At 39.6% G+C, this 125,564-nt stretch overlaps 3 protein-coding genes and 1 pseudogene across 7 annotated transcripts; all 4 read left to right on the top strand.

Moving 5' to 3' along the window:
* Positions 1–43,690: 43,690 nt before the first annotated feature.
* Positions 43,691–80,839, top strand: NMU (neuromedin U). Of its 4 annotated transcripts, XM_033214631.1 has the most exons (11): positions 43,691–44,028; positions 49,875–49,933; positions 57,405–57,452; positions 63,551–63,592; positions 64,617–64,676; positions 66,328–66,357; positions 66,445–66,495; positions 68,466–68,540; positions 73,897–73,950; positions 75,622–75,661; positions 80,669–80,839. In XM_033214631.1, the coding sequence occupies exons 1-10, from the start codon at positions 43,920–43,922 to the stop codon at positions 75,655–75,657; spliced, it is 564 nt and encodes a 187-aa protein (XP_033070522.1). In that variant the 5' UTR covers positions 43,691–43,919; the 3' UTR covers positions 75,658–75,661; positions 80,669–80,839. The 4 variants fall into 4 exon arrangements, with proteins under 4 accessions (XP_033070522.1, XP_033070524.1, XP_033070523.1 ...); XM_033214633.1 differs by lacking the exon at positions 68,466–68,540; XM_033214632.1 differs by lacking the exon at positions 63,551–63,592 and having other exon boundaries at positions 43,695–44,028.
* On the top strand, positions 76,831–77,442 carry LOC117085595 (thymosin beta-4-like). The gene has a single exon (XM_033214635.1). It carries the CDS (start codon positions 76,882–76,884, stop codon positions 77,014–77,016), a length of 135 nt encoding a protein of 44 aa, XP_033070526.1. The 5' UTR covers positions 76,831–76,881; the 3' UTR covers positions 77,017–77,442.
* Positions 78,713–79,286, top strand: LOC117085594 (annotated as a pseudogene). The gene has a single exon (XR_004438012.1). The product of XR_004438012.1 is annotated as a 60S ribosomal protein L21-like (transcript).
* Positions 80,840–83,752: 2,913 nt separating the features above from the next.
* Positions 83,753–120,685, top strand: PDCL2 (phosducin like 2). Its single transcript, XM_033215999.1, has 6 exons — positions 83,753–83,923; positions 92,467–92,587; positions 94,113–94,203; positions 106,697–106,840; positions 114,520–114,728; positions 120,488–120,685. The coding sequence occupies exons 1-6, from the start codon at positions 83,918–83,920 to the stop codon at positions 120,640–120,642; spliced, it is 726 nt and encodes a 241-aa protein (XP_033071890.1). The 5' UTR covers positions 83,753–83,917; the 3' UTR covers positions 120,643–120,685.
* Positions 120,686–125,564: the final 4,879 nt, after the last annotated feature.

A 125,564-nucleotide genomic window follows, 5' to 3' on the forward strand; every position in this document is an offset into this window, starting at 1 on the left:
CAGCCAGAGAGAAAGGTCGGGTTACCCACAAAGGGAAGCCCATCAGACTAACAGCAGATCTCTTGGCAGAAACTCTCCAAGCCAGAAGAGAGTGGGGGCCAATATTCAACATTCTTAAACAAGAGAATTTTGAACCCAGAATTTCATATCCAGCCAAACTAAGTTTCATCAGTGAAGGAGAAATAAAATCCTTTACAGATAAGCAAATACTTAGAGATTTTGTCACCACCAGGCCTGCCTTACAAGAGACCCTGAAGGAAGCACTAAGCATGGAAAGGAACAACCAGTACCAGCCATTGCAAAAATATGCCAAAATGTAAAGACCATCGATGCTAGGAAGAAACTGCATCAACTGCGGAGCAAGATGGCCGAATAGGAGCAGCTCCAGTCTCCAACTCCCAGCGCGAGCGACACAGAAGACCGGTGATTTCTGCGTTTTCAACTGAGGTACTGGGGTCATCTCGCTAGGGAGTGCCGGACAATCGGTGCTGGTCAGCTGCTGCAGCCTGACCAGCGTGAGCTGAAGCAGGGCGAGGCATCGCCTCACCTGAAAGCGCAAGGGGGAAAGGAATCCCTTTTTCCTAGCCAGGGGAACTGAGACACACAACACCTGGAAAATCGGGTAACTCCCACCCCAATACTGCGCTTTAAGGAAACAGGCACACCAGGAGAATATATCCCACACCTGGCCGGGAGGGTCCCACGCCCACGGAGCCTCCCTCACTGCTAACACAGCCGTCTGCGGCGATCTGTCCGCAAGGCAGCAGCGAGGCTGGGGGAGGGGCGCCCGCCATTGCTGAGGCTTAAGTAGGTAAACAAAGCCGCTGGGAAGCTCGAACTGGGTGGAGCTCACAGCAGCTCAAGGAAGCCTGCCTGTCTCTGTAGACTCTACCTCTGCGGACAGCGCACAGCTGCAGCCCATTAGGGGAAAGAGCGGGGGCGGTGCAGACGCCAACGACTCTGTCTGACAGCTTTGGGGAGAGCCGTGGATCTCCTAACGCGGAGGTTGAGATCCGAGAACGGACAGACTGCCTGCTCAGGTGGGTCCCTGACCCCTGAGTAGCCTAGCTGGGAGACATCCCCCACTAGGGGCAGTCTGACACCACACACCTCACAGGGTGGCGTCACCCCTGAGAGGAAACTTCCAAAGAAAGAATCAGACAGGTACACTCGCTGTTCAGCAATATTCTATCTTCGGCAACCTCTGCTGCTGATACCCAGGCAAACAGGGTCTGGAGTGGACCTCAAGCAATCTCCAACAGACCAACAGACAGTCCTTCTGACTGTCAGACGGAAAACTATCAAACAGGAAGGACACCTATACCAAAACCCCATCTGTACGTCACCATCATCAAAGTCCAGAGACAGATAAAACCACAAAGATGGGGAAGAAGCAGGGCAGAAAAGCTGGAAATTCAAAAAATAAGAGCGCATCTCCCCCTGCAAAGGAGCGCAGCCCATCGCCAGCAACGGATCAAAGCTGGTCAGAGAATGACTTTGACGAGATGAGAGAAGAAGGCTTCACTCCATCAAACCTCTCAGAGCTAAAGGAGGAATTACGTACCCAGCGCAAAGAAACTAAAAATCTTGAAAAAAAAGTGGAAGAATTGACAGCTAGACTAATTAATGCAGAGAAGATCATAAACGAAATGACAGAGATGAAAACCATGACACGAGAAATACGTGACAAATGCACAAGCTTCGGTAACCGACTCGATCAACTGGAAGAAAGAGTATCAGCGATTGAGGATCAAATGAATGAAATGAAGCGAGAAGAGAACCAAAAGAAAAAAGAAGAAAAAGAAATGAACAAAGCCTGCAAGAAGTATGGGATTATGTAAAAAGACCAAATCTACGTCTGATTGGGGTGCCGGAAAGTGAGGGGGAAAATGGAACCAAGTTGGAAAACACTCTTCAGGATATCATCCAGGAGAACTTCCCCAACCTAGTAGGGCAGGCCAACATTCAAATTCAGGAAATACAGAGAACGCCACAAAGATACTCCTCCAGAAGAGCAACTCCAAGACACATAATTGCCAGATTCACCAAAGTTGAAATGAAGGAAAAAATCCTAAGGGCAGCCAGAGAGAAAGGTCGGGTTACCCACAAAGGGAAGCCCATCAGAATAACAGCAGACCTCTCGGCAGAAACTCTCCAAGCCAGAAGAGAGTGGGGGCCAATATTCAACATTCTTAAAGAAAAGAATTTTCAACCGAGAATTTCATATCCAGCCAAACTAAGCTTCATCAGTGAAGGAGAAATAAAATCCTTTACAGATAAGCAAATGCTTAGAGATTTTGTCACCACCAGGCCTGCCTTACAAGAGACCCTGAAGGAAGCCCTAAACATGGAAAGGAACAAGCGGTACCAGCCATTGCAAAAACATAGCAAAATGTAAAGACCATCAATGCTAGGAAGAAACTGCATCAACTAACGAGCAAAATAACCAGTTAATATCATAATGACAGGATCAAGTTCACACATAACAATATTAACCTTAAATGTCAATGGACTAAATGCTCCAATTAAAAGACACAGACTGGCAAACTGGATCAAGAGTCAAGACCCATCAGTCTGCTGTATTCAGGAGACCCATCTCACATGCAGAGACATACATAGGCTCAAAATAAAGGGATGGAGGAAGATCTACCAAGCAAATGGAGAACAAAAAAAAGCAGGGGTTGCAATCCTAGTCTCTGATAAAACAGACTTTAAACCATCAAAGATCAAAAGAGACAAAGACGGCCATTACATCATGGTAAAGGGATCAATTCAACAGGAAGAGCTAACTCTCCTAAATATATATGCACCCAATACAGGAGCACCCAGATTCATAAAGCAAGTCCTTAGAGACTTACAAAGAGACTTAGACTCCCATACAATAATAATGGGAGACTTCAACACTCCACTGTCAACATTAGACAGATCAACGAGACAGAAAGTTAACAAGGATATCCAGGAATTGAACTCATCTCTGCACCAAGCGGACCTAATAGACATCTATAGAACTCTCCACCCCAAATCAACAGAATATACATTCTTCTCAGCACCACATCGCACTTATTCCAAAATTGACCACATAATTGGAAGTAAAGCACTCCTCAGCAAATGTACAAGAACAGAAATTATTACAAACTGTCTCTCAGACCACAGTGCAATCAAACTAGAACTCAGGACTAAGAAACTCAATCAAAACCGCTCAACTACATGGAAACTGAACAACCTGCTCCTGAATGACTACTGGGTACATAACGAAATGAAAGCAGAAATAAAGATGTTCTTTGAAACCAATGAGAACAAAGATACAACATACCAGAATCTCTGGGACACATTTAAAGCAGTGTGTAGAGGGAAATTTATAGCACTAAATGCCCACAAGAGAAAGCAGGAGAGATCTAAAATTGACACTCTAATATCACAATTAAAAGAACTAGAGAGGCAAGAGCAAACACATTCAAAAGCTAGCAGAACGCAAGAAATAACTAAGATCAGAGCAGAACTGAAGGAGATAGAGACACAAAAAACCCTCCAAAAAACCAATGAATCCAGGAGTTGGTTTTTTGAAAAGATCAACAAAATTGACAGACCGCTAGCTAGACTAATAAAGAAGAAAAGAGAGAGGAATCAAATAGACGCAATAAAAAATGATAAAGGGGATATCACCACCGACCCCACAGAAATACAAACAACCATCAGAGAATACTATAAATGCCTCTACGCAAATCAACTAGAAAATCTAGAAGAAATGGATAATTTCCTGGACACTTACACTCTCCCAAGACTAAACCAGGAAGAAGTTGAATCCCTGAATAGACCAATAGCAGGCTCTGAAATTGAGGCAACAATTAATAGCCTACCCACCAAAAAAAGTCCAGGACCAGATGGATTCACAGCTGAATTCTACCAGAGGTACAAGGAGGAGCTGGTACCATTCCTTCTGAAACTATTTCAATCAATAGAAAAAGAGGGAATCCTCCCTAACTCTTTTTATGAGGCCAACATCATCCTGATACGAAAGCCTGGCAGAGACACAACAAAAAAAGAGAATTTTAGACCAATATCCCTGATGAACATCGATGCAAAAATCCTCAATAAAATACTGGCAAACCGGATTCAGCAGCACATCAAAAAGCTTATCCACCATGATCAAGTGGGCTTCATCCCTGGGATGCAAGGCTGGTTCAACATTCGCAAATCAATAAACGTAATCCAGCATATAAACAGAACCAAAGACAAGAACCACATGATTATCTCAATAGATGCAGAAAAGGCCTTTGACAAAATTCAACAGCCCTTTATGCTAAAAACGCTCAATAAATTTGGTATTGATGGAACGTACCTCAAAATAATAAGAGCTATTTATGACAAACCCACAGCTAATATCATACTGAATGGGCAAAAACTGGAAACATTCCCTTTGAAAACTGGCACAAGACAGGGATGCCCTCTCTCACCACTCCTATTCAACATAGTGTTGGAAGTTCTGGCTAGGGCAATCAGGCAAGAGAAAGAAATCAAGGGTATCCAGTTAGGAAAAGAAGAAGTCAAATTGTCCCTGTTTGCAGATGACATGATTGTATATTTAGAAAACCCCATCGTCTCAGCCCAAAATCTCCTTAAGCTGATAAGCAACTTCAGCAAAGTCTCAGGATACAAAATTAATGTGCAAAAATCACAAGCATTCTTATACACCAGTAACAGACAAGCAGAGAGCCAAATCAGGAATGAACTTCCATTCACAATTGCTTCAAAGAGAATCAAATACCTAGGAATCCAGCTTACAAGGGATGTAAAGGACCTCTTCAAGGAGAACTACAAACCACTGCTCAGTGAAATCAAAGAGGACACAAACAAATGGAAGAACATACCATGCTCATGGATAGGAAGAATCAATATCGTGAAAATGGCCATACTGCCCAAGGTGATTTATAGATTCAATGCCATCCCCATCAAGCTACCAATGACTTTCTTCACAGAATTGGAAAAAACGGCTTTAAAGTTCATATGGAACCAAAAAAGAGCCCGCATTGCCAAGACAATCCTAAGTCAAAAGGACAAAGCTGGAGGCGTCACGCTACCTGACTTCAAACTATACTACAAGGCTACAGTAACCAAAACAGCATGGTACTGGTACCACAACAGAGATATAGACCAGTGGAACAGAACAGAGTCCTCAGAAATAATACCACACATCTACAGCCATCTGATCTTTGACAAACCTGAGAGAAACAAGAAATGGGGAAAGGATTCCCTATTTAATAAATGGTGCTGGGAAAATTGGCTAGCCATAAGTAGAAAGCTGAAACTGGATCCTTTCCTTACCCCTTATACGAAGATTAATTCAAGATGGATTAGAGACTTAAATGTTAGACCTAATACCATAAAAACCCTAGAAGAAAATCTAGGTAGTACCATTCAGGACATAGGCATGGGCAAGGACTTCATGTCTAAAACACCAAAAGCAACGGCAGCAAAAGCAAAAATTGACACATGGGATCTAATTAAACTAAAGAGCTTTTGCACAGCTAAAGAAACTACCATCAGAGTGAACAGGCAACCTACAGAATGGGAAAAAATTTTTGCAACCTACTCATCTGACAAAGGGCTAATATCCAGAATCTACAAAGAACTCAAACAAATTTACAAGAAAAAAACAAACAACCCCATCAAAAAGTGGGGAAAGGATATGAACAGACATTTCTCAAAAGAAGACATCCATACAGCCAACAGACACATGAAAAAATGCTCATCATCACTGGCCATCAGAGAAATGCAAATCAAAACCACAATGAGATACCATCTCACACCAGTTAGAATGGCAATCATTAGAAGTCAGGAAACAACAGGTGTTGGAGAGGATGTGGAGAAATAGGAACACTTTTACACTGTTGGTGGGATTGTAAACTAGTTCAACCATTATGGAAAACAGTATGGCGATTCCTCAAGGATCTAGAACTAGATGTACCATACGACCCAGCCATCCCACTACTGGGTATATACCCAAAGGATTATAAATTACTCTACTGCAAAGACACATGCACACGTATGTTTATTGCGGCACTATTCACAATAGCAAAGACTTGGAATCAACCCAAATGTCCATCTGTGACAGACTGGATTAAGAAAATGTGGCACATAGACACCATGGAATACTATGCAGCCATCAAAAAGAATGAGTTTGCATCCTTTGTAGGGACATGGATGCAGCTGGAAACCATCATTCTTAGCAAACTATCACAAGAAGAGAAAACCAAACACCGCATGTTCTCACTCATAGGTGGGAACTGAACAATGAGATCACATGGACTCGGGAAGGGGAACATCACACACTGGGGCCTATCATGGGGAGGGGGGAGGAGGGAGGGATTGCATTGGGGAGTTATACATGATATAAACGTCATGCACATGTACCCTAGAACTTAAAGTATAACAAAAAAAAAAAAAAAAAAGAAACTGCATCAACTAACGAGCAAAATAACCAGTTAATATCATAATGACAGGATCAAGTTCACATATAACAATATTAACCTTAAATGTAAATAGACTAAATGGTCCAATTAAAAGACACAGACTGGCAAATTGGATAAAGAGTCAAGACCCATCAGTTTGCTGTATTCAGGAGACCCATCTCACATGCAGAGACATACATAGGCTCAAAATAAAGGGATGGAGGAAGATCTACCAAGCAAATGGAGAACAAAAGAAAGCAGGGGTTGCAATCCTAGTCTCTGATAAAACAGACTTTAAATCATCAAAGATCAAAAGAGACAAAGAAGGCCATTACATAATGGTAAAGGGATCAATTCAACAGGAAGAGCTAACTATCCTAAATACATATGCACCCAATACAGGAGTACCCAGATTCATAAAGCAAGTCCTTAGAGACTTACAAAGAGACTTAGACTCCCATACAATAATAATGGGAGACTTCAACACCCACTGTCAACATTAGACAGATCAACGAGACAGAAAGTTAACAAGGATATCCAGGAATTGAACTCATCTCTGCACCAAGTGGACCTAATAGACATCTACAGAACTCTCTATCCCAAATCAACAGAATATACATTCTTCTCAGCACCACATCGCACTTATTCCAAAATTGACCACATAATTGGAAGTAAAGCACTCCTCAGCAAATGTACAAGAACAGAAATTATTACAAACTGTCTCTCAGACCACAGTGCGATCAAACTAGAACTCAGGACTAAGAAACTCAATCAAAACCGCTCAACTACATGGAAACTGAACAACCTGCTCCTGAATGACTACTGGGTACATAACGAAATGAAGGCAGAAATAAAGATGTTCTTTGAAACCAATGAGAACAAAGATACAACATACCAGAATCTCTGGGACACATTTAAAGCAGTGTGTAGAGGGAAATTTATAGCACTAAATGCCCACAAGAGAAAGCTAGAAAGATCTAAAATTGACATTCTAACATCACAATTAAAAGAACTGGAGAAACAAGAGCAAACACATTCAAAAGCTAGCAGAAGGCAAGAAATAACTAAGATCAGAGCAGAACTGAAGGAGATAGAGACACAAAAAACCCTCCAAAAACTCAATGAATCCAGGAGTTGGTTTTTTGAAAAGATCAACAAAATTGACAGACCTCTAGCAAGACTAACAAAGAAGAAAAGAGAGAAGAATCAGACAGATGCAATAAAAAATGATAAAGGGGATATCACCACCGACCCCACAGAAATACAAACTACCGTCAGAGAATACTATAAACACCTCTACACAAATAAACTAGAAAATCTAGAAGAAATGAATAATTTCCTGGACACTTACACTCTCCCAAGACTGAACCAGGAAGAAGTTGAATCCCTGAATAGACCAATAGCAGGCTCTGAAATGGAGGCAACAATTAATAGCCTACCAACCAAAAAAACTCCAGGACCAGATGGATTCACAACTGAATTCTACCAGAGGTATAAGGAGGAGCTGGTACCATTCCTTCTGAAACTATTCCAATCAATAGAAGAAGAGGGAATCCTCCCTAACTCATTTTATGAGGCCAACATCATCCTGGTACCAAAGCCTGGCAGAAACACAACAAAAAAAGAGAATTTTAGACCAATATCCCTCATGAACATCGATGCAAAAATCCTCAGTAAAATACTGGCATACTGAAACCAGCAGTACATCAAAAAGCTTATCCACCATGATCAAGTGGGCTTCATCCCCAGGATACAAGGCTGGTTCAACATATGCAAATCAATAAATGTAATCCAGCATATAAACAGAACTAAAGACAAAAACCACATGATTATCTCAATAGATGCAGAAAAGGCCTTTGACAAAATTCAACAGCCCTTTATGCTAAAAACGCTCAATAAATTTGGTATTGATGGAACGTATCTCAAAATAATAAGAGCTATTTATGACAAACCTACAGCCAATATCATACTGAATGGGCAAAAACTGGAAACATTCCCTTTGAAAACTGGCACAAGACAGGGATGCCCTCTCTCACCACTCCTATTCAACATAGTGTTGGAAGTTCTGGCTAGGGCAATCAGGCAAGAGGAAGAAATAAAGGGTATTCAGTTAGGAAAAGAAGACGTCAAATTGTCCCTGTTTGCAGATGACATGATTGTATATTTAGAAAACCCCATGGTATCAGCCCAAAATCTCCTTAAGCTGATAATCAACTTCAGCAAAGTCTCAGGATACAAAATCAATGTGCAAAAATCACAAGCATTCTTATACACCAGTAACAGACAAACAGCCAAATCATGAATGAACTCCCATTCACAATAGCTTCAAAGAGAATAAAATACCTAGGAATCCAACTTACAAGGGATGTAAAGGACCTCTTCAAGGAGAACTACAAACCACTGCTCAGTGAAATAAAAGAGGACACAAGCAAATGGAAGAACATACCATGCTCATGGATAGGAAGAATCAATATCATGAAAACGGCCATACTGCCCAAGGTAATTTATAGATCCAATGCCATCCCCATCAAGCTACCAATGAGTTTCTTCACAGAATTGGAAAAAACTGCTTCAAAGTTCATATGGAACCAAAAAAGAGCCCGCATTGCCAAGACAATCCTAAGACAAAAGAACAAAGCTGGAGGCATCACGCTACCTGACTTCAAACTATACTACAAGGCTACAGTAACCAAAACAGCATGGTACTGGTACCAAAACAGAGATATAGACCAATGGAACAGAATAGAGTCCTCAGAAATTATACCACACATCTGCAGCCATCTGATCTTTGATAAACCTGAGAAAAACAAGAAATGGGGAAAGGATTCTCTATTGAATAAATGGTGCTGGGAAAATTGGCTAGCCATAAGTGGAAAGCTGAAACTGGATCTTTTCCTTACTCCTTATATGAAAATTAATTCAAGATGGATTAGAGACTTAAATGTTAGACCTAAAACCATAAAAACCCTGGAAGAAAACCTAGGTAGTACCATTCAGGACATAGGCATGGGCAAGGACTTCATGTCTAAAACACCAAAAGCAATGGCAACAAAAGCCAAAATTGACAAATAGGATCTAATTAAACTAAAGAGCTTCTGCACAGCAAAAGAACCTACCATCAGAGTGAACAGGCAACCTACAGAATGGGAGAAAATTTTTGCAATCTACTCATCTGACAAAGGGCTAATATCCAGAACCTACAAAGAACTCAAATTTACAAGAAAAAAAACACAAACAACCCCATCAAAACGTGGGCAAAGGATATGAACAGACATTTCTCAAAAGAAGACATGCATACAGCCAACAAACACATGAAAAAATGCTCGTCATCACTGGCCATCAGAGAAATGCAAATCGAAACCAAAGTGAGATACCATCTCACACCAGTTAGAATGGCAATCATTCAAAAGTCAGGAAATAACAGGTGCTGGAGAGGATGTGGAGAAATAGGAACACTTTTACACTGTTGGTGGGATTATAAACTAGTTCAACCATTATGGAAAACAGTATGGCAATTCCTCAAGGATCTAGAACTAGAAGTACCATATGACCCAGGCATCCCATTACTGGGTATATACCCGAAGGATTATAAATCATGCTGCTATAAAGACACATGCACAAGTATGTTCATTGTGGCACTATTCACAATAGCAAAGACTTGGAATCAACCCAAATGTCCATCAGTGACAGACTGGATTAAGAAAATGTGGCACATATACACCATGGAATACTATGCAGCCATAAAAAAGGATGAGTTTGTGTCCTTTGTAGGGACATGGATGCAGCTGGAAACCATCATTCTCAGCAAACTATCACAAGAACAGAAAACCAAACACCGCATGTTCTCACTTGTAGGTGGGAACTGAACAATGAGATCACTTGGACTCTGGAAGGGGAACATCACACATCGGGGCCTATTATTGTGGGGGGAGGGATTGCAATGGGAGTTATACCTGATGTAAATGACAAGTTGATGGATGCTGACGAGTTGATGGGTGCAGCACACCAACATGGCACAAGTATACATATGTAACAAACCTGCATGTTATGTACATGTACCCTATAACTTAAAGTATAGTAATAAAAAAGGGACAATAAAGCTATTATATTACTGATGTATCAATGATAATCTCTTCAACAAGAAGAATAGTTTTGAGGCCAGGCATGGTGGCTCACACCTGTAATCCCAACACTTTGGGAGGCCAAGGTGGGCAGTCACCTGAGGTCTGGAGTTCAAGACCAGCTTGACCAACATGCTGAAACCTTGTCTGTACTAAAAATACAAAATTAGCCAAGTGTGGTGGTGCACACCTGTAATCCAGGTAGGCTGAGGCAGGAGAATTGCTCGAACCTGCAGGAGAATTGCTTGAACTTGGAAGGTGGAAGTTGCGGTGAGCCAAGATCGCACCATTGCACTCCAGCCTGGGCAACAAGAGTGAAACTCCATCTTAAAAAGAAGGAAAAAAATAGCTTTGAAGGGGAAATTGTATATAAGGCATTCATATCTTTTTGTGTTCTACGACAGTTATTTACTAAGAATCCTAAGTAGCAGATTATAGAAATTCCAGAATGAACTATTATAATTGGTTCAACAACTACTTAGTTCCTTTAAAAAAAAAAAAACAAACTGTGTACGTGTGTTTTCTTCAATTTTTAAATTTTATTATGAATATTTCAAACACAGAATTAAAAAGGTTCAGTCCACCCCCAGGCATCCATCTCCCAGCTGCAAAACCATCAACTCACGGCCTCTTGTTTCATCTAACTCAACCTCATTCACTGCTTCTCTCCCTCAATGGAGTTTTACGAAGCAAGTTGCAAATACCATATAATCTCACTTATAAAAACAAAGCCTGAGACAAAATACCACATGTTGTGTAATTCAGTTTATATAAAATGTTCAGAAAAGCAACAGTTGCCTGGGTTGGGAATAGGAATGGGGATTACCTGAAAATGAGTATGAAGAATCTTTCTGGGGTGATACACATATTCTAAAACTGGATAATGATGATGGTTGCACATCTTATAAGTTTACTAAAAGTCATTTGATTGTACACTTAGAATGGGTGAATTTCATGATGTGTAATGATGTGTGAAAGAAGCCAGATGCAAAAGAGTACATTAGTGTATGATTCCATTTATATGAACTCCAAGAACAGCAAAATTGATCTACGATGCTAGAAGGCAGAAAGTGATTGCTTCTGAGGCAGGAGTGGGGAGTTACTGACTGGAAAGGAACCAGAGGGAACTTTCAGGGGTGATGAAAATGTTCTATATCTACATCTATATTTTGTTTTTGGTAATAATTACCCAAGGGGATACAATTGTTAAAATTTGTCATACAGAACACTTAAAATCTGTGCATTTTATTGTATGCAAATTATACATTCACTAAAAGCTTAACAATAATTATTTTTTTGAGACAAGTCTTGCTCTATCACCCAAGCTGAAGTGCAATGGCACTATCTCCACTCATTGCAACCTCCACCTCCCAGGTTCAGATGATTCTCCTGCCTCAGCCTAGTAAGTAGCTGGGGCTACAGGTGCACGCCACCATGCCTGGCTAATTTTTGTAGTTTTAGTAGAGACAGGGTTTCACCATGTTGGCCAGACTGGTCTTGATCTCCTGACCTCAAGTGATCCACTTGCCTTGGCCTCCCAAAGTATTGGGATTACAGGCATGAGCCACTGTGCCCAGCCAACAATAATTCTTCAATACCATAAAATATCCAGTTCTGAATCCCTTGTTTATGTATATATAATTGATTTGTTTGAATTGGCATCTAAACTGATCCATACATTGCTCTTAATTGTCATCAGTTCTTTTCCCTCTCAAGCCTTTTCCCTCAAGAAAAAGAAGAAAGTTGATTTTTAGGTACTATGTGTTTTGCACATGCATTTCATTTACTCTCTTGTTAAGTATGTTGTGGAGAAATAACTTACATATAATAAAACGCAAAGAATGATCTTTTAAATATATCACATGTATTTTTACCTGGAAAAGTAATTTAACCACATTGTAAAACAAGTTCAAATGAGAGAAAAATGTTTAAAAAAACGACAATGGCCATTTTAGTGTATTTCATCTTTTTTATAACTACTTCTTCTTCACTGAGGTTATATATGCATAGTATCTATTATTATTCTTAATAATATTATTCCATAGGCATAGATTCCTGAGAAAATTTACAGCTATAAATTCTATTAGTGGAATTATATTGAATTTTGAAGCCCCAAGCATACTATATGATGCTATTCTATCATGTCCATATCTAAGTGATAGTTAGGAAATGGATACACATGTTTCAGCAGCTTTACATACATTTACCTATCTTCTACAATTTTTTTTTTTTTCTGAGACAGAGTTTCAGTCTTGTTGCCCAAGCTGGAGTACAATGGCATGATCTCGGCTCACTGCAACCTCCGCCTTCTGGGTTCGAGCAATTATCCTGCCTCAGCCTCCCAAGTAGCTGGAATTACAGGCATGCATCACCACACCCAGTTAATTTTGTATTTTCAGTAGGATGGGGTTTCATCATGTAGTCCAGGCTAGTCTTGAACTCCTGACCTCAGGTGATCCACCTGCCTCAGCCTCCCAAAGTATTGGGATTACAGGCATGAGCCACATCCGGCCACACTGACCTATCTTCCAATACGTTGATTTATTTCTTTAAAGTATACACAGATCTGCTTAAATTATCCAGAGAATGTAAAGATCTTTGTGTTGATTGAGGGAAAAAGATACCTACTATTCTATCCAGAGACCCCTATTCACAGCCCAGTATAGTTTTCAAGTTGACAGAAGGGTTGTACAGGTCTTTCCTTTGGCATTTTCAAGTTCTAAATTCAGTATGTTTTGTTGAAAATGAAGTTATGTCCTGGCATATGTTTTGATCTAAACTTACTGCACATTGACTTACTCAGTACATGAGCTTTTTGAAAAGTTTCCACGTAACAGTTTGAGGCGTTGATTTTTCTACAGTCTCATTAACTCTCATGAACATGCCAGTTTTTTTGAGAAGAAACTATGTTAAATAATGGAAACATTGGCTTTTGGGTATCACTTTTATAAGCAGCATTTTTTTCTGGACTAGAAAAGGTTACGGCATTTCTAAGAGTATACTCTTTTGGAGGGCTGCTGTTCCTTCTCCTGAGATGTAATGAGATGCAGCTGATCTGTCAGCAAAAATGGCTTTCAGAGACTGCAGGTACAGTACAATCAAATCAAAGCAAACAAGATTATCCTAACGTGACTTTTAAATAAAAAGTGGTTATCCCACTTTCTCAATAGTTTTGAAAACAATACCAAAAGCATGAAACACGGTCAAAGGCAATGTAATGTTTTAAAAAATTTATGAGCGCCTTTTCAAAAAACGGTGCTGCAGCAATTGGATATCTATAGGCAAAAAAATGTTAACCTTCACCTACATCTTATACCTTATGCAAAAATTAACTTAAAATTAATAACAGATTTAAATATAAGACATAAAACTATAAAACTTGTAGGAAAATATCATAAAACTCTTCAGAACCCAGGGCTAAGTGGAGAGTTTTCAGACTTGATGCCAAAAGCGCGATCCATAAAAGGAAAAAATATGGTAAGTTGGACCTCACAATTAAAAAATCTGCTCTGCAAAAGACCTTATAAAGAGGATGAAAAAATGAACTACAGACAGGAAGAAAATAATGGTGAATCACATATTCAACACAAAGCCTTGCATCTAGACTATAAAAAGAACACTCAAAACTCAACAGTAAAAAACTAAACAATCCAATTAGAAAGTGGGCAAAAGACAGGAACAGTATTTCCTGGGTGAAGGAAATGTCCTGTTGAGAGGTGACAATGTGCTAGCAGCCCTCACTCTCAGTGCCTCCTCGGCCTCCGGTCTCCGCATCCACTCTGGCGGCGCTTGAGGAGCCCTTCAGCCCGCCACAGCACCGTGGGAGCCTCTCTCTAGTCTGGCTGAGGCCAGAGCCTCCTCCCTCTGCTTGCCGGGAGGTGTGGAGGGAGAGGCGTGGGCAGGACCGTGGCTGCGCTGGCTGGCCGGAGTTCAGCAGGCCCGGGTGCTGGCTCGGTGGGCCTCACACACTGAGTGGCCGACTGGCACCGCCGGCCCAGGGCAGTGAGGGGCTTAGCACCTGAGACAGCAGCTGCGGAGGTTGCACCAGGTCCCCCAGCAGTGCCGGCCCGCGGGCACCACACTCAAATTCTTGCTGGGCCTTAGCAGCCTCCCTGCAGGGCAGGGCTCGGGACCTGCAGCCCGCCATATCTGAGCTCCTCCCCCTGCGGTGGGCTCCCGCATGGCCTGAGCCTCCCCAGTGGGCGCCCCGCCAGCCCTGCTCGGTGGCACCCAGTCCCATCCACAGTCCAAGGGCTGAGGAGTGCAGGAGCGGCTGGGGACTGGCGGCCAGCTCCCACTGCAGCCCCAGTGCAGGATCCACTGGGTGAAATCAGCTGGGCTCCAAACTGATGGGGACTTGGAGAAAATTTTATATCTAGCCTGAGGATTGTATGTGCACCAATCAGCACTCTGTCTCTAGCTCAGGGTTTGTAAATACACCAGTCAGCATTCTGTGTCTACCTCAGGGTTTGTGAATACACCAAATGGTACTCTGTATCTAGCTCACTTAGTGGAGACTTGGAGGACTAGCACTCTGGGACTTTGTGTCCAGCTCAAGGACTGTAAATGCAACAATCAGCACTCTGTGTCTAGCTCAGGGTGTGTAAATACACCAATCAGCACTCTGTGTCTAGCTCAAGGTTTGTAAATACACCAATTGGTACTCTGTATCTAGCTAACTCTGTATCTAGCTAACTAGTACTCTGTGACTCTGTGTCTAGCTCAAGGATTGTAAACGCACCAATCAGCACTCTGTCAAAACAGACCAATCAGCTCTCTGTAAAATGGACAATCAGCAGGATGTGGGTGGGACCAGATAAGGGAATAAAAGCAGGCTGCCCAAGCCAGCCAGCAGCAACCCGCTCTGGTTCCCTTCCACACCGTGGAAGCTTTGTTCTTTCTCTCTTTGCAATAAATCTTGATGCTGCTCACTCTTTGGGTCCATGCTGCTTTTATGAGCTGTAACACTCACCACGAAGGTCTGCAGCTTCACTCCTGACAGCGAGACCATGAAACCACCAGAAGGAAGAAGCTCCAGATGCATCTGAACGTCTGAAGGAAAAAACTGCAGACACACTATCTTTAAGAACTGTAACACTCACCGCGAGGGGCCGTGGCTTCTTTCTTGAAGTGAGACCAAGAACCCACCAATTCTGGACACACTGTGTCCCACTGAAGAAGACACGCAGATGGCAAATGAGCACCTGAAAAGATGCCCAACATTATCGGGGGAACCAGCCCCCAGTATTTCAATGTAGGTTCTTTTCTATTTTCTCTAAGTGTCAGCCTGTCTGAGAAATAAAGGGAAAGAGTACAAAAGAGAGAAATTTTAAAGCTGGGTGTCTGGGGATGACAGCACATGTCAGCATGTTCCTATATGCCCCCCCCCAAGCCACAAAACCAGCAAGTTTTTATTATGGATTTCAAAAGGGGAGAGAGTGTATGAATAGGGTGTGGGTCACAGAGATCACATGCTTCAAGGGCATAAAAATCACAAGCTAATGGGGGCAGGGTGAGATCACAGGACCAGGGCGAAATTAGAATTGCTGATAAAGTTTCATGTCCCACTGGGCATGCATTGTCATTGATAACATCAGGAGACAGGGTTTGAGAGCAGACAACTGGTCAGACTAAAATTTACTAGGCAGGAATTTCCTAATCCTAGTAAGCCTGTGGGTGCTACAGGAGACTGGGGTTTATTTCATCCCTTATCTGCAACCGTATAAGACAGACACTCCCACAGCAGCCATTTTAGAGACCTCCGGCTGGGAATGCATTCTCTTTCTCAGGGCTGTTCCTTGCTGAGAAAAAGAATTCAGCGATATTTCTCCTATTTGCTTTTGTAAGAAGAGAAATATGACTCTGTTCTGTCCGGCCTTGCAGGCAGTTAGTCCTAATGGTTATCTCAATTGTTCCCTGAAAATCACAGCCCTCCTGCTCCTTTCGGATGTCCAGATTTCATGTGGTTTAAACACACATGCTCTACAAACAATTTGTGCAGATAACGCAATCATTACAGGATCCTGAGGCGACGTACATCCTCAGTTTACGAAGATGACAGGATTAAGAGATTAAAGTAAAGACAGGCATAGGAAATTATAAGAGTATTGATTGTGGAAGTGATAAATGTCCATGAAATCTTCACAATTGGGCGGAGCAAGATGGCCGAATAGGAACAGCTCCAGTCTCCAACTCCCAGCGCGAGCGACACAGAAGATCGGTGATTTCTGCATTTTCAACTGAGGTACTGGGGTCATCTCTCTAGGGAGTGCCGGACAATCGGTGCGGGTCAGCTGCTGCAGCCTGACCAGCGTGAGCTGAAGCAGGGCGAGGCATCGCCTCACCTGGAAGCGCAAGGGGGAAGGAAATCCCTTTTCCGCCAGGGGAACTGAGACACACAACACCTGGAAAATCGGGTAACTCCCACCCCAATACTGCACTTTAAGGAAACAGGCACACCAGGAGAATATATCCCACACCTGGCCGGGAGGGTCCCACGCCCACGGAGCTTCCCTCACTGCTAACACAGCCGTCTGCGGCGATCTAACCGCAAGGCAGCAGCGAGGCTGGGGAGAGGGCGCCCGCCATTGCTGAGGCTTAAGTAGGTAAACAAAGCGCTGGGAAGCTCGAACTGGGTGGAGCTCACAGCAGCTCAAGGAGCCTGCCTGTCTCTGTAGACTCTACCGCTGCGGACAGCGCACAGCTGCAGTCCATTAGGGGAAAGAGCCGGGCCGCTGCAGACCCGAACGACTCTGTCTGACAGCTTTGGGGAGAGCCGTGGATCTCCTAACGCGGAGGTTGAGATCTGAGAACGGACAGACTGCCTGCTCAGGTGGGTCCCTGACCCCTGAGTAGCCTAGCTGGGAGACATCCCCCACTAGGGGCAGTCTGATACCCCACACCTCACAGGGTGGCGTCACCCCTGAGAGGAAACTTCCAAAGAAAGAATCAGACAGGTACACTCGCTGTTCAGCAATATTCTATCTTCGGCAACCTCTGCTGCTGATACCCAGGCAAACAGGGTCTGAGTGGACCTCAAGCAATCTCTAACAGACCAACAGACAGTCCTTCTGACTGTCAGACGGAAAACTATCAAACAGGAAGGACACCTATACCAAAACCCCATCAGTACGTCACCATCATCAAAGTCCAGAGACAGATAAAACCACAAAGATGGGGAAGAAGCAGGGCAGAAAAGCTGGAAATTCAAAAAATAAGAGCGCATCCCCCCTGCAAAGGAGCGCAGCCCATCGCCAGCAACGGATCAAAGCTGGTCAGAGAATGACTTTGACGAGATGAGAGAAGAAAGCTTCAGTCCATCAAACCTCTCAGAGCTAAAGGAGGAATTACGTACCCAGCGCAAAGAAACTAAAAATCTTGAAAAAAAAGTGGAAGAATTGACAGCTAGACTAATTAATGCAGAGAAGATCATAAACGAAATGACAGAGATGAAAACCATGACACGAGAAATACGTGACAAATGCACAAGCTTCGGTAACCGACTCGATCAACTGGAGGAAAGAGTATCAGCGATTGAGGATCAAATGAATGAAATGAAGCGAGAAGAGAAACCAAAAGAAAAAAGAAGAAAGAAATGAACAAAGCCTGCAAGAAGTATGGGATTATGTAAAAAGACCAAATCTACGTCTGATTGGGGTGCCTGAAAGTGAGGGGGAAAATGGAACCAAGTTGGAAAACACTCTTCAGATATCATCCAGGAGAACTTCCCCAACCTAGTAGGGCAGGCCAACATTCAAATTCAGGAAATACAGAGAACGCCACAAAGATACTCCTCCAGAAGAGCAACTCCAAGACACATAATTGCCAGATTCACCAAGTTGAAATGAAGGAAAAAATCTTAAGGGCAGCCAGAGAGAAAGGTCGGGTTACCCAAAGGGAAGCCCATCAGAATAACAGCAGACCTCTCAGCAGAAACTCTACAAGCCAGAAGAGAGTGGGGGCCAATATTCAACGTTCTTAAAGAAAATAATTTTCAACCCAGAATTTCATGTCCAGCCAAACTAAGCTTCATCAGTGAAGGAGAAATAAAATCCTTTACAGATAAGCAAATGCTTAGAGATTTTGTCACCACCAGCCTGCCTTACAAGAGACCCTGAAGGAAGCCCTAAACATGGAAAGGAACAACCGGTACCAGCCATTGCAAAAACATGCCAAAATGTAAAGACCATCGAGGCTAGGAAGAAACTGCATCAACTAACGAGCAAAATAACCAGTTAATATCATAATGACAGGATCAAGTTCACACATAACAATATTAACCTTAAATGTCAATGGACTAAATGCTCCAATTAAAAGACACAGACTGGCAAACTGGATCAAGAGTCAGACCCATCAGTCTGCTGTATTCAGGAGACCCATCTCACATGCAGAGACATACATAGGCTCAAAATAAAGGGATGGAGGAAGATCTACCAAGCAAATGGAGAACAACAAAAAAGCAGGGGTTGCAATCCTAGTCTCTGATAAAACAGACTTAAACCATCAAAGATCAAAAGAGACAAAGAAGGCCATTACATCATGGTAAAGGGATCAATTCAACAGGAAGAGCTAACTCTCCTAAATATATATGCACCCAATACAGGAGCACCCAGATTCATAAAGCAAGTCCTTAGAGACCTACAAAGAGACTTAGACTCCCATACAATAATAATGGGAGACTTCAACACTCCACTGTCAACATTAGACAGATCAACGACAGACAAAGTTAACAAGGATATCCAGGAATTGAACTCATCTCTGCACCAAGCGGACCTGATAGACATCTATAGAACTCTCCACCCCAAATCAACAGAATATACATTCTTCTCAGCACCACATCGCACTTATTCCAAAATTGACCACATAATTGGAAGTAAAGCACTCCTCAGCAAATGTACAAGAACTGAAATTATAACAAACTGTCTCTCAGACCACAGTGCAATCAAACTAGAACTCAGGACTAAGAACTCAATCAAAACCGCTCAACTACATGGAAACTGAACAACCTGCTCCTGAATGACTACTGGGTACATAACGAAATGAAAGCAGAAATAAAGATGTTCTTTGAAACCAATGAGAACAAAGATACAACATACCAGAATCTCTGGGACACATTTAAAGCAGTGTGTAGAGAGGAATTTATAGCACTAAATGCCCACAAGAGAAAGCAGGAGAGATCTAAATTGACACTCTAACATCACAATTAAAAGAACTAGAGAGGCAAGAGCAAACACATTCAAAAGCTAGCAGAAGGCAAGAAACTAAATCAGAAGCAGAAAAACTGAAGGAGATAGAGACACAAAAAACCCTCCAAAAAATCAATGAATCCAGGAGTTGTTTTTTTGAAAAGATCAACAAAATTGACAGACCGCTAGCTAGACTAATAAAGAAGAAAAGAGAGAAGAATCAAATAGACGCAATAAAAAATGATAAAGGGGATATCACCACCGACCCCACAGAAATACAAACAACCATCAGAGAATACTATAAACGCCTCTACGCAAATCAACTAGAAAATCTAGAAGAAATGGATAATTTCCTGGACACTTACACTCTCCAAGACTAAACCAGGAAGAAGTTGAATCCCTGAATAGACCAATAGCAGGCTCTGAAATTGAGGCAACAATTAATAGCCTACCCACCAAAAAAAGTCCAGGACCAGATGGATTCACAGCTGAATTCTACCAGAGGTACAAGGAGGAGCTGGTACCATCCTTCTGAAACTATTTCAATCAATAGAAAAAGAGGGAATCCTCCCTAACTCTTTTTATGAGGCCAACATCATCCTGATACGAAAGCCTGGCAGAGACACAACAAAAAAAGAGAATTTTAGACCAATATCCCTGATGAACATCGATGCAAAAATCCTCAATAATACTGGCAAACCGGATTCAGCAGCACATCCAAGAGCTTATCCACCATGATCAAGTGGGCTTCATCCCTGGGATGCAAGGCTGGTTCAACATTCGCAAATCAATAAACGTAATCCAGCATATAAACAGAACCAAAGACAAGAACCACATAATTATCTCAATAGATGCAGAAAAGGCTTTTGACAAAATTCAACAGCCCTTTATGCTAAAAACGCTCAATAAATTTGGTATTGATGGAACGTACCTCAAAATAATAAGAGCTATTTATGACAAACCCACAGCTAATATCATACTGAATGGGCAAAACTGGAAAAATTCCCTTTGAAAACTGGCACAAGACAGGGATGCCCTCTCTCACCACTCCTATTCAACATAGTGTTGGAAGTTCTGGCTAGGGCAATCAGGCAAGAGAAAGAAATCAAGGGTATCCAGTTAGGAAAAGAAGAAGTCAAATTGTCCCTGTTTGCAGATGACATGATTGTATATTTAGAAAACCCCCATCGTCTCAGCCCAAAATCTCCTTAAGCTGATAAGCAACTTCAGCAAAGTCTCAGGATACAAAATTAATGTGCAAAAATCACAAGCATTCTTATACACCAGTAACAGACAAGCAGAGAGCCAAATCAGGAATGACTTCCATTCACAATTGCTTCAAAGAGAATCAAATACCTAGGAATCCAGCTTACAAGGGATGTAAAGGACCTCTTCAAGGAGAACTACAAACCACTGCTCAGTGAAATCAAAGAGGACACAAACAAATGGAAGAACATACCATGCTCATGGATAGGAAGAATCAATATCGTGAAAATGGCCATACTGCCCAAGGTGATTTATAGATTCAATGCCATCCCCATCAAGCTACCAATGACTTTCTTCACAGAATTGGAAAAAACGGCTTTAAAGTTCATATGGAACCAAAAAAGAGCCCGCATTGCCAAGACAATCCTAAGTCAAAAGGACAAAGCTGGAGGCGTCACGCTACCTGACTTCAAACTATACTACAAGGCTACAGTAACCAAAACAGCATGGTACTGGTACCACAACAGAGATATAGACCAATGGAACAGAACAGAGTCCTCAGAAATAATACCACACATCTACAGCCATCTGATCTTTGACAAACCTGAGAGAAACAAGAAATGGGGAAAGGATTCCCTATTTAATAAATGGTGCTGGGAAATTGGCTAGCCATAAGTAGAAAGCTGAAACTGGATCCTTTCCTTACCCTTATACGAAAATTAATTCAAGATGGATTAGAGACTTAAATGTTAGACCTAATACCATAAAACCCTAGAAGAAAATCTAGGTAGTACCATTCAGGACATAGGCATGGGCAAGGACTTCATGTCTAAAACACCAAAAGCAACGGCAGCAAAAGCAAAAATTGACACATGGGATCTAATTAAACTAAAGAGCTTTTGCACAGCTAAAGAAACTACCATCAGAGTGAACAGGCAACCTACAGAATGGGAAAAAATTTTTGCAACCTACTCATCTGACAAAGGGCTAATATCCAGAATCTACAAAGAACTCAACACATATACAAGAAAAAAAAAAACAACCCCATCAAAAGTGGGGAAAGGATATGAACAGACATTTCTCAAAAGAAGACATCCATACAGCCAACAGACACATGAAAAAATGCTCGTCATCACTCGCCATCAGAGAAATGCAAATCAAAACTACAATGAGATACCATCTCACACCAGTTAGAATGGCAATCATTAAGAAGTCAGGAAACAACAGGTGTTGGAGAGGATGTGGAGAAATAGGAACACTTTTACACTGTTGGTGGGATTGTAAACTAGTTCAACCATTATGGAAAACAGTATGGCGTTTCCTCAAGGATCTAGAACTAGATGTACCATATGACCCAGCCATCCCACTACTGGGTATACCCAAAGGATTATAAATTACTCTACTACAAAGACACATGCACACGTATGTTTATTGTGGCACTATTCACAATAGCAAAGACTTGGAATCAACCCAAATGTCCATCTGTGACAGACTGGATTAAGAAAATGTGGCACATATACACCATGGAATACTATGCAGCCATCAAAAAGGATGAGTTTGCATCTTTGTAGGGACATGGATGCAGCTGGAAACCATCATTCTTAGCAAACTATCACAAGAAGAGAAAACCAAACACCGCATGTTCTCACTCATAGGTGGGAACTGAACAATGAGATCACTTGGACTCGGGAAGGGGAACATCACACACTGGGGCCTATCATGGGGAGGGGGGAGGAGGGAGGGATTGCATGGGGAGTTATACATGATATAAACGTCATGCACATGTACCCTAGAACTTAAAGTATAATAAAAAAAAAGAAAAAAAAAAAAAAGAAATCTTCACAATTTATGTTCAGAGATTGCAGTACAGATAAGCATAAGAAATTATAAAAGTATTAATTTGGGGAACTAACAAATGTCCATGAAATCTTCACAATTTATGTTTTTCTGTCATGGCTTCAGCAGGTCCCTCTGTTTGGGGTACCTGACTTCCCACAACATCTCTCCCTTTCTTTTTATATAAATGTGCCACGGTGATGAAGGCTTCTTTGGTCTCTCAATTTTGATGCAGGATTTTTTTGACTGGTCCAGCACACTAAAGACAAGCTGATTAAACAGAGAAACATAATTCCAAAATTTACTACAGTCGAGCCCCCAATAGACTTAATTCAAGTTGTGGGGTTTAGTCCAGATTTTCTGCCACCTCATCTAACGCTGCAGCTCCAGGCACAATGAATAAATGAGCTTGAGAGACTTCAAATATTTGTTTCTTTAATTTAGTTATGTTCAATGATAAATTATCTTCCCTACCCAGAAGGTGTCCTTTGACCACTTCCCATGAATGATCAGTCTCATTGTAGGAATATGGGGTGATACAGAAATCCAGAGTATTCCAATCGCACTGCATTTGCATGCGATGTTCAAGACTCACTACCCGATCTCCAAGCCAAATAACAGACTGTCTTAAATCATTAATTTGATTAGCCAATTTTTGATCAATGCCTTGTTGAGAATTCCATATTTGGGTGGAATTGGCTTGCCAATCATTAACACAATTAGCCGTTTGAAGAGATCGATGTAACGCCATTCCGGCAGCGGTGGTCATTGCAGTGACTGTAATTAGGCCTATGATCACAACAATTAAAGTGAAAACAAATCTCTTAGATCTTTTTAGAATTTGCTGTAACATTTCATTAATTAAATGTATTGAGGGGGAGGATTCCCAAGGTCTGGGCAAAGTTACTGGAATCCAGATTCCTTCTCGAGCTCAAACCAACATTTCCTGGAGTCAAAATGGAAGTTAATACAAGTGTATAAATGACCATTAATGCATTGGACAGCTTGCTCATCCAAATTTTGATATTTCCCACTAATAGCATGTAAGGAGGCTTAACACAACTCTGTATGAGAACAGTCAGGTTGGAGGTAAGTAAAACAGAATGACTGGATCTACGTTGATACTGAGAGAGGGGGACAGTAGCGGGGACAACAGACAGAATAGTTTCCACTTCCCATACTCACAGTCCAGACATGGTAATAGCCAATTTCCAAAGTTCTGGGTGTTCTGGGCTCAGAATGGGGAATATCATACAAGGCCTTGGGGGGGTAATGCCTTTATCTTCCCATTTTAAGGGAAAGAATGAGCTGAATCTCCTATGCAAAGTAGAATGATGATTCTCGTTCTTCTGATAAGAAATAAAATAAGTAGCCTTCAGGCATTCCCTTCCACCAGAGGAGCAATTGTTTTTTAAATAGCCCTTTGGTGCCCAGTCTATTACTGAACCATATGAGTCATTTTTTAATATTACTGCATGAGAGTTAACACAATCTTCCCAAATTAAAGTTTTAGATGGGCCCTCAAAATTTTTAGGGCATAGTTTTCCTGCAGGTTTATATTGAAAGTATGGGGTATCTCCCATGACTCCCCCTTTCATTTGTTTTAAAGGAGAAAGGGAGAGGCCAGAGACCAAATGTCCTGGTTCCTCTGTAGCTGATCTCTCTGGAAGATAAGCAGCCCAGACTTGGATTTCTAGATGGATACAACCAGGTGCATGTCCGAGGCACAGAGGTGGGTATCTATAACCCATAGTAAAATTAAATGCAGTGTCTTCTTCTCCTGGTTGAGCAGGGCAATGGTCATCTGTAGCTCCAGGCATCCACACACTATCGTTAGTGTAGATTTCCACAGGGGCATCCATCCAGGTGAGAGGTCAAATAAGTGGAGGAAAAGGCACATAAGCCCAACAAGAATAATTTTGTATAGCAGGTAAATCAGTGTGAGAGGAAACTGGTGAGACAGAACGTATAAGGAGGAGAATCATTAAATAAAACCTAGTGTAAGCGAGATTCAGTGCTGAAGGAGGAAGAGAAAAACAGAGGGATGTTATTTTTGGCTAACAGAAATGGTGAGATTTTTAGGTTTGTAAGGAGAAAAAGAAAGGTAATTAGGAGAAGTGGGATTAGTTAGATGGGTTGCCATCAGGGAGATTGTACCAGACCCATTTTGATTTGGTGTGCCAGCTTCTGAGGAGTTGGCACAGATCTTACCATGTCTGAGGGTGGTCTCTGACGCAGACGTCTTTTCCCTGTGGTTTTCGTCTGATGATCTCCTGGTGAAACACAAGCATATCCTCTTTCCCACGTTAAGTAGAATCAGAGACAACATTTAAAGGTTTGGGGGAAATCCTGTAAGGCAGTGATTACAGCAACTAACTCTGCCTTTTGAGCAGAGGTATAAGGGGTAGAAATAAGCTTGTCTGTAGGACTGACATAACCAGCATCTCCATTGCTAGAGCCATCAGTGAACACTGTAACAGCCTCAGGAATGGGCTGATCTTTGGTTAATCAAGGGACCACCCAATAAGTCATTTTTATAAAATCAAACAATTAATTTTTTGGATAATGATTGTCAATAATGCCAATAAAATCAGCCAAGTGAATTTGCCACAGTACGGCATGTTGAAAAGCGGCTTGAACTTCAAGCCAATTTAAAGGAACTACAATTAAATTCGGATCAAATCCAGAAATTTTAAGTACTCTACCCCGAGCTTGTCCAATTAAGATGGCCAGTCGGTCCAGATAAACAGACAAAGTTTTTGACACAGAATGAGGATGAAAACACCACTCCACTAAAGCATTATGTTGAACTATTAGCCTAGTAGGGGAGTGCAATTACGTGAAAACTGGAAGCTGAAAAGGCTGACATGGCTGTACTCTAGATAACTGGGCAGTCTGGATTCTTTCCTCTATGAATTCCAGTTCTAGCGAAGCCTCAGGGGTCACCGTCCTGGCACTGTGGAGATTGGAATCTCCCCACAGCATAGAAAACAAGTTAGACAGTGCATAGGTCAGAATGCCTAAAGTAGGTCTTAAATAATTAATGTTACCCAAGAGTTTTTGGAAGTCATTTAAAGTTTTCAAAGAATCTTTCCTAATTTGAACTTTTTGAGGTTGAATGCATTGTTTATTGACCACCATTCCTAAATATTAAACAGGGGTGGTTTGTTGAATTTTATCCTGAGCGATGTGTTATCCAGCCTCTGTAACACGGCAGCTCCAAATTTGATAACAGACAATTAATTCTTTATCAGTGGGGGCCGCAATTAAAATATCATCAATATAATGAGACTATAGGAACTGTTGAAAGCACCTGTCCAACATAAAGCTAGCAGATTGTAGAGCTATTTAGCATTCACTGAGGAAGTATTTTCCATTGATAACGAGCTCCAGGCTCCTGATTATTGATAGACGGTACAGTAAAAGCAAATTTTTCACAATCCGATTTATGTAAAGCAATATGAAAAAAAAACAATCTTAAGATCAATAACTATGAGAGGCCAATGTTTAGGTATTAAAGCAGAGGCAGGCATGCTGGGTTGGACGGCTCCCATAGGTTTAATTACAGTGTTAATGGCCCTTAAATCAGTTGCCGTCTGCCACTTGCCTGATTTTGTTTTTACTAGAAACACAGGAGAATTGCAGGGGGAAAGAGAAGAAGGTTCCATGTTTCCAAGTCGTAACTGTTCAGAAACCAGTTGAGTCAAAGCCTCCAGTTTTTCTTTAGAAAGCAGCTGCTGGTCAATCCACACAGGTGTGTCAGATTTCCATTGGAAAGGGCTAGGATTAGGAGGCGTGGCAGAGGCTGCCATTAAAAGGGATAACCTAAACCAGCCCTGTCTTATTTTACAGTAATTGGGAGGGGTTTAGTAATCTCTTAATGTTTTGGACTGAGACCAAGTCCAGGAACAAACCCCATGTTTTCCATCATATACTGACTGGGAGCACTGTAAGAGTTATGTGGAATATTAATTTCAGCCCCCCACTGTGCCAGTAAATCTCTACCCCAAAGATAAATGGGGATTGGCGTGATATAAGGCTGAATTGTACCCTTTTGACCAACAGGGCCAGTGCAAGGCAAGATAAATGTGCTCTCATAAACTTCCTCGGCTTTTCCAACACCTACTAGTCCCATGTTAGCAGGATGTTTAAGCCAGGAGGAAGGCCATAAACTAGAGGAAATAATAGAAACATCAGCCCCAGTATCTACCAGGCCCTCAAACTTTTTTCCTTGAATGTGTATGGTGCAGGTGGGCCATTGTTTAGAAATTACATTAATCCAATAAGCAGCCTTTTCACCACTGGAGCCCATCCCAGGGCCACGTGTCTTACCTCCTTTGTTTAAAACGATATTTGGAAGTAAAAACAATTGAGCAATTGACTCACTGGCTGGAATGGAAACAGGAACCTTGGGAGACAAGATTAATTTAATCTCATCAATGGAATCAGAATTAATGAGACCTGTGTGAATAGTGATTCCTTTAGCAGAGGTGGATGCCCTACCTAACGCCTGGCCCATCAAACCTTGAGGTAAAGGGCCAGTGACTCCTGTGGGGACAATTAAAGGCAAAGAGTTGGGTAGTAAATTTAGAGCAATAGTACTACAGAGATTGACCACCTCACCCCCTACTGTGGAGGTGGACAAGCATTGTACAGAGAGAGGAGAGGCTGGGACCCATTTGGGTTGACTGTAGGTAAATTTGTTTGTTCTGGGGGCTGCGTTAGGACCTCCTGAAGCAGAAACACAATGTTGGTCTGAGTCTGAAGCATCCCATTTGATATTAGGGCCTGGGACTGGCCCCGCTCCCCATTTCCCTGGTTTTGTGGCAGGGGGTTTCCATCTATATCATACTTAGAGTGGCAAGTACTTGCCCAATGTTTACCTTTGTGACAACGTGGGCAAATAGTAGCAGCAGCATTTGGCCGTGTTTGTTGAGCCGACTTGGCCACGTTTAAGTTTTTAACAGTGCAATTTTTCTAGGTATGACCAAGTTGAATGCAATTATAGCAGGCTCCAAGAAAAGAGTTAGTGGGGCCAGTTTGATTGGTGTTCTTCATGGCCCATGCCCACAGGATAGCTTTGTGGGTGTCTGATCCAATGCGTTCACAAGCTTTAATATATGCAGGCAACACCTCGTGATCAGGTAAATTTTGTCATTGGATGGAACGCATGGCCATTTTACACTCATGGTTAGCATTTTCAAAAGCTAGCATATGAAGGAGAATACCTTGAGTGCACTCATTAGAGAGATTTTTCAACAGCATCTTGTAATTTAGCTAAAAAATTGGGGTATAATTCGGCGTGACCTGGTTTAACCGTAGTAAAGGAAACAGGAGCTTGGCCTGGGGCACGTAATTTATCCCAAGCTCTCATACACACCTTTGTTACTTGTTCTGTGGTAAGAGTATCAAAGTTCAATTGGGCATAAGTATCAGAGAAACTATTGGAGCCTGTGAGCTGAGCCTGAGTAATTAGAATGCCATTAGTCCAATGGATTTAGCTAAGCCTGCAAACGGGCCTCCTCTGACCACCAGGTACGAAATTGTAAATGCTGAGATGGAGTTAGAACAGCTTTTGCCAAAAGGTCCCAGTCTAAAGGAAGCAACACAACCTCAGTACAAAAAGTTTGTAATACCATTTTAACATAAGGAGAAGTAGGACCATACTGAGTACAAGAAGGTACAGAGAAGCAGGTTGAGTGGATGTCAAAGTGACTGGTTGAGGAACTGAAACGACAGGAGGGTGAGGGGCTGCAGTGTGCAGGAGAGGGCCTGCAGGATTACAGGTAAATTGTAGTTTGGCCCCAGACCCATTAGGTGATGCCCAGAGGCAAATGCTGCAAAAGTTTGAAGAGGGAAGAATTAGCATATATCTGAGTTGGGGCCACAAGAGCTACGAGTACCGGCTCTTCGTGAAAAGAAAGATCAGATAATGAAGGCCGTGTGGGAGAGGAAAGTTGAGGAAGAGGCAGAGGGTCATGAGATTCAGAAAATTGTGGTAACTGTAAGGGGTCACAGTATCAGCATGTCACTAAGGCCCAACCACCCCAAACAGTGACGGGAACACAATTCCCCACTGGGACCAGCTCCTGGAATGTTGCACCAACACAATCCCATAGTTTTACGTCAAAGTTTCCTTTTTCAGGAAACCAAGGACAATATTTTTCCACCACCCTGAATAGAGTGACCATATTTTCCATGGTTACTCAGACTCTTCCCTGTTTTAACAGGTCTACATCTAAGGTTCCTTTTTCAGGAGACCAAGGACAGTATTTTTCCACTGCACTGAATAGAGTGATCACAGTTTCGATGAGCACTCGAACCCTTTTTTATTTTAACCGGAGTGTAATATAGAAGAGATAAGTATAATTTTTAGACTCTGTGTGACTCATAGTTAACCTGGACCATACACAGACTACTCACCAGTCATCAGGGAGTTGAACAAGCATTTCTGTGGACTGAACCGATGATGTTTCTCTGCACCTACCAAAGGGAATCAGGTTTCCACTTGCACTTAGGAAAAAAGAAAAAACCACACTGGGTACCAGATATCGGGCGAACCAGCCCCCAATATTTCAATGTAGGTTCTTTTCTATTTTCTCTAAGTATCAGCCTGTCTGAGAAATAAAGGGAAAGAGTACAAAAGAGAGAAATTTTAAAGCTGGGTGTCTGGGGGTGATATCACATGTCAGCATGTTCCGTGATGCCTCCTGAGCCACAAAACCAGCAAGTTTTTGTTATGGATTTCAAAAGGGGAGAGAGTGTATGAATAGGGTGTGGGTCACAGAGATCACATGCTTCAAGGGCAATAAAATATCACAAGGCTAATGGGGGCAGGGTGAGATCACAGGACCAGGGCGAAATTAGAATTGCTGATAAAGTTTCATGTCCCACTGGGCATGCATTGTCATTGATAACATCAGGAGACAGGGTTTGAGAGCAGACAACTGGTCAGACTAAAATTTACTAGGCAGGAATTTCCTAATCCTAGTAAGCCTGTGGGTGCTACAGGAGACTGGGGTTTATTTCATCCTTCATCTGCAACTGTATAAGACAGACACTCCCACAGCAGCCATTTTAGAGACCTCCGGCTGGGAATGCATTCTCTTTCTCAGGGCTGTTCCTTGCTGAGAAAAAGAATTCAGCGATATTTCTCCTATTTGCTTTTGTAAGAAGAGAAATATAACTCATGTTCTGTTCTGTCTTGCAGGCAGTTTGTCCTAATGGTTATCTCACTTGTTCCCTGAAAATCACAGCCATCCTGTTCCTTTCAGATGCCCAGATTTCATATTGTTCAAACACACATGCTCTACAAACAATTTATGCAAATAACGCAATTATCACAGGATCCTGAGGCGACATACATCCTCAGTTTACGAAGATGATGGGATTAAGAGGTTAAAATAAAGACAGACATAGGAAATTATAAGAACATCGATTGTGGAAGTGACAAATATCCATGAAATCTTCACAATTTATGTTCAGAGATTGCAGTACAGATAAGCATAAGAAATTATAAAAGTATTAATTTGGGGAACTAATAAATGTCCATGAAATCTTCACAATTTATGATCTTCTGTCACGACCTCAGCAGGTCCCTCTGTTCAGGGTCCCTGACTTCCTGCAACACAACAACACTAGCTTTTGAGGGGAGATGCAGATTAAAACTACAACAAGATACTACTACACACCTGTAAGGATGGCTAAGATAAAAAATAGTGATAATACCAAATGCTTACTAAGATATGAAGAAACGGAATCGCTCACTGCTGGTTGGAATGTAAAATGGTACAGCCACTCTAGAAAATAGTTTCTCAATCTCTAAATAAGTGCTTACTATACAACCCAGCAATTGCACTCTTGGGCATCTATTCTAGAGAAGTGAAAATTTATGTCAGCACAAACACCTATAAATGCATTATGTCAGCACAAACACCTATTCATAGCATCTTTTTCACAATAGTAAAAACCAGAAACAACCAAACGTCCTTCAGGAGGGGAAGAGTGAAATGGAATACAATAAAAAGGAACAAGCTATTGACACACACAACTTGGATGATCTCAAGGAAATTATGCTTAGTGAAAAAAGTCAACATCCAAAGATAACATGGTATATGATTCTATTTATATAACATTCATAAAATAAAATATATAACATTCATAAAACAAAATAATATAACATTCATAAAATTAAAAAATAACAAAATTATAGGGATGAAGAACAGATTAGTGGTTGCCAGGGGCTGGGGATAAGAACATGGTGGGTGGGTATGGTTATAAAAGGATGATGTGGCTGGGCACAGTGGCTTAGGCCTGTAACTCCAGCACTTTGGGAGGCCGAGGCAGGAGGATCACTTGAGATCAGGAGTTCGAGAACAGCCTGAGCAACATAGTAAAACCCAGTCTCTACTAAAAATAGCAAAAACTAGTTGGGTGTGGTGGTGGACACCTGTAATCCCAGCAACTCCAGAGGCTGAGGCAGGAGAATCGCTTGAATTCAGGCAGCAGTGGGGCAGGAGACGGAGGTTGCAATGAGCCAAGGTCACACCAGTGCACTCCAGCCTGGGCAACAGAACGAGACACTGTCTCAAAAAAAAGAAAAAAAAGAGATAATGTAAGGGAGCTTTGTGGATGGAACTGTTCTGTATCTTGACTGCAGTGGTGGTTACAAGAGTCTGCATATTTGATAAAATTGCATGGAACTACATACTCACACAAATAAGTACATGTAAATGTGGTGATATCTAAATAAGTTCTATGGGTTGTACCAATGTCAGCTTCCTGGTTTTAATATCGTGTTATTCAAGATGTTATCACTGGGGAAAACTAAGCAAAGGATCCATAGGACCTCATTGTACATTTTTTGATGATTTCCTGTGAATCTATAATTACATCAAAATTAAAAGTGTTTAAAAATTGATGAGAGCTTGGGTTGTGTGTTTATGGAAAGGCTCGAATAGTAGGAGGCTACGTAGTAATTAGTATAGTAGCCTCCTCTCTCCCTGAAGAAGTGGTGAGTCTAGGTCTTTGAAAGTTTGGTGAAAGAAAATGAATTCTCCTCTTTCTCATATCTTTTCTTCCTATTTTAGACATTGCCACTCTCATTATGAAATACACACAAAATTGAATAAAACTTTAGAAGTTTTTAAAACCCTCTTTGCTATGTGATGACTTTTCTTCCTCCTCCATTTATCATCGCCAACACACTAAGATTTATTGGGTATGTATTTTGTTTCAGTCACTGTTGTAAATTTCTCAAATCCAACTTAAAAGAAAAATGGAAATTTTTGATTTACCTAACTCCAAACTCCAAAGGATGGACCTGGTTTCAGGCTCAGCTGAATGTCAGCATGTATATCAATGTCAATCTCTCTTTCTCTCACTCTCTCTCTCTCTCTCTCTTCATCTCTCATTGCTGGCTGATGTCATTGTTAAACAGCCTCTCTCTGTGTAAGTATTGTCCTCACACGTCAGATTAACAGAGAATGAGAATGCCTTCACCACAGCTGCTGCACAAATACAGAGATTGGCCCCTGAATTGTGTAAGATTATTATAGAAGAGGGAAGGCATAGTTTTCCAAAACAGGGGTGCTGTGTAGGCCAAAAAGCAAAAAATCATACACTCACATTTTAAAAATAACAAAAACTGAAGCTTTCAGAAGTTAATTATCATCCCAGTGTCTTCCACCGAGCAGGTGGTGTTGCCGTGACTCAAAGTCAGGTTGTCTAGCTCCACTGCTCAATCTCTCAATCATGAGGTCACACTACCTCCAAGAATCCTTGCTCTCCTGGTTAGATAATCCCAGTTCCTAATAATACTTCTGTATTTTTATTTTCCACTATATGCTAATTGACTCTTTATCATTTCCAAGTTCTTGTCTCCCAAATTGACTACAACAAAATAGGAAATAGAACTCAGGAAGATTCTAAGCAATGGTTTATACAGTGAAAGATTGTTCATTATTCCAGTATAGTTTAAGGGTATATCACCATTTATGCGTATGTGCTTAAAGTTTGAATGATAGTATAAACAGAAGCTTCATAAATCAGATTATTTATTTCCCTGATTCATTTACATATATTCTGTAGTGCCCACTATGTGCCAAGTTATCTTGACACCACCAAAAACTTGAGATATTAGAAGAATATAAAAGCAAATATAAAATGAGTGTTTTTAAAATGATAAAAAGGGATTTAAAACCTTGCTTGGAGTTCTCATTCTACTAAAAGGAGATGGATAGATAATAAACAAATGAAGAATTATCTAGATATAGACATGGAGTGTGGTAATATCAGGAGGTTATAAGTGTTCAGGGTGAAGAAAAGCTATGCAAAGGAGATAGGAAGTGTTGAAAGGAAGGAAGTTTCTGTTAACTCTCAGGTGATCAAGGAAGGAAGATGTCATCAATAAGATAACACACTATCTACCTCATATGCCTTTCCCAGTATAGCATTAACTCCGTATACCTGAAGATCTCTAAGGTAGAGTAATAATGATGTGGTGGGATAGAATACAAGTTAGAGGCAACTCTTTTATATTTTTAAATTTTAACTTTATTTTTTCTATTTTTGTAGAGACAGGGTCTCCCTATGTTGCCCAGGCTGGTCTGGAACTCCTGGGCTCAAGCAATCCTCCCACCTCGGCCTCCCAAAGTGTTGGAATTATAGGCGTGAGCCACCATGTTGAAAAGGGAATAAAAGTATAGGAGGAGCGAAGGATGAAAGCAAAAAAGTTCAAGTTGATTTTAATTGATCAACAATTGCCCCCAATCAATTGTTGGCAATTGAACCAATAGACATTAAACATATATTAGGTTGGTGCAAAAGTAATTGAGGTTTTGCCATTACTTTGCACCAAACTAATAGATGTCATAATAGAGAAGACCAGAGATGACCTGCTTGCAAACTTACTCAGTTAATGCAATGATTGCCTTAACTTTTTCAGTTTTCTCTAAGAAGTAAATATATTGTCTATTTTTGCTTTTTCCCTTAAACTGTTTAAAAACTTTAAAATTATGTTTGAAACTTGGGAAGATTGAAAGTAGCTTACATCTGAATTCACACTAATGGATGAAAACATAGAAAAAGGACATGTGATTAACTTTTTAGAAAAAAGGATTTGATTACAGATGAACAAAGAAAATAAACTGCTCAACACTGGCTACTTTTATTCTCAGAAATTTCTTGAATTTCTTAAAATAATGTCAATTAGTATTTAATTTAGAGCAACATGACATGCATATTTATGCAACTTTCAGCATTTCATATCTATATTTAAAAATACAGATTTTTTTACTTAAAAAATCAGAGCTAAAATTATTTGAGATACTGGAGATAAAATGAGTAGTGATTACCCCTTTTATAACACTAACTAACATGTCTCTTATTTTTATATTCAGAAATTCATTCCAGGTCTCTTTCAATTATTTTAACTTTTTAAAAAATATTAAATTTTACCAACTTTTTTCTCTTCACTTTTTTCAATCACTTTTGCCCAAATGCAATAAAAATTTTGATCTGAACATGTCTATATAAAAACTTTATGTATTTTTTCATAAATACCAGATGCCTTTAGAAAACATAATAATGTTTTGATTTATTTTTAAATAGATTGAAAACTAGTCTAGCAATAAAAAATGGCTATAATGTGTAGAAATAATAAAAATTACTTTATCATCTATCCTTGTATTTTTATAGCTATCATTTAATTTTAGGTTCCATTTTTACAAAATTTCATAGGTCTGGAAATATGTTTTTTTGCCAGCTTTGTCCAGATGTGATTTATAAATATGTCAAGAAAATCTAATAAATTTTTCATTAGTAGGTATTAATATTTTCATTGCAATTTAAGGAACAAGAAAAGAGTCTGCTTTCAATGGACTGAATTTTTTTAATGTCATGTTCCAAATTTGCAGTGACATGGCTGCTTTTCTTTAATGGCTTTACTCTCAGAACATCTATCATGTGAAAATCTAGCCTTGTGGGCATCAATGTAACTGTAAAAAGTTACTGACTTTGCTTTCTAAAAAATTCTCTTACTACTTTTCTCAAAATAAATTTATTTCTCAAGGCTCTCCCATGCTGCTTTCAGATGGCATCTTAACCTTCCATGGCCAGCACTTAGAGAATTCATCAAAACTATCCCCACCTGCAATACTTCATGACCCCAAGAGGCTGAAGAGATGAAACCTCTTTTGTAAAAGAATGGTTCTTGGACTTTTATACAAATGTTTTATTTGCCATTAGCCCATCAGTCCACACTACATTCACTGGGTGAATCTGAAAAGAACCTCAAAAGGAAGGACTTTTAATAATGTTGTTTATAATTTTTGTAAATGGTTTAAAATTAATTTTAGCAAGTAATTAGAGAAATAAGAAAAGCTTTCCTTTCCTATAAAGGATGTTGTATTTCTTACAATTATGTGAATTGTTGTGTCATTATCAGGGCAAAGTTAATTATCCTACAACAGGAAGTCTTAAGAAACATCAATTTATTTGGTCTATAGTCTTCCATTTCTTGTATTCATTGTACTTTCATTATCTTTTAGAAGAGCATTTCTCCTGGGATGATTTCTCAGTATAGTTCAGTTCATTCAAAAGTCCTTCTAAATCAATATTGTTAAAATGTTCATACTACCCAAAGCAATCTACAAAGTCAGTGCAATCCCTATTAAAATACCCATGACATTCTTCACAGAAGTAGAAAAAAAAAAATCCCAAAATTTATATGGAACCACAAATGAACCAGAATAGTCAAAGCTATCCTGAGCAAAATAACAAAACTGGAGTAATTATATTACTTGACTTCAAATCATACTACAGAGCTATAGTAACCAAAACAGCGTGGTACTGGCATAAAAACAGACACACAGACCAATGGAACAGAGTAGATAAGCCAGAAACAAATCCATACATCTATAGGCAACTCATTTTTGACAAAGTTGTCAAGAACATACATTGAAAAAGGACAGTCTCTCCAGCAAGTGGTGCTTGGAAAACTGACAATCCGTATGCAGAAGAATAAAACTAGACCTCTGTCGCTATATACAAAAATTAAGTCAAAATGGATTAAAGACTTAAATCTAAGACCTTAAGCTATGAAACTACTAAAAGAAAACATTAGGGAAACTCTCCAGGACATTGAAGTGGGCAAAGATTTCTTGAGTAATACTCCACAAACACAGGCAACCAAAGCAAAAATGCACAAAGGGTTAAAAAACTTCATCAAGTTAAAAAGCTTCTGCACAGCAAATGACACGATCAACAAAGTGAAGAGACAACCAACAGAATGGGAGAAAATATCTGCAAGCTATCCATTTGACAAGAAATTAATAACTAGAATATATATGGAGCTCAAACAAATCTATAGGGGAAAAAATCTAATAATCCAATTTAAAAATGGGCAAAGGATATGAGTAGACATTTCTCAAAAGGAGACATATAAATAGCAAACAGGTGTATGAAAAGGTGCTCAACATCATTGATCATCAGATAAATGCAAATCAAAACTACAGTGAGATATCATCTCACCTTAGTTAAAATGGCTTATATCCAAAAGACAGACAATAACAAATGCTGACAAGGATGTCGAGAAAGGAGAATCTTTGTAACACTGTTGGTGGGAACGAAATTAGTACAACCACTGTGGTGAACAGTCTGAAGGTTCCTCAAAAAGCAAAACATAGAGGTACAATATGATCCAGCAATCCCACTGCTAGGTATATATCCAAAAGAAAGAAAATCAGTATACTGAAGAGATATCTGCACTCCATGTTTATTGCAGCACTATTTACAATAGCCAAGATTTGGAAGCAACCTGTGTCCATCAACAGATGAATGGATTAAAAAATGTGATACATATATGCAATGGAGTACTATTCAACCATAAAAAGAATGAGATAGTGTCATTTGCAACAACATGGAATGGAACTGGAAGTCATTATGTTAAGTGAAATAAGCCAGGCACAGAAAGACAAACTTCCCATGTTCTCACTGATTTGTGGGAGTTAAAAATTAAAATAATTGAACTAATGGAGGTAGAGACTAGAATGATGGTTACCAGAGGCTGGGAAGGCTAGTGAGGAAGGGGAGGAAGTGGGGATGATTAATGGGTACAAAAAATAGAAAGAATGAATTAGATGTAGTATTTGTTAGCATAACAGGGTGACTATAGTCAATAATAATTTACTTGTACATTTAAAAATAACAAAAAGAGTATAAGATTGTTTGTAACACAAAGGATAAATGCTTAAGGTGAAGGATACCCCATTTACCCTGATAAGATTATTACTTATTGCATGCCTATATTAAAATATCTTATATACCCTATAAATATGTATACCTACTATGTGTCCACAAAAATTACAAAAACAAAAGACAAACGTCCTTCCAAATCAAGGGATTTTCCTGCAAGCAGAGAGGTTAATATCTACATAGTTTGAAGTAACCCCAATGGGAACGCCATAGTTATAGTAACACCAATAATCCTAATTATCAGTTATAGTAATCCTAATTATTGGGGTACTATATATTATGAAATGTTATGAATTAGGATTATTGGGGTTACTATAGCTTATGAAATATTAGTGTTGAAAGAGAACCCAGTCATAAAAAAGGAATTCTATCCAGATGCCAAAGGCTTTTGTGGAGAGGACTGAAAAGTATCCTGTCATTAAATAATAGTCATCCATCTTCGGAAGCAAACAGGCCCCCAATCACTTGATCAGTTTCCTGCAGTTGTCACAAATGACAGTCTATTCTAGAGCTTGAGATCTATAGCTCCACAATTGGCTTCTATCCTGAACTCTATGTAGAGATCACAGGCTAAATTGGGTCTTTGGAGTACTTTGCTTTCAAATTCAGTAGAACTTTGATTTTTTGGTATTAGACATCCTTAAGCAAAAACTTTCCTCTGCATTTCAAATTTGAAATTAGGGTAGTATTTCTAAATGGCTCAGTCTGCATCAGCATAAGCAGTGAATAATAGGACATTGAGAAGATATATTGTCTTAGTCAATTTGGGCTGTTATTTATGAGTACCATACACCAGGCAGGGTAGCTCACGTCAGTAATCCTAGCACTTTGGGAGGCTGAGGTGAGAAGATCACTTGAGCCCAGAAGTTGGAGACCAGGCTGGGCAACACAGGGAGGCCCTATCTCTGTACAAAATAAAATTATCTGGATGTGGTGGTACACACCTGTAGTTCCAGCGACTTGGGAGGCTTAGGTGGCAGGATCACTCAAGCCTGGGAGACTGAGATTGCAGTGAGCTGTGATTGTGCCACTACACCCTAGCCTGAGTGACAAAGCGAGACCCTGTTAAACACAAAAAACAAAAAATAAGAAAACCATAAACTAAGTGGCTTATAAACAACAAAAATTTATTTGTCACAGTTTGGAGATTGGGAAGTCCAGGATGAATGCGCTGGCAGATTCAGGGTCTGGTGAGGGCCCACGACCTGGTTCACAGATGGCTGTCTTTCTGCTGTTTCCTCATGCAGTAGAATGGTTAAGGGAGCTTTCTGGAGCCTCTTTTCTAAGAGCACTAACCCATTCATGAGGGCTGCACACTCACTATCTAATCATCTCCCAAAGGCCCTACCTCCAAATACCATCACATAGGGATTAAGATTTCAACTTAAGAATTTTGGGGGAATACAGTCAGTCTATAGCATGTATGAAAGGGTGCAGGTGGTCTCAGAGATGATAAAACAGAACACAGAAATTTCAGAATTTTGAGAGTCTATACATGGCTGACACTTGAATGCTCATTAAATGGGTGAATACACACCCTGTAAAACATTTATTCGTAGCAGGTTATTATTATTTCACAGATAGTATCCACTGTCCATTTTATAGATAATGATGCCGTTCTTAGTTAAGAATCATATCAAAGTGAGCATAAAGACCAATGCTCTCCATTTGGCTTTTATAAAGTATTTTCTGCCCTGAAAAAATTAAAACTAGGAATTACAGCAGAGTCACTGATGCAGACATGTCCTAGGTGAATGCCTTCGTGAAGTGGGAGAGGAGGATTTCGAGTTACTAAGAACATCTAGGACTATGTAATAAAATTTGGATATTTCATGCCAAAAAATAGACAAATTTTGCTTGTGCTAAGATGCAAAGACTGCCACCATCTGATCCAACATATTATAAAATGTGATCTAGACTTCAATCTTCTTTCAAAGTTGAAATATTATTCACATTATGAAATTCATCCTTTTAGAGTGTATAATTCAGTGGTTTCTAGTCTATTCACAAGGCTGTGCAACTGTTACTACTGTCTAATTCCAGAACATTTTCATCACCCCAAAAGGAAACCGTTATACTTAGAAGCAGTCACTCTCACCAATCCCTGAAAACCACTAATCTATTTTCTGTCTCCATGGAATTGCTTATTCTAGACATTACACATAAATGGAATCATACAATATGTGGCCTTTTGTGTCTGGCTTCTTTTGCTTGGGATAAGTGTTTTCAAGTTTCACACAGGTTGTAGCATATATCAGTACTTCGTTCCTTTTGGCCATGGCATGAGCTTCTGTAGTATCCTCTTACCTGGTCTCCCTGCTTCTATTTGGGTCCCCCAGAGCCTGTTCCTCACTGAAGCTGGAGTGATCTTTTTCAAATATAATTCAGATCATCTCACTCCTCTTCTTTAAATCCCCCAAAGGCTTCCCATTTTACTTAGAGAAAAATCTGAACTCATTATGGCCTCTAAGACTCATCAATGATCAAGACCCTACCTTGCCTACTCACTCCGTGCCAGCTACACTGGCTTCCTTCTGCTCCCTAAACCTTTGAGACTTGTTTCTGCCTCAGGACCTTTGCACTTGATGGCACCTCTGTCTGGGGTTCCTTTTTCCCAGCTCTTCCCATAACTCATTCCTTCTCATCATTCAGGCCTCCCATAACTCCTCCTCAGAGACGCATGCCTAGATGATCCTGACTCAAGTATCTTTCCCCTAACTGCCAGCCACCTTCTATTATTTCATTACCCTGGCTTAATTTCTTTTATAGCATTTGCTACTAGCTGAAATTGCTAATTTTAAAATTTACTTTCTTATTGTCTGACTCTCTTGAAAATCTGCCAACTCCAAGGCAGAGACATCACTGCTATATTCCAAGCTCCCAGAATGGAGCCCAGTAGGTGTTCGATCAATATTTGAAGGACTTCATGATTTCACCTTGCCTAGAATGCTTGAATCTTCCAGATCTTGCCTCTACTCTTAGTTCTTAAAGCTGGATATCTTTGCTTATTACTAGACTTCCCTATTATCAACTGACTGTATATGTGTATATATGTATGTATATATATATTCATTCATTCATTCATCCACTCATAGAGACACGGTTTCACTCTGTTTCCCAGGCTGGAGTGCAGTGGCACAATGAGAGCTCACTGCAACCTTAAATTCCTGGGCTCAAGCAATCCACCTGCCTCAGCCTCCTGAGTAGCTAGGACTACAGGTGCATGCCATTGCATCCAACTAAATTTTCTTTTTATTTTTTGTAGAGATGACATTTCATTATGTTGCCCAGGCCAGTCTCAGACTCCTGGCCCACAAGTGATCCTCCTACCTTAGCCTCCCAAAGCTCTGGGATTACAGGCATGAAATACCACTAAGCTGCCTGACTGGTTTCTGTCTATTGCTGACTCTCTCATTCTCCTGATATCCCACTCTCCTCCTCTTCTAATCCTTTCCAAGACAACTTTTCTAGACATCTCTATCACAAGCTAGTAGGTCTTGCTAATCTGCAGGCCCTTGACCAATTGAACCTTCATTGTTATAGATTGTCAGCAGAAAGCAAAGTCCAGTTGCCAATTTGTGGTGAAGAATGCAAGAGATAATAGGTGAGAGGAATCAGCATGGCATTAAGAATCAAACTTTCAATCTGATACAGAATACATGGAAATTCTCTCAAAGCTCGTATATATGGATATACAAGCTCAAATGAATGTAAATTTAGAAGTACAGATTGGAATGTCTGTAACTAAATTATCAAGGGACCACTGCAGTGATCTGGGATTTCACTTCTTTGCAATGCTTGGACAAAGGGGTACCTGTAGAATCAGTTTCCATTTAGTCATCTGTTCCCAGAGGAATCCAGTGCCTATCTGTCCCCACTTTCTTACTCCCCTATCTATCTTCTCTTATCATTCAAGTCACATAATGGCATGACCTTCAAGCCTGCAAGTCTTTTCCTGAACATTTCTTCAAAAATAACAACTCATATTAAAAATAATGGAAGAAAAGCCATAAATAGGGAGAAAATATTTGCCACATATTTAATCAAACAAATGTTCCCAAATACATAAAGCATTGCTATAATGATTAAGAAAAAAGTTAACAACCCAATGGGGGAAAATTTGCGAAATAAATTTTCACTGAGATATTTCACAGAAGATGAAGCAATAATGGCCAATAATTTATGGAAAATTACTCAACCTCTTTTAGTAAACTGGGATTGCAAATTAAGTCCACAATAAAAAGTCACACTAGCCAGGCTCAGCGGCTTGTATCTATAGTCCCAACACTTTGGGAGGCTGAGGCAGGGGGATTACCTGAGGTCAAGCATTCAAAGAGCAGCCTGGCCAACATGGTGAAACTTCATCTTTACTAAAAATACAAAAATTAGCCGGGTGTGGTGGTGCACACCTGTAGTCCCAACTAGGAGACTGAGATAGGAGGATCCCTTGAACTGGGAGGGAGAGTTTGGAGTGAGCTAAGATCGTGCCACTGCACTCCAGCCTGGGTAACAGAGTGAGACTCCATCTCAAAAAAAAAAAAAAAGAAAAAAAAAGAAAGGAAAGAAGTCACACTCACCAGATTGACAAAGGTTTCTGCATGAATGAATAGCCATGGAAACTTCATTCATGGTTGGTGGGAATGTAAATTGGTATAACACTTTGGAAAACAGTGTAAAACAGAGATTAGCTAGATCATCACCTATGACCTAATAACTCCACTCCTGGGAATATTCCTCAGAAAACTCTTGCATGTGTACACTAGGGGGCATGTACAAGAACATTCTAAGCAGGCTGGTTCATGCAAGAAAAAAAAAAAAACCTTTAATACACAAGTTGTTTATTTTGCTGACTTGTTGGGGATATAAAAAACATTGAGCCCACTGTTTCAGGTTTCTCTGCTCTGGCTGACATTTCACGCTCACACTGGCTGCTGGGACTGGTGATCTTTCAGTGCACCTCTGGGAGACACCCGGAAGAAGCTCATAGGGAAGCAGAGCCATGTTCACTTGCTTGCATCCATAGGTCATTTATATCCTTTGTGCTCTTTTTTTTTTTTTTTTTTTTTTACTACTTTGGGAATAAATCAAAGTACAAGAATCTTGAATCAAATATTTTCTCACCCATCCCTGAACTTGGACCAGACCCTATAATCCAGACTTTCTTACATGCTTCCTGTGTATAAAGAATTTAAAGAAGGTGGCCATTTTTTTTTTTACCTGATCTGTCAGGGTTTTACTCCTGCCTCTCTTCATATTTCTGACAGAGCACTATTCCAGTCTGCCTTGTAATTCAGCTACTTGAGTAAGGGTTTAGGGTCCTTTACCAAGTTATAACTTCCTTAGGAAAGAAAGGTCCTACTGTCACTAAATCTTGTATCCCCAAAGGTCAGGTCTTGCTTACAGTAGGTTGAGCTGTATGTGCCTGATACATTAAAACTCTGTATTTAGGGAGAGGTATCTTGGTGGAGTAGAATAGCCAGCGGCTCCCTCACGTGCTGACAGCCCTGAGCAGATTGTTTAATCCCTCCTGGCATCATAAATGAGAATTTCAGTACTTCTACATCCCAGAGATGCCATGAATATTAAATAAAATAACATGAGAAAATGTCTGACGCAAAAATGGCCCTTCAGAAATGTCAATGTACTTCCTGCCCTTTCCTTGGCGTTCCTCGCCTTTCAAAGGGAGGTCAAATAAGACCGGTTTTCACACACTGGCACCTATGCGGGGGTGGGATGCGGGGACAGGGGGAGCATCAGCAAAAATAGCTAATGCATTCTGGGCTTAATTCCTAGGTGACGGGTTGATAGGTACAGCAAACCACTATGGAGCACGTTTAGCTATGGGACAAACCGGCACATCCTGCGCATGTACCCTGGAACTTGAAATAATAATAATAAAGACCAGTTTTCCCTCTTTCTGTAGAAGGAAATTAGGACTGAATTAGCTGCTGTCCTGGAAGAGGCTGCTTCCTGAACGTTTCCAATCAAGGAAAGTATAGAGATGGAAAGAGGGAGTCAGGTCACGGTAGAAATCAGGATGCAGTAGCAGCAGAAATGCATAGAAAAAGGAGTTTCCTTAGGCTTGGAAATCCGTAGGATAACCAGCGCTCCAGAGCTGTTAGAAATGTGTGTAGTCAAGCCCCAGGAGTCCTTTCTTCTTTATCCTTTATTAACAGGCAACTGCATTTCCCTAAGGGGTCTGTGATTCTGCAGGAATTTGGGGGAGGGTCGATAGCATCAACATCACCGTTGAACCAGCACTGCCGTGATATGCACCAGGCATTGAGCTTGGACCTGGAGATAAACCGGGGAACAAAACAGAGGCGTTTCCACAGAGGTGCGTACTAGGGGCTGCCGGAGCTCTGGCAGAGGTGAAGGAGAAAGGGCGTCCCACGCAGACCCAGGAAACCAGACAGCGTCGCCACTACCAAGTTTAAAAACTCAGACGGCCTGGTTTGCCATCTCCATTGTGTTCCCACTCCAGTCCTTCCAAAGGTGTGAATGGTGCATTATTTAAATTCCATTCTCTTTATCCCAGAGCGAAAATGCGTGGTACTTGGGTCAAAACCTCAGGCCAGAGGGCTCGGGTCCCGCTGCAGGGTGGGGCGCGGGCAGGCAGTGGGGCGGGTGACGCGGGGTAGGCCGGGGGTGGCAGGCGGCGAGGTGACGCGCGGCGCGGACTGCGCAGCCCAGCCCACGTGTGCGCGAGATTTAAAAGTTGGCGGCGCGCGGGACGCTCAGTTCTGTGTGTGGGCCCCGCGAGCGGCGCTCCAGGGCCGCTGGAGGCACTGCCAGGGCACCAGGTGGAGCACCAGCTCGGCGTGGCGCAGCGCAGGGTCCCTAGCAGCGAGCCTCCTGCAGCCGCCGAGATGCTGCGAACAGCAAGTTCCCCCCGCAGGTCGCTCCCCGGACAGGTGGCCGCGGCGTCCCCGCTCCTGCTGCTGCTGCTGCTCGCCTGCTGCGCGGGCGCCTGCGGAGGTAAGACGGCCCCGCACCCGGCCGCAGCCGCACCATGCGCGCCTCTCTCTGGCTCCACTCACCGCTCTCTCCCGCCCTTTCTTTCACCTTCACTTGGCTTCTGGGACTTCACTTCGCTTCTCTGGTGCCGCGGAATTTCCCGCCTCCCAGGCACAGATCGCCCCCCCAGGGCAACTAGCGACATGGGAGCAAGGGGCCCCGCCGGGGTCGAAATCCCCAGGCCCCGCGCGTTGATGCCCAGCGGAGACCCTGCGCGGGGCCGACTGCGATAGGTGGAGACTGGTAGGGCTCCCTCATCGTCGGGATTTCCAGCCCCGCTGGCCCGTGGAAACGGGTATTAAAATAGTGAACGTTAAAATACCTTCCCTTTGGGCCGGGCGCGGTGGCTCAAGCCTGTAATCCCAGCACTTTGGGAGGCCGAGACGGGCGGATCACGAGGTCAGGAGATCGAGACCATCCTGGCTAACACGGTGAAACCCCGTCTCTACTAAAAAAAAAAAAAAAAAAAAAAAATACCTTCCCTTTGATTGCAATTATTGAAGGGATTGATGGTCGAAGCAAAACAAGAGTGAGCCTGATACTTCGTCCGCTGAGGCAAGGTAAACTTGGCAAGTGCTCAGCCTCTTTGGTGAGTGAGCTCGTGTTGTGTTGACATAAACCTGAGCTGTACAACTGGCCCCAAGCGCTAACCGCTTAGAAGGGGGAAGGAGTGGGCTTTGTGTTTTATCGGTTTTCAGGCACTAGATCAGGAAAAGGAACAGAGAACTTCTCATCAAACAAAGTTGAAGAGGCAAATGTGCAAGCCAGGCTTTCAGGCAGTGCGACAGCTACAGCAAGTGATGGCAGATGTGATTTGATAACAATAGGGACTTCCTGAGCTTGGCTTAGAGGAAAGAAATAGGAAACGCAAGGTCAGGGAAGGAGATCTGAAGCTTTGGAGACATAGCCGAGCAGAATGCAAACGTTCTGGAGAGATTTGCATGGAGAGATCATTTTCTGGGTTCTCCAAGGGTTACAGCTTACGTTTGCAGGTGGCTTATGGGGACCATTATTCATCCCCAAGTCAGGGGTCCCTCCATTGTCAACCACTGCCTGGCTACAGCCGTAAATTTTCTAGCTTGGCAGAAGGTTCTCTTAGCTTCCCTCTGCTCTCCTGTCAGTGAGGTAAAAGTGGCAGACAGTTGTGTCATTGTTCAGAACGTTGGGTACTTAAAATCACAACTGCAGAGCCTGTAGTCCAGCCCTCAATTAGAGATGGGAAAACAGAGACCGCTATGCTTTTCCTAATCTATTTATTTTTACTGTTCTCCTCTCATTGTTTTGATTTTGTCCTTTCCTGAGGCATTGGAGGGCTGTGTGTGTGTGTGTGTGTGTGTGTGTGTGTGTGTGAGAGAGAGAGAGAGAGAGAGAGAGAGGGAGAGAGAGAGAGAAAGAGAGACTCCCCTACTTGAAAAGCAAGATAATTTGGCTTTGAAATCCAGGCAGTCAGAAGCTAGCAAACCCAAACCTTCTCCACATAACCAGTAGTGATATAACATTATTTTCTCCCAAGGTAAATGTTCATCTTTTAGGATTTTAAATATATTATTGGTAACTTAGGATGGTAATCTTTATCTGCCTTCTTAAGGATGCAGATAAGCATAGTTTGAAAAGTGACTTTTCTGTGTAAAGAAAATGGATTTCTATGCATTTGCATGCTATATGCTTGCAGTGAATTTGGCATCAGTGAATTTTGCATGCAGAGAAATTTGCATCAGAGATAACTGCCTTGGGGTGGGTTGGAGAATTTCCGACTGCTGGTGATTGAAGAGTATAGAAAGCAGCAGCTGGTTCCTAAAAGAGATGAGTCTTGGTTTTTATTTCCAAAAGAGCATATCTGCTGACATACCAATCGTCTCATAAATAACCCCAATATTTTTCAAGCAAAAGAATGAGATACTTCCTTTACTACCCAGAGGCCCCCTAGATTGCCCTTTTGCATCTTCATTCCCCTTCAGACCTGCTCTGAATACTAAAAAATGAATTGTATCTCTTTAAAAATGTGGTAGGATGGGGAGGGTGAATGGCCATGTGATCTGTCCCAGTCCTGAGTCCCTAAAGATGGCACCGAGGGGGACGTGACATACATAAGCAAAACCCAGAGATTATCTACCATGGTCAATCATCAAGATGCAACTGGATGCCTCAAAAAACAACACAACAAATGTTGCAATTGCAGAGGAAAATAAAAGTGTTATTAAATGCAGCATCCTTGGGGAAAAAAAAATTGTGTGCAGAGCACACAATGACCATGTGAAGATAAAGGGTCAGCCAAAGATTCAGTGGATGGAAACAATTTACTATTCAGAGAACACTAGTAAAATAAAGAAGGAAAATTCTGTAAGAGGAACACATTTTGGATATCTGCAACAAACTGTTACTTGATTTTGCCTGTGACAATAAGTTATCAAATCGTCAAGACTAAGTTAAGGAGTGTCTTTTCCTGCCCAGGCCTCTTGCTCATAGAATAATTTTTAACATTCACTTGGCAGTAAAGATTTCTCACTTCCCAAACCCACAGTGAAGTACATACTCACTACGAGAAAAGAAAATTGGCACTACTTTTAGAATAATCAGGTCTGTCTTTCTTATACATAATGTATTTACGGATGTACAAGATTTTATTTTCAGCAGAGTATACTGTATAATACTGAAGATTTCACTTTACTAAATAGTAATGAAGTATAAATATCTTGAAGTTTCTCACTGAAACTTATCAAAAACAGTACAGTTTTTATGATACAGGCACTGTCCCTGAAAACACGGAAAGTGATCTAAGTACAGTATTGCTCTTTGACAGTGTGAAGTCCATATCCAGAATGAAAATCACATTGACTCTAATTAACACATAGACAAAGGAAGAATAACTCCCCCTTACGTTTGGGTTCAGTCATAGGATATTAGTCGTTAGTCGTTTTCTTTTTGTGAGACGGAGTCTTGCTCTGTCGCCCAGGCTGGAGTGCAGTGGCCCCATCTGGGCTCACTGCAAGCTCCGCCTCCTGGATTCACCCCATTCTCCTGCCTCAGCCTCCCGAATAGCTGGAACTACAGGCACCTGCCACCATGCCCGGCTAATTTTCTTGTATTTTTAGTGGAGACAGGGTTTCACTGTGTTAGCCAGCATGATCTCGATCTCCTGACCTCATGATCCGCCCATCTTGTCCTCCCAAAGTGTTGGGATTACAGGCATGAACCACTGTGCCTGGCCAGGATATTAGTCGTTTTCTACAAATCATAGAATTTTTTTAAAATTTTGTCTCTTTTTTTAAATCTTTTTTTTATTTTTTTATTTTTATTTTTTTTACCATGAAACTGTGTTTACATGTTTTTTAGAAGGGCCACAAAATATCCTTTTTGTATTTTATGGAAGTGCCTGGGGCTAAGTTAGGCTTAGTGGCCTTTCTAAGTGGCCTGTGCGAGCTTGGGAAATGGAAAGAAGCAAACTCTCCGTGGTCCGGATGAGGCGGTGTGTCTGAACACGGTGAAGCGGAGGTGGAAGCTTCCACTTTTACTGGGGGCCAGGGATGGTCAAAAGTATAAGAATAAAAAAGGCATTATTTAAACAGGAATGCTCTGTCACACAGAATCTCATTTAGTGAGATCACCAGGTGTTTTATATGGAAATTTGAGAAGCACAGCTTTATCCCTTCCTGAAAACAATGAGCTCAGGGTAGGATCTACCAGACAACTGTGACTTTGGGATATATGTTTGTGGTAGGGTGAGAAATATATATTTGAGAAGTGTGTAAGATTGTTTACCCACTTTGAATAGTTGTCCCATGAGAGGGGACTCTGTCAGGTTCTGAAATAAAGCCACTCTTTTATGGACTGCATGACCTCTCTAAGTTGTTTCTAAGGCTTAGTGCCACAGAAAATGTAGTTGATTACTGTCATTATTATCGTTGTTATCAGAACTTAAATGAAATGACAGTAAAAACTTGTATGAATTCAAGGCAAGAGTTGCCTAAAACATGATAGAATTAGGAAAAAAAATCAATCAGGATATGCAATCAACCAGACTGATTTTCTGAGTTTTTAGTGCACCTGTCATCCAAGAAGCATACACTATACCCAATATGTAGTCTTTTATCCCCCAGCCTCCTCCTAGCCTCCCACCTCAGAGTCCCCAAAGTCCATTACATTACTCTATGTCTTGTGTCCTCATAGCTTAGCTCCCACTTATAAGTGATAACATATGGTATTTAGTTTCCCATTCACTTCAAATAATGGCCTCCAGCTCCATCCAAGTTGCTGCAAAAGACATTACTTTGTTCCTTTTTATGGCTGAGAGATAGTCCGTGGTGTGTATATACACCACATTTTCTTTATCCACTTGTTGGTCAATAGGAACATAGGTTGTTTCCATATCTTTGCAGTTGCAAATTTTGCTGCTATAAACATGTGTGCGCATGTGTCTTTTTCATATAATGACTTCTTTTCCTTTGGATGGATACCCAGTAGTGGGATTCCTGGATCAACCCGTAGATCTACTTTTGGTTTTTTAAGGAATTTCCGTACTGTTTTCCATAGTGGTTGTACTAGTTTACATTCCCACCAGTAGTGTAAAAGTGTTCCCTTTTTACACATCCATGCCAACATCTATTGTTTTTTGACTTTGTAATTATGGCTGTTCTTGCAGGAGTAAGGTATTAACTTGTGGTTTTAATTTGCATTTCCCTGATGATTAGTGATGCTGAGCATTTTTTTTCATATGTTTGCTGGCTCTTTGTATATCTTCTTTTGAGAAATGTCTATTCATGTTCTTTGCCAACTTTTTGATGGGATTTTTTTTCTTGCTGATTTGAGTTCCTCGTAGATTCTGGATACTAGTCCTTTGTTGGATGCATAGTTTGCATATATTTTCTCCTACTCTGTGGGTTGTCTGTTTACTCTGCTGATTATTTCTTTTGCTGTGCATAAGCTTTTTAGTTTAATTAGGTCCCATTTATTTATTTTAGTTTTTGTTGCTTTTGCTTTTGGGATTTTAGTCATGAATTCTTTGCCTAAGCCAATGTCCAAAAGAGTTTTTCCAATGGACCTTCTAGAATTTTTATGGTCTCAAGTCTTATATTTAAGTCCTTGATATGTCTTGAGTTGATTTTTAAGGTGAGAGATAAGGATCCACTTTCATTCTTCTGTATGTGGCTTGTCAGTTTTCCTAGCACCATTTATTGAATAAGGGTGTACTTTCTCCAATTTATGTTTTTGTATACTTTATTGAAGAATAGTTGGTTTTAAGTATTTGGCTTTATTTCTTTGTTCTCTATTCTTTTCCATTAGTCTAAATGCCTATTTTTATACCAGTACCATACTGTTTTGGTAACTATAGCCTTATAGTATAATTTGAAGTCCAGTAATGTGATGCCTCCAGATGTATTCTTTTTGCTTAGTATTGCTTTGGCTATGTGGGCTCTTTTTGGTTTTATTTTAGGATTGTTTTTTCTAGTTCTGTAAAAAATGATTTTGATATTTTGATGGGAATTGCATTGAATATGTAGATTGCTTTGGGCAGTATGATCATTTTCACAATATTCAGTCTTCCAATTCATGAGCATGAGGTGTGTTTCTATTTGTCTGTAGACATAAGTAATTCATTCTTGAGAGTAATATCTTTGTAATGTTATTAAGGTTTGTTTAGTAATTATGTCTCCTTGTACTAAATCAAATGCTGAAATATTTAGTTGAAATAGGTGGGTGACGATGTACAGTGAAAAATGAAGGAAGTGTCTGAGAAAGAATTATATATGGATATTTAATTTTAGAAGAAATGCTATAAAGTTAACCTGTGGCTATAACTTTATTTTTAGGTGCTCCAATAGCACCTCAAGGATTACAGCCTGCACAACAGCTACAGTTGTGGAATGAGGTAAGGAACTATCATCACACAAATTTGTAGAAACTTTACCCTTCTTTGAAATTATCATGTTAAAATCTATAATTGAGCTTTGGGAGAACTATGATTTTACCAATAATCTAATAATAAAACCCAGAATTACTATTTTTATTAAATAAAAAACAAAAATTTTGTAAATGGTTAAGAGGGCAGAAATAAATGCCAATAACAGCATAAAATAGAGTAATACAAGAACAGAGTAGTTACAGTAAACGTGTATGTACTTAAAAGACAGAGGTTCTAAGATTGGATTTTTAAAAATAGATCCAGATATGTATTGTCTATCAGTATCACACTTAAAACAGAAAACAAAAAAAGACTAAGTATAAAAGGATGGAAAATGATGTAGCAAGCAAATACAAACTGAAAGAGAATATATCTGATCAAATAGAATTCAAATAAATAAACCATCATAACAGACAAATAAGGATCTTATATGTTAATAAAAGAAAACCAGAACAAGAAAATATAGACATCATTAATATAAACTAATAATGCAACCTTAAAATTTATTTAACAACTGATAGACCTTCAGGAAAAAAATAAAAACATTATAACTCAAAATGTATAAGCTACAGCTAAAACAGTAGCTAGAGAAAAATTTTAGCTTCATATGTATTTATCAGGAATGAAGAAAATGTAAAAACATTAATAAGCTAAGCATTCTGCTAAAAATGAGGTGAAAAAGAACAGGGAAAATTAAAAGACACACGAATGAAGTAAATAATAAAAATAAGCAGGGCGTGCTGGCTCACGCCTGTAATCCCAGCACTTTGGGGGGCTGAGGTGGGCGGATCACGAGATCAAGAGTTCGAAACCAGCCCAGTCAACATAGTAAAACCCCGTCTACTAATAACACAAAAATTACCCGGACATGGTGGCACATGCCTGTAATCCCAGCTACTCGGGAGGCTGGGAGGCGGAGGTTGCAGTGAGCCGAGATGGCACCACTGCACTCGAGCCTGGGCGGCAGAGTGAGACTCCATCTCAAAAAAGAATAAATAATAATAGTAATAATAATAATGGCAGAAATAAATTTTAAAAAGAGAGTGGAGCAACAGTTTTAGCAAAACCATATATTTGTTCTTTCAGTAAGTTAAACGCTGGTAGTACTGATTTCAAAAGGCAGAGGGGAAGGCAAAGAAACAAGATATAGACCAAAAAAGGTAGAACCCAAGAAAAACAGAGATATAAAAAAAGTTTTAAAATAATATTATGGATAGTTGATTGTGTGATGGATGGTTGCACAACTCTGTAAATACACTAAAAACCTTTGAGTTGTGCACTTTAAGTGGGTGAATTGTATGGCTTGTGGATTTTATCTCAGTAAAGCTGTTAAAAAGAAAGTATGGACGACTATCTGGTGATAATTTTGAAATTAGATGAAATGGATAAATTCCTAGATCAATATGCTGTGCCAAAAAAGGTGCAGTGGTAACATGATAAGCACTAAAGGAACAATTTCTTCTTTCCTTGTATCACTTGCCAAGACCTGCTTACTAGCTTACACAGTAAATGTATCTAAAGCTTCTCCATAAAGTATAAACTTGCTCTAGAAGTTCAATACATAACGTTTACCCAGTTAAGAAAGTTCCCTTATTTTCCTAACTTGCTAAGAGTTTTGTTAATCCTAAATAAAATGTGAACTTAAATACTTTATTTGTGTCACTATTGAGATAAACAATATGCTTTTTCTCTTTTAGTCTGTAACTGCAATGAATTGCATTAACAAACTTCTTGCTCTTGAACTATTAGAACTAGTTTGAGAGTTCAGGAGATTTTTGGGTATAATGCCAAAATACAAGACTCAATAACATTTCTTTTCACTAGGCAAAAGTAACATAAAAGTACAATTTAAAATACTGTAGCATACACAATAGTGACAAAATCTGTATTTAGGAATTAACCAAAAACACACCCTAAATTTATGCAGTAGAAAATTAATTTCTAATAAAGAAAATAGATGATGATATAAGTATTTGGAGAGACATTCTCTCTTGGATTAAACAATTAATTTAACATAATAAAAATATCATTTTTCCTTGTTAATTAATATAAATCCCATAAAATCAATGCAATCCCAAACAATTTAATTTACCTAAAAAAAAAAAAACTTTAAAATTTAACCTAAAATTGATATGGAAAAATATAGGTCTACAAATAGCTGAAGACATTTTAAATATGAAGAGCTACTACTGGGAATTGCCTTATTGGATATTGAGACATAGTATAAAAACTGCAGTAATTAAAAAAAAAGGCATGGTAATTGCACAAGAACAGACAGAATGAACCAATGGAACAGAGACTAGAGCTTGGCGAGTATAGCAGTCACCACCAGTACCTGTCATATCCCTTTGGCATTTGCCATCCCAGGGTACTAGAAATTTATAGTTTCTGATTGCAAGCATCCATGACTTTTCCTGTGCTGCCTGTACTTGGGCCAGCCAGAAGTGGCTGAGTATACATGACCCCACCACTGAAAGCAGCCCCCAATTGGAGACCACAGGGAGTTGGTGGATAAATACCTTAGCCACCTCACCCCTAAAGAAGGAAATATAGTGTATAGTGTAAATTATAGAGTTAGTAGAAAATCTTGGCCGGGCGCGGTGGCTCAAGCCTGTAATCCCAGCACTTTGGGAGGCCGAGACGGGCGGATCACGAGGTCAGGAGATCGAGACCATCCTGGCTAACACGGTGAAACCCCGTTTCTACTAAAAAATACAAAAAACTAGCCGGGCGAGGTGGCGGGCGCCTGTAGTCCCAGCTACTCAGGAGGCTGAGGCAGGAGAATGGCGGGAACCCGGGAGGCGGAGCTTGCAGTGAGCTGAGATCCGGTCACTGCACTCCAGCCTGGGAGACCGAGCGAGACTCTGTCTCAAAAAAAAAAAAAAAAGAAAAGAAAAAAAAAGAAAATCTTGTAGGACAATATCTTTGTTAGCTAGGTGCAGGGAAAAACTTCTTGAATGAAACTTCAAATATAAATCGCAAGAAACTTCAAATATAAATCGTAAGGCCAAAAACATTCATGAATTAAATTACATTAAAAGTGAAAATTCTTTCAGCAAAGGACTCCATGGAAAAACGTAAGAGCCTTTGTTGGTTTTTTGTTTTTGTTTTTGAGACAGGGCCTTGCTCTGTCGCCCAGGCTGGAGTATAGTGGTGTGACCTCTGCTCACTGCAACCTCCACCTCCTTGGGTTCAAGTGATTCTCGTGCCTCAGCCTCCTGAGTAGCTGGGACTACAGGCACGTGCCACCATGCCCAGCTAGTTTTTGTATTTTAAGTGGAGACAGGGTCTTGCCATGTTGGCCAGGCTGGTCTCGAACTCCTGACCTCAAGTGATCCGCCCACCTCGGCTTCTCAAAGTGCTGGAATTACAGATGTGAGCCACCCTGCCCAGCTGGTAAGAGCCTTTGAAAGAAGATATTGACAATGTCTAAAACCGATATGGGGTTGCTTTTCTAGAATATATAAGAAACTACACCAAATCAACTGGATAAAGATAAGACTTCAAAATAAAAATGGTCATAGGATAAGAACAGTTTACAGAATAAGAAGTTCAAAAGGTTAACAAACATCTAAAACATATAAACATGTTCATTAGTAACAATGAAATGAAAATTAGGACAAGAGCAAAGTGTCACTTTCTACCTATTAGACTAGCAAAACAATTGAAATCTAGTTAATCACAAATGTTAACAAGGATGTGGGGTCTACAAACCCTCATGCATTGCTGGGCAGAGTGCCAACTGGTAGAGCCATCTAGAAAACAACCTAGATATCCCCATGATCCAGCATTCCCTCTCCTGGGTAGATAGCCCAAAGATATTCTCCCACAGATCCATAAGTGGAGGACAGATTCAAGGAGGTTGATTATAGCTTTGCTTATAGTGGGAGGAATTGGAGGAACCCAGCTGTCTCTTACTGGGGAATGGTTAGGCAACATGTGGTGGGCACACATTATAGAATATACTGCAGCACTTGAAGCAACATGCTAGATACACACCCAGCAACATGGATAGGTCTCAGTGGATAGTGTTAAGTGAAAAAAAGTAAGAAAATATACATGCACACAAAACAACAATATGGTTTTTACAAAAACATATACAAATGGAGGGTATGCCTCAAATACACTAGAAGAGTTGCCTATAGGAGGGTGGAATGGGGGTAGGAAATGGAAATATAAAAAGAATAAATAAATAAAGCAAGGCTAATGATGATAGTGAGCTATGAACTGAGAAGAGTACCCTTTGTACCTAGGCCACCCCCAACAAAATACATAAGGGAAAAGATAAGATAGATGCCAAGTGCCAAGTACAGTCTTCAATAGTATAGAAATTCATCAAGGTGTATTACAAGGGCCTCTGCCTTGGTAGAATATCTAGGTACATGCCAGAACTATAAATAAGATGAAGAGTGACTTAGATAACAGATATTAATGTATAGTACAGACACATTTATTTTAGCTTGAAATATTCTATATTTCCATGGAAAATATTTGGAAAAATACTTTAGATGATAATGCTGGAAAAAACTCAGAGTTGCAAAAGCAGTATACATTCTTTTACAGAAAAAAAGATATTTAAACAAGTTAAGATGCAGCTGGGCTCGGTGACTCAGGCCTAATACCAGTTCTTTGACAGGCTGAGGCAGGAGGATCCCTTGAGCTCAGGAGTTCAAGACCAGCCTGGGTAACATAGTGAGACCTCATCTCTATAAATAATAAAAAATATGCCAGGCATGGTGGTGCTTGCCTGTGGTGCCACCTACTCAAGAGGCTGACGTGGGAGGATCACTTGAGCCCAAGAAGTCAAGGCTGCAGTGAGCTCTTATTGTACCACTGCACTCCAGTCTGGCAGTCTGGGTGACAGCCAGACCTCATCTCAAAAAAAAAAAGAAAAGAAAAGAAAAGAAAGAGAAAAAAAAGAAGTTAAGATGCTAGGAACATGTAGTTAATTTTTCTGCTTGAAGATTTAAAAATTACAGAGCTACAGCAAACCAACACAGGAACAGAAAACCAAACACCACATGTTCTCACTCGTAAGTCGGAGTTGAACAATGAGAACAAATGGACACAGGGAGGGGGAACATCACACACCAGTGCCTGTTGGTGGGAGGGGCTTGGGGGATAAGGGGAGAGAGAGCATTAAGACAAATACCTAATGCATGCAGGGCTTAAAACCCAGATGATGGGTTGATGGGTGCAGCAAACCACCATGGCATGTGTATACCTATGTAACAAACCTGCACATTCTGCACATGTTTCCCAGAACTTAAAGTAAAATAAAAATAAATAAACAAACAAACAAACAAATAAATAAATAAATACAGAGCTACCCAGACACTAGAAACACATTCTTCCTAACCATATATAGAGACCTAAACATTTTCAATGAGATTTACCAATGGTCTCTACAGAGTTCTCAAAAGCAATCAGTGGCATAAAAAACCATTAGAGCCATATGCTGAGTACAATGAACAAATGCTTACTCAAATGGAAAGTGGGCAAGCAGTGTTCCTGTGTCCTTCAAAGAAATGTGAGAAAAGACTGAAAAACTTTGCAGCTATCTCCTAATTTGACTAACGGGGTTTTTTTTAAGTGTCATGTTTTTATTCACATGGCGTTGATGTTCTGAGATTCAAAGGTTCTCTGTTCTTTTTTTGTGTGTGTGTGTGTTGAGATGGAGTCTCGCTCTGTCGCCCAGGCTGGAGTGCAGTGGCCAGATCTCAGCTCACTGCAAGCTCCGCCTCCCAGGTTTACGCCATTCTCCTGCCTCAGCCTCCCGAGTAGCTGGGACTACAGGCGCCCGCCACCTCGCCCGGCTAGTTTTTTTTTTTTTTAGTAGAGACGGGGTTTCACCGTGTTAGCCAGGATGGTCTCGATCTCCTGACCTCGTGATCCGCCCGTCTCGGCCTCCCAAAGTGCTGGGATTACAGGCTTGAGCCACCGCGCCCGGCCGGTTCTCTGTTCTTGAACATGGGCCACCTCACATAGACGGGCAGCCTGGTCTGTGTGTGGACAACGTTCCCCTGGAGTGGGTAATGTGTTCAGATACCTGCACACCATATAAAACTCAGGAGGAACTACTTACTTTTACCCTACTAAACCACAGAAGGTGACATTTGGAGGTGATGTAGTAAGCATTGCTCAAAAGTCAGAGCTTTAAAATGGTTATCTTTTTGACTTTTACCTCTCAATTCACTTTTTTCCCCCGCAAGTTTAATTCAACTTAATTAAAGGATTTTTGTTAAACACTTATTCTGGGCGATTTAGCGATGACATGACCTCTACCCAGAGTGTGTGTGTGTGTGTGCGTGCGTGTGCGCGACCATGATTTCAGGTTTGTAAGGCATGGAAGAGGGACCAGCTGGGTGGGCGCAAAGGATGAGTGGAACAAACAATTCCCCAAATATTTGGGAAATAAAGGGAAGATGAGGATAAAAGGAGGATAAAAGTTCTGTGAGGATAAAAAGGAAGGAGACATAAGCTTATGCTTTTCTATATTGTCTTATACCTTTGTTATTCTCTAAGTTAGGAAATAATATATTTTAGGACATGTTCAACTTAGAAGCATTGAGGAGCTTGAGAATTTATGACAGTGGAGTATAATAATCTACCCCCTGGTATGAGAAAAAGAATCCTGGGACTGAAACGGGCCTCTAAGATGGAATGCCATAAATAGGACTCAACCTCAATCATTCCAGAGAGACAAGAATCAGTACCATTTTTTCCAGTTCCATTTTAAAAGGCCATCAAAGAAATAAATGTCATAAACAATGCCATACATCCAGCTTCGTGCTTAACTTCTCAGCATAGTTTTTATGATTAATATAAATCTCTCATTCTACCATTTAAAGTCTCAAGTTTTCTTTTTAGGATAAGGGCGGAGAATAGTTAGTTGCCAACTGTAGCTCAGTAAACCATCATTATAAAATAGAACTCTCTTCCAATATTGGTTTCATGGGAGAGATCTAGTGGATTGCCTATGTTGTATGAACAATTTTTCTGGTATGCTGTTTATCATACTGTTATTATGTTAATTTAGGTGACATTAGGTTCATGTGTCATACAGAACCATATGGTAACCAAAGGTCTGTCTTAATTTTAAGGTCATTCTTTAGTCACCTCTCACATTTCTCAGACTAAATGATACGTGACAGTCTTTTCTTCAATATATTAATGTGAGGCATCTCCATGCCCTAGGATGGTCCCCATCAGCAGTCACTAGAGACGTATACCCTGTGGTTAGGGTGACATCTTGAGGGAAGTCTCATTTCCAAGACTTTCTTATAAAGTTTTTGAGGCTCCTCTCTTCCAAATCCAGAGTCCTAAACTGTCATGGAACTGTGGTTAATATTCCATAGGTAATGTGACTTTGTAAAATCTACTCTCTGTTATTTTCTGTCCATTCCCAGGATGTAACTGACATTTTTGTTTTCTACAGATAGATGATGCTTGTTCGTCTTTTCTGTCCATTGATTCCCAGCCTCAGGTAATTCCAATTGAAGGTATTTTATCATAATGTAGGTGTTTGTGTAGTGCTTAAACTCTCCATTGCTGACTTTGGAACCTTTATGTGCTCATGAAAACATGTCAACATATGAGATATTATTTCATTTGCTGCAGATAATAATCAATACTGTGGGCTTGTGTTGTAATGTGCTAGGGCTTTCATCTCTAAATAAAATAGATGTGCAGATAATATACACATATTTTGTAATGTCAAATTAAAATGTTAATTTCAAAATCAAATTATATGTTAAGTTAGAAATACTATATCTGTCAGGGTGCAGTGGCTCATGCCTGTAATCGCAGTGCTTTGAGAGGTCCAGGTGGGAGGATCACTTGAGGCTGGGAGTTCGAGATTAGCCTGGGCAACATAGCAAGACCCTGTCTCTACCAAATAATATTAGTAAAAATTTAAGCAAACTAACACAGGAACAGAAAACCAAATACTGCATGTTCTCACTTACAAGTGGGAGTTAAATTATGCGAACACACGAACACAAAGAGGGGGAAAACAGACACAGGGCCTACTTTAGGGTGGAGGTGGGAAGAGAGAGACGATCAGAAGAAATAACTATTGGTACTAGACTTAGTACCTGGGTGATGAAATAATCTGTATAACAGAACCCTGTGACACAAGTTTACCTATATGACAATCTTGCACATGTACTGCTGAACCTAAAATAAAAGTTTAAATAATAATAAAAATTTAAAATACTGTATCTATTGCTGTATTTGGGGGCAAATATCCTATCTCCCAATTGAGTTGGAAACCCATTGAGTGATGAATTTATGAGTCAGACTTTTGGAGGTCAAAATATCGTCATTATAATGGAAAAGTCCATTTGTGACTGTGGCTTCAGATCTGATGTCAAGTGTGTTTGCTATAATTGCCTCCAGAATTAAACTTGCCTGCAAGTCTCAGACAGTGACTCTGAGCTTTCCACCAGTCAGATTCTCAGCCACAGGGCAGAGACCAGGCAAGAACAGCTGACCAGAGTAAGAACACTGACTCCATAGAGGAAAGAGCTGAACTGAACATGCCCAATTTCTTCCTCTCAGTTCACCTACCAGACAGCTCACTCCTCTTCAATAGAAAAGAATTAAGAGAAGGTTTTGGAAAGAGGCCAGGAGTGCTAATCTAGCCCCTCCACATGGACACTTAAGGAGTGGGGAATAAGTGTGTCTTACATTGTCTTTACTGGATGATGCTGCTTTCAGAGTCATCAACTATGCGCCTGGGGTGTACTCCCTACACAGTCTGGCCGAGGTGCCCAGGCTGTTGGTCACACAGTCTCCATTTGTGTTTTCCTGGCCGGTGTGAAGAAGCAGCCTTGTATAGTGTTGTATTTCTCCTGCCTCAATCTATACCCTAGGTACCTGCTGGAAATTTGAGGTATTAGGTAGTAAAGCAAGACCAGGATCACCATAGATGACGTTTTGAACAATATTTCAAATTATTCCAGGAGCATTGGCAGATATATATTAATAACATGAGATAGATATTAATCAGCATATATGCATTTGTGTTGTATTTAAAATTCAGGAACATCCTCAAAATCACTTTTAGGTCTTCAGTACTAAAAGGATGAATTTTAAAGCACTCATTTAAACTTCATCAAGATAAACTAATGTTTGTCTGGATTTCAGTACTGTGCCGCTTTCAAGAGGAGCTTAGTAAATTTACTATTTGTAACTTTTACATTTATAATGTAAATAGTAATAAATTTAATACTTTAAAAAATATTGTTTTATTACATGTGAAATTAAAGCTATGCATTAAAACCTAATTTTGGTTTCACCATAGTATATTGGTGATGTTCTTACATGGGATACATTTATAGCCAGCACCTAGAGTCATGCTTGAGAAGAGACTCAGTAAATACCTCTTTAATTACTTTGTTAATAAAACCCAGCAGCAAGCATGCTATGCAGAAATTGTTCTCTTGTAACAAGTATCATTATATCATCCCTTTTTATGGCCCATTCACTAGTTTAAAAACCATATAAATATGGTTTTACTGATTTAGCTCTCAAATAAAAAATATAAATTCTGGAAGAATACATACAAAATAAATGATAATGGTTATGTGGAAGGGGAGTCCTAGGTGGATAGAACAGAAAAAGGAGGACTTTTTAACTGGATATCATCTTATAATTTTTTAGCTTTGAAACATGTGAAATTATGAATTATTCAAAATTCAAAGGAAATAAATGAAATAAATTGTATAAAAAAGATAGATTTACAAGTCCCTTCCCTAGAAATAGCTGCTGAATGAATACAGATGCATCTCTTTGGAATGGTGTTTATGTGTAGTAACTGTATTTGGGTACCTTCACAGGAATAAGTAATATTAATAAGTTAGGAATTGTTTTTAAAAATTATATTCCTGATGTTTTGGGAATATATCATTTTATGGGCTTACTTCTGTGGCTGGGTTTCTTCATATGCTTGGTGATCGTTGGCTGGCTATCAGCAGGGGTGGTGGAGGCAGCTGGGCAAAGTGTTACTTACAGTCCAGCAGGCTAGTCTGAGGTTTTTCACATGGTTGCTGGGTTCCACCAGCAGTGGGGAGAGCAAGCTCATCACCTAAGTGGGTTTCAAACATCTGCTTGTAACATGTTTACTCATGCCCCACTGGCCAAAGCAAGACACAGAGTCAATGTGGGGGGCCACACTCAATGTCTGCGTTAGGGGACTGACTACATAAAGGCAATGGATACAGGGAGGCGTGATTCAATGGGGATATTATTATAACAGTAATTACTATAATTTCTAAAAATTGTCATTATTTTCTCAAAACATTGATAATAAACTCAATTCATGAGTGAGCAATTCGGTACACAACTGAAAACTAGTTGTAAGTATAGCTATTGTACTCAGATTTAAGGTTTTAGCATCACTTAGTCATTTAAAATACTAAGCCATCATATCACTGCTTTGTTCCAAATCTTCTTATGGTTTCTTATTGCAATTAGAATAATATCAAAATCCCTTGATACAGCCCACAGACCCTAAATAATTTTTTTTTAATTTTAGGTTCGGGGTAAATGTGCTGTTTTGTTATGTAGGTAAAGTGTGTTGTGGAGGTTTGGCGTACAGATTATTTCATCACCCAGGTAATAAGCACAGTACTAGATAGGTAATTTTTTTATTCTAACCCTCTTCCCACCCTCCACCCTCAAGTAGGCCCTGGTATCTATTGTTCCCTTCTTTTTGGCCATGTGCATCCGTGTTTAGCTCCTACTTACAAGTGAGAACATGTGGTATTTGGTTTTCTGTTCCTGTGTTATTTAGCTTAGGGTAATACCCTCCAGCTCCATCCATGTTGCTGCAAAGGACATGATCTCATTCTTTTTTATGGCTGCATAGTATTCAGTGGTGTATATGTACCACCAAATTTGATACAATTTTAAAACATTGTTAATTTTCACATACACTACTATCTTATTATTTATGTGATTATGTGACCATTGCTTTGAAACATTTTTACCAAGTAGAAAATGTTATCTTTAAGGTCGATAAATTTAAAAATAAGATATTAAAACTTTCATATATTTCAATCCTTGAAGAATAGTTGAAAATTGACTTTTTGTAAAGGGGAGTTGGGGAAAATGCATTTGCTTTGAAACTTTTTCAGTCAAAGTACAATCTTACTGAACCTCATCCAGCTTAGAAACTGTTTCCTAAGGAGAAACAGTTCACATGTGTGAATTTATTCTTCTTTGAGTTGAAATACATTTTTGAAACATGACATTGTAGATATTTTCTTCTTATTGTTTTGTATTTTCTATTTTGAAATCAGCTATAAGTGTTTATTCTTCTTTGAGGTGAAATACATTTTTGACACATGATATCACTGGATATTTTTTTCTTATTGTTATGTATTTTCTATTTTGAAATGATCATAAGTGGAACATTTTGTTTTTGTTTTTAGAGATAGGATCTCACTCTGTTACCCAGGCTGGAATACAGTGGTACAATTATAGCTCACCACAGCTACGAACTCCTTGGCTCAAGCAATCCTTCCACCTCAGCCTCCTGAATAGCTGGGACTACAGGTGCATGCCACCATGCCCAGCTAATTAAAAGAAAAAAATTTTGTGTACAGATGGGGGTCTCACCATCTTGCCCAGGCTGGTAAGGGAAGTTTTAGGGATTTTATTTCAGATTTTTGTGGGGTGACCTGTGTATTCAGCCCTTAAGTATAACCAGTGAGAAAGGATGTATCAGTGTTCACACTCTAATTTTTCTCGCTGCCCACTCCCAACTCTAGGCTTAGCAGGCAATACCAATGCAACACAAGAATATCTACAAATCAGAAGGCCAAGGTCCCAAGCCATTCTCCTGCAACTCCTAGCCATGTGTGGTATTGGGCAAGTGACAGTCTCTTAGAACCTCACTTCCTTTGTATATGAGAATAACAATTCATGTCCTGTATAGGACAGAATACAAATTATGTATAGTCATGCATCGCGTAACAATGGGGATATACATTCTGAGAAATGTGTCCTTAGATGGTCTGTCATTGTGTAAACATCATAGAGTGTACTTACACAAATCTAGATGTACAGCCTACTACACACTTAGGCTATATGACTACAAACCTGTACAGCACATTACTGTAATGAATACTGTGGGCAGTTGTAACACAATATGTATCTAAACATATCTAAATGTAGAAAAAGTACAGTAAATACATAATATAAAAGAAAAAATGATACACTTATATAGGGCACTCACCATGAATGGGGCTTGAAAGACTGGAAGTTGCTTTGAATGAGTCAGTGAATCAGTAATGAGTGAATGTGAAGGCCTAGGACATTACTGTACACTACTGCAGATTTCATAAACACTGTAAACTTAGCCTGCTTTAAATTTATTTAAAAATTTTTCTCTCTTCAATAATAAATTAACTTTAGCTTACTATAACTTTTTTACTTTATAAACTTTTTAATTTTTTTTTTTTTTCAAGACAGGATCTCACTCTGTCATCCAGGCTGGAGTGCAGTGGCATAATCATGGCTCACTGTAGACTCGAACTCCTGGGCTCAGATGATCCTCCCATTTCAGCCTCCTGAGTAGCTGGGACTACAGGCATGCACCACCACACCTGGCTAATTTTCTGTATTTTTTGTAGAGACAGGATCTTGCTATGTTGTCCAGGCTGGTCTCAAACTCCTGGGCTCAAGCAATTCTTCCACCTCGGCCTCTCAAAGTGCTGGGATTACAGGCATGAGCCACCGTTCCTGGCCAACTTTTTAATATTTTAGAACTTTTTTCTCTTTTGTAATGACACTTGGCTTACAACACAAATACATTGAACAGGTGTATGTAAATATTTTCTTTCTTTATATCCTCATTCTATAAGCTTTTGAAATTAAAAAGAATTTTTTTTGACTTTTTAAACTTTGTTGTTAAAAATGAAGACACAAGCATTCATATTAGTCTAGGCCTACACAGGTCAGGATCATCAAGCTGTGACTAGATGATAGGAATTTTTCAGCTTCATAATAATCTTATGTGACCACCATTGTATATGCACTCTATCATTGACTGAAATGCCATTATGTGGTACATGATTGTATATGAAAGTGTTTTATAATTTATTGAAACACTATATACATATGAGGCATTATTAATAAATATCCCAAGAATTTGCATGACAAGCAAACAAATGGAGTGAAGAGAACAAAGCAGACCTCTGATGCTAGGAAGGGTGCACAGGAAAACTGTCGACTACACCTGCATCTCGAACCACAACCAACCATGTCAAGCATGTACTGTCGTTCAAAGGGAGAGAAGGTGAGACTACTGGAGGCCCTGAACAATTCTTTTCGTATATCTTTTTTTTTTTTTTTTTTTGAGACAGAGTCTCACTCCGTCATCCAGGCTGGAGTGCAGTGTCGAGATCTCAGCTCACTGCAACCTCTGCCTCCCAGGTTCAAGTGATTCTCCTGCCTCAGCCTCCCTAGTAGCTGGAATTACAGGCGCGTGCTACCATGCCTGGCTAATTTTTTGTATTTTAGTAGAGACTAGGTTTCACCGTGTTGGCCAGGCTGATCTCGAATTCCTGACCTCAGGTGATCCGCCTGCCTCAGCGTCCCAAAGTACTGGGATTACAGGTGAGAGGCCCTGCACCCGACCTCTTTTTCATGTAACTTCTAAATTAAGAATCACTTCAGCTGTAAATCAACCTGAGAACTTTACCTACATTTAATTCTTCTAAGAACTCTCTGCAGTGATGTCATCCCCAGCTTAGAGCTGAATAAACAGAAATTTAGAGAGGTTAGGTAACCAGCCCAAGGTTACACAGCTAATAAAGAGCAGAAATGGAATTTGCACTGTGTAGAGTTACAGCCTTCCCAACTCCATAGTTCATGCTTTTAACCACTAATTATATTGCCCTCCCCACTGTTCTAGTTCTTCATTACTTCCAAAATGCATATATTAAGTAATCAATTGTTTATGGTGCTACTGTGCTAAACTCTGTGCAAAGCAGGTTTCGCCCCTGCTTGTCCATTTCTTCTACTCCTTACCACACCCAGCTGGCTGCTAACCACAGAGCCCTGCCCTACTTCTGTGCTTGAATGCTTTGAAAAACCTGATCCTGGGGTGTGCAGTCAGCAACCTGGAAGGGTGGTACGCAGATTAGGTGCACCACATATGGCTTCTTCTCCTCCACTTCCCATTGTTTTCGAGCAATTGCAGGATTTTCAGATTAGCCAATAATGAGTAATATTCAGTGAGGCTCACAGCTTTGGCATGTAGATGCAGATTTTGCTACAACCTGGGAAGAATAATTCCTCTTCTGGCACTGTCCCTTTTTACCCTCAGTCATAGAATTTCATAATATTTTAGCAAGTGCTGAGAACTATGTATCTAGATCACAGCGGAAGCCTCCATGAGTGCATATGTACAGTACTTACCTTTTTTTGTTGTTTCTGGTTAGAAGGGAGGCTTTACTTTTACAGCCAAGTTTTTGTTGTGAGAGAAATCAAAGGATTCCAGCAGTTTTAATGATCTACAGAAGGATTCTTTTCTAGGTAGTTAGCATTTCCTCATGCCCCTACCATTTTATAGTTATCTCTTCTATGTAAATGTCGTTAAAGCAGAAGCATAACTTACATATCTTCTCATTTCTGTTAGGCATCCAATGCACTGGAGGAGCTTTGCTTTGTGATTATGGGAATGCTACCAAAGCCTCAGGTAAGGTTGAAATAGTGTTTTGTTTGTAGACAAAAATTATCCAAAAATTTCTTGGAATTTCTCCTGGAAGAAAATATACTCAATTTAGGAAGCATGCCAAGACAAGTTAGAAGAGGAAAAATTGTTTTTGGATAAGAAATAATTCAGTTTCTCTGATGTCTGAGAATTGAGCATCATATTAATGGAGCTTACAGTAATCTAATTGGGAAATCATATGTCCCTATCAAATATAAAATGAGTTCCAGTCCGGAGGAATAAATATGGGGTCATGTTGGCTCTCTTTTTTTGCCCTGACTCATGCTACTTTGGAGAACAGATGCATCTTTCTAAGCTGCTAAGCACATCTAATGGTTCAAAGGTTAGGACATTGTACTTTATGGGAGAGTAGGACATTAAGAATACAAAAAAAAAGCAAACTGTATTGTCATTGTCTTGGTTTCTTATTAAAATTACTTGATTCTTCTGGGAGAACTTTTTATCCTGGAGTGAGGGTAGATGGGAACTTGAAAAGTGCATAAGCACTATACCTAATTTTATAATCTCTATCTTATGGATGAATTATTTTTAAGCTACTTTATTAAAGATGAGAGCTTCAGGTTTGGAATTATACTTTTCATTTGCAATTCTAACTTAATCTGTGGTCATTGGTACACTCTGACTTTCATACCTTTTATATATAATAATTCAAAGAAAAAAATTGATAATTTGAAAGCATAAATGTTTTATGAAACTAAATAATCTCTGCCTACAATTGTATATTTATCCATTGTTTCTAAAGGTGACATTGTCCCAAAAAGCATAATTGATTTTTTCCTAATTAAGATAAAATAAATGACAATGGTCTTTATTCATGATCTTCCATTTATATTAAAAACAAGTGAGAAAGAACAACAACAAAAAAGGAATTACATGATTTAAAATTTTTTTTTTTTTTTTTTTTTTTTTATTGAGACGGAGTCTCGCTCTGTCACCCAGGCTGGAGTACAGTGGCATCATCTCGGCTCACTGCAAGCTCTGCCTCCTGGATTCACACCATTCTTCTGCCTCAGCCTCCCAAGTAGCTGGGACTACAGGCACGTGCCACCAGGCTCGGCTAATTTTTTGTCTTTTTTTAGTAAAGACGGGGTTTCACCGTGTTAGCCAGGATGGTTAACACGATCTCCTGACCTCGTGATCTGCCCACCTCGGCCTCCCAAAGTGCTGGGATTACAGGCATGAGCCACTGCGCCAGGCTAAAAATTGTTTTATGAAAGACATCAGAAACAACTCATAACCTTCTTATTTAGTGATAAACAGTAAAAGTACTTTCATGTGATTCTTTCAGTCTTCTCCTCTGAATATTCCATCATGTCATGATATAATAATTTCGCATTCTACCACTGTTGAATATTTAGGATGTTTCCAATTTTTCACTCTTATGAATAAAGTTGCAGTAAAGAGATCTTTATGCACATCTTATTTGTAAACAATATTCAATTAATTTCTCATTTATTTTTAGAGCAGCGGATGCTTAACTAATTTCAGTCTTATATTTTGTATGTAACATGAGTCATGTGTTTTAAATAATTATGTGCTATAACATTATAAAATTATTGTATATAAGATAGTAAAATTTTACAATATATAATGATATAATATCTCTTTTCAATAGGAACAAGATGAAAAAGATAATACTAAAAGGGTAAGATGATTTTCATAAATCTATACCTTATAAAATAATAAGGAAACCATTAATTCTTATAGTAAAACTTACTGCTTTTTTAAACAGTTCTTATTTCATTATTCGAAGACACAGAAGTTGGGCAATTCAAATGTTGTGGTAAGTTGTAGAACTACTTCTTAGTAATCACTAATATTTGTTTAAAAGAATGAACCTGTTTTTGCAGCGTAACAGAGCTACATTAGAATTCAAATTTTTTACTTTAAAAGTTTATATGTGAGTAAAGGAATGAAATTCAATATTTATTATCCATTTGATTTATTTTATATGTCAATTACTACCTGTACATAAATTCATTCATTAATTCATTCATTATTTAACAGTTATTTACAAACTATTAACTATATGCTATGTGCCAGGCACAATTCTAGGTACTAGAAATATAGCAATAAATAAAACAAAATTTAAAAAAGAAATCCCTGGCCAGGGATGATGGCTCATGCCTGTAATCCCAGCAGTTTGGGAGGCCGAGGCAGGCAGATCACTTGAGGTCTGGAGTTCAAGACCAGCCTTGCCAACATGGTGAAACCCTGTCTCTAATAAAAATACAAAAATTAGCCAGGTGGGATGGTGCGCGCCTGTGGTCTCAGCTACTCGGGAGGTTAAGGCGAGAGAATCGCTTGCACCCAGGAGGTGGAGGTTGCAGTGAGCTCAGTGAGCTGAGATCACGCCACTGCACTTCCAGCATGGACGACAGAGTGATACTCTGTCTCAAAAAAAGAAAAGAAAAGAAAAGAAAAGAAAAGAAAAGTCCCTGCTTTTGTGAAACACATTCTAAAGACCAAGAAAATAAAAAAGCAAATAAATAAGTAAAACATATTGTTTCAGATGGCAATTGTTGCAAATTAAAAAATCATTTGATCCAAGGGCATTTTTTATTTTAAAGGATGATTGTCAAAAATGTAATTAAATATAATTAGAAATATCCTCTTCTATTCCTAAGATGTTCTTATTAGTAATTAGGCACTTAATGTGTGAATGTATTCTCTAAGGTTAGCCAAAAACCGGTAACTTGAATTCAGTTCACTTTAAAATCATGTAGTATTAGCAGTAGTTTTTCTTTTTGTAGGCATGGATTTTAAAAATGCTAACCAGCCTACTTGGTGTTTCAATCTAGAATACTTAGAAATTATTTGACTATACTATTATTTCCACACTTGTGATTCACTTCCATGAACCAATTTAGGGAGTGAGGAGCATAGTGTATTTTAAGCAGATACACACCTATGGAAAGGTAACTGTAATCTTAAACTCAGTTTGAAATATTTATCACATGGAATATTCTTAACATATGAGGAGGCGAAAGATTATACTGGGTTTACACCAAGTACAAGTTGAATTAGTTAACAGATAACTGTTATACAGGGCTCAACATAATCCATGTCATAAATGAATTTAACATTAATGAGAAGTCTCAGTGTGACCCATACCTTTTTTAAAAATGCAGCCATATCAGGTAGGTAGCTATATATCTCAAGTGTGCTTTCATTTTCTTTGGCTTGGCACCTTTACATTTTGGGAAAATGTATCTTAGTCACAGTTTTCACTATCGAGAACACATTGTCATTTTCACACATTGTTATCTTGCTCCCAACATTTCTGTTTTAAGTATATAATTTATAAAGGAGGTTATTAGATGTGTATATAGTATAATCTTCCAGACAAACATGTTTATAGTGGAAAATTGCTACTGGCAGTGTTGGTTTTGCCTGGCCCGAATTATTTGAGTAAGTCTAGTAACAGACAGACTGCCTTTTGCCTCTGAAAGAGGCAATGAGGGGTTTTACTTGCTGACAGTTCACAAGAGAGCTGCAGCTGTCGGGAAAGTGCTTCTTCTCAATATGAGGACAAAAATCCCAGCATAGAGCTACCAAATTTTATCCCACCTCTTGGTTCATTCTCCACAGTTCTTTGAATTGCTCCCAAAGAGCTGTTTTAGGTGACATCTTTAATTTTCTGTTTTGTCTGGGACAAGTTTAGTGGGTAAAAACAAAAACAAATAGGAAGCATCTTGATGGCCAGTGCTGAGAAGCCGTGTGCTCATCGCATGTGTGTTCATGTCCTCTCAGTCATCTGTTGTGCATCCGTTGCTGCAGCTCGTTCCTCACCTGCATGAGAGAAGAATGAAGAGATTCAGAGTGGACGTATGTAATACAAACTGCATGCTGGCTTTGTCATTCCATGTGGGGCAGCCCTTTCTGTTAATTCCCAGCTGTGGTAGTTCATGAAATGCTGCTCTTCAGGATAAGCCCACACTAATACCCAGTTAGCCAACGTAAGAGCATCTGTTTGCAGAGTAGAAGAGAATTGTTCAAGCAGCCTTTTCATGGACCCCTGCAATATTGTGTCCCTTCTAGCTGAAGCTGTGGATATTGAGGAAAGTTGGAACTACACTGTTTTCCAAAAGCCATGACTCTCTTGGTGAGAAAATCTATTCTTGTTTTAAGAAAGCTTGTATCCAGTCCTTAGGTAGGAATAAGAGAACAAATAAAGGACAATATACTGCCCCTCTGCATCCAGCTTGGCAAATAGCTAGGATGGCAAGCTTTCTGCTCAAATATTTAAATGTTCTTAAGAGTAGGCCAGGCCTGGTGGCTCACACCTGTAATCCCTTCAACTTTGAAGGTCCAGGTGGGTGGATCCCTTGAGGTCAGGAGTTCGAGACCAGCCTTGGCAACATGGTGGAACCCCGTCTCTACTAAAAATACAAAAAAAAAAAAAATTAGCCAGGCATATTGGCGCATGCCTGTAATCCCAGCTACTCGGAGGCTGAGGCATAAGAATCGCTTGAACGAAGGAGGCAGAGGTTGCACTGCACTCCAGCTTGGGTGACAGAGCTAGACTCCGTCTCAAAAAAAAAAAAAAAAGTCGGTAAGACTATGTTTCGTGAAGTAAATATCAGAAACTAAATATATATACTTTATTTTTTTCAACAAAAAAATGTGACCTAAGTCCAGGGATCCACCCACCTGGACCTTCCAAAGTTGAAGGGATTACAGGTGTGAGCCACCAGGCCTGGCCTACTCTTCACAACATTTAAATACTTGAGCAGAAAGCTTGCCATCCTAGCTATTTGCCAGTATGTGTAAGATGAATGTAACCACTTTAATACAGTCTAACTGTGTTACATTGTGGAGTTTCACAGTCATTTAAAAAGAATCCTAACTCTGTGGCTCACGCCTGTAATCCCAGCACTTTGGGAGGCTAGGTGGGTGGATCATTTGGGGTCAGGAGTTTGAGACCACCCTGGCCAACATGGTGAAACCCCGTCTTTACTAAAAATACAAAAATTAGCCGGGTGTGGCGGTGGGCGCCTGTCATCCCAGCTACTCAGCAGGCTGAGGAGAATCACTTGAACCGGGCAGGCGGAGGTTGCAGTGAGCCGAAATCTCGCCACTGCACTCCAGCCTGAGTGACAGCGCGAGACTCCATCTCAAAAAAAAAGAAAAAAAAAGAATCCTAACCCTTGTAACACTGACAATTTCTGCAATTATTTTGTATGCATATATATTATATCCTTTCTTTTTTTTTTGAGACGGAGTCTCGTTCTGTCGCCCAGGCTGGAGTGCAGTGGTGTGATCTCGGCTCACTGCGAGCTCCACCCCCAATGTTCATGCCATTCTCCTGCCTCAGCCTCCCGAGGAGCTGGGATTACAGGCGCCCGCCACCACGCCTGGCTAATTTTTTGTATTTTTAGTAGAGACGGGGTTTCACCGTGTTAGCCAGGATGGGATCGATCTCCTGACCTCGTGATCCGCCCACCTCGGCCTCCCAAAGTGCTGGGATTACAGGCGTGAGCCACCGCGCCCGGCCTCTAGGATTATTTTTAAGTAATGCCTTCCTTTCCTGTAATACATTATAATTTTCAGTCTTATTTTATTCTTTGAGGAACTCTGTTAGTACTTATATAAGTATTATTTCCCATTTACAAAAGGGAAAGCAAGTCAGAATAGTTGAAGGAGTTTCCCAAGATCGTATTAGTAAGAGAAAGTGCAAAATAGTCTTCTGGCTTCTGATCTAGGCAAACTTTTTTTCACTATGCTGTACCCTTTATAGTTTAATCTTGGGTACTTTTATTATGTTATTTTTAAATTATGTATTTTATTATTAAAAGTTGAATTCAGGCTGGGCACGGTGGCTCACGCTTGTAATCCCAGCACTTTGGGAGGCCCAGGTGGGTGGATCGCCTGTCAGGAGTTTGAAATCAGCCTGTCCATCATGATGAAATCTCATCTCAACTAAAAATACAAAAAAAAAACATTAGCTGGGCGTGGTGGCGGCGCCTGTAATCCTGGCTACTTGGGAGGCTGAGGCGGGAGAATCGTCTGAACCAGGGAGGCAGAGGTTGCAGTAAGCCGAGATCGTGCCACTGCACTCCAGCCTGGGTGACAGAGCAAGACTACGTCTCAAAACAAACAAACAAACAAAAATTTGAGTTCAGATCAAAGTTTTCTTTAATTTCAATACCATATTTAATTTAATTTATTCTTCTTAAAATGCTACCCAAAGTTTTCAGACACTTTTAAAAATGCATAGAGTTTAGGTGAATATATTCCTCAAAATTTATTTTTATGGCCAATCTTTCCTCCCTAGAATCTTCACATTCTTTTTTTTTTTTTTTTTTTGAGGCAGAGTCTCGCTCTGTCGCTCAGACTGGAGTGCAGTGGCACGATCTCAGCTGCCTGCAAGCTCCGCCTCCCAGGTTCAAGCCATTCTCCTGCCTCAGCCTCCCGAGGAGCTGGGACTACAGGCGCCTGCCACCAGGCCCGGCTAATTTTTTTGTATTTTTAGTAGAGATGGGGTTTCACCGTGTTAGCCAGGATGGTCTCGATCTCCTGACCTCGTGATCCACCCACCTCGGCCTCCCAAAGTGCTGGGATTACAGGCTTGAGCCACCGCGCCCGGCCAGAATCTTCACATTCTTAAATGACGCTTCCATCGAAGAAGACAATATCTGATGCCAACTGTAAAGAGAAATGTAAGATCTTAGGCAGTAGCCCCTTGAAATTTTAGAATTTGCAGAATGAAGAAAAAAGTAGTTGTCATCAAACTCTTTAGAAGTAATACATGCTTTTTTTATTTAACTTTTACTTCTTAAAGTATTTGCTTGAGTTATGAATTAGTAAACAATTTCAACTTAAAGATTCAGTTTCTTAAAAGACACCAACAATCATTAGTATGACTACATTATTTCAGTGCCGTGACTTACAAAACCAAAGCTAATCACTCAGTATTGTGGCCAGTTTAGTACATTGACTGAATTTTCCACCTTCAGTGATATCATCTATATTTTCAGACAAATGATAAATCTTAAGAGTATTTTGCAGCCAGTCGAGTTTCCTAGAAACCTACGAAAGAAAATAATTTAAAAGATGAATAGAAATGCAATTGCAGGAGAGTGTTCGCTTTGCTGGGCCTAAATCATCTAATTTTAAAATGTATCTTTGATAGTGAAATATTTTGGATTCTTGAAGAAATGAGGTTTTAGATCTTAAAACACTTTTCTTAAATTTTGATTGCTAGACATCTTCCAATTTCATTCCCACATCTTTTTTATATCTCTACCTCCCAAATTATTTTATATACTGCTTGCTTAATGATAAGACTCTAAAAAGATCTGTATGTTTGGGTTTTGCATTTGGAAGTTTTAAATATTTGACACGTTTAAATTTACATTTACATTTTGTCCTGCCTTTTAGTATTTTCTCTTTAATATGATATGCATTTGAATTTTTTTTTTTTTTTTTTTTTGAGATGGGGTTTTTCTCTGTCACCTAGGCTGGAGTGCAGTGACATGATCATGGCTTACTGCAGCCTTGACCTCCTGGGCTCAGGCAATCCTCCCACCTCAGCCTCCTGAGGAGCCTGAGGAATTGGGTCCACAGGTGTATGCCATCACACCTGGCTAAATTTTTAAATTATTTTTAGAGACTAGGTCTCTCTATGTTGCCCAGGCTGGTCTCAAACTCGTGGGCTCAAGTGATCCTCCCACATCAGTCTCCCAAAGTGCTCAGATTACAAGCATTAGCCACTGTGCCCAGCTGAGAACGTTGCTTACATAGGTATATAAGCATATGGTTTATAAGTGTACATTTTTTTTAATTTTGAAAACTGAAAAAAACTTTATTTTTTGCTTTTCATTGGTATATTATAGTTATACATATTTTGGGGGTACATGTGATATTTTGATACATGTATACAGTATATACATTTTTAAATACAGATTTTTAGGCCGGGCGCGGTGGCTCAAGCCTGTAATCCCAGCACTTTGGGAGGCCGAGGCAGGCGGATCACAAGGTCAGGAGATCGAGACCATCCTGGCTAACACGGTGAAACTCCGTCTCTACTAAAAAATACAAAAAACTAGCCGGGCGCGGTGGCAGGGGCCTGTAGTCCCAGCTACTCGGGAGGCTGAGGTAGGAGAATGGCGTGAACCCAGGAGGCAGAGCTTGCAGTGAGCTGAGATCTGGCCAGTGCACTCCAGCTTGGGTAACAGAGTGAGACTCCGTCTCAAAAAAAAATATAAATAAAAATAAATAAATAAATAAATGCAGATTTTTTTCAATATTAAGTAATTTGGGGAGTTATAGTAAAGATGAAAATTAAACACAAATATTGAGGGTTTAAGATACATTTGTTGCAAACTAAGTATTTCATAATTTAAACATATATCAGAGCCATTTCTTAGAATTTAATATGATAGTATTCATATTATAAAATAGTTGAAAAAGGTCTTGGCTGAAAGATTTCATGGTGATAGCCATGCTGATAATGCTTTTATGATATAGACAATTGTTAATGAAAATAGGAAGCTACAAGCCAATTTTATGGAAACCATAAAATGTTAATGTATTTTTTTCATGAAGTTTAAAATGAAATGTTTAAGAAAAAGATATACTTATTATGAATAATTGGGTCGTTCCTATTAATATTTAGAAATTTAAAAATTAACATTCTGCACATATAATTATATTAGGAACATCTGTCCTAAAGCTTCATTGAATAAACATAATTTACCAAATTTGTCCCTTAATTTCAAACTACATTTCTGTGGAAATATTGTATAATATTTTTTAGCTTTGATACAATTCTGTTTTGTATTTTCCCCTGTTCATGTGTTAACACATGCAATATGTGTTTTAAAGAAATTATTTCATTCTAACAAAACGCTGAAAGGAGAATTTAAATATAGTCACTTATGAAGTGTCTGTCATTTCTCTTTCTACTTATTGATGAATTCACCTACAACTGACAAAATTCCTGAAAGGCAAATTGGTCACACTGATAAGGAAATTATTTCTAAATATAAGATTCTGATGATACTACTAGTTGTTGAAAATTTTCAGGTATAATACAAAAATTCTCTATTCAAGTCCCTGATTCCCTCTATGTTTAGTTATGATAGTTGAAAGTAATTCTGACCCTCAATGTACTTTCAAGGAGAATTTGCACTTATTTTTAGTGTTATTTGATTTGTAATGCCCTCATTTTCTCTTCTAGGAAGAATTCCAAAATCCCTTTGCAAGTCAAAGTCGAGGATATTTTTTATTCAGGGTAGGTACCTACTGTATTTTTAAAAAAATCAATCTACATCAAAATTTAAAAACATGTTCACTGTGTATTTAATTAACTTTTACATTTCAATTAAGTTTTAAAGTTTATAGATATTTGGCATCAGGTGTTACAGTCTGACTGACATTCACTTCTGTCACCACTTTATTGCTTCAATACCATAGTATCTCTGATCTCTCCTTTGATCTATTGCTCATGTTTAAACACCTCCAGTAACATTCACCTATTTGACACTTTAATTCCATGACATTTTGTGTATAGAAAATAGGTGTCTTGGCCGGGCGCAGTGGCTCAAGCCTGTAATCCCAGCACTTTGGGAGGCCGAGACGGGCGGATCACGAGGTCAGAAGATCGAGACCATCCTGGCTAACACGGTGAAACCCCGTCTCTACTAAAAAATATAAAAAATTAGCCAGGCGAGGTGGCGGGCGCCTGTAGTCCCAGCTACTCGGGAGGCTGAGGCAGGAGAATGGCGTGAACCCGGGAGGCGGAGCTTGCAGTGAGCTGAGATCCGGCCACAGCACTCTAGCCTGGGCGACAGAGCGAGACTCCGTCTCAAAAAAAAAAAAAAAAAAAAAAAAAAAAAAAAGAAAATAGGTGTCTTAAAGATACACTATTCCTTATGTTCTATGGAATTATTTACAAAATTTTAAACTCAGTAGATTGGAAGAGTTATGACTACTTTCACAAATTCTTAAAATTAAAAGAACCAGTCATAATAAAAGGTATAAGTAGACAGAATTTTGGGATTACATTTCTGATTTTGTTTGTCTACATTGTCTATAAAATGTGGTTTTTTTCTAGGCAGCTACACTTTGCAAAATATTTGCATCCTTCATACATTACCAGAAAGTTTTAATTAATTAGTTCAACAACTATTTATTGAACTTCTACTGGGTGCTGAGCAATGTACCAAGGGGTGGGACTATAAAGACAGATAGGATTCCATTCCTGTGCTTTAGGAGTTTAGATAGGCTCTAAGAGAAAACAGATAAGTAAACAAATATAAAGTACTGTGTGAAATGCACTTGTAATCCAAGGGCTGTGGTTTCCAAAAGAAAAGCATTTAACTCCAGCTGGGGAATGGAAGAGGTACAGAGAAGACTTCATGGGCTGAATCCTGAAGAATCAATGGGAAGTGGTTGATGAAATATTTAGCTAAGAAATTTCAACTTTACACTAAAGGCTAAGGAGGGGGCAAATGTAAGATTTGCCTTTTGGAAAATAATTCTAATAGCAAATTAGAGAATGGATTAAATGAAGGAATTGGACTGATAGCAGGAAGGAGTAAGCAGCTAAACAGCCCTGACTTCAGTAAGTTCATTTTGGTTCATATCAAATTAAAATTGAGAACATTTGTTTTAAAATGTTGGTACCATCAAGGAAATAATTAAGTCAAATTGCATCTAGTTCATGGTGGTCTTTGCAGCATTAGCATCACCTCAGAACTTGTTAGAAATACAAATTTCTCAGGATTCTCAGACTTACTAAATCAGAAATTCTGGCTAAGGAGTCCAGCAGTCTATGTTGTAAAAAGCCCTCTAGATGATTGTGATGCACATTAAACACTCCTCTAAGTCATCAATCTGTTCCTATGACTATTAGCTTCCATCTTTAGTTACACTGATTTATTTCTAATCTATTATTTTTCAGCCACGGAATGGAAGAAGGTCAGCAGCGTTCATTTAAAATGGTATGTGAGAAATAAATAAATAAACAAACAAATAAATAAAATGGTATGCGTTTCACAGTTCAACATAGTTTGACATTTTCTGTTGTTTTCAAACAGTCACAAATTAAATTATGCTAAATATATTTCTATTATTTGATTGCATATGTACATGAATGTCCCATATAAATACCACAATGATAGGAGCTGTAAGGGCTTTATTGTAATGAGAAAATATCAGTATTTTAGGGCCTCATTTGCTTTGCCCATGTCATTTATTCCTCAGACTATGTCACAGTAATAATTATCATAAGTGATTTTGTAGACATTGATCTTGTCATCATTTATTGTGCAAGTAGGATATGTCAAGGAATGAATTCTTATTGCAGTAATCAGTGTCAACTATAATGGGCCAAGATTTACAGACTGAAAGTACTTCTGTCATCTAAATAACCAATACTCAAAGATTCTTTGTAAAAGCTGGTGATTTACCGGTTTCTAGAGAATTTTTTAAAATGTGGAAAGACATGAGAGAATGACCTCTTCTTTTGTGCTGCCAGAATTTCTACCTCAGTGCTGGACATACAGTAGAAATTTAGTAGCTGTTGACTGTTCCCACATGTTTAATAAATATGTTAATCCTAATATTTTATTAGACAATAAATGTTGAAATCAAACCCAAATGCAGATTAATAAATTTGTACCACAGAAATAAAAGTGTATTCTACTAAGCTTTTGTAATCCTAAATCCAGATTTTATGCTGAATGTATTTTTTCAAATATATCATTCATTTTAGACTGGGCAAGTGGCTCATGCCTCTAATCCTATCACTTTGAGAGGCTAGGACATGAGGATCACTTGAGCACAGGATTTTGAGACCTCATCTCTACAAAAACTTAAGAAAAAAATTAGCCAGATGTGGTGGCGCATGCCTGTAGTCCTACCTACTTCAGAGGCTGAGATGGGAGGATAGCTTGAGCCCAGGAGTTTGAGGCTGTGAGCTAAGTCTTTCCTCTGCACTCCAGCCAAGGCAATAAAACAAGAACTTATCTTAAAAAAATAAATAAATAAAATAAAATAAAAACAACAACAAAGCAAACTTCAAGAGGGCAGAAGGAAGTTATAAAAATGAAAGAATAAATTGATGTTAAAAACAGTAAAACAGGACAACTCGGTGGTGGCCACTGCGCAGACCAGACTTCGCTTGATCTCGCGTGCCTAGCTCTGCTTTCCCTCCGCAACCATGTCTGACAAACCCGATATGGCTGAGATCGAGAAATTTGATAAGTCGAAACTGAAGAAGACAGAGACGCAAGAGAAAAATTCACTGCCTTCCAAAGAAACAATTGAACAGGAGAAGCAAGCAGGCAAATCGTAATGAGGCGTGCGCCACCAATATGCACTGTACATTCCACAAGCACTGCCTTCTTATTTTACTTCTTTTAGCTGTTTAACTTTGTAAGATGCAAAGAGGTTAGATCAAGTTTAAATGACTGTACTGCCCCTTTCACATCAAAGTACTACTGACAACCAAGGCTGCGCCTGCCTCTCCCATCTGTCTATCTGGCTGGCAGGGAAGGAAAGAACTTGCATGTTGGTGAAGGAAGAAGTGGGGTGGAAGAAGTGGGGTGGGATGACAGTGAAATCTAGAGTAAAACCAAGCTGGCCCAAGGTGTCCTGCAGGCTGTAATGCAGTTTAATCAGAGTGCCATTTTTTTTTTTTTTTTTTTGCTCAAATGATTTTAATTATTGGAATGCGCAATTTTTTTAATATGCAAATAAAAAGTTTAAAAACTTAAAAAAAGCAATAAAGAAGAAGGACAGTAAACAAAGCAAAAATCTATAGTAATTCTTTGCAAAAATTAAAATAAGTTGGCCTAGTGTAATCAATAAAAAGGGTAAAATCATAAATATAGAAAAGTACAATGAAAAGAGAAATTAAAACAGAAGAAATAAAAATCACAAAAGAGTACTTTGCATATCTCTCCACATATCAGTTTGGAAACCTGGATAAAATAGAGGATTGTCTAATAAAGTAGGTGCTACTAAAATTGACCTCAGGAGAAAGAAAAACACTAAACGGACTAATAGGTATGGGGGAAAACTGGAAAATGTTATCTAGAAATTATACCCTTGGCCAGGCACAGTAGCTCAGGCCTGTAATCCCAGCACTTTGGGAGGCCAAGGTGGGTGGATCACCTTCAAAAATAAAGAAACTGAAGTCAGGAGTTCAAGACCAGCCTGACCAACACGGAGAAATCCCGTCTCTACTAAAAATACAAAATTAGCCAGGTGTGGTGGTGCATGCCTATAATCCCAGCTACTTGGGAGGCTTAGGCAGGAGAATCACTTAAACCCAAGAGGCAGAGGTTGTAGTGAGCCAAGATCACACCATTGCACTCCAATCTGGTCATCAAGAGCAAAAAAAAAAAAAAAAGGAAAAGAAAAAAAAAAGAAACTACTCACTCAAAACTATACTGTCTCAAAAAAAAAAAGAAAAAAAGAAAACTATACCCACAATATATCCTCAAAAAGTGCTAAGCCAATAATTTTGAATTTTTTCAGCTCAGAGAAAGAAGAAAAACTACCAAATATTTTTATGAAGCCAGCGTAATATTAATACCAAAACTTAAAAAATAGTATAAAAAAATCTGTAAGTCAATTGTTTATAAATATTAATGTAAAAATTTTAAAGGAATATTATTAAATAGTATTCATCAGTATACTTAAATAATTTTATGACCCCACTAAGTAAGATTTGTTCCAGCAACTCAAGGATGGTTCAACGTTAAGAAGTGTGTTAAAAGTTTTCACTATTAGAAGAAAAATTATATGATAATCTCAATAGATGCTTTTGGTAAAATTTTACATCAATTTCTTATCTATTAGGAAGAGATTAAGCCTTTCTTGACATGATTTATATAATGGTCTCAAACCAAGTTAGTACAGTAGCTGGCTTGTTAGTGAAACACTTTGGAGCATTTCCATTAATGTCAGGAACAAGATAAAGATACTCTCTAATTTCTTATTTAATGTAGTTCTCAGTGTGTTATCCAATTCAATTAGAAAAGAAAGAAATAAAAGATTCAAATAGCCCTTTCGGCCGGAACCGCCATCTTCCAGTAATTCGCCAAAATGACGAACACAAAGGGAAAGAGGAGAGGCACCCGATATATGTTCTCTAGGCCTTTTAGAAAACATGGAGTTGTTCCTTTGGCCACGTATATGCGAATCTATAAGAAAGGTGATATTGTAGACATCAAGGGAATGGGTACTGTTCAAAAAGGAATGCCCCACAAGTGTTACCATGGCAAAACTGGGAGAGTCTACAACGTTACCCAGCATGCTGTTGGCATTGTTGTAAACAAACAAGTTAAGGGCAAGATTCTTGCCAAGAGAATTAATGTGCGTATTGAGCACATTAAGCACTCTAAGAGCCGAGATAGCTTCCTGAAACGCGTGAAGGAAAATGATCAGAAAAGAAAGAAGCCAAAGAGAAAGGTACCTGGGTTCAGCTGAAGCGCCAGCCTGCTCCACCCAGAGAAGCACACTTTGTGAGGACCAATGGGAAGGAGCCTGAGCTGCTGGAACCTATTCCCTATGAATTCATGGCATAATAGGTGTTAAAAAAATAAAAAGTAAAAGACCTCTGGGCTGAAAAAAAAAAAAAAAGATTCAAATAGTGGAAAAGTGAAGGAAAAATTTAATGTGCTCATGGGATCTAATTAGGAACTTGAATTTGCAAACTGTGTTTGGTATTAACTCCTGCTTCAGAAGAGGTCTGATAAATTATGTTCACATGAGGAATATGAGAAAACATATTCTTAATTTTGTATTTTTTCAAGGAACAAAGAATAGAGAGCTAATGGATATTTTATCTTTTATAATATTATAAATGTAAATTGGCATTAAAAATGTTTTTAAATAGCTTAATACTAAATGGGAAAAAAATAGCTGCATTTGTAACATCGAAGTAAGTATTAGAGTGTCCAGAATGTGAAATGAAATTTAATCTATGATTTGGTGAATTTAGTAAAAAAAAAAAAAAAATCTCCAAAATTGAGAATAATTGCTTTATTCAGATTATTTTCAAGATTAGGGTATACATAAACTAATGTACTCATGATTTCATTTCATTTTGCCAATAGAAAAAAACCGTAATAATCATGTTTTCTTTGTTTTTCTCATCTGATTTTCTAAGGCCTTTCTCTATCCTGATGACCTATATTTATTTAGAAAGTGGTTAAACATAAAATAGAACTATTTAGTTGCAAATATATGAGGAAATAGATATACAAGGAGTAAATGTAGCTTTTGAAATAGCTTATTCATAAATCTTATTGGTATGAATGAGCTTTAGGAAATCACTTTTAAATAGTTAAATACTGTAAACTGTTGGAAGCCACAGACATACAGAATAAGTGTTCCATTAGAGATAGATTAAATGATATATAGTTAAAAATATACAGACAGGCCAGGTACGGTGACTCACGCCTGTAATCCCAGCACTTTGGGATGCCAAAGTGGGCAGATCACTAGAGGTCAGGAGTTCGAGACCAGCCTGACTAACATAGTGAAACTCTGTCTCTACTAATAATACAAAAATTAGCCGGGCGTGGTGGTGCACTTCTGTAATCCCAGCTACTCAGGAGGCCGAGGCAGGAGAATTGCTTAAACCCAGGAGGTGGAGGCTGCAGTGAGCCGAGATCACGCCACTGCACGCCAGCCTGGGCAACAGAGCAAGACTCTGTCTCAAAAAAGAAAAATACACATATATATATATTTCTTCTGTCTGTGTGTGTGTGTGTATATATATATATACACATACACAATACACACACACATATACACACACAATGTATATATATATACATACACAATACACACACATATACACACACACACACAGAAGAACAGCTGGGAAATATTTCAGATGCTAATGTTATTCTATGACAAAATATAGAAAATATATACACATATTCACGTGGTCATTTGCACTTAAATCTAATTCAGTTTTTCTTTTTTTGCAGGATGCCAACTAATTTTCCACAGAGCAACGCTATGTAATACAAAATGTACTAACATTTTGTTTTCTTCTGAAAAAAATCCTTGCTAAATTTACTCTGTTGAAAATCCCTGTGTTGTCAATGTTCTCAGTTGTAACAATGTTGTAAATGTTTAATTTGTTGAAAATTAAAAAAATCTAAAAATATTTTTGCTTATTGTTTTAATGAGAAATACTGTGTAATAAACCTGTAAATAATGATGTTCCTTAGATCCCTGCCGGGTTTGACAGTACTGACACGCCTTTTTTTTTTTTTTTTTTGAGACAGAGTCTTGCTCTGTTACCCAGGTTGGAGTGCAGTGGTGCAATCTTGGCTCACTGCAACCTCTGTCTCCTGGGTTCAAGCGATTCTCCTGCCTCAGTCTCCCGACTAGCTGGGATTACAGACGTGCACCACCATGCCCAGCTAATTTTTTTTTTTTTTTGTATTTTTAGTAGAGACGGGGTTTTGCCATGTTAGCCAAGCTGGTCTCGAACTCTTGACCTCAGGTTATCCACCCGCCTTGGCCTCCCAAAGTGCTGGGATTACAGGCATGAGTCACTGTACCCTGCCCACATGCATTTTTGATGTTTTCATTAAAGGCACTCATAGAGAGTTGAGAGTTGAGTTTTAATGAGCTGTTTTAGTTTATCGTATTTGGATTTTGTCAGTGACAAAACACCAGCTCTCATAAATACCAGAATGCCCAGTAGCTACCAATCTTAGAATGTGAGCACCAACTGAAACCATACTAGTTGGAGGACTGGGCCATAACCCCTCCAATAGTCCAATAATCAAGTTCTGATTTATAAACTGTATAATGGATATCTGATTGCTACAAATATATCAGAGGACTAACTTTTTCCACCAATTCATAGTATTCAGTTTATCCTAAAATAAGTTACTTCACCTCACAACATCTGAAAGGCAAGCAGTCCTGTCTATTAGCAGAAAGAAAATAATCTTATTAATAGAGGATCATGAACACAAATTGGGAACTTTTAACATCAAATCAATGTTTAGTGGGCACAGAATTAACTTCAGATGGAGGTTGAATTTATCTCCTCTCAGGTTCCCTTGATCTTTTTTCTTCTGACCTCTGTCTTAGGTTCCCACCTCCTCCATCAAGAAGGTTGCTGGCTGATTAGAAAGCAGTGGCTCTTACGAGTAGGTAGAATTAGGTCTATACAGATATTCTTCAGAGCAGAGTATCTAACAAACCTTTGTCTTCCTAATGTTGAGCAATTATTATAGCTTAAGTTACACCTTTTGCTAACAAAGTTCCTGAATTTCACTTCTTGTCAGCCTGAGTGAAGAACATAAGAAGAAGCCGAAGAGAAAAACATACATTATTTTTAGAAAAAAAAAATGCCTTGATAAGATGGGGACTTGAGAGCAAGGAGAGCATGCTGCCCTAAAGCCACAAATGCATGGGGCTGCATTAGCTAGTTCTGTGCACAGTACTTCAACTAACCTGGACTTTGGATTGTCAAAACAAGAAAAGAATGTTAATTTAACCAGCAGTTTCCAGGGCCTCTCAGAAATCCAGAGAGATATAGGTAACATTTTTAGGGCTCCGGGGATGAAGAAGAAGAAGAAAGAGGAAGAGGAAGAAGATGAGGAAAATACCAAGACATTATTACAAAAATTGTGATATGTTTTTAATTATTTATATTTAACAAATTCATGTCTCATACGCAAACACAACAGAATATATGGGCTACTAGGAGTATAAGATTTGTATTAAGTACCAGCTGGGCACTACAGATTGGACTGGTCCCATGCTGAACCCAAGTTTAAAGTTATGTCATTAAAAACATTTTTTTTCTTTCCAAGTCCTGTGAGTACATCTCTGGAACTGTGTAAAACAACTTGTGTAAAACACCAAGTGTTTTCCTCAAGTTCCTGGCAGCTCCCAGTAAACATCCTTTCCTTAATTTAAACACAAAGGAACCCCCACCTGTCTAGGTATCCTACCTAAAGCCAGAGCTTTTTTTTTTTTCCCTCAGTTTAGACAGATCTCACTCTGTCACTCAGGCTAGAGTGTAGTGGTGTGAGCTTGGCTCACTGCAACCTCTGCCTCCTGGGTAGCTGGGATTACAGGCACCTGCCACATCCCATTAGTTTTTGTATTTTTAGTAGAGATGGAGTTTCACCTTGTTGGCCAGGCTGGTCTTGAACTCCTGAGCTCAAGTGATCTGCCTGCCTCAGCCTCCCAAAGAGCTGGGTTTGCAGGCGTGTGCCACCGTGCCTGGCCTAAAGCCAGAGCTTCTGTCACTTCAGGCAGTGGATTTTTAAGATGGAGTTGGGGAGCCTACAGTCCCATTTAAGCATCTAATGAAAGCTCTGTTTCTTAATTTCAGAAAAAAAAAAAAATGTACACCTACAACAAAATTATGGGTACATTTGGGGGCTGGGGAGCAAGATATTCCCTAAAATCTATCCAAATATATTGTATGGGCTAAGTGTGGTGGCTCATGCCTGTAATCCCAGCACTTTGGGAGACTGAAGTGGGAGGATCACTTGAGCCCAGGAGTTTGAAACCAGCCTAGGCAACACGTGAGACCCCTGTCTCTACAAAAAAAAAAAATTTTTTTTAATTATCTGGGTATGATGGCATATGCATCTGTGATCTCAGCTACTTGGGACGCTTATACAGGAGGATTGCTTGAGCCTTGGAGGTGGAGGCTGCAGTGAGCAGTGTTTGCACCACTTCACTCCAGCCGGTGCGACAGAGCAAGACCCTGTCTCAAAACAAAAAAATATATATAGTCTATGGATTCCAGGTTAAGAACGCCTCCTCTGAATGGTTCTCCATTCCAGGAGTTTGTTATTTCTCCATGAAGACAGGACTCGGTTTGAAGGGTGCCAGAGGCTCTGAAACAATCTGTTGATTCAGTGGTGTTGATGGAGGGAAAAGTTGACAGGAATGTCCACACCAGCACTACACAGCGAACGGGAAAGGCAGTGCTTGGGATAGATGCTCCAGGCTCTGGGGCGTCAGTACCCACAACCATCCCCTGTGTTAGGCCCCTGTATTGCCTGGCAACCAAGCTGCCTCGGCCGTACAAGCGTAACAAGTCCTTGTTCGCCTCTGCCTCTTCCGGCGGGCGCTCAAAACCGCCCGGCCTGAAGCGGGCGCGCTTCCCGCCTGGAGGAGGCTGCGGGTCTCAGTCCGTGGCGCCTCGCCAGCTACAGGACGACGCGGGCTCGTGAGGGACAGAGCAGCACATCATGCAGGTGAGGGTAGGGACCCGCCGGGCGACCCCGGAACACCCAGTGGGTCTCCAGCTGGGCCCGAAGCCAAGGGACACAAATGGGGAGGGCGGACACAGGAGTTAGGCTCTAACATTTGTTCTTGAAAAGTGCTAAATTTTGCGTGCTTCTCTGTCTAGTTTTGAGAAAAATCCTCTAGGAAAACGCCATTTTTTCAGCCTTTAAGACTTGTGTCTGTCGCTGGAGAAAACGTTAAAAGAGTTGTTGCATATTGTATTTCACACCAGAATCATAGAAATCTTACTGCTGCATACTCTTTTTGACTTAAGAAATAGACCAGCAACATTAGCCCAAGTGTAATTCAATTTGATTGTCCTCCTCCACTACCTTAAAAACTGATAAGAACAGAAAACCTACTAGTTTTTGTACAATAGAAAGCCTTGAAATAAACCCACACATCTTTTCAAAAAAAATTTTAACAAGAGTGCTAAGACCATTAAATGGGCAACAGTTAATTTTTTTTTCAATAAATTGTGCTGGGTAAACTGGATATCCACATGCAAAAGAATGAAGTTGGAACCTTATCTTAGACTTTGTGAATCTGAAATATCTGAAACAGGTTTCAGTTGACTTAGAAAGTTTATTTTGCCAACGTTAAGGATGTACCCATGACACAGTGTTAAGAGGTCCTGATGACATGCGTCCAATGTGGTTGGGGTACAGCCCAATGTGGTGGGGGAGCGCACCACCATGCCCGGCCACTTTTTGTATTTTTAGTAGACACAGGGTTTCAACACGTTGGCCAGGCTAGTCTCGGACTCCTGACCTCAAAAGATCTGCCTGCTTTGGCCTCTCAAAGTGCTGGGATTATAAGCTTGAGTTGGGACCCAACCTATAATCTTGGGATAATGGGACAAAGAGCTGGGACTACAGTGCCTGGCTAACAAAGCTTACTCTTAATACACCCTGCTTTTCCTGGTCTCCTCCCCATAACTTGCTTCCCACATACCGCCCCCCTTTTTTTTTCAGCTAAACATGTTATTTAAGTCTGAATTCTAAGCAACCTGTTTGAGATACACTCATTTTCCCTGGTATCTCCAATGTATCCATGAGGTATACATACTAATAAACAGGTTTTTTCTCTTGTTAATCTGTCTTTTATTACAGGAGTCTGTCCCAGCTAAGAAGTCAGAATGATAGAAAATTATTTGAGGTGGAACCAAAGGGTTTGGTTCATCAAAGGATGGGAGATGAGTAGGAGGGTGAATGGGTGGTAAACACATGTCTAGGAGAATTTAGGGGAGGATATCTTGGTGCTTAGTGGAACAGAGGAGAAAATGAAAAGGAGTAAACCCCGTCGAAAAACATTTCGGCCCAAGACAGCTCTCATATGGATTTGTAACCTGAGTCATATTGTTGGGTAGTCCAGTAACCTTAAACTGTGAATTCGTTATATATTATAGTGCCCTCAAATACCTGGAGGAAAAAATATATAAATCCTCTATAGAGGAAGATGTGTTTAGTTTAGGCTTTAAGGAATTCCCATCAATAAGTTTTCGAGGACAGAAAGCAGAAATCAGTCAAAGGTAACCAAGCACACAAGGAAATAAGCCACTGTGAGACCATGAACCAAGAAAAACAGATTTACAGAGATTTTTAGATAACAGAATGAACAGAAATAGGTTATAAAACAACCATACTGGCCGGGCACAGTGGCTCATGCCTGTAATCCCAGCACTCTGGGAGGCCGAGGGGGGTGGATCACAAAGTCAGGAGATCGAGACCATCCTGGCTAACATGGTGACACCCTGTCTCTACTAAAAAAAAATACAAAAAATTAGCCTGGCATGGTGGCAGGCACCTGTAGTCCCAGCTACTCGGGAGGCTGAGGCAGGAGAATGTCATGAACCCAGGAGGTGGAGCTTGCAGTGAGCCGCCACTGCACTCCAGCCTGGGCGACAGAGCGAGACTCTGTCTCAAAAAACAACAACAACAATAACAACAAAAACAACTGTACTTATAAATACTGAAAACTATAAAACAGACAAGAGTAGAATAGAAAGCCTTGAAATAAACCCACACATCTTTTCAAAAAAATTGTAACAAGAGTGCTAAGACCATTAAATGGGCAACAGTTAATTTTTTTTTTCAATAAATTGTGCTGGGTAAACTGGATATCCACATGCAAAAGAATGAAGTTGGAACCTTATCTTAGACTTTGTGAATCTGAAATATCTGAAACAGGTTTCAGTTGACTTAGAAAGTTTATTTTGCCAACGTTAAGGATGTACCCATGACACAGTGTTAAGAGGTCCTGATGACATGCGTCCAATGTGGTTGGGGTACAGCTTGCATTTATATATGTTAGGGAGATGGGAGACATCATTCTCAATATGTGTAAGATGTACATTGGTTTGGTATAGTAAGGCAGGACAACTTGAAGAGGGGGGTTTCAGGTCAGAAGTAGATAAGAGAGTCCTTGATCCTTTTGAGTCCTTGATTAGCTTTCCACTGAATACACAATTTAGTCTGGCTCAGCGAATCTGCATTTTTACATAAACAATAGAGCAGAGGAAGCAGTCAGATATGCATTTGTCTCAGGTGAGTCTGAGAGGGATGATTTTCAGTTTCAGTCTGTCCTTCGTCCACAAGGAATTTCCTATTGGGCAAATTGTGAGGGAGGTGTGTAGCTTTTTGTCTTTGTAGCTATTTTATTTAGGAATAAAATGAGAGGCAGATTTGCCTGACATAGTTCCCAACTTGACTTTTCCCTTGGCTTAGTGATTTGGGGGTCCTAAGATTTATTTTTCTTTCATAACTGTATACAAAAATTAACTCAAACTACATCAAAGTCCTATAGCTAAAGGTAGAAATCTCTTAAAAGGAAACATAAGATAGTCTCATGACATTGAGTTTGACAGTAATTTCTTGGTTATGACACCAAAAGCACAGGTAACAGAAATAAATAATGTACTTTACCAAATTTAAAGCTTTTTTTTTGCTTCAGAAGACATTATCAAGAGAGTGAAAAGATAAGTAGTGAGGTGCTGTGGCTCAAACCTGTAATCCCAGCACTTTGGGAGGCTGAGGCAGGTGGATCATTGAGGCCAGGAGTTTGAGACAACCTGGCCAACATGGTGAAACCTAATCTCTACTAAAAATACAAAAATTAGCTGGGTGTAGTGGTGGGCATCTGCAATCCTAGCTAGTCAGGAGGCTGAAGTAGGAGAATCGTTTAAACCCTGGAAACGGAATTCGCAGTGAGCCGAGATTGCTCCACTATACTCCATCCTGGGCAATAGACCGAGACTTCATATCAAAAAACAACAACAACAACAAAAAAAGACAACCCACAGAATAGAAAATATTGGCTGATCATATATTTGATGAGAGGATAATATCCAGAAAATATAAAGACTTCCTCAAATTCAACAACAAAAAGACAACCCAATATAAAAATGGGCAAAAGATTTTGCTATAGTTTGTGTCGACTCCAAAATTCAGGTGTTTCCAATGTGATAGTATTAGGAGGTGGGGCCTTTAAGAGGTGATTAGGCCATTCATCTCCTTCCTTGTAAATGGGATTAGATACCCTTATAAAAGGGCTCGCTAGAGAGAGTTTGTCCCTTTTTTTTTTTTTTTTTTTTAACTATCCTGTCTTTTGCCATGTGAGGACACAGTGTTTCTTTCCTATGGAATACACAGTGTTCAAAGTACCATCTTGAAAGACAAGATCAGACCCTCACTGGACAATGAACTTGACAGTGCCATAATCTTAGATTTCCCAGCCTCCAGAACAGTGAAAAATAAATTTCTGTTCTTTATAATTTACCATCTAAGATATTTTGTTATAGAGTACAAAATGGACTCAGTCAAACTTGAATAGACATTTCTTAAAAGAAGATCTATAAATAGCCAATAAGCTCATGAAAAGATGCTTAACATCACTAATCATGAGGGGGATGCAGATCAAAACCACAATCTACTTCACACCCACTAGAATGTTTGATAGAAAAGACTGACAATAACAAAACTGTTGATAAGGATGTAGACAAATTAGAACCCTTTTGCATTGCTGGTAGGAATGTAAAACTGTGCAACTGCTGTGGAAAACTGGTAATTTCCTTCCAAATTAAACAGATAACATATGATCCAGTAATTCTCCTTCCAGGTATATACCCAAAAGAATTGAAAGTAAGGACATAAGGACTTAAACAGATATTTGTATACCCATTTTTACAACAGCTTTATTCCTAACAATGAAAAGTGAAAACTATCCAAATGTCCATTGATGAATGAATAAACAAAATGTGGTATATATGTACAATGGAATATTGTTCAACCCTAAAAAAGAATGGAATTCTGCTACGTGCTACAACGTAGTTGAACCTTGAAAACACGCTAAGCGAAATAAGCTAATCACAAAAGGACAATTATTGTATGGTTCCACTTGCATGAAGTACATAGAATAGTCAAATACATGGTAGAAAGTAGAACATAAAACAATGGTTTCCTGGAGTTTGGAAGAGAAGAGAATGAGGGGCTATCATTTTATGAGTACAGATTTTCTATTATAGAAATGAATAACAGGGGAAATCTTAGAAAATTAACAAACATGTGAAAATTAAACAACATGCTACTGAACAACCAATGGGTCAAAGAAGAAATTAGAAGAGAAATTTTAAAATATATTGAGAAAAACAAAAATGGAACTACAACAAAACCTATGGAAGGCAGCAAAAGCAGATTTAAGAGGGAAATGCATAGCAATAAATGCCAACAACAAAAAAGAACAAACTAAGCTTACAGTTATCAGAAGGATAGAAATAACAAACAGCAGAAATAAATGAAATAAAGACTAGAAAAACAATAGAAAAAATCAACAAAATCTTTGTTTTTTTGAAAATATAAAATCAACAAAACCTTACCAATACTAAGAATAAAGAAGACTCAAATAAAATCAGAAACAAAAGAGGAGACCTTACAGCTGGTACCACAGAAATACAAAGCATTGTAAGACATTAATATGAACAGTTACATGCCAATGGATTGGATAACCTAGAAGAAATGGATAAATCCCTAGACACGTAGAGCCTATCAACAGTGGATCAAGAAGAAATATGGAATCTAAACAGACCAATAACAAATAAGGAGATTGAATAAAAAATAAAGTCTCCCATCAAAGAAAAGTCCAGGACCTGGTGGCTTCCCCAGTAAATTTGACCAAACATTTCAAGGAGAACTAATACCAATCCTTCTTAAACTCTTCCAAAAATAGAAAAGGAATACTTCTAAATGTGTTTTGTTGTTGTTGTTGTTGTTGTCTTTTTTGGTGACAGTGTCTCACTTTGTCTCCCAGGCTGGAGTGCAATGGTGCGATCTTGGCTCACTGCAACCTCCTCCTCCTGGGTTCAAGTGATTCTCTTGCCTCAGTCTCCCGAGTAGCTGGGATTACAGGTGCCTGCCACTGTGCCCAGCTAATTTTTGTATTTTTAGTAGAAACAGGGTTTCACCATGTTGGCCAGGCTGGTCTCGAACTCCTGACTTCAGGTGATCCGCCCGCCTCGGCCTCCTAAAGTGCTGGGATTACAGGCATGAGCCACTGCACCCAGCCCTAAATCTTTGTAATGAGATCAACATTACCTTTACATCAAAGCCAGACCTGGACATTACAAGAAAAGAAAATTACAAGCCATTATCTCTGAAGAACACAGATGTAAAAATCCCCAACAAAATACTAGCAAACTGAAGTCAGCAGCACATTAAAAGAATAATGTACCACAATTAAGTGGAATTTATCCTGTCGATGCAAGGATGTTTCAGCATATGCAAATCTACATATGTGACACACCACATTAAAAGAATTATGGACAAAAATCATATGATAATCTTGTTAGATGCAGAAAAAGCATTCAACCAAATTTAATATCCTTTCATGATAAAAACTTGCAACAAATTAGGTATAGAAGGAATATACCTCAACACAATAAAGGCATATATGACAAACCTACCGATGATATTATATTCAATGGCAAGGTTGAAAGCTTTATTTCTTAGACAAGGATGCCTATTCTCACTACTTCTATTCAATATAGTACCAGAGGTCTTTGCCAGAGCAATTAAGCAAGAGAAATAAATAAAAGGCATCCAAACAGGAAAGGAAATAGTGAAATTGTTGCTGTTTGCTTATGATGTAATCTTGTATATATAAAACCCTAAAGTCCCCACCAAAAAACTGTTAGGACTAATAAATGAATACAGTAAAGTTGCAAGATACCAAATCAATATAAACACTAGTAGCATTTCTGGCCAGGTGTGGTGGCTCATACCTATAATCCCAGCACTTTGGGAGGCTGAGGTGGGTGAATCACTTGAAGCCAGGAGTTTGAGACCAGCTTGGCCGACATGGTGAAACCTCATCTCTACTAAAAATACAAAATTAGCCGGGCGAGGTGGTAGGCACCTGTAGTTCCAGCTACTCGGGAGGCTGAGACAGGAGAATTGCTTGAACCCAGGAGGCAGAGGTTGCAGTGAGCTGAGTTTGCACCACTCCACTCCAGCCTGGGCGACAGAGGGAGACTGCATCTCAAAAAACAAAACACAAAATGAAACAAAACAACAACAACAAAAAACTAGTAGCATTTCTGTATACTAACAATGAACTATCAGAGAAATAAATAGAGGAAATAATCCCATTTATAATATTTACAAAAAAGTAAATACTGGCCGGGCGCGGTGGCTCAAGCCTGTAATCCCAGCACTTTGGGAGGCCGAGATGGGCGGATCACGAGGTCAGGAGATCAAGACCATCCTGGCTAACATGGTGAAACCCCATCTCTACTAAAAAATACAAAAAAAACTAGCCAGGCGAGGTGGCGGGCGCCTGTAGTCCCAGCTACTCGGGAGGCTGAGGCAGGAGAATGGCGTAAACCCGGGAGGCGGAACTTGCAGTGAGCTGAGATCCGGCCACTGTACTCCAGCCTGGGCGACAGAGCAAGACTCCGTCTCAAAAAAAAAAAAAAAAAAAGTAAATACTTAGGATTTAAGTACTCCTTAAAGAGGGATGTGAAAAATCTGTAGACTGAAAATGATAAAATATTGATGAAGGAGATTGAAGAAGACATAAATAGGAAGATATTCCATGTTCATGGATTGGAAAAATTATTGTTAAAGTCTTCATATTACCCAAAGCAATCTGCAGATTCCGTATAATCCTTATCAAGATTCCAATATGCCCTTTTATACAGAAGTAGAAAAAGCAGTTCTAAAATCCATATGGCACTACAAGAAACTCTGAATAGCTAAGACAATCTTGAGCATAAAGAAGAAAACTAGAGGCATGACATTACCTGACTTCAAACTATATTGCAAAGCCATTGTAATCAAAACAGCATGGTACTGGCATAAAATAGACATTGACTAATGGAGAACTCAAAAATGAACTCATACATTTACAGTCAATTGATTTTTGGCAAAGGGGACAAGAACACATAATAGGGGAAGGGACAGTCTCTTCAATAATGGGTTTTGGGAAACTGGATATTCACATACAGAAGAATGAAATTGGACCCTTATCCCACTCCATCTATAAAAATCTACTAAAAATTGATTAAAGACCTAAATATAAGACCTGCAATTGTGAAAATATACACGAAGAAAACACAGGGGGAAAACTACACACTACTGGTCTAAGCAGTGAATTTTTGGATTTAATCCCCCAAGCTCAGGCAACAAAGCAAAAATAGGCAAGATTACATTGAACTAAAAAACTTCTGCACAGCAAAGGAAACAGTGAAGTGAAGAGACAATCTATATATTGGGAAAAAATATTTGCAAGCAATACACTTGACATGGCATTACTACTTAAAATATATATGGAACTCAAATAATAGTAGTAAGAAAACAACCCAATTTTAAAATTAGCAAAGATAATCCCAGCAGTTTGGAAGACTGAGGAGGGAGGATCACTTGAGGCCAGGAGTTCAAGACCAGCTGAAGCAACATGGGGAAACCCTGTAAAAATACAAAAATTAGCTGGGCTTGGTGGAGCAAGCCTGTAGTCTCAGCTACTCAGGAAGCTGAGGCATGAGAATTACTTGAACCCAGGAGGTGAAGGTTGCAAGTGAGCCAAGATCATGCCATTGCATTCCAGCTTGGGTGACAGAGCAAGACTCTGTCTCAAAAAAAAAAAAAAAAAAAAAAGAAGTTCATCTGATGATCTCGAATGCTTACATAGAAAAGGAAACCAAACTGTATTTGTGTATGATGTGAATTGGTTTTGCCCAATGCAGTCTTCAGCAAATTTTCCATGACTTAGGAGATACTTCCTTAATATTCTATATATGTATTCTAAATTGGTACTTTATTAAAGTTTTCAATGGAGCACATAATCCCATTAGTGCTGGAAAGTAGGAGAAAGTAGGTCACTTTGCTTTATTCTTCAAAACCAATTAACTGTAGAGCTCATGAACAATTGAACACTTGAAGTGCTACATGTCAATGAATTTTCCAAATACGTATTAAAGTGTACAACCATGTTAATTTTCTTTTCTTTCCTTTTTGTGTAGGATCCCAATGAAGATACAGAATGGAATGACATTTTAAGAGATTTTGGCATTCTTCCTCCTAAAGAAGAGTCAAAAGATGAAATTGAAGAAATGGTTTTATGTTTACAGAAAGAAGCAATGGGTATGGTTGTAGATTTGGTGGGCTGGATGATGGGAATAATACAGTTAAGTTAGTAGCAAGGTACTTCATGAACATAGTGGGAGAGAGGACATTAGAAATCATTTAATATAGGCTGGGCACGGTGGCTCACGCCTGTAATCCCAGCACTTTGGGAGGCGGAGGCAGGTAGATCATGAGGTCAGAAGATCAAGACCATCCTGGCTAGCACGGTGAAACCCCGTCTCTACTAAAAATACAAAAACAAAATTAGCCCGGGTGGCGGGCGCCTGTAGTCCTAGCTACTCGGGAGGCTGAGGCAGGAGAATGGCGTGAACCCAGGAGCCAGAGCTTGCAGTGAGCCAAGATTGTGCCACTGCACTCCAGCCTGGGCAACAGAGCAAGACTCTGTCTCAAAAAAACAAAACAAAACAAAATTTAATTTAAACTCCAAGTACTTTCAGTATTTATATACACCTAAAACGACTAATTTCACATTTTGAAAATCGCATGCTAGTTAATAACAGAGCTGAAATAGCCTGTTGCATAACCTAGGGAGCTTTCTTCTCCCAACATGTCCCTCTACCTTATTACCATCTATTTTTATCATTCTTATAGTGTGTATAGTATGTCTTCTTTATCAAGATTTCCAGGTACTTGAGGGAAATCTGAATTTATGAAATCTAATTGATTTTCATACCTAGTTTTTTTTGTTTTTTTTTTGGAGGGGGGATGGAGTCTCACTCTGTCGCCCAGGCTTGATGGAGTGCAGTGGCCGGATCTCGGCTCACTGCAAGCTCCGCCTCCCGGGTTTAGGCCATTCTCCTGCCTCAGCTTCCCGAGTAGCTGGGACTATAGGCGCCCACCACCTCACCCGGCTAGTTTTTTTGTATTTTTAGTAGAGACGGGGTTTCACCATGTTAGCCAGGATGGTCTCGATCTCCTGACCTCGTGATCCGCCCGTCTCGGCCTCCCAAAGTGCTGGGATTACAGCCTTGAGCCAATGTGCCCGGCCCATACCTAGTTTTAAATGTAGCCTGTCAGTTCTATGAACTTTGACGGAGTAATATTTTAATGTTATACTTTCTATAATATGTATAGCTTTTTTTGGTGGCTGGCTGCTTTATGTTTGTTTGAAGATACTCTTTTTTGTTTGTTTGTTTTTTTGAGACCAAGTCTCACTTTGTTGACCAGGGTGGAATGCAGTGGTGCGATCTCAGCTCACTACAACCTCAGCCATTTGGGTTCAAGTGATTCTCCTGCCTCAGCCTCCCGAGTAGCTAGGATTACAGGTGTTGCCACCAAACCTGACTAATTTTTGTATTTTTAGTAGAGATAGGGTTTCACCATGTTGGCCAGCTTTGTCTCAAACTCCTGACCTCAAGTGATCTGCCCACCTCGACCTGCCAAAGTACTGGTATTCCATCACACCCAGCTGTTTAAAGATACTGTTGATCTCCTTTGTCTAAGACAGTTTTTTTCTAGACATTGACTGTATAGTAAAAAAAATTTTAAACAATTTGATAATCTACAATTTATGTTGTTTTAGTGAAACCATTTGAAAAGATGACTCTTGCACAGCTGAAGGAAGCTGAAGATGAATTTGATGAAGAAGATATGCGAGCTATTGAAACATACAGGTACAGTGATTCATTTGGGTTAATTATAAATTTTTGAATGAACTATTATAAGAATAAACTAAAAAGATTTGTCTTGTCAGATAGGTTTTACAAAGAACAAAACTAATTTTTAAGTAACATTTTGAAACTCCCTTTATGTAAGGTGGAATTTTATTACATTATTACTTCATTTTTTCTTAATATTTTGCCTTTGATTGAATAGAAAATTATCCAATAATGTACAATATAATTTCATCAAGCTACGTATGATTAAAGTGGAATATAGCGATAAGAGGCCAATAAAAAGATGGCCATGATTTTCCTTCTAGCATGATGTCTGTCAAAGGTGACTATCATTTCGTGACTAATTAATTACTACTCTTAAACAAATTATTTTAGAAATTAGAACAGGGTCATACATTTCCCAACTTACTTCACAACTAAAATAAGCTGGGAAATGTATGAACCTGTTCTAATTTCTAAAATAATTTTTACAAGACCAGTATTATCCTGATACTAAAACCAGAGAAAGACATCACTAAAACAGAGTACTACAAATATCCCTCATGACTGTAAACACAAAATCTTTAAGGAAATATTAGCAAATTAAGTCCAGCAATTTAAGGAAATAATAAATCTTGATCAAGTGGTATTGGTTGCAGGAATGCAAGGTCGTTTTAACAAAAAAAAAAAAAGTGAATTGGGACTGGACACAGTGGCTCATGCCTGTAATCTCTGACTTTGGGAGGCTATGGTGGGAAGATTGCTTGAGGCTAAGAGTTACAGACCAGCCTGGGCAACATAGTAAGACCCTGTCTCTACAAAACAAAAATAAAAACCAAAACCCACCAGTGAATGGAGTTAGAACAGCAATACTCCAGGAGCAATGAGCAGATATAGCAATCAGATCTTTCTCAGGCAGGGTGCAGTGGCTCACACCTGTAATTCAGGCACTTTGGGAGGCTGAGGTGGGTGGATCACCTGAGGTCAGGAGTTTCAAACCAGTCTGGCCAACATGATGAAACCTATGTCTACTAAAAATACAAAATTAGCCAGGCATTGTGACACATGCCTGTAATCCCAGCTACTTGAGAAGCTGAGGCAGGAGAATCACTTGAACCTGGGAGGTGGAGGTAGCAGTGAGCTGAGATCGTGCCATTGCACTCCATCCAGTCTGGGCAACAAGAGTGAAACTCCATCTCAAACAAACAAACAAACAAAAACAAATAAGTACTATTCTCTAATAATAGGAATCAGTGCTCCTTAGTGAACTGCTTGATCCTTTGGTGTGTGTTAGGAAAGTATAATACGAATATGAAGCATCTTATGTTGCCAGTAGGTAAGGAAGTACTTTAAAAAAAAAAAAAGTCCCAGGAGTCAAATGGAAAGATCTCCCAAGGGCCAAAGTTAGAACAACTTGAACAACAAAATCAATAATTATATGATTGGATTATAAAGCAAATAATGAAATAAATATATGAAAGTTCATAGTGATATAAGTAACTTGATATATGAACAAATTTGGAAGAAGTAATCTCTCTCCCTTACCGAAGAATTTTATTTAATAAATGTAAATGAAATGAGAGAAATAGAAAAATCACCATCAGAACAGTGGTAATTTCCTATGGGTAAGATCCAGTGGTGGATGCTAAAATGACTGGTTGAAAGTTTAAACACCAACAGGATATTGCATAATTTCAAAGAATTCTTCCCCAAATATTTAGTAATTATAAAGGAGGAAATACTAAGTTTATAGGCAGATACTGTCTTAGGCAAATGATCAAGTCTAATATCACCAGTAAAATATGCTGGGAGGTGATCAAGTAACCCCTGGTATGTTGTACTGAGAAGGACATATCACCTCTGTGGTATCCTTCTCAGTAATGCATAACTTTAATTATAAGAAAACTTAAATAAACCCTAATTGAAGAACTCTTTAAAAATAAACAAAACCCACTAATGAGACATCAGTGAAAATAGGAGAATAGGAAGCTCCAAAAATCCATCTCTCTACCTAATTGAAGACTGTACTAGCGGAACTGTCTGAAGTGACTGTTTTAGTACTTCGGAGAATATTGAATGCTTGTAGTTTCCAAGTGAAAACTTGGCTGGTAAATGGCAGTATCAGTTGATGTCAGCACTCAGTTCAGTAGCAGCTGTTCATACTCAATCCCTAGCTCCATGACAGGCAGTTGACAACCTATATTTCTGACACAGCTTGCTGGAGCCAAGGTGGACAATAGGATCTTTTCCTCCAAATATTGGGGTTCTGTGTTCTTATTACAGATTGCTGCTTCTGAACATGGATGTACAGGGACAGAGACTGGTTGCCATTGTGTGAATCCCCACTGGCTCAGGCAGCCAGAGGATTTAAAAGAGCTATAACCTTTTTTAAAGATTCAAAACCAACTGTACTTTTGGGAAAATATAGAAAGCCAGTGCATTTACTCTGGGGAAGATGCAGGCTCAGAAAATACGTGAGAAGACCTTAAAGCTTATACCTCAGAATGATTCCCAGTACAAAGACAGCCTACAACAATTAAAACAAAACCCTGGCAAAGGAGGAGAACTTATTTCCAAAGTTACCACATTATAGGATTCAAATGTCTAGTTTTCAACAAAAATCACAAGGCGTACACAAACAAGAAAGTATGGTCTATTCAAAGGAACAAAATATACTGATAGAAAATGTACTTGAGGAAGCCCAGAAGTCAGACTTACTAGACAAATATTTTAAGACAACTATCTCACAGATGCTTAAAGAGCTAAAAAGATATGAATGTATGATCAAAAAGAGAATAGCAATAAAGAAATAGAAGTTATAAACAGGAATAAAAGATATTCTAGAACTGTGATAATAAGAAATATATATTTGATCTTCATCCCCAGTTCCTGACACAGACATACTTGGAATTTGCTGGGTGATAAAAGTACCTTTGGTATGCTCATGAGATGATTATTGGGGGAGGGGATCCTAGTAGCTTTAGGATGAGGGCTGGTTGTCAGAGGAACCAACCATGTGATAAGAAGGTTAGAACTTTTAATACTATTCCCTGCTCTCTGGCGAGGGGAGAGGGGCTAGAGATTGAGTTAATCACCAGTGGCCAATGATTTATTCAATCATGCCTGTCTAATGTAACCTCCCTAAAAACCACTAAATGATGGTGCTGTGGTCTGAATGTTTGTGTCCCCCCTGCCCGATATTCCGATATTCATATGTTGAAACCTAATCCCCCCCAAGGTGATGGCATTAAGAGGTGGAGCCTTAGGGAGGTAATTAGGTCGTGAGGGCTCCCCCTTCATGAACGGCATTAGTGCTCTTATAAAAGAAGCCTAAGAAGGCCAGGCACAGTGGCCCATGCCTGTAATCCCAGCCCTTTGGGAGGTCAAGGCAGGCAGATCACCTGAGTCAGGAGTTCAAGACCAGCCTGGCCAACATGGTGAAACTCTGTCTCTACTAAAATACAAAAATTAACTGGGTGTAGTGTCCTGCACCTGTAATCCCACCTATTCAGAAGGCTGAGGCAGGAGAATTGCTTGAATCTGGGAGGCGGAGGTTGCAGTGAGCCAAGATTGTGCCACTGCACTCCAGCCTGGGCGACAGAACAAGACTCTTATCTCAAAAAAAAAAGGACTGAGAAATCTGGAACATGCTTTTTTAAAGATTCATTTTGCCAATCTTTGCCTTTAGTTGGAGATTAATCACATTAATTTAAAATTCACATACATTTAAAGTAAGTACTGTTAAGAAAGGAGTTGCTTTTGCTACTTAGGTGTTTTCTTTATTTCTTATATAATTTTTGTTTTTTAAGTCTTCCATTACTGCTTTCTTTTCACAGTTAGCTGATTTTTGTAGCATACGATTTTTATTTCCTCCTTCTTTCATTTTCTGTCTATCTTTTAGTTTTTTCATAGTGATTATCCTAAGGATAAAAATTAACATCTTACAATGGCCTACTTTAAATAATACCAACTTCACTTCAATAGCATGTAAACACATCTCCATCCTTTTCCTTATTTGTTAGTGTCACAGACTACATTGTTATATATTGTGCATCCATTAACATAGATTTATTATTAATTGCTTTATGTATTTCCCTCTTATATCATACAGGAGAAAAAGAGAAGTTAGAAACCAACTCTAGGCCAGGCATGATGGCTCATGCCTGTAATCCCAGTACTTTGGGAGGCTGAGGTGGGCAGATCACCTGAGGTCAAGAGTTCGAGACCAGCCTGGCCAACATGGTGAAACCCCATGTCTAATAAAAATACAAAAAAATTAGCTGGTCATGGTGGCACACGCCTGTAATCCCAGCTACTCAGGAGGCTAGGTGTGAGAATTGCTTGAACTTGGGAGGCAGAGGTTGCAGTGAGCCAAGATCGCGCCATGGCACTCCGGCCTGGGTAACAAAAAGGGAAAAAAAAGAAACCAACTCCTGTCTCAAAAAGAAAAAAAAAAAACCAACTCCAATAATGGCTTTTACATTTTCTTATGTAAAAGCCAAATGGTAATACTGGCTATTATATTTCCCTATGTAGTTAACTTTACCATGTTCCTCATTTCTTCATATGTCTTTGGATACTTACTATCTGGTACCCTTTCATTTCAGCCCAAAGGCCTCCTTTCACATATATTTTAGGCAGGTCTAGGTCCCTTGATGTCTTTTTATTTTTATTTTTTTAAATCTAGGAATGCGTTAATTTACCCTCATTCTTAAAGCATAGTTTTGCCAAATATCAAATTCTTGTTTGACAGTTGTTTTCTCTCAGCATTTAAAAAATATCAACTCATTGCCTTTTTGGCTTCCAAAATTTGTACTGAGAAACTGGCTGATAGTCTTATTGAGGACCCCTTGTATGTGATGACTCGCTTCTCTCTGCTTTCAAGTTTCTCATTGTCTCTTCTTGCCTTTCAGTAGTTTATGATGTATCCCCATGTGGGTGTCTTTGAGTTTATCATAGTGTTATCATACTTGCAGTATGTTGAACATCTTGGATTTATAGATTCATGTATTTCATCAAATTTGGGAAGTTTTCAGCCATTATTTCTTAAAATATGCTTTATGCTTTTTCTCTCTGTCTTTTCTGTTGAGATTCACACAACATGTGTGTTGGTCTGCTTGATAACCATAGACCCTTTAGGCCCTGTTTATTTTTTTTCATTCTTTTTTTTCTGTTCCTCAGATTGGATCATTGCAGTTGTCCTATTTTCAAGGTTGCTGATTCTTCCGCTTCTTCAAATCTGCTTTCAGAACTCTCCAATGTATTTTTTTATTTTAGTTACTGTACTTTTTAGTTCCTCTGGTGTGTTTTACTTATACCTCTTCTGACATGAAATGTTGGGTCAGGGTCCCCCACAACCAAAATCTCCAACTTCCTGGACACCAACTGGGTGTTCTACAATTCATTTCAATTCTGACACTAACTATTGGAGTTAGGGAAGACCCCCCACATTGGGAGACTACTTCAAACACTAAGGTGGTTATAATAAATAAGTTGGTAGGGATTGGAACCCTGTGAATTGCCACTGGGAATGTAAATGGTACAGCCACTTTGGAAAATAGTCTGGTGGATCCTCACAAGGTTAAATGTAAAGTTAGCATATGATCCAGCAATTCTACTTCTAAGTATATGCCCAAGAAAATTCAAAACATGTATAGGAATGGCCATAGCAACATTATTCACAATAACGCCAAAATGGAAACAATCTAAATGTCATCAGTTGATGAATAGATAACCAAAAGTGATATATCTATACAGTGGAATACTATTCAGCCATAATTGAAATGAAGTACCAATATGTTCTACAACACGGATGAAAACATGTTAGGGGAAAGAACCAGTACAAAAAGTCATAGAGACAGAATGCAATTATTGTTTACCAGGGCCTGGGATGGGGGATAGGGAGTAACTACAAATAGATATGGGTTTATTGTGGAGTGATGAAAATGTTTTTGAATTAGGTAGTGGTGATGGTTGCACAACTCTTTGATGCTTGTCCTATCGTTCTCCTGAGTAGCTCTCCTCCAGGTGATGACTATGAACCTGGACTGTTTCATTAGGGGCTACATAATCTCAGAAACCTTTATTTGCAGTTGTGTGGATCAGAAAATGTGAAAGGTCACATGGAACATTTTAGGGGTGAGTCATCAAAATCTATATATCACTTTCACTCATGTGCCATGGGCTGTAATCTAGTCTCATGACCCTAATCCAAGTGCAAGGCAAGCTGGCAAATGTAGTCTTCCAGGTAAATGTAGCTTCCCCAGAAGAGAAAGCTATAATGATGATCACCCTACCTGTCTCTACCACAGAGACTGAAGAGCAATATCATAAATAGAAATTCTTTTATTTGCATATTCCAGTCAAAATCACAAATTTAGTTGCCACCAAATTATGGCATTATTTTCATTTCTGTACCTGAACCAGTAATGTTTAAAAATATTACTTGTTCTTAAGAAAGTCTGTACTTGTTAGTGCTGATTTAAAGCAAATTCCTCATTTAAAGTAAAAACAATACAGCAAGAAAATATTTTTTTAAAAACTAGTGATAAATGGGAGGCTGGGGCAGGAGAATTGCTTGAACGCAGTGAGAGGTGACAATGGGCTAGCAGCCCTCGTTCTCAGCGCCTCCTCGGCCTCTGCGTCCACTCTGGCTGCGCTTGAGGACTCCTTCAGCCCGCCACTGCACTGTGGGAGCCCCTCTCTGTGCTGGCTGAGGCCGGAGCCGGCTCCCTCTGCTCTCAGGGAGGTGTGGAGGGAGAGGCGCGGGCAGGAACCGGGGCTGCAGTGGGGTGCTCACAGGCCAGCACGAGTTCCAGCGGGTGTGGGCTCCGGGCCCCCACTGGGAGCGCACTGGGAGCGGCCGGCAGTGAGGGGCTTAGCACTCGGGCCAGCAGCTGCTGAGGTTGCGCAGGGTACCCCAGCACTGCAGGCTGCGCTCGAATTCTTGCTAGGCCTCAGCCACCTACCCGTGGGGAAGGGCTCAGGACCTGCAGCCTGCCATGTCCGAGCCCCCTCTGTGCGGTGGGCTCCCACAGGGCAGGAGCCTCCCCGATTGGCGCCACCCCCTGCTCCGTGCCACCTGGTCCCATCCACAGCCCAAGGGCTGAGGAGTGCAGGCCCGGCTGCGGACTGGTGGGCAGCTCTGCCTGCAGCCCCCATATGGGATCCACTAGATGAAGCCTGCTGGCCTCCTGAGTCTAGTGGGGACTTGGAGAACTTTCATGTCTAGCTAAGGGATTGTAAATACACCAATCAGCACCCTGTGTCTATCTCAAGGTTTGTAAATACACCAATCAGTACTCTGTATCTAGCTAACCTAGTGGGGACTTGGAGAACTTTCCTGTCTAGCACTCTGTGTCGAGCTAAAGGATTGTAAATACACCAATCAGTACTCTGTGTTTAGCTCAAGGTTTGTAAATACACCAATCAGTACTCTATATCTAGCTAACCTAGTGGGGACTTGGAGAGCTTCTCTAATACTCTGTGTCTAACTAAAGGATTGTAAATGCACCAATCAGCACTCTGTCAAAACAGACCAATCAGCTCTCTGTAAAATGGGCCAATTAGCTCTCTGTAAAATGGACCAATCAGCAGGATGTGGGTGGGGCCAGATAAGGGAATAAAAGCTGGCTGCCAGAAGCAGTCAGTGGCAACTCACTCTGCTCTCTTCCAAAGGTTGGGAGATTTATTATTTTGTTGTTTACAATAAATCTTGCTGCTGGGCGCTGTTTGGGTCCGTCCTGCATTTAAGAGCTGTAATACCGTGAAGCTTTGCAGTTTCAGTCGTGAACACTCACAATGAAGGTCTGCAGCTTTACTCCCGAAGCCAGGGAGACCACGAACCCACCAGGAAGAATGAACAACTCCAAGTGCACCCCCTGTAAGAGCTGTAACGCTCGGCCGGGCGCGGTGGCTCAAGCCTGTAATCCCAGCACTTTGGGAGGCCGAGACGGGCGGATCACGAGGTCAGGAGATCGAGACCATCCTGGCTAACACTGTGAAACCCCGTTTCTACTAAAAAATAGAAAAAACTAGCCAGGCGAGGTGGCGGGCGCCTGTAGTCCCAGCTACTCGGGAGGCTGAGGCAGGAGAATGGCGTAAACCCGGGAGGCGGAGCTTGCAGTGAGCTGAGATCCAGCCACTGCACTCCAGCCCCGGCGACAGAGCGAGACTCTGTCTCAAAAAAAAAAAAAAAGAGCTGTAACGCTCACGGCAAAGGTCTGCAGCTTCACTTCTGAAGTCAGCAAGACCAGGAACCCAACAGAAGGAAGAAACTGCGGACATATCCGAACATCAGAAGGAACAAACGCTGGACACACCTTTTAAGAACTGTAACAACTCACCACGAGGGTCTGCGGCTACATTCTTGAAGTCAGCGAGACCAAGAACCCACCAATTCCAGACACACCAGGAGGCAGAGTTTGCAATGAGCCGAGATCATGCCACTGCACTCCAGCCTAGTGACAGAATGCCACTGCACTCCAGCCTAGTGACAGAGCGAGACTGTCTCAAAAAAAAAAAAAAAAAATGAACTAAAGTAACAACTTTTTTTTACTTGATAACAATTTTAACAACTTGTATGAGAAAAAGACGAATTATTCACTTTTTTTTTTTTTTGTCGGTAGGAGGAGGGCAGTCTTGCTCTGTTGCACCAGCTGGAGTGCAGTGGCCCAATCTCAGCTAACTGTAGCCTCTGTCTCCTGGGCTCAAGTGATTATCCTACCTCAGCCTCCGGAGTAACTGGGACTACAGGCATATCTACCACGCCCAGTTAATTTTTGTATTTTTTGGTAGAGACTGTTTCACCACGTTGGCCAGGCTGGTCTCGAACTCCTGACCTCAAGTGATGTGCCCGCCTTGGCCTCCCAAAGTGCTGGGATTACAAGCTGGAGCCACCACACGCCACCTCATCTGTTATTAAACATCATACTATAGGTCCTAACCAGTACCTTAGTACAAGATTTTTTTAAAAAAAAAAATGTAACATTCTAACAAGAAGAGACAAATGTTATCGTGTAGATGATTAACTATAAAATAACGAGTCAGTTCAGAAGCTCTTCTAGCTAAAAGGATGAAAAAAATTATGCATAGCAATAAACAAATCAGTATATTGTTTGTGTCATATAATACTGAATTGGCCTTTTTCACATATGTTCCCCTTTCTCTTGGTGTATTCCAGTACCATGGAAGCTAAAACCTTACAATGATATTTTTCAGACTTTATTGCAGTAAAGGTAAAGGATGTGATTTAGATATTTCACCAGGGATGTGAATTCAGAACTAAATTAAGTGGGGAAAGAAGTAGAAACACACGGCTGGGCGCGGTGGCTCACGCCTGTAATCCCAGCACTTTGAGAGTCCCAGGTGGGCGGATCACGAAGTCAGATCAAGACCATCCTGGCTAACAGGGTGAAACCCCGTCTCTACTAAAAATACAAAAAATTAGCTGGGCGTGGTGGCGGGCGCCTGTAGTCCCGGCTACTTGGGCGGCTGAGGCAGGAGAATGGCGTGAATCCGGGAAGCGGAGCTTGCAGTGAGCCGAGATGCGCCTCTGCACTCCAGTCTGGGGAACAGAGCCAAGACTCTGTCTGAATAATAATAATAATAATAGTAATAATTAGAAACACACAAAGCATCCATTTAGGTGGTACTGATCTAGAATTTGCATCATGGTTTTGGAGCCATTTTTTTTTTATTTTATAATTTCAATTTTTATTGTAAATTCAGGGAATGCACATGCAGGCTTGTTATACTGGTATATTGCATGATACTGAGGTTTGGGATATGATTGAAACCGCCATCCAGGCATGCAGCATAGTATCCAAAGCAGCCATTATTTTGTCAACAATTTCTCATCCTTAGATTATTACTGAGAAGATAGGGTTCTAGAGACAAAAGTTGTTACACCGGCTTTCTGATTCTCAGAATAGTCTGATAGTAAAGCCAACAATGGAGTGGTAGTTCCAGATTCCCTAGTTTCCGGATTGTGGTAGAGAAAGCCTTGGCCGACCAGTTTTGCATGTTATTCTGGGAGTCATGCCTGGTATCCCAGTCTAGAGCCTGCTCCTTCTTTTTATTGGGTTGATAAAGCATTTAATTCCCCATATTAAGCTCCTTTCTGCTTAAAATAGCTAGTGGATCTTCTGTTTATGCAACTGAATCCCAAATGACAGGATTGTTAGGAGAAAAATGTGCGCCATTGAACACTGTGAACTCTAAATGGCAAAAGCAGCCCGTGTATTTACCGTTTTCCCCTGCCCAGTTCAGTTGAAATAACAGAGAAAAATGAGGAGAAGGAGGAAGTGGAAGAGGGGAGGGGGAAGAGAAGTTATGGATAGTTGCACCATTAATTAGAGCATGGTGTCATCATTGGAATAAGAATATTTCTAAATTTCTGAAAGATGTTAAGCCAGTAAGATCCAATTGAGGGAAGTTAGATACTCGGTGCAAAGTAGAGCTCCCAGAAGAACAGTGGAGTAACTCTAGATTCCAAATATCTGGGCCAGTGGAGGAAAAATTGAAGGACTTCAATTTGAAAACTATGAGAGGTCCCCAGCCTTGGGTTACTATCCTTGGCATTTTCTTCTAGGTTTGATTTTGCTTGGAAATCAAAACCAGTAGGTTATGTAAAGTAAGAGGTTTTACTTGAAATGTTTCTAGCATGTGAAATAAGGTCAGAATGTTTTAAAATATACCCAGGGTTTTGTTTTTATTCAAATATGTCAAGAGATGGTTGCTACTGAAAGGATAGTTGGTTACTCACAGTTTCCAAGAGGAGGGGTGCATGCCACATCATGCCACACCGGAGCCATGCAGTGAAGCACCTGAATTGATCAGAAGTCAGAAGGAGCAAGGGGAAAAGCATGGGCATAAGGCTTTTATTGTGGTTTCTATGAGAAAAGCAAGGCAAAGCAGGATAAGCAGAGTTAGGATTGGCTAGTTTCAATAATTTCGGTGGGCTCTGGGCTGTAGAGGCTATCTCTAGTTGTTTGGTACCTGGCCCTGGGATGATTAGGGCAGGGGATCGTGGCTCAGTCTGAAAAATGAAGTGATTGAGGGTATGGGCCCTAGATTGATTGGCTTGCGTTTGAAGAGTGTTTGCTATGTTTGGTACCTGGCCCTGGGATGATTAGGGCAGGGGATCGTGGCTCAGTCTGATAAATGAAGTGATTGAGGGTATGGGCCCTAGATTGATTGGCTTGCGTTTGAAGAGTGTTTGCTATGTTTGGTACCTGGCCCTGGGATGATTAGGGCAGGGGATCGTGGCTCAGTCTGATAAATGAAGTGATTGAGGGTATGGGCCCTAGATTGATTGGTTTGCATTTGAAGAGTGTTTGCTATTTCGTGGAGTTCACTAGCCCTGGGAGGGGCAGACTCTACAGAATCAGCAATGTGCCAGATGCCAGAGCATCAAGAATACATAAAATGAGAAAATATGGTTAGTATACAGAGAAAGAAAGGGAGTAAATACTCCCAGCAAACTTAGAGGTATAGAATCATTAAATGTTAATACATTTGCAGGCATGTCAGAAACCATTTAGATTTGCTTCATGAATCCAGGCATTCAACAGCGAAACTGTCAAATTGTAGAAGTTGAGAAAGTTGTTTTTTTAAACAGTTGCAAGGTTCTCTATGGATAGATAAATAGGTAGTGATGTTTATTGAATGCTCACAGTGTGTCAGGCACCCCGCTAAGAAATTTACATGTATTATTTCATTTTTTCCCAATAATCCCTTGTGAGTAGTTATTAGTATTATTCCCATGTACAGTTAGGGAAAGTGAAGTGTACAGAGATTAAATAACTGCCCAAGTTTATGCTATTAACAAGTACTGGAACTGGCATTTAAACCCAGTTTAGTCTGACCTTGGAATCCAAGCTCATAATCACTCTCCCCTACTACCTCTCTATCTATAATAAATCTATGTTTATAATAAGTAATTGCAAATATCCACAAAAGCTTCGAAGTGAAGATCATCTTAGCATGACAGTTACTAACATTTACATGGAGATAATAATAGTACTGGCTTTGTAACATTTTTACAAGGATTAAGTTCATTAATGTTATGTATTTAAAATAGTGTCTGGCAACATAGCAAGCACTTGGTAAATGTTGGATATCATTATTCTCCTTAATGAAGTATTCAACTTGTACATGAGAATTTGTTGGCACAACATCCAGATAAACTCTCTATAGCAGGGAACAACTCCCCTGCACCCCTGCACCCTCCCATTCCTCCAAGACAGGTAATGATTTAAACCTAGTCTTAAATCCAAACAAATTTAAAAGTCAATATCAAACTTCTTATACTTCCCAATATCCATGATAACACAAATTAGCATATAAAAAGAGAAATTGGCTTTATAAGATCATTCATGAATATCCCATCATTTAAAGTGTTTGATATATATAGGCATTATATTCATTGCCCTAAATTGTTATTACATATGAGAATGACCTTAAGAATATGACAGTATTCTTATGTAATTTAATTTCATGTTTTAATTAGAGAGAAGCGGTTACAGGAATGGAAAGCTCTTAAGAAAAAACAAAAATTTGGGGAATTAAGAGAAATTTCTGGAAATCAGTATGTGAATGAAGTCACAAATGCAGAAAAAGATGTGTGGGTTATAATTCATCTATACAGATCAAGGTAAGATCATAGTATTTCAAAATGTTAATATACTACTATTTTAAAAGACATATTTTTGGTTTTAAGGTTTTACAAAGTATATGACAGTACTCAAGAAAAAGCAACTATATATTACACACATATACATCCATAGAGTTTTTGATAGTCATTGGCTTCAGGGATTAAATTAGGTATTTTAAGATCTTTTCATTTCTAATTTCAGGAACTTGTCACACTTTTTAGAAAAATAAGCACTCTTTGGTAGTTTTGTTAAAAATTTTTTATTCTAGAAAATCTCAAAAATACAGAGAAGTAGAAAGAATGAGAAAATGAACACTCTAAATATCGACCATATAGATTCAACAAGTAACCTTTTGCCATATTTATATAATTATATCTGTGTGTGTGTATATTTGCATTTGTAGAAAGTAAACTGACCATAGCATGATGCTTTATTCCTGTGTACTTCAGCATGCATCTTCAAAACGTAAAGGTATTGGAAAGAAAATAAAGTTCTGTTTCCTCTACCCATTTTAGGTTTATTGGCTGGGATCCTGCAAATTGGACTGACAAAAGACAGGTTAACAAGAGTAAAACAAACAGAAGTCTATTAACAAGTGCATTACACATACACATAGGAGAGCTCAGTAATAAGTAACTCAAAGTGGTGGTTAAAACTTGGGCTTATGTAGCATCTTAACAAAAGAACAGCAAATTTATAGAGATGTGATAAGACAACAGAAAGGGTCTTTGAGCTTCTAGGAATAACAAACTGTGGGATGGTAAATACATGGGTGAAACTGTGTATTCAACTTGTTGAATCTATATGGTCAATATTTAGAGTGTTTGATTTAATGGAAATTAAAGGTTGTTTTAGCAAGGTTTGTTATTTAGATTCCTCTGGTGCCTCACTGGGATGATAAGAATCTAGAGCTTTATCCAGTGATTAAGAGTGTCCTCCCCTTCCTGGTAGAGACAAGAGTGAGGATGTTACTGGGTGGAGAGTATTTTTCTTGTGTTTGTTTCTTTTCAGTTGTCTTTAGCTCAAAATAATCCTTATGCCAGAGTGGCTTATTTTGGTGTGGCATATTATGAATCCCTGCAAGAACATTCTTCTACATAACCACAATACCATTTTTTCACTTAACAAAATTAACAGTAACTCCTAATACCCTCTAATACCTCGTCCTTACTCAGATTTTCTCAAGTGACTTAAAAATATCTTTTATAAATACATATGTTTTGGACAAGGAGTCAATCAAGAATTATGCAGCACATTTAGATATATCAGCTCTCTTAAGTCTCTTCTAATAGAACAATTCACCTGCACCCTATACTCCCCCATTCCTCCAAGACAGTTAATTTAAAAATATCTGGTTGTACTAGGTATAACCCACTGTCGCTAGGCCTCACCAGCCTTGCCTAGTAAATAGGGAAAGTAGACTTTTCCCCAACTCTGTTTCTCTCATTCAAACAGTCCTTCTAGCTTTAGGTCCCTACCTCTCTGCCTCAGAGCTATAAACCATTCTAGGAACAGAGGCCATGACAGCAACCTTCACTGTCCTTATTTCAATCTCTGAATAATAATTTTTTTTCTCTTTAGGTCCTTGGGGAAATTGTACAGAGCAATTTATGCAAATTATAACCCTGTATAGCCTGTATGGGGCTATACTTTGCAGTTCCTAAGTTGAACTTTGACAGGACAACATGCCCCATAAAAGAAAATGCCCCATAAAAGTTATTTTATTGGCCGGGCGCGGTGGCTCAAGCCTGTAATCCCAGCACTTTGGGAGGCCGAGACGGGCGGATCACGAGGTCAGGAGATCGAGACCATCCTGGCTAACACGGTGAAACCCCGTCTCTACTAAAATATACAAAAAATTAGCCGGGCGAGATGGCGGGCGCCTGTAGTCCCAGCTACTCGGGAGGCTGAGGCGAGAGAATGGCGTAAACCCGGGAGGCGGAGCTTGCAGTGAGCTGAGATCCGGCCACTGCACTCCAGCCTGGGCGACAGAGCGAGACTCCGTCTCAAAAAAAAAAAAAAAAAAAAAAAAAGTTATTTTATTATAACTAAAACTCTTGGTAGATTAATTTTTAGGTAGCTTTAAAGTCTTTAAAAGAATGTGTTGACCTAAAAGGAAGAGGCTGAGGCACAAAATATAATTTAAAGAGTTTACTTGAGCCAAAGTGAGGATAGCTGCCCAGAAGACTAAACCCAAGTAACCTTGAATACGATCTCCCTTTAGCCTTTGTTATGAGCAGGTTTGTGAAGACATAAAAGGGGGACAGGGAGTGGACTAATACAAAGCTGTTTGTCAGGAATTCTCTTTGGCTTAAGGAAATGACATTGATTAGTGATTGGCTATACATTGTTAAGCTATGAAAGTTACAGTGTCTGATGTATTATTGAGTTGATTTATAGCTACTTGCAAGCAATAGCAAGCAGTTTCAAGAGAGGAATGCATAGGTGAAGGAGGGAGTAGGTTGTAATTCTCTCTTTTTATTTTTGATACAGGGTCTCACTGTGTTTCCTAGGCTGGAGTGCAGTGACGATCGTAGCTCAATGCAGCCTTTAATGCTTGGGCTCAAGCAATGATCCTCCTGCGTCAGTCCTCCAAGTAGCTTGGACTACAGGTCTGCACCACCACATCTGTCTAATTTTTTAATTTTTTTCATCGAAATGGGGTCTTGCTATGTTGCCCAGACTGGTCTCGAACTCCTGGCCTCAAGTGATCCTCCTGCCTCAGCCTCCCAAAATATTGAGATTACCGGTGTGAACCACTGTGCCTGGCTTGCTGTCTCATTTTAATGACTCCCTGGGTGTAAACGTTTAAAAGGACTTGCATTCTTCAGAGAAAAGTTATTTCCTGAAATCATACTTCCATATTACCTATACTATTTATTTGGTTAACCAGTTTGTAAATGCTGCTTGTAGGTCTCGCAGATAAGGATGAGAAACACTGACATTTATAAAACAGGGATCTGTTTGTGGTAAATATTATATACTGAAGTGGTTTACTGAATGTCTTTTCTGACCCTGTGTGGTTAGCAGAGTAGATATTGCTTCTAAGTAAAATTATCTAGTTTAATGGTTATTTCCATATAAATTACTAGTTTTTAGAAATAATTTTAAAAAATTCATAAAGAGGTTGCATGTGTTTTAGTCTGCTTCAAATTGTCATATGCTTTGATAGACTCAGAAAGAAGGATGTGGTTTCATAATATTTTAAGTATTTGTGACCTTCTCAGAAGGTTTTTCTGGGCCACTCTAAAGTAGTTACATATTAGTTTTCTGGACATTAAGAAAATACATTCCTGGGGCTGGGTGCTGTGGCTCATGCCTGTAATCCCAGCACTTTGGGAGGCTGAGGCAGGTGGATCACTTGAGGTCAGGAGTCGAAGACCAGCCTGGTCAGCATGGTGAAACCCCATTTCTACTAAAAATACAAAAAAAAAAAAAAATTTAGCTGGGCTTGGTGGCGCATGCCTGTAGTCCCAGCAATGTGGGAGACTGAGGCAGGAGAATGGCTTGAACCCAGGAGGCAGAGGTTGCAGTGAGCTGAGATCGCACCATTGCACTCCAGCCTGGGTGACAGAGCAAGACTCCGAATCAAAAAAAAAAAAAAAAAAAACACAGAAAATACATTCCTGTGTTGGTATAAAACATATATTTTGAAAATTAATCTGTAATGATCCAAATTTATAAACTGTAACAGAAAATAATTGTGTTATAAATATTCCTTAGAAAACTTTAGTTTTTAACAATGGAATTACTGGCCAGGCTTGGGGCTCATGCCTGTAATCCCAGCACTTTGGGAGGCTGAGGTGGGCGGATCACCTGAGGTCAGGAGTTTGAGACCAGCCTGGCCAACATGGCAAAACCCTGTCTTTACTAAAGTACAAAATATTAGCCGGGCATGGTGGTGTGTCCCTATAATCCCAGTTACTTGGGAGGCTGAGGCAGGAGAATCGCTTGAACCTGGGAGGCAGAGGTTGCAGTGAGCTGAGATCACATCATTGCACTCCAGCCTGGGCAACAGAGCGGGACTCCATGTCAAAAGAAAGGATTTACGTACAGCTTTTTAATATTATAAAGTTGAAGGACAGCTGTTAATTTATGTTCTTGTAACCACCCAATGGGGTTCATTTTGCCTGCTGCCCACATAGAGCCAATTTATCAAGACAGGGGAATTGCAATAAAGAGTTTAATTCATGCAGAGCCAGTTGAACAGGAAACCAGAGTTTTATTATTACTCAAATCAGCCTTCCCCAAAATTTGGAGGCTGGGGTTTTTCAAGGATAGTTTGCCAGACCACAGAATGGGTACTGCTGATTGGTTGGGAATGCAATCATAGGGATGTCGACAATGATCCTTGATATGGTTTGGCTGTGTCCTCACTAAATCTCATCTTGAACTGAATTTCCCATAATCCCCATTTGTTGAGGGAGGGACTTGGCAGGAGGTAATTTAATCATGGGGGCAGTTACCCTCATGCTGTTCTTGTGATAATGAGTGAGTTCTCATGAGATCTGATGGCTTTATAAGGGGCTTTTCTCCTTTTGCTCAGTACTTCTCATTGCTGCCACATGTGAAGAAGAATGTGTTTGCTTCCCCTTCTGCCATGATTGTAAGTTTCCTGTGAGTCAGTCAAACCTCTTTCCCTTATAATTACCCAGCCTTGGGTATGTCTTTATTAGCAGCATGAGAACGGACTAATACAGTCCTCATGCGGGCTAAGTCTGCTTCTGTATGGGGCCACAGGACTGCTTGGTGGGTCCAGGTAGAGGCATCAGTCATCAGAAATGCAAAAACCTTAAAAGATGTATCAAAAAGGCCAATCTTAGGTTCTACAATAGGGTTGTTGTCTGCAGGAGTAATTGAGGAAGTTGCAAATCTTGTGACTTCCAGAATAATGGCTGGTAATTGTTTAAGTGTGTATCTTAGCAGAATTCAGGCTCCTGTCATCCTCCGAACCTAGTCTTCGCTTAGGTTTTACAAAGGTGGTTTAGTTTTGGGGAAAAGTTATTATCATTTAAACTATAAACTGAATTTCTCCCAAAGTTAGCTTGGCCCAATCCAGGAATGATTCTGGGCAGTTTGGAGGTTAAAGAGAAGATGGGGGTTGGTTAGATCACATCTCTTTCACTGTCATAATTCTCTCAGTGTTAAAGTTTTTGCAAAGGTGGTTTTATTTTTAGCTACTTTCTTTCAATTTTATAAAAAGGTGGTGTGTGTTTGTTGATTAGACTCCTAAATTCTATAATTTCAATGTCTCTTTGCCATTAAATTGATAGGATTAGACCCACTTTTTATCCAAATGAAGGCTTAGCCTCCTTAAGGTGCTTTAGAGGGATCTAACTCAACCTGGGCCAGTAAGCCTAATGATTTAGCTTTAAGTCAGTCTTGTTTCTGGTTTTATTTAATCTTACGCCTGTACCCCAATTCCAATTTGGGGCTTTTATATTATTCTTATACCCAAGTGCATATTTTGAAGCTTGAATATCATAAATAGGCTCTTAACTTGCTTTGTGATGTTACTGGTCTGCCTCATATTTTACAGCTCTTCTGGGGTTAAAATTCTGGCCCTCAACCCCAACACCAAATTTGTTCCCCTACTGCTTGCTGTCAGAACTTTCTTTTTTTTTTTTTTTTTTGAGACGGAGTCTAGCTCTGTCGCCCAGGCTGGAGTGCAGTGGCGCGATCTCGGCTCACTGCAAGCTCCGCCTCCTGGGTTTACGCCATTCTCCTGCCTCAGCCTCCCAAGTAGCTGGGACTACAGGCGCCCGCCACCTCACCCGGCTAGTTTTTTGTATTTTTTAGTAGAGACGGGGTTTCACCGTGTAGGCCAGGATGGTCTCGATCTCCTGACCTCGTGATCCACCCGTCTTGGCCTCCCAAAGTGCTGGGATTACAGGCTTGAGCCACCGCGCCCGGCCGCTGTCAGAACTTTCTTCGGGCAACCCTTTCTCCTTGCATCACAATCTGTTACGCAATATTCTCTTAAATCTATACTTTTCACTGCCACCACCAATACCTACCTGCCTTTTGCCAGTCACACTACTGACCCATCCCACAAATATCTGTTGTACCACTGACTGAGCTTTCATTCTGATGAAATTTCTAATGAAAATTATAAAATTTCTCTGAATTAGATATTAGTGGACTCATTTCACCTTGAAGAAAATCAAAACATTTTACTCTAAGATATACTTTCTTGATGTATTTTGAGGTGGGTGTTCAGAGAGCCAACAAAACTGAAGTAACCCCGTAAAGCTGTCTTTTGTGGAGATTTGCAACTGTAGAGAAAATGTGCATTCATGCAGTCAGGCCTTCTCTGAGGGCCTTCCCTTGTCTGATCTAGGACCAAGTTAACTGAGAATCTGATGCCTTTAAAGATCTAAAAGAAACATTTACCATCTATTCTCTTTGAGGGCTGCTACCTGTAAGGTTTCATCTACATAACAACACCACTTTTGCTAGCCAGGCCTCCTCTCCTCTGCCTCCCATAGCCTGTCTTGTCACTGTAACCTGATTTACCCCAATAACATGTTTTTGGTCATGCCAGAGCCTCCATTCTTTCTGTAGCCTCAAGGTGGCATATAAGCTTCTGTACCTCATTGGAGGGTTTGGGTAATCACTTTGTGTTTCCTCTCTCATGTGCATGTTAATAAACTTGTGTGCCTTTTCTCCAATTAATCTGCCTTTTGTTAGTTGATCTTTCAGTGAACCTTCCTTTGGAGGGCAAAGAAATTTTCCCTTGGCCCCTAAAACCTTGCATTTTTTAGTAGAGACGGGGTTTCACCATGTTGGCCAGACTGGTCTTGAACTCCTGACCTCAAAGGATCTGTCTACATTGGCCTCCCAAAGTGCCAGGATTATAGGCTTGAGCCACTGCACCCGGCCCAAATTGAATATGTTTATGTAAAATGGAGAAAGAGTCTTTGGAGAAGGAAAGATGAGAAAACAGGAAAAGAGGGAAGCAGAATAACCAACAAAGGTCCCAAGGGAGGTGGAAGGAATGTGGAATAAAGTAGAGGTGAAGGGATTCACTTGAAAGTTTGATAAAATGGGAGAAAAGGAACTAATTGATCAATGAGTGTGATGAGAATTAAGTGATAAAGCAGGAAGAACTGAGGTTGTGGTCATACTTCCAATCAATATTAAATTTCTGGTAAGGAATAGTTCTGGATAATGGGGCCACCAGAATGTGACATAGAGTGGGATTCCAAAGACTGTGGGAGAAGTTTGTTGGAGTCAGGAAAGACAGTTCTGGATATGGTAAACTCATTACATGGAAAGAAGCTCGTGATGGCAACAAGAGTTGGGATCCTTTTGTTTCAACTCAGAACTGCAAAGGATTTCCTAGAAGTGTCCTGTTTTTGTTTTTGTTTTTGTTTTTTCTACAAACTAGGAACCTGCTTGAACCAAACTGATGCTCAGTTGGATGTAGTTTCCCTAAATTAAGCATCAGCTTGCCTGGTAGCTAGCTTCATTCCCAGGCTATAATGGTGCTTGCAATAAAAACCAGAGGACTCTACATACAGTTCATCATTGCTAAAGGTAACAATAGAGGATGATAATAACATGTTTTTATATTAATCTAAGATTTATTTTTGCCATGGCGATATTTTACTTATTTCATTAGACTGAGATGAATAGTCCGTTTATTAAAGATTGTGTGTACTGTTTCTCTTTTTAGCATCCCAATGTGTTTGTTGGTTAACCAGCATCTTAGTCTTCTAGCAAGAAAGTTTCCAGAAGCTAAATTTGTTAAAGCCATCGTGAATAGCTGTATTCAACACTACCATGACAATTGTTTACCAACAATTTTTGTTTATAAAAATGGTCAGATAGAAGCCAAATTCATTGGAATTATAGAATGTGGAGGGATAAATCTCAAGCTGGAAGGTAATGTTACAAATTTTGTTTATAAAAATGATAGGTGAAAACATCCAGAAACTAACAAGTATCCTGAAAGTTTTCTTCCTTCGTACCAAGGTTTTTTCCTTGCTTTTAGTCTCTTTTTATATGCCTCCAGATTGATTTTCCTATAGTAATACTCAATAACAGCCCCTTGCTTAAAATCCTTAATAGTTCTCTGTCTCAAGTAAGTTAAAAATTTAGAATCTTCTCCTTTAGAATGTCCACCCACCTCTCCAACTATATTTCTCAGTGCTTTCTAGTTTCTGTTCCTGTTAGGCTGGTCTTCAGCCACTACTAGGCTGGTCTTCAGCCACTACTAAATATACGTTACTCATTTGTGCCATCACACTTTTTTTTACACATTCTCTGCTTGTACCTAACATATTCTACCTTTCTCTGTTCTCCATATCCAAACTTTATTCCTACATGAGTCTGCTCAATTTTTATTTACTGCATTATGTAATATTGAACCAATTCATAATCTTTTTCTTCTCTACTGAATTTCTATAGTGTATATTCAATGCATCTTACTTTTCACTTACTAGCATGATATCTAATTTTGTTGATGAATCAATTCCCTTTGAATTTTATCTTCCTAAAAATTGCAGGGACCATGCCTCCTATTACTTTATTTTTCTTAGCACACAGCACAAGACTTTCTATTTTTATCTTCTTTAATTGTTTTTACTTCCTAAGGTCATTTCTTTGATATATTCATTTTTTGGCAGTGCTTTAACTCTATTTTACAAAACTAAAAATCATTTTCTCTCACCACTGTGTTAAAGCCATCATGAATGACTGTTTTCAGTTTTTGTTCATTTTGTTTGTTTGTTTGTTTTTTGTGTTTTGTTTTTGTTTTTGTTTTTTGAGATGGAGCCTTGCTCTGTCACTCAGGCTAGTGTGCAGTGGCATGATCTCGGCTCACTGCAACCTTTGCCTCCCGGATTCAAGCAGTTCTCCCTGCCTCAGCCTCCCGAGTAGCTGGGATTACAGGTGCCCACCACCATACCCGGCTAATTTTTGTAATTTTTAGTGGAGATGGGGTTTCGCCATGTTGGCCAGACTGATCTTGAACTCCTGACCTCAGGAGATCTGCCCTTCTCAGCCTCCCAAAGTGATGGGATTACGGAGGTAAGCCACTGCGCCTGGCCGGTTGGTTTCAATAGGTATTCTTTCACTCTGTCAGTCTCCCAAAATTGTTTTTGGCCTTACCGAGACCTCTGACACTTTAATTTTTCCAGAAGTTTCCATTTTTCTTTTAATCTTCTAAGGCCTTTCCTTGTTTTACCATGTGTTTTTGTAGCTTGGATCTTTTCTTTTTAATTAAAAAAATTAATGACATAAGAGTACATAAAAGAATACATAGAATAATCATATAGTAAGCATTCATGAAATCATTATTGTCTTCTCTGTTTGGGATGCTATAATAAAAATACTATAAACTGGGTGGCTTATAAACAAGAAACTTTATATTAATATCTCATAGTTCTGGAGGCTGGGAAGTCCCAGATCAAGGCGCCAACAGATTTGGTGTTTTGTGAGGACCTGTTCTTCATAGATGGTCCATTGACCTCATGTGGTGGAAGGGGCAAACAAGCTCCTTTCGGCCTCTCTGTTCACTCATTTCATTGAAGAGTGCTCTGCCCTCATGGTCTAATCACTCCCAACGTCCCCACCTCTTAATACCATCACCTTGGGGATTAGGATTTCAACATACGAATTTTGGGGGGACACATTCAGGACCATAGTAATTACCAAAAGTAACAAATGTGAACATTTGTTTATGCTTGCTTCAGCTGTTTATTTGAGATAGCATCTCACTCTGTCACCCAGGCTGGAGTGCAGTGGCACAATTATGGCTCACTTGCAGCCTTGACTTCTCAGGCTCAGGTAATCCTCCCACTTTAGCCTCCTGAGTAGCTGGGACTACAGGTGCCGGCCACCACACCTAACTATTTTTTTAACAAAATTTTGTAGTAGAGATGGGGTCTCACTATATTGCCCAGGCTGGTCTCAAATTCCTAGGCTCAAGTAATCCTCCCACATTTGACCCTCAAAGTGCTGGGATTACAAGCATGAGCCACCATGCCTGGCCTGTTTGCTTATCTTTTAAAAACACATTACAGATAAAGTTGAAGTTACTTGTATTTCATACTTAGTCCTGTTCCCCTCCCTGCTTCCTTAGGGGCAAAAACTATCACGAATTTAGTGTGTATCTCGTCCCTTTATTTATTTAATTTTTTTTTGAGAGGGAGATATCAATGAAATTTATTGGTGTATTTTAAACATTGTAGTAGAATATGCGTAATATAACATTTACCATCAACTATTTTTAAGCATACAGTTCAGTGGCATTAAGCACATTCACATTCCATCACCATCATCTCCAGAAGTTTTTTTTGTCTTACATAACACACTCTGTACTCATTAAACAAAAACTCCTCAGTCTCCAATTGCTTCAGCCCGGGCAATCACCTTTTTAAGATTCTGTCTTTATGAATTTGACAGCACTAGATACCTCATATAAGTGGAATCATATAGTATTTGTCCTTTGTGACTGACTTATTTCACTTAGCATAATGTCCTCAAGTTTCATCCATGTGGTAGCATGTTATGAGAATTTTTTTCCTTTTTAAGTATATCTTGCATAGCTCTTCATCTGTTGATGGATACTTAGGTTGTTTTCACCTTTTGGCTATTGTGAATAATGCTGTTATGGACATGTGTGTACAAATAATATGCTTATCTCCATTTTTAATTATTCTGGGAATATACACAGAAATGGAATTGCTAGATGATATGATAATTCTATTTTTAATTTTAAAAGAAACTATCTGGTCTATATTGTTATGCTTTAAGTATTTCTATAGAAATAGAAGGAATAATTAATTGCAAAATCGAAAGTATTTAATAAAGGGCATTATATTGTAGTATCATTCTGCAACTTGCTTTTTTAAAAATCTCAATCGTAGTATTCAGAATCTCGTTTATTTCATATATGTCTGATTCAATAACTTTATCTCCTGTCTAGCATTCTATAATCAGCTATTCCTCAATTTATCATTCCCCTATTGTGAGAAATGTGAGTTGTTTCCAATTTTCCCATTATGAACAATTCTGCTGTGACCATTGTTGTGTCCACCTGTAAAAATTTCTCAAGGATATATGGAGAATTGTGGGAATATAGGGTATACACATTTTCAACTTCACTTGATAGTTGATAGATTGCTCTATAAATGGAAGTATCAATTTATCCTTCCATCTGTGTTTAAAGATCTACCCACATCTTCTCCACTTCTTGTTAATTTTAGACTGTTGGTTTTTTGGTCAATCTGATGGATATGAAGTGGTATCATTTCGTTGTTTAAATTTGGATTTCCCTCATTACAAGTGAGGTTACGGATTTTTTCATATGCATTGCTCATTCTGATTTCCTCTCCTGTTTATATACTTTGCCCATTTTGTCATTTGTGTTTTTTTCATTGATTTATAAGAGTGTGTATGTGGGCATATGTTGTTTCATTGACTTGTAAGAGTGGGTATGTGTGCATGAGTGTGTGTGTAAAGTTCTGGATACTATTTTTATAGTATTACTAATATATTCTCACCAGTTATGGCTTATCATTTCATTTTGATTGTCAGATAAAAGTTATGATTTGGCATAGTGAAAATTATTAATCTTTTTCTTTATTTTGCACTTTTTGTGCTTTCTTTTCAAAACCCTTCTGTATTCCCAAGGTGAAAAATATATTCTTCTATACTTTCTTCTAAGAGTTTTAAATTTTTATTTTTGAGCTTAGATCTTGAATAACATTGGGCTTTTCTTTTGTGTATGATTTGATGTAAGGAATTGTATTAGTCTATTTTCACGCTGCTAATAAAGACATACCTGAGACTGGGTAATTTATAAAGGAAAGAGGTTTAATTGGCTCACAATTCAGCTGGCTGGGGAGGCTTCAGGAAACTTACAATCATGACAGAATGGGAAGCACGCATGTTCTTTTTCACATGGCAGCAGGAAAGAGAAGAATGAGAGCCAAGTGAAGTGGGGAAAAAGCCCCTTATAAAACCCATCAGATCTGGTGAGAACTCAGTATCAAGAGAACAGCATGGAGGTAACAACCCCCATGATTCAATTACCTCCCACCCACAATATGTGGGGATTATGAGAACTACAGTTCAAGATGAGGTGAGGGTGGAGACATAGCCAAACCATATCAGGAATGTATCTACTTTTTTTCTGTAAGAAAATGCAACTGTTTCAACACCATTTATTAAAATTTCACTTCATTCTTTTTCTTTTTCGTTTTCTTTTTTTTTTTTTTGAGACGGAGTCTTGCACTGTTGCCCGGACTGGAGTGCAATGGCACGATCTCCATCTCGGCTCACTACAACCTCTGCCTCCAGGGTTCAAGCGATTCTTCTGCCTCAGCCTCCTGAATAGCTGGGATTACACGTGCCTGCCACTGTGCGCGGCTAATGTTTTCTTTTCTTTTTTTTTTTTTTTTTTTAGTATTTTTAGTAGGGATGGCATTTCACCATGTTGGCCAGGCTGATCTCAAACTCCTTACCTCAGGTGATCCGCCCGCCTCAGCCTTTCAAAGTGCTGGGATTACAGGCGTGAGCCACCACACCTGGCCAACTTGTTTAATTTTATAGGCTCAGAGCTGGAGGGAAGTGTACCTCAGTATGAATTGTGTCTTGAGTCTTACCTGTATCTGATTTAGATGAGACTGTGGACTTTTGAGTTGATGTTGGAACAAGTTGAGACTTTGGGGGCTACTGGGATAGAATGAATATATTTTGCATGTAAGAGGACATGAATTTTGGGGGCTGGGGTGGAATGGTATGGTTTGAATGTGTCCTCCAAAATTAGTAATCCCCATTGCAACAGTGTTGAGAAGTGGGACCTTAAGAGGTGATTAGGTCATGAGGTCTCTGCCCTCATGAATGGATTAATGTCATTATTGCAGAGTGGGGTTATTGTCATGAGGATGGGTTTGTTTTAAAAGTGAGTTCAGCCCTCTCTTGTTGTCTCTCATTCACCTTCTCTAACTCACTTGAATTCTGCCATGGGATAACCTCAGCAAGAAGACCCTCACCTGATGTAGGCCCCTCAACCTTATACTTCCCAGCCTCCAGATGTATAAGAAATAAATCTCTGTTCTCTATAAATTACTCAAGTCTCAGGTATTCTTTTATCACAAAACAGACTAAGAACCAGTTTAACCATAATTTCTCCCTTTAAGTATAACTTTGCTGTATCCAATGTGTATTTTGATATTGTAGCACTTTTACTGTCAACCAGTTCTAAAGATATCAGGCTGGGCGTGGTGGCTTACGCCTGTAATCCCAGCACTTTGGGAGGCTGAGGTAGGGGGATCACTTGAGGTCAGGAGTTCGAGACCAGCCTGGCCAACATGATGAAACCCTGACTCTACTTAAAAAATACAAAACTTAGCTGGGTGTGGTGGCATGCATCTGTAATTGCAGCTACTCAGGAAGCTGTGGCATGAGAATCGCTTGAACCTGGGAGGCAGAGGTTGCAGTGAGCCAAGATTGCACCACTGCACTCTAGCCTGGGTGACAGAGTGAGACTCTGTCTGAAAAAAGAAAAAAAACTATAAATATATCATCATTTCCATGGTAATATTACTAAGAGTCAACTCCTATTTCATATAGATGAAAAACTATTCATTTTTTCAAGATTTTTAACTGACTTAATGATGGGTTATTTATTACAGAACTTGAATGGAAGCTAGCAGAAGTTGGAGCAATACAGACTGATTTGGAAGAAAACCCCCAAAAAGACATTGTAGATATGATGGTATCTTCAATTAGAAACACTTCTATTCATGATGACAGTGATAGCTCCAACAGTGATAATGATACCAAATAGAGAGAAATATTCAGTAAATACCTTTTAGTATATATGTACTGAATGTTTTACTTATGACTGCTTTTATAATTAGGGATCAGAAAATCATAAACAGATTTATTTTCATTTTTATATTAGAATTATGGCATATATGTCATTTTAAAAATTTTCAGGCATTTCAGAATATTCATTGCCTCTGAGAAAAATAGAATTTGGCAGCCAGGCGTGGTGGCTCACGCCTGTAATCCCAGCACTTTGGGAGGCCAAAGTGGGCAGATCACCTGAGGTCGGGAGCTCGAGACCAGTCTTACCAATATGGAGAACCCCGTCTCTACTAAAAATACAAAAATTAGCTGGGCATCGTGGCACATGCCTGTAATCTCAGCTACTCCGGAGACTGAGGCAGGCAAATTGCTGGAACCCAGGAGGCAGAGGTTGCAGTGAGCCAAGATCATGCCATTGCACTCTATGTTGGGCAACAAGAGTGAAACTCCATCTCAAACAAAACAAAACAAAAAACAAAACAAAACAGAATTTGTATTAAGCCCTTAGTATTTTTCTGTGGTTTATCCTTTCTCTAACTCATGTTGGACAAAAACACAAATATTACAAGACCTTTCTTGCTTACTCATTTCCAAAGAGAACTACAAATGAAAGCAATGAAAGAAAACCATGAAATTTTATTTAAGTCAACACATTTTAAAATCTAGACTTAAGTAAAAAGTTTTAAATTTATGACCATAAAGCTTTTTCTTAGAAATCTCTTACCTATGAAAACATTAACCACTTAATAGCATAATGCAATTAATAGATTTTGAAAAGTACATAAAAAATATCTGTATTCATTATTATTGTTCTGAGTAGTTACTATTAAGTTAGAAAATTACTGAGTATTCTCATTAATAAACTATAGAATCATCAGAACACTACACCATGTAAGTTTCTAAATCCTGAGCAGAGGTGAGAAAAATATATTGTAGGATGACTTATGTTTTAACAGTAATCACAGAAGAATTCATCATGAGAAAATATACATTAGTACACTGCAGAAGGCCTATAGGATGTTTCATCTTGGCGTAATAATGAACATCACTTTTAGAGGAAAGGTTGGTAAATCCAGCATATAATAGTTCAGTAACAGATTGTTTTCTACTTTATTTATATTCATGATCCATAATTCTCATTATGGATGTTCACTGATATTTGTGAGAGAATCTAGACTAGGTTTAAATGCCTAGATCACAAAAATAAATTGGTGAGAATTGAGGCAGTTGAAGATTGAGTCAAGAAAAGGCTCTTGCTATTGGTGGGGGTTTAAGGATCTTAGAGGCTACAGAGAACCATGAAGTGGAAGGAAAGTTAAATACACATTTGAGTAAGGTAATGAGAATTTATTTCACCAGGTAAAAATCAATTGATCTAATTCTGGGAAGGATTAGGAAAATTATTCTGAGATAGTAAACATACGTCTTGAGACTAGATGGAGGAAGGTTCAGAGAGGTCACAGTGGTCTTTATTATAGCATTACACACACATGTCAGAGAGGTAATTACCTAGTTTTATTTATCCAGTTCCTGAACCTTCCAGAAATGGATGGGTAAGTTACTATTCAGGATAAAAACAGCTGTGGAAATGAAAGGAAGAGCCATCTTCTATAGTTACAATGTAACTCTAATGCCATCTAATGCATATAACCATATTTATCAAAATAACTTTCATATACATTATTTTCCCCTCCAGTTGAAACCAAATGCAGAAAATCCCCCTAAATGAAGTCTTTTAAAAAGTAAATACATATTTATCTGTTTTCTTTTTAAAGTTAAAATAATGAAATAATAATAGTATTTAGGAGAGCTTTAAAAAGATATCTATTTCCGGGCCGGGCGCGGTGGCTCAAGCCTGTAATCCCAGCACTTTGGGAGGCCGAGACGGGCGGATCGCGAGGTCAGGAGATCGAGACCATCCTGGCTAACACGGTGAAACCCCGTCTCTACTAAAAATACAAAAACTAGCTGGGCGAGGTGGCGGGCGCCTGTAGTCCCAGCTACTCGGGAGGCTGAGGCAGGAGAATGGCGTAAACCCGGGAGGTGGAGCTTGCAGTGAGCTGAGATCCGGCCACTGCACTCCAGTCCGGGCGACAGAGCGAGACTCCGCCTCAAAAAAAAAAAAAAAAAAAAAAAAAAAAAAAAGATATCTATTTCCCTTTGTCTTAACTCAGATCCACCAGGTGGCAGTAAGTTTTTACCCACAAACAGTTCTGAAGACTTTAACATTTGTAAAAATAATAAAAGTATATCATGTTAGAACTGGCTGCTTGTGATTCCAGCCCTGCTCTTTAGCAAAGTGCACGCACACATTCTTTTAGCAAGGACTGATTGATGCCTACCAACACAGGTCACTAGTACTTCCATACCCTGCTTCATGTATACATTCTCATTTGACTAGGGTAAAAATATTTGTCAGGATATGCAGAAATTATTTAATATGTAATATTGTTCTCCATTTCACTGAATGAATATTCAGTGGGGTACAAAGTTTTTTTAATTGCCAATATTCAGTCATTTTTTTGATCTATAAAAATTGGTATTTTATCCTAATATTTTTGTCTATTCTTGCCAACTGTGCTCTATTGAATCTCCCTTCTCTGTAGTGCCCTTTTTGTCAAAATGTGGTAAATGTGGTCCTAGAATCAGCAGGATTCCTAAGGAGCCTGTTAGAAATGCAGAATCTCTGGCCCCATCGCAGACTAACTGAATCATAATTTTCATTTTAATGAGATCTCCAGGTGATATGCACATTAAAATTCAAGAAGCACTAGGCAACAAATCCTTTAAAGGAAACCTGAGCATCTTCTTTCACCCATTCCACAGTGTGGGTTATTAAGTCTGTCTCAGTTCCAAGCAAACATTCTCTGGCAGAACTTGTGACTTAAGGAACTCTGAAGATGAAAGGTGGGGTTTTAAACCAGTTTTTCCCTCTCCTTTTGAGGCAGGAGAATAAGGTCTGGAGACAGGGAACCTAAGGCTGTTTCATGCCAACTTCCTAGAACTAGATTTAAAGGAAAACCCTAACTTTCCATGCCTAAGTAACACAAGGACCAGAGGCTACTTTGCAAACCCCCACCTTTTGTGCCTGGCAGATGGGAAATTGGCTGTCTGCAATCAATCAGACTGATTGCCTGCTGAGGGTTCTTTTGCAACTTTGTAACTTCACCTCAGCCTCTGATTGGTTGCTTTTGGCAACCAATCAGACCAATTGCAAGCCACCACTTCATGATATGAAGTGGCCAATGGGAAGCCTCTAGGGGGGTATTTGGACTGGAGAAGATTCTGAGCCACTGCTCATGCCTGCTCCCACACTGTGAAGTGTACTTTCATTTTCAATAAATCCCTGCTTTCATTCTTTAGTTGCTTTATTCTGTCTTTACTTTGCTGGGCGTTTTGTCCAATTCTTTGTTCAAAACACCAAGAACTTGGACACCTTGCAGTCAAGACCCTCTACCAGTAACACTTTCATGGCCTATCCCTCTTCTGTTGGGGACTGGGAGAGAGAATAGGGATGAAAGGGATAAATTTCCCTTAACTGTACAATGAATACTGCATTCAAATGTTCACTCTTTAATGGGGCACACTGAGTTCTCCTAGAAACTCCGAAACAGCTTCCCAACTGCATAGTCCGTTGATTGACATGAGAGATGGACCAGTCTTAGCTCTATCTCTGCTAACTCTCTTGGTTTCCTCTCCTAGAAGTAAATCCAGCCTCTTGCTACTAGAATTTCCTTCCCCTTCGGGTGTCAAGATGGTTCAAACCTGAAGAGCATTTTCCACACAGCATCAATTGACACATGAGAAACTTACACATCCTTGGTATCCCTGCTACACCACATGGTAGATGTTGTAGATTGCTTTATTTCAGCCCACTCCCTGGCCAGCTATTTCTCCAACTCTTTTCCTGTTTCATGTAGGTACAAGGCAATATCAGCAAGTTTGATAGTAAATCAGATGCCACTCTCCCTCCCTCACAGTCACCTAGCTGATTCTGTTGGAGTCTTGTTCACTTGGGGTAGGGTAAGGCATAAAAAGGAAAGGAAAAACCATAGTACACACCAAGAACCTGGCTTCAGTGATTCTCACAGGTGTTTTTCCTCTTGCCAAGTGTTGGGCTTTTATGGTCTGAGAGTAGAGAGTTGGAGGTTTTGGCTATGGTAGATCCCTTTTTGTCCAACTTTTATCCTTGGGTGAAGGAGTGGGTATCTGACCCCAAATGTCGGCAGCTCTTTAGAAGGTAAGGTACTTCATGCACTTGTTCCTTATTTTAGATTTCAGTCAGCATCTTCTTATACAGGTATTAGCTGTACCTATTAGTGTTACATATTCTTGTTGGTTCTCAAGTATTCAATCACTAGAACAGTATTAGTCACATCATATTTCACCTACTGATTTCAGTTTGTTTCTCCTTTGTGCTTTTGAGAGGTGAAGCCAGCTGGGCTTCTGGGTTGGGTGGGGACTTGGAGAACTCTTGTGTCTAGCTAATGGATTGTAAATGCACCAATCAGCGCTCTGTGTCTAGCTAAAGGATTGTAAACGCACCAGTTAGCACTCTGTAAAAACGCACCAATCAGCACTCTGTGTCAAGTTAAAGGATTGTAAATGCACCAATCAGTACTCTGTAAAATAGACCAATCAATGCTCTGTAAAATGGACCAATCAGCAGGATGTGGGCAGGGCCAAACAAGGGAATAAAAGCTGCTCACCTAAGCCAGCAGCAGCAACCCGCTTGGGCCCCCTTCCACGCTGTGGATGCTTTGTTTTTTCACTCTTAACAATAAATCTTGCTGCTGCTCACTCTTTGGGTCCGCATTCCCTTTATGAGCTATAACACTCACTGCGAGGGTCTGCAGCTTCATTCCTGAAGTCAGCAAGACCACAAACCCACCAGGAGGA

Source organism: Trachypithecus francoisi, unplaced genomic scaffold (assembly GCF_009764315.1).
Source record: "Trachypithecus francoisi isolate TF-2019V2 unplaced genomic scaffold, Tfra_2.0 Lachesis_group1, whole genome shotgun sequence".
NCBI classification, from domain to species: Eukaryota; Metazoa; Chordata; class Mammalia; order Primates; family Cercopithecidae; genus Trachypithecus; species Trachypithecus francoisi.

Bases quoted from the DNA above. Each gene is read 5' to 3' on its own strand.
- LOC117085595 (XM_033214635.1), top strand. From the start codon at position 76,882: ATGTCTGACAAACCCGATATGGCTGAGATCGAGAAATTTGATAAGTCG.
- PDCL2 (XM_033215999.1), top strand. The intron at 94,204-106,696 runs GTACAGTGATTC...TGTTTTAATTAG, and splicing joins CGAGCTATTGAAACATACAG to AGAGAAGCGGTTACAGGAAT. The intron at 106,841-114,519 runs GTAAGATCATAG...TTCTCTTTTTAG, and splicing joins ATTCATCTATACAGATCAAG to CATCCCAATGTGTTTGTTGG.
- NMU (XM_033214631.1), top strand. From the start codon at position 43,920: ATGCTGCGAACAGCAAGTTCCCCCCGCAGGTCGCTCCCCGGACAGGTG. The intron at 66,496-68,465 runs GTAAGTTGTAGA...ATGTCCTCTCAG, and splicing joins TGGGCAATTCAAATGTTGTG to TCATCTGTTGTGCATCCGTT. The intron at 68,541-73,896 runs GTATGTAATACA...TTTCTCTTCTAG, and splicing joins TGAAGAGATTCAGAGTGGAC to GAAGAATTCCAAAATCCCTT.